This window comes from Myxocyprinus asiaticus, chromosome 35 (genome assembly GCF_019703515.2).
Source record: "Myxocyprinus asiaticus isolate MX2 ecotype Aquarium Trade chromosome 35, UBuf_Myxa_2, whole genome shotgun sequence".
In the NCBI taxonomy this organism is placed as follows: domain Eukaryota; kingdom Metazoa; phylum Chordata; class Actinopteri; order Cypriniformes; family Catostomidae; genus Myxocyprinus; species Myxocyprinus asiaticus.
Genome location: NC_059378.1, coordinates 37,983,270 through 38,098,999, shown reverse-complemented (window position 1 = coordinate 38,098,999; position 115,730 = coordinate 37,983,270). Strand labels below are relative to the sequence as shown.

At 37.7% G+C, this 115,730-nt stretch overlaps 3 protein-coding genes across 11 annotated transcripts; 2 read left to right on the top strand and 1 right to left on the bottom strand.

The window, feature by feature from the left end:
• Positions 1 to 791: 791 nt before the first annotated feature.
• On the top strand, positions 792 to 78,386 carry LOC127426601 (E3 ubiquitin-protein ligase TRIM62-like). Of its 6 annotated transcripts, none has more exons than XM_051673521.1 (7): positions 798 to 950; positions 1,305 to 1,360; positions 2,486 to 2,924; positions 60,628 to 60,723; positions 68,434 to 68,690; positions 70,017 to 70,132; positions 75,586 to 78,386. In XM_051673521.1, exons 3-7 carry the CDS (start codon positions 2,517 to 2,519, stop codon positions 76,134 to 76,136), a joined length of 1,428 nt encoding a protein of 475 aa, XP_051529481.1. In that variant the 5' UTR covers positions 798 to 950; positions 1,305 to 1,360; positions 2,486 to 2,516; the 3' UTR covers positions 76,137 to 78,386. The 6 variants fall into 6 exon arrangements, with proteins under 6 accessions (XP_051529480.1, XP_051529481.1, XP_051529477.1 ...); XM_051673517.1 differs by having other exon boundaries at positions 2,380 to 2,924; XM_051673519.1 differs by having other exon boundaries at positions 798 to 963; positions 2,380 to 2,924.
• A 3,320-nt stretch (positions 78,387 to 81,706) lies between these two features.
• LOC127426602 (uncharacterized) lies at positions 81,707 to 88,184 on the bottom strand. 3 transcript variants are annotated; one of them, XM_051673522.1, is made up of 4 exons: positions 88,103 to 88,184; positions 87,555 to 88,023; positions 86,100 to 86,261; positions 81,707 to 85,967 (listed from the first exon to the last, which is right to left on the bottom strand). In XM_051673522.1, the coding sequence occupies exons 2-4, from the start codon at positions 87,688 to 87,690 to the stop codon at positions 84,841 to 84,843; spliced, it is 1,425 nt and encodes a 474-aa protein (XP_051529482.1). In that variant the 5' UTR covers positions 87,691 to 88,023; positions 88,103 to 88,184; the 3' UTR covers positions 81,707 to 84,840. The 3 variants fall into 3 exon arrangements, with proteins under 3 accessions (XP_051529482.1, XP_051529483.1, XP_051529484.1); XM_051673523.1 differs by having other exon boundaries at positions 87,555 to 87,623; positions 87,722 to 88,103; XM_051673524.1 differs by lacking the exon at positions 86,100 to 86,261 and having other exon boundaries at positions 87,555 to 88,103.
• A 2,288-nt stretch (positions 88,185 to 90,472) lies between these two features.
• LOC127426605 (zinc finger protein 362-like) lies at positions 90,473 to 109,910 on the top strand. 2 transcript variants are annotated; one of them, XM_051673527.1, is made up of 9 exons: positions 90,473 to 90,580; positions 96,112 to 96,175; positions 96,585 to 96,831; positions 96,936 to 97,061; positions 100,906 to 101,233; positions 101,902 to 102,126; positions 102,275 to 102,353; positions 104,220 to 104,378; positions 106,747 to 109,910. In XM_051673527.1, the coding sequence occupies exons 2-9, from the start codon at positions 96,113 to 96,115 to the stop codon at positions 106,861 to 106,863; spliced, it is 1,344 nt and encodes a 447-aa protein (XP_051529487.1). In that variant the 5' UTR covers positions 90,473 to 90,580; position 96,112; the 3' UTR covers positions 106,864 to 109,910. The 2 variants fall into 2 exon arrangements, with proteins under 2 accessions (XP_051529487.1, XP_051529489.1); XM_051673529.1 differs by lacking the exon at positions 90,473 to 90,580 and adding an exon at positions 90,970 to 91,307.
• The last annotated feature ends 5,820 nt before the right edge of the window (positions 109,911 to 115,730 follow it).

Below are 115,730 nucleotides of genomic sequence, written 5' to 3'. Positions count from 1 at the left end.
ACCATGGTATTAAAATGATCCTCCAGTTAGTAAAATAACTAAATACATTTCCATGGTATTACTACGGTACAGGCCGAAAAACAATATACCATCCATGGTATGTTTTGTAAGTGTTTTCATAGAACATAGAAGGATATTTTCTCCTGTTCCATTACCAGATTGTTTAAGAATAAACCTTACTAAATATATTATGTATGACTAATGATGATATTTCATGTTTTATTTTAGTAATAATTATAATAATAATTTTATTAAGTAGAATCACAATACACTTTTGCCAGTTTCTGTTGACGAATTTCCTTGTTTGCACACAAAAAGCCAAAAAATTAAAACATTTGTTTTGCGGAATAAACGTAAACCAACTCTTTTCTATGATGTTATAATTCTGACCATTTTTTATGTATGTATTTGATTTGGCTCAATTTTCCTTCATTTAAATAATGCAATAGTATTCTCAGCTATTCCTATAAAAACAAACGTATGTCCTTGTTCGACCTGCAATTAGTATGATCATCTGCTCATTTCTGTTTATAATGAGGAATCCGGAGCTGTACCATTACGACAGCAGGGGGAGTCAGCCTTCGTCCGTGTTAAACATCCTTTACATATCCTCCACAAATCCAACTAGATTAAAAAAACACACACACATAAACAATATATATGTGGCGTAACGTCTAAATAGCACATGCTGTAAAGTGTCCGTTGCTTTATCCTGTTTTGTGTATCACCCCTGTGAAGGGTTTCATGTGTGAAGTTGGTGCGCTCCGTTGCTGTGCTCCGCTGGATTGAGTCTCGAGCATTGGGAGTGCGAGGAGCTGCGCGTGCGGTCCGTTGTCTCAGTGTCAAAGAATCTGAGGTGATTAAAAATGTCCAATTAAAACAACAACCTTCTATTCTAATTATGTGACAAGCGGATGTTTTCAGTCTGTAACGAGTCAGGACCGTTTACGGTAAGCGAATAAGGTGAAAATCTGTTTACACATTCAGCTAGCTGGCTAATTATTTAGCAGCTGGTTTTGATAAACATTAGGAAAATAATGTTGAAAAATGCAGAAAAGATGGTTTAAAGCTGTTGTTGTTGTGGCTGACACAAAGCAGTGCCAGTCATAACTTTTGTGCGATTGTCATGGTGCTTTCTGATTTTTATACCGATGATTCTGTTCAAAATAACCAATATTTCGAGACTAAGGACTTTTAAATATTCATGTAATATCATTTAGAATAATTTCAAGTTATTCAATTCTTATATATATATATATATATATATATATATATATTTTCTTCCTATAAATGGATCCGAATAGGTACCATTGAAATGGTGACTGAGTGACAGCCGATATTGTAAAACAACTAGTGTTGGGTAAGTTACTCTAAAAAGTAATTAATTACTAATTACATCTTCTACAGTGTAATTACATTACTGTACTAATTACTCTGTCTGAAAAGTAACTGCATTACATATTACTAATTACTTTCTAAAAGACTTCTCAACCTCGACCTTTTAATTCTTTCAAATAAATCATATAAAATACAATTTTCATGAACTGGCCAAAGAATTTAAGGGGGCAGCGTTAAATTAGAAAACATACATTTTAACATTAGACATTAAATTTCGATTTTAAATTCACTATTGTTTTATATAGAATTGTTCTAGAGTCTATACATTATTTAACACAATTACATCAGAAGTAACTGTAACTAAATTACTGAAAAATCTAGAGTAATCCCTTTAATTTTTTCAATGAAAAAGTAATTTAATTACAGTAATTAATTACTTAGTAATGCATTACACCCAACATTGAAAAAAACCTGGTTTATGTTTTTTGTTAGGGAGGGAATATATTTTTTTGAGTGAAAATGTAGTCTTTAAAGTGATAAATTGAAAGGGTCTCTTTGAACCCTGTGAAAATCTACGATTACATTTGGATTAAAATACGTTTTCTAGATTAATGTCTTTTAATTAAGGGGGAGATCAGAATTTCAGATTCTCTTGTAAGCTTTCAATCAATGGCTGTTTTCACTCTTATCTGTGTTTACTCAACAATGTATCATTCTCTAGTGCAAAGTCCATGTCTCTAATTCTTTATACAGTTAAACTGGTGAATATGGTGGGATACTTTCACTTTTTCTGCTCTGTTTAGTGAGAAATCTATATTAAAGGGATAGTTCACCCAAAAATGAAACTTCATGTGGCTAACACTCTGCCTAATGATTACTTTTGTGTTCCATGGAGAAAAGAAAGTCATACAGGTTTGGAACAGCAGGAGGGTGACTAAACAATGACAGATTTTTCATTTTGCATGAGGTATCTCTTTCAAATTTGAAATGCATTTTTCAGTGTGCTAACATATTTTCTCTGTTTATGGTCTTCTTTTCCAGAACACTTCCCGAATTAGTCAAAGGAAGCATTTTCAACCCTCACAAAGCACAGTTTTGATTGAAAAGCCCATTCCAAATCAGTGTTTGTGCATCATACTTTTTTCAGAGTGCATGATCCGACCCCTCCATAGATTCAAATGGCTTGCTGTCTGAAGGATGAGCTCTTGTGTTCCATTTGTCTGAGCATTTATCAAGACCCGGTCAGTTTCGGCTGCGAGCACTACTTCTGTCGTAAGTGTATCACTGAGCACTGGAGCAGGCAGGAGCATCACGGGATACGAGACTGCCCCGAGTGCAGGAGGACCTTCACGGATCCGCTGCTGTCCCCGAGCCTGAAGCTCTCCAACATCGTGGAGAGGTACGCCGCATTCCCTCTGGACGCCATCCTCAATGCCCAGAGAAACTTGTACCCTTGCAAGGACCATGAAAAGGTCAAGCTCTTCTGCCTAAGTGACAAGAGCTTGGTGTGCTTCTTCTGTGATGAACCCGCCTTACACGAACAGCACCAAGTTACCACCGTTGACGAGGCCTATGAGGAAATACAGGTATACTTTCTTTGTTTTTTGTTTTTATGGGTGACTGCTTATCCTAGGGGTTTCTATATATACAGCATGCCATGAAAGCTCTTATTTGCATTATAAAATCCCACAAAGTTTTGCTGTTTTCTAACAGGTTTTAACAAACAATTAAAATTAGCTGAAATAAACAAGATGCCATCTGTTGAGGAATTTGCATTTTTAGACTAAGTTGCAAATTATGTTAGGGTCCTTAGCAGAGATATTCTTGGGTTCAGTACAAGTTAAGCTAAATCAACAGCAATTGTGGCATAATATTGCAAAATATTGCAAAAAAATAAATAAATAAAAGATTATGGTAAGGCACAATGGAAGTGAATGGGGCCAATTTTTGTATTGTTTAAAGGCAGAAATGTGAAGCTTATAATTTTATAAAAGCACTTATATTAATTCTCCTGTTAAACTTGTGTATTATTTGAGCTGTTAAGTTGTTTAAAGCATTGTTAGAGTTTATGGCGTTACATCGTCAAAGTTGTACAATTGGATAAAACTTTACACAGAAAAGGTTAGTCAGAGATTTTTATCACATTAAAATCACGTTACCACGCATATCGTTTATGTCTTGTGGCTATACTTTTGAAACAGTGAGTATTTTAACGTTTACGTATTGGCCCCATTCACTTCCATTGTAAGTGCCTGACTGGAACCTCGATTTTTGCTTTTTTTTTTTTTTTTTTTTTTTTAAGAAAAGGAGGGGCAAGTCGAAGTTATTTTTTGTTGTAATCATCATTGTCACAAATACTGTCATCTGAGCTTAATTGGTATTGAAACCAGACTATTCTTTTAAGAGTTTGGCAGTAAATATATTTATTACTATGTAAACTGAAGGTGACTTCAAAATGTTAAAATGTGAATTATGCATAATCCGTCATCATTGGGAGGGTTTCTGATTAACAAAAAACAAGGTGTGTATTTTGTGCCCAAGCCCACATAACCTCACGAATCCTGTCCAGAAAATGTCCTGCTCCTATTTTACTTGTTTTATCAAGAATAAAAAAATGTAAATAATGTTTTGCATTTAGAAAATTACATCTAATTTTTGGGCCATTACGGTTTTGTACATTGTGACATTATTTTCATGACAATTACGCTAATTTTCCACCTCAGTTCTCATTACTGCAATGCAAAAAAAAAAAAAAAAAAAAAGATTATTTAAATTTTACAGTATTTAAACATAATAGTACTACTCACTTGATCAGGGCTTCAGACTAAAAAAAATGACTAAGGAGCCACTGGTTCCTAAACTGAAACATTTAGGAGCCAAATGGCTATTTTAGTTGCCACATCACAGAATTGCTTGATTTAGATTGCTGGTCAGAAACAAGATAGAAAGCTGAAGAAAAGACAACTGATAGCTCTCTATTCGGGTGTGTAATATATATGCTCAAATTTACATTCTCTTTTGTCGCATAGGTTTTCACACCCCTTTTATAATTTATACAAATATAAGAGATAAAATATCTTTTTTTTTATTTTTTATTAAGTACTGCCCTTTAGAATCTACATAACAGGTATTTACATAAAGTATAATATGCATATAGTACTGTGTTTGCCTTCTTGAGCATCAACGAATATTTGTACTTTGCACCTTATGTAATAGTTGTGTATGAGTCCCTCAGTGGTCCTAAGTATCAAAAGCTGGATCTCATAACGCCAAAAAAATAAAAATAAATAAATATATAATATATAATTTTTGTATCCATCCATCCTATTGTAAGTGTGTTAACCGATCTAAGCACTTATATTTGTAAATCGTCGTCTTGGAATGAGTCTCAAAAGTTATTAAAGTGTAAAAAAAACTGTAACATATTTTCGATACAGAGTGCATTGGCTTGGCATTTATTTGCGTATTAAATTACAGATATAAATTACCAGTGTGAGTAATGTATTATGAGCTTACAAAACAGTGTATAATGTATTTGTGCATTCTGTTACGAGCAATTGTGAGAATCTTTGATGCTGTTAACTGCATTATTAAAATAAAGCAGAGTGACTGGATGAGTTCACACCCCCTTCTCCCCTCACTCTGCTGCTGATCATGCCCACTTTGAGTGCATCTTTTAAAAATGTGGTGAGAGCTCAACTGTGCTGAAACTGGGGGTGTTGTGACCCTTTAAGTAACGTCCATGAATCTCATAAAACATTTCCTGAAGGAAATAGATTTTAACTCTTATCTCATTTTTGGTTGGAAATGCAAGTTAAAGGCATTTTTGCCCTTGTTTCCTAATAATTTTGGTCTGACTTTCATTCTAAAGACATTTTAGAAATGCCTATCCAGTGTGGTCATTTTGAAAAGAAAAGTAAGTGCTCAAAAGTACTTGAAAGTCGCATGTCAGTGAGTTAAGATTCTAAATGTGCTTTCATATAGAGAGTTTGAATAGGCGCCAGTGAAATTTGTAAAACTTTGTTTATCTAGACAGCTGTTAATGCAGGTAGCAAATGGATGTTTTTTATTTTTTTACTTTGTGACCTATTGCTTTTTATTTAGGGTTTTTTTGATTAAATCTATCATTCAAGAGTAGTGGTCGACTGATATATCGGCAAGGCTGATAAATCGGCCTATATTCTGACTTTTTAATTATCAGCATCGGCCGATAAATTTTCCCCTTTGGCCAATTTGTTTCTTAAAGGAGACCTATTATGCCCCTTTTTACAAGATGTAATATAAGTGTCAGGTGTCCCCAGAATGTGACTATGAAGTTTCAGCTCAAATTACCCCACGGATCATTTATTATACCATGTTGTAAATGCCTCTTTTTGGCTGGAATCAAAAACACGCTGTTTTCGTGTGTCTCTTTAAATGCAAATGAGCTGCTGCTCCCTGCCCCCTTTCCAGAAGAGGAAACACAGCTCGTGCTTCCGGTACTATAGCAACAACAAATCAGAACCAATATGACTGACACCGTAAATACCGGAGTTCAGCCATATATGTATGAACCAGAGTCGGACACTGATGGAGAGACTCCGGCAGAAGTCGCAACGTAAACGATGCAAAACATAGGTATTTTGAGTTTGTGATAGTGCTTCTTATGTAGAAAATCACTTCCTGCCCTCCATCTGCATTTCACACCACAGCAACGCAGTGACATGATGTCATTTGCAAACAAGCTATAACGACATAACTCTGGTCTCCGTGAATACAATCAGAGACAATGGTAACTTCAGCTGCATTAGCCGTGGAATCAGCTAACAAGCACATTTGGAAAGGCGATTTGCAAACATTCACAAAATATAAAGTGCGACACTTACATCTTCAGGATATAAAGCTGGAACACAAACAGATGGTACTGATCCATGCTTGACAGTCAATTTTTTTTGTTGAAAATCCCATCCTGCTTTATATTGACCCTCATTCACAAAGAAGTCCAGTGTAAAATGATTTGCACAAACATACACGAATTTTGGTATGTTTTGGGGCACATTTGCTTCAAAAACGAAACTTGTCCACTGTGTCTTCAGTGGCTCTGATGCTGAGGACATGTGAGGCATCTATTTCTCAAACTAGAGACTCTGATGTACTTATCCTCTTGTTTAGTTGTACATCTGATCTTCCACATCTCTTTCTGTCCTTGTTAGAGCCAGTTGTCCTTTGTCTTTGAAGACTGTAGTGTACACATTTGTATGAAATCTTCAGTTTTTTGGCAATTTCAAGCATTGTATAGCCTTCATTCCTCAAAATAATGATTGACTGATGAGTTTCTAGAGAAAGCTGTTTCTTTTTTGCCATTTTTGACCTAATATTGACCTTAAGACATGCCAGTCTATTGCATACAGTGGCAACTCAAAAACAAACACAAAGACAATGTTAAGCTTCATTTAACGAACCAAATAGCTTTCAACTATGTTTGATATAATGGCAAGTGATTTTTCTAGTACCAAATTAGCAATTTAGCATGATTACTCAAGGGTAAGGTATCAAATAGTGATGGTGCTGATTTTTACCTCAGTAATGTCCTTACTATAATTGTGATCAGTTGAATGCCACTTTGGTGAATTAAAGTACCAATTTCCAAAACAGCTAAATCTGTACATTATTCCAAACTTTTGGCCGCCAGTGAATACTGTCTACTAATATGCACATATCTCGTTTAAACAGATGTAATAAACCAACCTCACATAACTTGAGCAGATCCAGCATCCTGTGAAGTGCTCATTTATTTACCTCTAAAGCATGTATTCTAAAAGTCTCTCCTCAGCAGTTCCCTGTCACTTTTAACTTTCTTTTCTAATGATAAAAGGCAAATATCAATAAAGCTTCTATTATATACCATTTGCAAATATGCAGATATCTTGTTTAAACAGATGTAATTCACGAACCTCATGAAAATCCAGTGTTTTCTTCCCGTCGAACGCTCATCTAATATCTTCCTCTGAAGCGCATATTCTATCAGCTAGAATCAAAACTTCAGGATCAAAAGTTCCTCTTCACAAATCATGAAGACAATCCAAGCAGTCGATCCAGGCTGTTTAAACTTACAGGAGATTGCTGCTCGCGCTGGATTCGCACGAGTGTGTGAGTGCAACCAAAGGCTTTCTAGCAAGTCAGTCCACTGGTGGCCATTTTTGGAACACTCTCGGGAGGCTATTTCCATTCATAACAGTGCAGCTCGTATCTACTTGAATGGGGAAAGACTGGAATCTCCAAAACAGTGTGTCAAGATTATGATCAAAGAACATATTTCAAATTACCATTCAAATCTGACAACACTGGTATCATAAATGGTGCTTTACCTCAGTTTACGAAAAAAAAATTCAATTTTCCCAGCTTTTATAGCTAATGCGCATGCGCGTTCTCAAGTTGATTGACAGGCGATGTCTGTATCTAAAAGGTGATTGCCACTTTAACTTGTAAGGCGGGACTTCCTATCTACATCCGTTGGCTGCAGCTGGACGTTCTAATTTGTCCCTATTCATTTAATAGAAGAGGCCCGTGTCTGCTAAATAGACTCTGGTGCGACTTCAAGGTAAAAGCACTTAACGTGTGCTATGAGTAAATATCTTAATCTCTATGTACTGTATGTACAATTGGTTTGATTCTGTATTTTTTAGAAAATGCGATTGCTAACGTGGACATGCCATCCATGGTTGCTGGACTACTATGTGTACTGTTATTTCCTTCCTAATATATTAACAATTTCTTAATGTGCAAATAAATGATTCAGATTTGATGACTAATCAGAAATCAGAAGAAACTGCTATCTACCATTTAAAATACAATATAATTTTTTCTTTTCTTTTTTACAAAGTTAAAGTTTTGTTTGAAATTGAGTAAATATAGTGCTAAATAAGAGTGTATTATTAATTTTTAGCAATTTTATGTTTATGTTATTTACTATATTAAATTGTGTGATCTATCGGCTTATCGGCCACCCTGCCCTCTAGATATCGGCATCGGCCATTAAAAAACCCATATCGGTCGACCACTGTTCAAGAGCTCTCGAAGCTGAATGAGGATTTCTTTGAATGTTAACTATTTTTCTCGATGCAGGCCTCTTTCTGTGGTTCTCATTATTTACCATACTTCCTGGTCTTTAAAACCAACCGTTGTCTGCATGTTGACATTGTTCTCAAAAGTACCTGGCACTTGAAAGCTGACAGCTATAGACTGTATGATTTTCCCAAATGTTTTCTGTGAGGTCTTCTGTAGTGTGCACACAAGCTTGCCTGTTGATATTTGTTAATGGCGTATGTTTTTTCCCCTAAAAAATTAGTTTAGTTTATACTTCTAATTTAATTGTCGCTTTTAATCTAGGCTTGTACAAAGCTGGGTGTTTCTTGTACTCAGTGCGTTTTGTGGTGTAACAAAGTCAGTATTACACAAGAATCATAAGACATGCCCCTTTTTAAGGATGTCTTCTCATTGTGTACCCTTATTCATGTTCCCAGCTATATATGAAATAAAACAGAATTAACCTTGAGATGTAGAGCAAAGCATGTAACAAGGCTACTGACAACAATCAGGCTACTTTTAATTGTTTTAGAGTAAGATTAGGCAGTCAGACCAGCTTAATTTGATGTAGCCATTTGTTTTCTCAGATAAAGCTAATTTTTTTAATTTTTCTTTAGTTTCTGTATTACTGTATGGTTATTTTATTGAAATACAAAGCCAATTGCATAGCTGTTGCCTAACATAGTCTACAGAGACCTGCTCTTTATCTTAACAGACTCTGAAGTTCGACATATTGGCCGATCAACACCTCCACCTAAGGTCTGATAACAAACATCAGAGGTGGTAAATAGTGACGGCTGTGTCTTGTGCACCATAATCTTATCTGTAGGACTGTTCTGTTGTCTAGAAGTGAGAAAATGCTTGAAGCAGATAGAAAGTAAGGAGTGACATTGGTCCAACCAAGTACAAGTAGTATGTATGAACTGACTCTTTGCTAAGCCTTGCCTAAAAAAAAAAGGTTACCTGCAAATCCAACTGTTGTCATCAAACTTGTTATTAGACAAATTTTTTCTCTCTTCAAATGTAAGCGTAATGTACACCTAAAAGTGTGTAATCTTGTTGGGGAATTAATTGGAGCAACATGCTGCAGTCGTCAAACAATTAGCAGCATCTCTTCAGAGACCCTCTACAGAGGCAGATTTATGGATCGCCTTATTCCATTCCACGTCCTCTGAGACGCACAAATTGAGGGACGCACTTCAAATGAATCAAAGGTACACACTGAAAGCCTCCATCATGAACAAATACTCCCCATTTGAAACTGTGCACTCACTAACAACAAGTGTGTAGTTTATACACAATTTACTTAATAACAACAGAGAGAAAATTGTCAGGGAATTCCTTGGTAGCTCTTGGGTGCTAATGAAACTATTTATCATCATAAAAACTCTTTTGGATAAATGAGGTAATGCGTTGGAGTCTCGATCTTTGAGCACTGTTGTGGTTTCATAAGATGTGGAATAACATGGAAATCAATAAAGCACTCATAAGGTTTATTCAATAAGTGCTAACATAAGAAAACATTCGCTGTGGTTTCTTTCACTACTAGAAAAATTCTTCAGTTATGCCTACTTAACAGCTCAACCTGGACCTGGTCTCAGAATCACGTTACTATACCTACATACAAGTACTTACTATACCTAAGTACTAAACTACGCTAAACTTGACATAGCGACTTGATGTGACGCAACCAAAGTGAGACGCTTCAAAAGCGTCCATCTGACGCAGGTTCATTGATGCACCCTTAGACAAGCCCTCAGTATAACTCTCAGACAGATTGACAAATTAAATTGCAAAATGGATTGCTGTGAACTGTAGGCCAATGATTGGCTTATGTTCTATAATATGCAAATAAACAATACATTGTATTCTAAAGCCGCTATTTGCATTGTCTTATCAATGCTGAACTTCTCTGCCACAATAATGTAATGCATTCTCTTGGTGGCGTAGTGACTCACCTCAATCCGGTTGGTGGTGGACGAATCTCAGTTGCTTCCACGTCTGAGACCGTCATCTGCGCATCTTATCACGTGGCTTGTTGACCGCATTACCACGGAGACATAGCGTGTGTGGAGGCTTCACCCTATTCTCTATGGCACCCACGCACAACTCACCACGTGCCCCACCGAGAGCGAGAACCACATTATAGCGATTACGAGGAGGTTACCCTATGTGACTCTACCCTCCCTATCAACCAAGCGAATTGGTTGCTTAGGAGACCTGGCTGGAGTCACTCAGCATGCCCTGGATTTGAACTCGTGACTCCAGGGGTGGTAGTCAGCGTCTTTACTCGCTGAGCTACCCAGGCCCCCATAATGTAATGCATTTTAATTATCAAATTTTTTTATATTAATATATATCAGTTGAAGTCAGAAGTTTACATACACCTTAGCCAAGTACATTTAAACTCAGTTTTTCACAATTCCTGACATTTAATCATAGAAAACATTCCCTGTCTTAGGTCAGTTAGGATCACTACTTTATTTTAAGAAAGTGAAATGTCAGAATAATAGTAGAGAGAATGATTTATTTCAGCTTTTATTCCTTTCATCACATTCCCAGTGGGTCAGAAGTTTACATGCATTTTGTTATTATTTGGTAGCATTGCCTATAAATTGTTTAACTTGGGTCAAACGTTTTTATGTAGCCTTCCACAAGCTTCTCACAATCAGACAGAACTGGTGTAACTGAGCCAGTTTTGTAGGCCTCCTTGCTCACATGCTTCTGCCCACAAATTTTCTATTGGATTGAGATCAGGGCTTTGTGATGGCCACTCCAATACCGTGACTTTGTTGTCCTTAAGCCATTTTGCCACAACTTTGGAGGTATGCTTGGGGTCATTGTCCATTTGAAAGACCCATTTGCGACCAAGCTTTAACTTCCTGGCTGATGTCTTGAGATGTTACTTCAATATATCCACATAATTTTCCTCCCTCCTGCAGCAAAGCACCCCCACAACATGATGCTGTCACCCCCATGCTTCACAGTTGGGATGGTGTTCTTCGGCTTGTAAGCCTCACCCTTTTTTCTCCAAACATAATGATGGTTGTGGCCAAACAGTTAAATTTTTGTTTCATTAGACCAGAGGACATTTCTCCAAAAAGTAAGATATTTGTCCCCATGTGCACTTGCAAACTGTAGTCTGGCTTTTTTATGGCGGTTTTGGAGCAGTGGCTTCTTCCTTGCTGAGCAGCCTTTCAGGTTATGTCGATATAGGACACGTTTTACTGTGGATATAGATACTTGTCTACCTGTTTCCTCCAGCATCTTCACAAGATCCTCTGCTGTTGTTCTGGGATTGATTTGCACTTTTTGCACCAAAGTACGTTTATCTCTAGGAGACAGAATGCGTCTCCTTCCTGAGCAGTATGATGGCTGCGTGGCTCCATGGTGTTTATACATGCATACTATTGTTTGTACAGATGAACGAGGTACCTTCAGGCATTTGGAAATTGCTCCCAAGGATGAACCAGACTTGTGGAGGTCCACAATTTTTATTTTTATTTATTTATTTATTTTTTATGTCTTGGCTGGTTTCTTTATTTTCCCATGATGTCAAGCAAAGAGGTACTGCGTTTGAAGCTAGGCCTTAAAATACATCCACGGGTACACCTCCAATTCAGTACAGCTCCTATCAGAAGCTAATTGTCTAAAGGCTTGACATCATTTTCTGTAATTTTCCAAGCTGCTTAAAGGCAAAGTTAAATTCTGACCCACTGGAATTGTGATATAGTGAATTAAAAGTGAAACAATCTGTCTGTAAACAATTGTTGGAAAAATTACTCATGTCATGGACAAAGTAGATGTCCTAAACGACTTGCCAAAACTATAGTTTGCTAATATTAAATCTGTGGAGTGGTTAAAAAAATTTGTTTTAATGACTTAAGTCAACCTAAGTGTATGTTAGGTACAAATATATTATTTGTAATTATTTAAATATAACTATTTATATAATTATTTCATCATTATATATTGAATTATTGTTATTTGAGGGGCTTTCTCATGAAATATTTATACAGTGAAATAGATTCATTCAGAATATATTCAGACCCCTTAATTTTTTTTTTTTTTCACATTTTGTTCTGTTGCAGTCTAATGCTAAAATGCTTTAAATGTTTGTTTTTTTTTTTCACATCAGTCTACACTCCATACCCCATAATAACCAGATATTTGATAACTCACAAATGTATTAAAAAGAAAAAACTGAAATATCACACTGACATAAGTATTCAGACCCTTAACTCAGTACTTAGTTGAAGCACCTTTGGCAGCGATTACAGCCTCAAGTCTTTTTGGGTATGATGCGACCAAGTTTGCACACCTGGATTTGGGTATTTTCTGCCATTCTTTTCTGCAGATCCTCTCAAGCTCTGTCAGGTTGGATGGGGACTGTCGGTGGACAGTCATTTTCAGGTCTCTCTAGAGATGTTTGATTGGGTTCAAGTCCAGGCTCTGGCGTGGCCACTCAAGGACATTCACAGAGTTGTTACTAAGCCACTCTTGCGTTGTCTTGGCTGTGTGCATAGGGTCATTGTCCGGTTGGAATGTGAACCTTTGGCCCAGTCTGAGGTCCTGAGCACTCTGGACCAGGTTTTCATTAAGGATATCTCTGTATTTTACTGTGTTCAGCTTTCCTTCAACCCTGACCAATCCCCCAGTCCCTGCTGCTGAAAAACACCCCACAGCATGATGCTACCACCTCCATGCTTCACCGTTGAGATGGTATTGCGCAGGTGATGAGCAGTGCCTGGTTTCCTCCAGACATGACGCTTGGAATTGAGGCCAAACAGTTCAATCTTCTTTTCATCAGACCAGAGAATCTTGTTTCTCACAGTCTAAGAGGTGCTTTTTTGCTTGCACTTAGGAGAGGCTTCCGTCTGGCCACTCTGCCATAAAGCCCAGATCGGTGGAGTGTTGCAGTGATGGTTGTCCTTTTGCAAGTTTCTCCCATCTCAACAGATGATCTCTGGAGCTCAACCAGAGTGACCTTTGGGTTCTTAGTCTACTCTCTTACCAAGGCCTTTCTCCCCGATTGCTCAGTTTGGTTGGGTGGCCAGCTCTAGGAAGAGTCCTGGTTGTTCCAGACATCTTCCATTTAAGAATTATGGAGGCCACTGTGCTCTTGGAAACCTTCAATGCAGCCGAAAGTTTTTTGTAGCCTTCCCCAGATCTGTGCCTTGACACAATCCTGTCTCTGAGCTATGCAGGCAGTTCCTTTGACCTCATGGCTTAGATTTTGCTCTGAAATGCATTTTCAGCTGTGAGATCTGTAAGACAGGTGTGTGCCTTTCCAAATCATGTCCAATCAATTGAATTTGCCACAGGTGGACTCCAATGAAAGTGAACCAGTCTGGCCATTCTCTGTTGACCTCTCTCATCAACAAGGCTGGATGTTTTTTGTTTTTGGCACCATTCTGAGTAAATTCTAGAGACTGTTGTGCGTAAAAATTCAAGTTGATCAGCAGTTACAGAAATACTCAAACCAACCTGCCTTGCACCAACAATCATCCATGCAATTATCTAATCAGCCAATCGTGTGGCAGCATTGCAGTGCATAAAATCATTCAGATAAGGGTCAGGAGCTTCAGTTAATGTTCACATCAACCATCAGAATTGGGAAAAAATGTGATCTCAGTGATTTGGAGCATGGCATGATCGTTGGTGCCAGATGGGCTGGTTTGAGTATTTCTGGAACTGCTGATCTCCTGGGATTTTCACGCACAACAGTCGCTAGAATTCACTCAGAATGGTGCAAAAAAGAAAAAAACATCCCGTGAATGGCAGGTCTGCGAACGGAAACGCCTGTTGATGAGAGAGGTCAACGGAGAATGGCCAGACTGGTTCGAGCTGACAGAAAGGCTACTGTAACTCAGATATCCACTCTGTAAATTGTAGTGAGCAGAATAGCATCTCAGAATGCACAGCACATCAGACTTTGTGGCGGATGGTCTACAACAGCAGAAGACCATGTCAGGCTTTTTGTTAGGACCAGAGTTGTTGGTTTCAAATGACCTGAGTTGAATTGCCTTAGCCTTGCAAAGCTATTAATGCTAACTATTGCTGTAAACTGTTTAATATGGTCTTTATTTTTATTTTGTAGAGTAACATTTGTATCAGTAGGACATTTTTGGTTTGTTAAGGAATTTTTGTTTGAGCTTCCATGAAAATGTATTAAGTTTTAAGCTGATGTAGCTTTTTTTGTTTACGGTCTGGTTTGTCCAGCTTTCAGATGTATCTCTGTTTATAAAGAATACTAGTTTCAATAAACTAATAAATTAACTAGATATATGATTTAAAAATCATGACCATACACAAGCAGGACTGATTTTAAACTCCATTAACAAATGGCTTAATGAGTAGAAAATAATTACTGTACTTAGACTCCATGTGCTTGGAGATCATTTTTGACTTAAAGTGCCAATCTCAGACACGCTTAATAGATGACGACTGATGTCAGAACTAATAGGGACTGCTCTCTACCTTCTTTTTTTTCTTTCTCAATCTTGATTTTTCTTTGCTCTCACACTTGTTACCTTGGTTGTGTCTCTTGTCTCTTTTGCTCATTCTTTTTTCCTCACACTTCATCCGTCTCTCTCTTAGTCTAGCAGGTTTTTCACTCTTCTCTTCTCATCCCCATCTCTCCTGTTGTAATGACACCTTTAGAGGCCAGACACCTCTGGTTCAGTGGAGATTGAGTGGAGGCTGAGGGAAATGGGCTGCTGGGAGAAGAAATAAAAATTCTGTGCAGGTGTTCCATCAGCACAGCAGGACCTAGACTGATATGGAGCAGTGATTTAAGAGGAATGACAGCGGAGCTTAACTGTTTCTCATTTTACGTGATACAATTTTGCATTGACGCACAAGGCTGCTTCTCTTTGCATGTTAATGTGGAAACTTTGTGTTTTAACACAGGAACAAAAAAGAATTTTTCTATAGGTCTGTTTAAAAAAATACTGGAACATAATGATTTTAATGACAGTAGGTTTCTTTAACGGTTCTTGAATGTTTGCATTCTTTTGTTGAAGCGGGTGGAACACGATACTAAAATACTCCACTGCATACAAAAGCGAAGGGAGCTGACTTGCAGCCTTGCTGTCTAATTAGTTAATGACTTAACCAACAGCGTTTTTGTATAAGTGGACCTCTAAAAGAAACAGTTGGAAAGGCACCTTATTTTCATCCTACCTGCAATTACAGCATCTGAAAGTAGCATTAAAGATAAAAAAAACAACACAACAATCTTTCAATTGCTTTGTCGTCGCTGGTTGCAAGCAACAACAAGCATACAGCGTGACCTGTGGTGTCCAAAATAAACATGCAAAAATGAAAAGGCATTACCAAGAGAGTAGAACTGTTATGTAGACCTATAAAAAACAATACACTTTAAAAATGTTATTAATTTTTTCACATTGTGGTAATGAGAATGTCATTATGACCATCTTTTTTTGCGTTGTGGCAATGGGAATTTGGGGGTACATATGCGTAACCGAAAATAAAATGTGAGAAAAAATGTGAAAATATTTACAGCCCCAAAAATAGGCTTAATTTTCTATATGCAAATTATAATTTCTTATGAGTTTCAATTAAAAGAGTAAAATAGGACATTTTCTTGACCAGTTTCATGAGATTCACCCAAACAGACCCAATTTTTTCAAATACTAAAACAATTATTAAGGAACTGTTAAATGGAATTGGAATTAGAATCAGAACCAGAATCTTTAAATTCCTTACAATTCCCATCCTTGTTTTTCCTCTCATTTTTCCTCTCATTTGTGCTGTCTCAACAGACTAATTATTTAGTGTTGCTTTTGTGATGTTTATTTACCAGTGAGGTTTCCACAAAGTACTGTATGAAAGTAAGAATTCAGATGCAGGCAGGTCTAATTGGAGCTGCTTTCAGCGGCACAACATGCTCTTGTCGAGTGATAAACATATGTTGAACCTCTCTGCAGGGCCAAGCAACACGGAGATTTAGATTTTGCCTGTTGCGTTATAGGCTCGCAGAGGGCTATTTGTGTAATCTCCTTAACTTCGCATGTCTCACCCCTTTGACCCTTTCAGACTTGTGGGATGTGGCAGCAGTATCTGCTGATGGGTGTTTGCTTTTGCACTCGTCCCGTCCGTTCGTCTCCCTCCCAGGTGTTTGTTATATTTCTAATGCACTTGAACAGCAACCAGCCCAGTAGCTTGTTGCTGTGCAGCCTTTTCAACATTCTCTTTGTATGTTAATGTAGATGCTAAAGAGGATAGGAATGGATTTATTTGGGATGTTTGCTTTAGGGGAAAGCAGGATTTCACTGCAAACCAATGAACTCTTCCGGCGTTTTCACACATGGCTCGTTTGGAGCATTTGTTTCTGAACCTGCTGCATATTCTTCCTTTCCTTCATTTAGGCATATATGAACATGGCAGTCATGCTTGGATCTGCAACAAAACGACCAGTCCAAGACCAATTCATAGTCTTGGTCCGATTGCAATCGAACTTTGGAGCTGTTCACTTGTGGTGAGAATGCAATCCGACCCAACGGACCAACGAAACCAAACAATATCCATATAAAAACTATGAGCATACCTGATGTATGTTGCGAAGAGAAATCTGTAGGTCAGCACGTCACTGTAATTCATAATCAAAACATGGATATAGCTTTGGGCGACTATAATAAATATAATTGCAAGTTTAAAATAAGAGTTGTGTAGCCTTAAAGTTCCTAAAGTAATTTTAGTAGAATCGTTTCTCGCTTTTGGATAGCAGCAGAACAGACACAGGTAGGATGGTGTTAGCAACATTTTGACAGATAAAAAACATATTTACGTAGCTTCACTCTTTCTGCTGTTTGTATGTTGTTGGGGAATACAGCTTAACCCAGTAAAGAGACCATTATGAACAAAGACCCAGAGTCGAGTTTACAATCAATTTACAGAGATTACTGAAGACAATTCACAAGGCAACAATCAGAAATAAAGGTTACAGTTGAGTTCATGGAGCGAATTAACTTAAAATACAGAAATAAGGATTTATAGGCATATGCAAAATTGGTTAACATCACAGATTTTGATTGGTACAAACATAGTAAGATTACAGAAACTGCTCCAAATATGGTGTTCATCCGACTGCACTTAGGTAGGTATCATGAAAGCGAACTGAACCATTAAGAAAATGCAACATTGTAACAATTTTAGCCCTTGTTTCGGAAGAAAATCAAACGAACTGCAGGACTAAAAATACAATAAGTTGTAAGGGGGCAAGGCTTTTCTTAATATCCTTGATGCCAACAATTGTGCAGATGAGGTCTGTTTTTTTTGTGCTGTGCAGCTTTGTCTCATAGAATCATGTTACTATACATAGATTTGAGCAAAATTACATTTATATTGTACATATTGCAGCACTTTCCTGGTGAAATAAACATGAGGCACTACAACCAAAAAGTCAGTTATTCCCTTTCACACAAATCACATGTAAAATGGCAGAGGATCACTTCATAAACACCTAGGTCTACTTTTTGCCCTGTTCCCTCACACAATAGCCGTTTTTCCACTATCGGACCAGTGTGAGCTAGGGCTATCCATTGGCCAGTAGCCTCGGACATTGAGCCGCAAGTCCAAAATTGATCTGCGTTCCCACTGCCAATAGCCCCACAGCGTTGCCCTAATACACCAACTACATTTACAAGCTTGTTCAATCGTGATTAAATTGTGCACTAGTTCAGCTGCCAAAAGACTTTGGTTTAAATTAACACTTGTACATATCGCAGCACTAAATTTACTCAAAACTCAGTTAGGGTCCGTTCAGACCAAACGTGTTTTTCTATGTATACGTGCGCTAGGAACTAGATGGAATGGCAACTTCTTTGAATCAGCCAAGCCACTACGGTTACTAGGCTGATCATATTTAAAATGGCCAAATATTGGCTGATTAATTGGCCTGGCTGACATATAGAGCTCAAATTTGTCAATATAGCTCAAATTGTAGTTTAGCTTGAAATAAGCTGCTTTCTTGTCCCTAGCACCTCTCAATGTGTAGGATTAGTTTTGCGTTTAAGTACTGAGTTTTTTGTCATCAAACTTCCAAAGTATACTTCGGTTTTGAGGTGAATGCTTAGCTTCTGTGTACAGTCGAACACTAGCCTTACAAAGTGTACTTCATTTGTCTGTGCGCGTATACTTAGGGCATCTGACCGAAGTATACTTTGGGCTAATCAGTGTCTATTAGAAGGATGTAACAGTGACTACTCTTTATTTGTGGTCTAAACTGTGTAGATGTGTGGGATGAAAACATTATATAGAGGAGCGCTGGGGGAGCAAACTGCCTGTAAGTGGGTTTTACTTGATGTTGAGGCCCTAGTAAATTGAACCCTGGAGATTCTGTTAGGGGTGGGTTTATCTGAGATGGTTGTGGAAGATCAGTTTGCTCTTTGTTTCCTAGAGCCCTGAGGCCCATTCTATTTGATAAAATGTGTGTTTGTAGGTTTATGTGGTGGTGGTGTAGCTGGGTTCATTCTTTTAGAATGAGTCTAAAAAAAGTTTTAAGTCGTCGTATGGAAATCATCTGCACAACTTCAAATTCAACTAGCCGAACAGGTAATTCGAGACTAGAATGATTTTCTCTGGGCAGGGATAAATTAAGGAATTTCAGTTAATGGGGCTATTCATCGTACATTACACTTTACTCAGACAGAAAGTTCAGTGTCTGTGACCATTCACTTTCATTACATGAAAAAAGATGCAATGAAAGTGAATTGTGACTAGGGCTGTCATTCTGTCTCACATCAAAAGGTGAGTAAATAATGACAGAATTTTCATTTTGCATGAACTATCCCTTTAAGAAATGTCTGCTTTTCAGTCAGTTTTTTTTTTTTCAGGGGGTTCTGAGATTGTTACTAGGGGATTTCATTTTTCCATCAGGTATGCTAACAAATGAAAGTGCAGCGGGTGGTTATTGGGGAGATGTCACATTCTCACGGAAGCATAGCCATGGGGAAAGGGAGAACGGTCATGTTGCATTAGACACATTACAGGCTTTACATGCTTGGCAGAATGTGTAATACATGGTGACAAAGCATAGAGCTAACATTCTCTCACGCGGGCTGCTTTTTTACCGAGGCATAAGGGGAGGGAGGGTGACCCGATGCAACCTTGAAAAGATAAAGAGAATAAAGACGGGTCACTAAGAGTATAAACTGGGTTTGGTTTTGTCTAGACCTGTTTTTGGAGCTTCAGATGGTGGCTACATTCATAAAGTTTAGTGAGATGTAAGATTTGACAGTATAGAAAATAAATATGCTGTATCAGACAAAATGGTGTCTAAGGCTGTCAAATTAAAATGTGAAGTTCGAGTATTCTGCGAATTTAAGATAAAATGCACTTTTGAATGCTAAAATGACCATTCAAATTTTGGTTGTGTGCCAAGCACTGATGATTCAGGCTAAAACATTCTTGGGCTAAAACAGGCGCAGTGCAATGAATAAAATAGAATGCAGGTCTCGAGATGTGTTTTAAAGGTTGAATTTCTTTTAAATTGACACAGTGTCTAAAAAAGCATCGTTGCACAAGATGCCATAAAAACAGGGAGACATGACGCAATGGTCAAAGACGTCCGTCTAGCGCATGCTTACATAGAAAAAGATGGACTGGTTTAAAATACCGGCCCCGGGAGGTGGAGGTCTTTGGCGGTTGTCTTGACTATGCCATGCTCTCTTATTAGCACCTTGCTGTAAAAGCATTAGTCACATACATACAAATGTATTTAATGAAAAACACTGTGGTACTACTGGTATTATGAAGCTTGAGTCTCTGGTAGTACTATGGCACCGGTATAGGCTGCTGTGCAACACTAAGTTAACTTAGAACCGTCTATTGAAGCATTTTACGTTTTTACTTAATATTTGAGGATATGAACTGGCTAAATATTTTGACTTTATAATTTTACACACATGTTAACAGCCAGATACAGTATGTTCTGTGCAATAATCAATTGCTACAACACTGTGCTAATTGGGTTATGTTGATTTGTTGCGCCCTATTGTGGACTTGGGAGACAATGTCGATTTAAAAATCTAATTTCTTTTAGATTTACCTGAAATAATGTATTTAAAACTTGAATACAATTGCATGTAGGGCTGTCACGATTATGAAATTTGGCTGATGATTGTCAAACAAATAATTGCGATTATGACGATTAATTGTCTGTATTAGGGCTCTCACGATGATCACAATTATGACGATTATGACAAATAATTGGCCATTTGGGGCTTTCACGATAATAACTTGGGATGTACCTATACGAAACTATCGGAACCGGGTCCGAGACAGCGCTCGTGCTTGTGAAAATGCTCCGATAGCAAAAACCATTAGCATCTGACATATGAATGTCATTATGTAAACATTCAGCGCACAAATTAAAATCACATTATGTCCTATTGAGATTATTTAACCACAAAAGCTGCGATTTAAGTAGATAAATATATAGTTTGCATGTGCAAATGTGAGCACTTGTGAATGTGAGGAGACAGCTCCTTGTGTTGATGTGGCCGTGGCCGAGCAACGTCTGTGGAGGACGAGGCCGGGAGAGACAGAACGGTAAGGATTGACACCTGGGTAAAAATGATCTCTGACAGCTGTTTTGTGTTAACGGTGAAAGCCGGAGGGTGATAAAAGAGCGGCGAGAGCCACAGTGGAGGAAAGAGACCTGAAGCTGAATATGCTGCGGATGGTAGCGTGCCTTTACGTTGGTGTGAACCTTGAAATAAGGACTTTATGTTGAGCTATAAGGAAGCTAAGTTTTGTGTGAAAAATAAAGCACTGTGAAGTGTGTAAGTTGGTTCCCGCTTCCTCCTTTCCCCGTTTACTGACCTGGAAGTGTCACACTCCTCCTCGGCTCATGAATGGAAAACACTGTTATGAGCATCGAGCACTACAGTACACTGTTTCCTGCACCACTATTCAGCAGCGGCACTCCGCCATTACTGAATTTCCAGCGCCACAGTAAAAGAAGAAACTCAAGTTGTGAGCTTGCAGTCTGAATTGAATGTGATGAGATTAAAATTAGCACGTGCCACGAAATAACACAAAACAACACGTCTTTCTATTGCATTGTGCAGGGCGGAACGATACATCGATAAAATTGAAATCTGGATATGACCTTGTGTAAATATTAAACTGCAAATGCTGTGTTGTGATTTAATCAAACAGTCTGCACGCGATGCTTGTGCACAGCTCTGTTCTGAGTGAGCACACCTGTGTTACAGAATAACAAACGTGTTGCGTTGGTTTCAGTTTGGTAACATGCGCTGACTGTATTATATGTACAATGCTCCAAATTCACTTAAATTGTTCACTACAAGCTCCTATATAAATCTTAAACAACCCTATGACACCAGGTTTTTGTGGACAGTAGAGGAGGGAAATCATCTCGAAGGTTTAACAGATCTTATAACAATGCCGTGTACAAGTTTATTAAATTATTGGAGAAATATGACTTGGGTAATAATATTAATATAGTTATTATTAGTTATTATAAATATAATTGTAGGCCTAATATACAGTAATTCTGTAATTTCTTAATGTAGTAATAAAAACCATTATTATTATTATCAGGGCCTGAAATTCGGCATGGGATTGCGGGTATTGCACACAAATTTAATCAATCCTGCAGTATAGTAGCTGAGAACTTGTAAACCAATCCATACAAATGAACAAATCAAATCCGTAATCTTGGCTTTGTATCAAACTGTAATTCCACAATCTGCGCAAATAAATCATCTCTTCCGCGTCTCTCTCTCCTTTGTACAGCTTTCATCTGCTCATTAAATGCTTGTTGAGTTCAGTGTGAGCGTGCGCAGTGAGGACGTGCATATTTACTGAATTCAGATGTTACAGATCTACAAACCTGTTAATTCGACATGCGAATTTTGTTGTACCGCGTCTCTGTAAGCGAGCGATGCATTAAAACGATTGCTTTTTTTTATAATCAACAAAGCTGTCAACATTGCAAGTGCGTGACATTGGAGCGATCTAATTTAGCTGCCTTTCATATCGTGGCGCTCCATTATAACAATACAGCACCAAGAAAGGCAGAAATAGCAAAAAATAAAATAAAACAAATAAACAAATTTTCTTGTGTGCAACCAGAACTGCCCCACTTCAAGGTGAAAAGAAACTTCTCATTACACCTCATTTCCCTAGAGCAGTTTTAATAAATATGTAATATACATAAACAATAATGATATATTAATACTATAATATTAATAATAAGCATAAAATGAAAATATTATTATCAGTCTATCTTTAATATACATATTATATAAGCAAGGTTCTCTCAGGATTTCATTTGTTAAAATTAAAAATGTTAATGTAACTGAGTATTGACTTGTACTCTTAAAGTGATAGTTCACTCAAAGGAAATTTCTGTAATCACTTACCTTTGTGTTGTTGCAAACCTGTATGACTTTCTTCGGTGGAACTTAAAAGGAGATGTTAGGTAGAATGTTAGTTTCAGTCACCATTCACTTTTATTGAATGGAAAGTAAGATGCAGATACAGTGAATTGTGACTGAGACATACTGCCTAACATCTCCTTTTTTCATTTATGAAAGAGGCAAATTCATACAGACTTGAGGGTGAATAATGACAGAAATTTCATTTTTGGGTGAACTGCCCTTTAACTACCCGTTAAAGTATTTGTTTAAGGTATCTGTCAAGAACAACAACATAAATGTAAGTCAATACATGACTGCATTACGTCTTGCTGGGAAACAAGTGTCTGAAGAAAAGGGCCATAATGTAGACTGTGTACTTAAAATAATCATTCTATCTGAATTAAACTAGAGGTAAGCATTCAGAAAAGTGGCCTCCTGTGATATTTAGGTGAGATTGCAGTAAAATATAAGAATTTTTAGTATTAAAAGTTTTTCCACCACCCAAAGTGTGTAAATCCCACCATATATATATATATATATATACACACACACACACAGTTGTGCTTAAAAGTTTAAATACCCTTGGAGAATTGGTAATATATGTACCATTTTTAAAGAACACATGAGTGAGGAGGCAAAACACATTTCTTTTATTTCTTATGGGATTCATATTCAGCTGTAGGTTATAACAGAATGGCACAATCATAAAACAAAACATGGCAACAAATTAAAAAATGAAATGACCCCTGTTCAAAAGTCTGCATACCCTTAGTTCTTAATACTGTGTATTGCCCCCTTTAGCATCAATGACAGCGTGCAGTCTTTTGTAATAGTTGTCTATGAGGCCCCAAATTCTTGCAGGTGGTACAGCTGCCCATTCGTCTTGGCAAAATGCCTCCAGGTCATGCAAAGTCTTTGGTCGTCTTGCATGAACCACACGTTTGAGATCTCCCCAGAGTGGCTCAATGATATTAAGGTCAGGAGACTGTGATGGACACTCCAGAACCTTCACCTTTTTCTGCTGTAACCACTAGAAGGTCAACTTGGCCTTGTGCTTAGGGTCATTGTCATGCTGGAAAGTCCAAGAGCGTCCCATGCGCAGCTTTCGTGCAGAAGAATGCAAATTGTCTGCCAGTATTTTCTGATAACATGCTGCATTCATCTTGCCATCAATTTTCACAAGATTCCCCATGCCTTTAGAACTAACACACCCCCAAAACATCAGTGAGCCACCACCATGCTTCACAGTGGGGATGGTATTCTTTTCACTATAGGCCTTGTTGACCCCTCTCCAAACATAGCGCTTATGGTTGTGACCATAAAGCTCTATTTTGGTCTCGTCACTCCAAATTACAATGTGCCAGAAGCTGTGAGGCATTTCAAGGTGTTGTCGGGCATATTGTAACCGGGCTTTTTTGTTGCATTGGCGCAGTAAAGGCTTCTTTCTGGCAACTCGACCATGCAGCTAATTTTTGTTCAAGTATCATCGTATTGTGCTCCTTGAAACAACCACACCGTCTTTTTCCAGAGCAGCCTGTATTTCTCCTGAGGTTACCTGTGGGTTTATCTTTGTATCCCGAACAATTCTTCTGGCAGTTGTGGCTGAAATCTTTCTTGGTCTACCTGACCTTGGCTTGATATCAAGAGATCCCCGAATTTTCCACTTCTTAATAAGTGATTGAACAGTACTGACTGGCATTTTCAAGGCTTTGGATATCTTTTTATATCCTTTTCCATCTTTATGAAGTTCCATTACCTTGTTATGCAGGTCTTTTGACAGTTCTTTTCTGCTCCCCATGGCTCAGTATCTAGCCTGCTCAGTGCATCCACATGAGAGCTAACAAACTCATTGACTATTTATACACAGACACTAATTGCAATTTAAAAAGCCACAGGTGTGGGAAATGAACCTTTAATTGCCATTTAAACCTGTGTGTGTCACCTTGTGTGTCTGTAACAAGGCCAAACATTCAAGGGTATGTAAACTTTTGATCAGGGCCATTTGGGTGATTTCTGTTATCATTATGATTTAAAAAGGAGCCAAACAACTATGTGATAATAAATGGCTTCATATGATCACTATCCTTAAATAAAAGACAGTTTTTTTTTTGCATGATCAATCATCTTTTCAAAATCAATGCCAAAATTTCACAATTTCTGCCAGGGTATGCAAACTTTTGAGCACAACTGTACATTTGGATTCATTCTAATTCATTTGTTTTTGTTTCCATTCTTGAAATGATCTATAGGGGAGAACATTTAACTCTCTTCAAATTTCAATTTGGAACTGCCGCATTACGTGTAATGAACCATGTAATGTCCCTTTGCATAAATGTTGCCAAAGTCACATAATTTTCATGAGATCAGGCTGGTTTTCTAACAGGGGTGCACAGTTCAAAATCCAGCATTTCTTTTAGAAACATTTTTGAAAAGATTGTCCTATGCTACTTGGTAAGCTCTTTCTTCATTTTGTCACCTTAAATGACTGGTTTGTGCACTGAAAAGACTCCAACAGAAACTTCATAAATAAATTTACATTTCCACTTAAATGCAGTTTTTCAGTTTTTGAGCTTCATGTTCACTGGAAATGTTTCAGGGTTTAGCAGCTCGAAGTTTCTTTGTTTACAGTGGAATTGGATTGTGTACATTGGAGATTCCCTCAACGTTTCATTGAAAGAAACAGATTTTCATGTCAGCTGCGGGAAGCGAAAGTGAAAGCGCTCCACTAAACCTTTAAACATTTGAAGTCTTTAAACAGTCTTATGCTGATTCTCAGATATAGGATTGGTCTTTGAAGGCAGGTGCTTAGGAAAATGATTACAACCTGCCACTAGTTCAGTGAAGATAAGGCTAATAGGTTGTTACTCTTTTGACATGTGAATCCATTATCTGGTTTACCAGAATCTCTGGCTGTGTCTTGTTTTGAAGGCTGTGTGCTAGGTAGGACACGTCCTTTGAAGGCTACAGTATACGGAGTGTCCTTCTTTAAACAAGCCTCGTTTAAACGAGACGGCCTTCGTAGGACAAACGGAAACGGAACGTAACATGGTTGCTATGACAGCACGCCACTCTTTAAAAAGCGCGAGCGCTTTGAGTGAGAAGGGAACAAAGTCCCTCTGGAAGGGAATGCATGAGGTACATTTTAGGAGAGTTATAATGATGTAAAGAGAAAAGAAAAAAAGATTTTACTGGTGTACTTTTAGTCTAATACTTCATTTTAATTATATATTAATATAATTATACATATTATACACGCTGCACCATCTACTGAGGTACTTCAACTTGGGAATAAACATTCCTTGCGTTTGAACTAGGGATGGGCATGAGTACTCGGGTACTCGGACATGGCAGCAATGATCGATGATGAAAACGATGATCGATAGTGTTCGTGCATGATGTGACTTTTCACTTAAATCCAGTGACAATTACCTGACAACTAAACACACAAAGAGGGAGCTTATTTTTTATTTTGAGATTGATTACATTGTGATTTTGAGGGGTACATTGATTGTCAGAAACGTCTCACAGAAACCAAACTGATACAACACTGCAATGCTATCATTACGATAATCAAAAGAGAGTGTAATTAACCGTGTTTTGAACACCTGTCTCTGAAAAACGTTTGCTAAAGTTTTATTATCATTTAATGTAAGAACTTTGACTCATTAATGGATATTATTTAATAAAAGTAAATGTTTGTCACTGACCGTAAACCTCCCTGCCCTGCGTGAAGTAACATGCACCTGCATCTCGACGAAATGGGAGTTGAAGATTTCTGCACGAGTTTCCAAGTTAGATGTCCAATATAAAATGTCATTCCGTTGCACTTTCCCGAGGTGGAAATTCAGACTCTCCGAGTTGAATGGAACACTTCATGAATCACAGCAACAACAGTACAGAGCATAGCGGCTTTCCTCACAAGAGCAAACATTTGGGGACACACACACACACACCAGGCGTGTGGCAGTAGACTTAACGCGCTGAAGCAGTGCATATACAGCAGGCGAGTGTTTCAAACAGCTAGACAGAGCTAGACAGAGCGCAGCTAAATGGAACACAATGCAGCATCTTCAAACTGAACTTCAATTTAACACGCATATTAAAAACACAATGGTTATGGCGTCTCCTGTTTATTTGAAAATAGACGGTTTAGACAGTCACTTAAAAAAACTGGTGCGTGCTTACTAAGATTACTATGGTAACCTGAAGGAAGAACAGACAGACGTGCGTTGGGCACATTCTTTCAGAGTTGGACAGCGAATCTTCACATAATGATAAAATATGATGCATTATATTTTGAATCTTTTGTACATTTTGTAACATATTATTTTATAACAGCCTATAATAATGAATAGACGATACACTGGAACAACAAGGCACAATGCAGCAGCCATAGATGTTTGTCAGTCATGTTATTATATATACAGTTATGAACATGAAATCGCCCCTCGAGTACTCGACAAGTACTCGAGTAGACAAAATGACCAAAATGCCCATCCCTAGTTTGAACATCATATTTACAGGCAAATTGGCATAATTGTTTTTTTTAGACATTTCCATTGAAGCAAAGAATTGTGGGTTGTGAGGGCCCACGAAGGTTACACCTCATGCATCCTTCGAATTCCTGTGAAAGAAGGTCGAATTCGAAGTGTCCTACTCGCTTTTCTGAAACGAGACAGCCTCGATGACATATGCGGCTGAGAAATGCGACCTCCGGAGGACGCAGCCTTCCAAACGAGACACAGCCAATGTCATCTCTTTTTGTAAAGATGATAAACAACACATTAAAGCCATATGATCAGGTTACTATTGTGTAAAGCTTTTTAACTAGAAATTAGATGGTTGCAAATGGCATAAAGTGCCCTTAACTCAAATACAGCCTACTGCTTATGCAAAATTGTGCAATATAGCTATACACCGATCAGCCGCAACATTAAAACCACCTGCCTTATATAGTGTAGGTCCCCCACGTGCCACCAAAACGGCACCAACCCGCATCTCAGAATAGCATTCAGAGATGATATTCTTCTCACCACAATTGTACAGCGCGGTTATCTGAGTTACCATAGACTTTGTCAGTTCGAACCAGTCTGGCCATTATCTGTTGACCTCTCACATCAACAAGGCATTTCTGTCCACAGAACTGCCGCTCACTGGAAGTTTTTTGTTTTTGGCACCATTCTGAGTAAATTCTAGAGACTGTTGTGCATGAAAATCCCAGGAGATCAGCAGTTACAGAAATACTCAAACTAGCCCATCTGGCACCAACAATCATCCATGCGATTATCTAATCAGCCAGTTGTGTGGCAGCAGTGCATAAAATCAAAAGTTCTGTGGATGGAAATGCCTTGTTGATGAGAGAGGTCAACAGCGAATGGCCAGACTGGTTTGAACTGACAAAGTCTGCGGTAACTCAGATAACAGCTCTGTACAATTGTGGTTAGAAGAATAGTGTCTCAGAATGGGGGACCTACACAATATTAGGCAGGTGGTTTTAATGTTGTGGCTGATGAGTGTATAGTGATATATTTTCAGCTTTCTGACGATATATAACGATGAATAATGTATATTTTCCACACTGTTTTTACTAAATGAACACAAAAATGAATGGTACTTAATCATCAATATCCAGTGTATTTCCCAGTCGTATTCCAAAATAACACATTACAATGAAGCACTTTGGATGTTTATGACAGACAAGGCCAGTCCCCCTCTTAAGCCGTCTTTTCACTGTCCAAAATTCGCATACGACTGTCGTATTTCTCCCCCTAGTGGCAGTCATGATGAACTGTCATTTTGCTCGCAATGGATTTTATTCATTGAGGAAGAAGCTACCAAAGGTTTACTTTAAGGCCTGTTTACACTTGGCTACTCCATGCGTTTTCACTGATCAGATAGCAATCTATGCTGTGTTGCGCAATAAATAATAACAAAGAAAGAGACTATTGCATGAGGAGAGCAGAACTTTTCTCCTAATTTATTTAATGAAGATTGCTGATGAAACTGAAACTAAATACTGACATAAGCGCAGCTGACACACATGATGCTACATATCTACGACAAGCCCCTAGGGGAAAAACAGACAGCGTGCCCATACACAGACACACGCCCACTGGGCAAATTAACTTGGAATCAAATAATAAAGCACATTTTTTAAATTCACTGCTTGGAATTAGCATATTCACGGAACTGAACTCTGTTTTATTTGCATATAGCGTGGGATTTGAAGATCGGATTTATATCCGTTTGGCGGAGACATATAGATGTGGCCAAGTGTAAATGGAATAAATAAATTTGTTGAGCAGATGAATTAATTCAATAAAATGAATGATTAATATTCACTCAGTATTTATTATTAATTGTAGTTTTTATCATTCTTAATGTTTTTATAGTTAATATTATGATAACAGCAACAACAACCATAATTCAGCAAATATAGGAAGCAGAAATTCATAGATGTGATTTTAAATATGTAGGTTTTGCGTGTGCAGAAATAAATGACACGTACACATTTCACACATTTACTGTAATAAAAAAGCTTTTGTGATATATTTGCAATGTAAACATTTCTGACTTAATTCTGACATAATTGTCCAAAATACAGAAGTAGCAGGCATTTACAATAACATTTTGGACAAAATCAGTTGATATTTCTCACTTCGCACTGATAGTTTTGCGGGAATACGTCACTTCCAGTCGGGCGATCGCATACGGTCTAGTCGCATGACTTGAAATATTTCAACGCAGCCAAAGCTCAAATCGGATCCGAAAATGTCACATCCCGAGACGGTCGAAACCCCACGCAACCCACGTGCGACTCTCCATTGGAAATGAATGACTTTCGGTCTTTCGTCTGTCGTTTGTCAGATGCAGTGAAAAGGCGGCTTTAAACCCAAAATTGGAGTGCTTCTTGCCCTGATTAGGTTTGGGAATTAGCACAGATTACTGGCCATTGTTCTGGGGCCAGCTCTAGACTAGGATGTAATCTCCTCTTATTCCTGTCTGTGATTAGCTCCAAATTACTCAATTAAACGGCTCGTTGATGGGAGTTTATTAGTGCTTACACTGGAGCATCTCAGTATGTTTGCTACACCTCCTTTACCAACATTTTGCCAGACAGATGGGTACCAATGTATATTGCCCTCAGTAAAGTATTTCTTACTCTGCTGTTTGGATTGGTCAATGGCTCCGGGCCACAGGGAAATCGTGTTTGTGCCCGCCAGACCATTTGCAGCAAGTTACTGGGTCTGACCCTTGTCTCTGTTGTTTCGTCTTGGCCCCAGCTGCCCCCTTCTTCATTCTTCACTGTGCTTTGGCATACAGTTGCTCCGTCAGGGACACAAGCCTATTTTCAACTTCAGATCGAGGTGATTTGTTCAATATGAATCATGAGCTGAAAGTCTACAACAAAGACTCCAGAGGAGTATGTCCCACCACTCCGTAAACATGACCCTAAGAGTTAAAAAGGGGCAACCCTTGGTTGGTTGAAAACATTCCATCTGACATTACACATTGTGTAGAAGTGTCCCATTTGAGAGCTATTTAGATGGTATTGCCATGCTTTGCAAAAGCTATGTAGTCAACTGTTGAGCTTATTAAATGATGAGATAATTTCAGATTTGAACAGAGCAGAAATAACCAATTTAGAAATAAATTTAATACAATTCTTGCAAAAGGTGTTTACACATACTTTTTAATGACTTTATAGAGGCATAAATGCCATCCATCAATTGGTCCTACTGCAACTATATATAAAGTGCAATTGATTCGTAATGTGTAGGCCCAGGGTCCGAAAATAACTTTTTAGCCCACCAGCCAAGGTGGCTGGTAGATGAAAAGATTTACCAGCCAGTCAGATTTTTTACTGGCCATTTTTCTTTTATTCTTTTTTTTATTTCTTTATTTTGATTGCATTTTACAAGTGGATTTTACAGACATGATAAATTCATGACAAATAAACAATACTGTTGGCATGTTTAAAAGTGAAGTGCTTTTTTAAAGAGTAGTATTGTTTTATTATTTATGAAATATTTAATAGCCAGGTAATTTAGAATTATTTTTCAGATTATTCACTTACAACAAAACTAAATTTGTATTTTAAACTACATGTTGTCATATGAACGAATAATAAGTAACTCTCATGAATCTCATGAATCTCATAAGTACACATAACCTAAAAGTTCTTTGTTTATTTGGAGTTTGTCAATTAATTCAGTCAGCTCCAACTGATTCACAAGGCTTTCTGATTCACTAAAAAGAGCCGGCTCATAGACAACTATGGATGTCCCAATACCAATTTAAAAAAAATGAGTACCAATACTTTCTTTGCAGTACTCACCGATACTGATACCTGTTTTTTTGTTTAATTTTTTTCTGAAATCCTTATCAGTTTATTTAATTTTTATCATCAAAATGGTGTCTTAATAAATAAATTATTAAAAACTTTTTAATCAAATGAAAATAGAGCAATTCATTTTCAACATAATATTGTATTATTTTATTCAAATTAATTGCTGTTATTCAGAGCCTGACAGCTTAATACAAAATACAACATTGGATTTATTTTTGTCAAATAAAGTGCTCCATAACAGGTTGAGCATAACAGGTGTGAGATATTGCTTAAATATTATACAGTTTATATTGATTTATTATTTGTATTAATAGTAGTAGTAGTATTGCAGTGAATATAACTTAACTATACATCTGCCGTACTTTTTCCAATTTAAATTGAGCTTTATTTTGAAACCATTTCCATTTCTGTGTGTTTTTAACCGAAGCTTTCACCTCTGGAAAAGCCGGTCGCTACGTGACTCAAAATGATTATTAAACTGCAATTGGCTGCTATTTAATTAAATATGTAGTCTGTATAAAGTGAATTAACGCTTTGCTCGTGGTCATAGATCTTCTATAAAGAGATAACCAGGGTTGGGAGGGTTACTTTTGAAATGTATTCCACTACAGATTACAGAATACATGCGGTAAAATGAAATTTGTAAAGTATTTTGTTAGATTACTCAAGGTCAGTAACGTATTCTAAATACTTTGGATTACTTCTTCAGCACTGGTAGATTTTTTCACTTGTTTTGACTATAAAAACTCTGCCAGTACAGTAAGACAAAATACACATTTTAAAAATACATTCTCTGAAAAACCTAAATATCTTATGCAGTGTTGTTTCTAAAACAAGATTAATCAAACTGATCTTGTTTTAAGGATTTTTAGATATTTTTACAGGAAAACAATACAAAAATTATTATCAAGAATATGATTTTTGCCTTAATATCAAAGGTCTTACTAGAAAAAAGAAATTATGATCCAACGTGAATTTTCTTGATAAAAAATATGATTGTGTCTGGTAACGTGCATGTAAAATGGCTAGAAATAGCATTTTAACTTAGCATAAAGCTGACAATTTACACAAGGTTTATTTCTATTTCTTCTGCTCCAAACTTACTTCAAACTTACTTCTCTGTCTGCTCGTATGAATATAACACATCATAAGAAAGTGTTTCACCGCTGTTCAAATGCACTTTGGATCGCATCATTTATTTGTATAAATGTTTTCCATCTGAAAGGACTAAATATTAAATGAAACAAATGACAATAAAATGCAAAGTAATCTCTTCAGTAATCAAAATACTTTTTGAATGTAACTGTATTGTAATTACCAATGATTTAAACTGTAACTGTAATGGAATACAGTTACTTATATTTTGTATTTTAAATATGTAATCCCGTTACATGTATTTCGTTACTCCCCAACCCTGGAGATAACAACCTCCTCGTTTTTAACATTGGAAACAGTGTAAAGCCTTGTTTATACTGCCTGGCACTGCAGCGCATCTTGCGTGCGCAGCTCTCGGCGGCCATTTATACTTAACGCACACCACAATTTCACTGTTCTCCAAACGATAGATGGCAGTGCAGAGAAAATATCAGCTAATCCAGCAGGAAACCGCAGCGAAGAAGAGTTTTGAACTTTACATTTACCTAGCCAGGTATTATATATAATAGTTCATGTTCGCTGGTCATATGCAAGAGGTGAACAAAACAAAAACACTCAAGAACCATTAGTAAGCTGTCGGTCAGTGGTTAAACTCAAGCACTTTTATTTGTTTACAGACACTAATGTTTTATATTTTATAGCCAAGATGAGTTTTATATATATATATATAACATTTATATAGGTTTACACTATATAAAATGAACGAGAGCTGTTCAGTTAATGAAACCAAACTTTAGTGTATTGTTTAGACTTTTTTATTCAGTATTTTGAACAACTGAGCTACAACAGGTAATTTCGCTGTAAAAACATTGTCGTTTTAACATTATTTCGATTTTTACTATGCCTCAAAAGCAAGGCACATCTGTCCTGTCCCTTTCCTCGAAGTCATCTATGGGAATGAAGCAGTATGCGTGCACCACGAAATGGAGCCTTGCGAAGGCAGGCGAACGCCGCGATGACGTCATTTGTGCGCGTGAACCCTCGCAAACAAGCAGCTGCATTGAGGATAAACCAGGCTTGAGAACAGCCTGTGTCAGCACAACACTGGCTCCACTCATTCACAGGCGCTCACACTTGAAGAGCACACAGACACAGCATATGCAAACTATATATATTTATGTTATTTACTCTTCGTAGTTGTGGTTAAATAATCAAACTAGGAGATAACATGATTTTAATTTGTGCGCTGAATGTTTACGGAATTACATTCGTACGTCAGATGAAGGGCTGTCAAATCAAATAAAAAAAAGCACATTCGAATGCTAAAACTGTGTATTCGAATTTTGGATTTGTGCCAAGCACTGACGATGACTTCAGATCGATTGCATTCTTGCGCTAAAAAAGGCTAGACACAGCATAAGAAATACAGTTTAACAAAAAGGTGTCTCAATATGCTTTTTAAATTTCTTTTTAATTAGACACATCATCTAAAAACAGTGTTCCTGCACGTGATGCTGAATAAACAAAAACAAAAGCGAAGCAAAGACGTTCGTCTAGCGTGCGCTTGCATAGAAAAACAAATGGATGGTTGCAAAAGCGTTTGGTGTGAACAGCCCCTTACAGTTGGTGGAGGTCTTGGCCGTTGTGTGTTACTCTCTTATAAGCATTTCTCAGTTTAAGCAATAAGTTGTTTAAATGCTTTGTCATGAAAGGAGTTCAACTTGGAAATGTGTGTCTCGAGATCCTCGCATTCGGTTCCAGTCTGTTGTGTTTCATCTGTTTGAACAGCCCCTGGCCTGTGCTCATAGGCTGAGCCGCTTCACCACCGAGTTCAGCCGAATACCACTGCTATCTGGGAATATTGCTACTCTACATACAACTGTACTGAATAAAAAACAATGTGGTATTTCACTGTTATTATGAAGTTTGAGTCGGGGGTAGTATGCTGTGGCATCAGTAAGTGTCTGAACACCATGTGTCTGAAGCATCTTTTACTTAACATTTGAAAATATGGACCGGCTAAAACTTTTTATTTATTTATTTTATGCACATTAGTTGAAAATGAAATGTTCTTTTTTTAACAGCCAGGATAGGAATGTTCTTTGCAATAATATAACGGTACTGAATGGTTTATGTATTTAATGCACCCTCTTGTGGACTAAGGAAACAACGGCACTTTTAAAAAAATCAGCTGACTTTAAATTTAGAATATTATTTGAATTTCTTAAAAATTTAAGGTAAGAATTCGAACAATCTGCCCAGTTGACAGCCCTATTCAGATAGTATCGGAGCATTTTACGAGTATAAGTATATGAGCGAAGTATCCTTTGAATGAGCAGCGGGACTAGCTAATGAGAGACGTTCTATGTAAACACCTGCAACCATACTGACTGCAAGCCTACAGAGCACCCTTGATGACAAAACAGGAACATTTTACAACCTGACACTAACTGATAGAAAGAAAAAAGTGCCCGCCAGAGTGGCGTATGACACCACGAAGTTCACCAGCCAAATGGAAAATTTACCCGCATTTGGCGGTTGGTGGGTGTTAATTTCAGACCCTGTGTAGGCCTGTCCTTAACTACACATTGTCATGCACAACCAGTCAGTCACTGCATTGCCTGATTTAAGTCTCAGGAGGTTAATTTCTAGCTGGACATGAAGGAAGTCAGATTCTCTAAAAAGAACCGGCTCATTCGTTTGGGAATCAGACTACACTGGTTGCTATGTGTTTCGCTCTGTAGATTCAAAAGAACTGGCTCATTAGAGTAATTTGTTCGGGGATGGACTTTACTGGTTGCGTTTTTTGTGCTCAAAAGAACCTATTTAAGAACCACGAACAACACATAAATCATTCGGTACAAAGTAGGGATGTTAACGAATAATCGATAATTGATTATCTGTCGTTAATGATTTCAATCAACTTATCAGTCGTCGAGTACTCAATTTCAGCGCAAACGCGTTCAGTAATCATGCCAGCATAGCGCTGCATGTCACGTCCTATCAGCAACACAGAATAAAAATCACAGACTTCACTTCTTGCTTGTAAAGATAAAGCGGGCTCAAAGTAAAGTAATCATTGAGCGTTCCTCTATAAATGAACATTATATTTACTGCATATATCATGATAGTCTGTTAAAGAACAACATGACAACAAACTAGGGCTGGGCGATAGGACGATGTATTTGGATATCTACGATAACTGACAAATATCCTGATGCCAGTTACGAGAGTCATTGACAGACGATGATCGACAATATCTGGAAATGACAAAAGTCCCCAAATATATTCAATTGTAGCACAATAGTTATCATGCACTTATGTTTTTAGATAACCTACTAATCAAAATATAAAAAAACGTTTTAAGCATTACAGATTAAAGAGGCCGGTTGTGTCCATTTTTACTGCCATCATATCCTCTGAATTGTATGAAACATTTTCCAGTTATAACCTTCTGTCTAGGATCAGACGTGGCTTCTAACAGATACGCTATGGCTTAACAACTAGATAAAAACTGCACACATATTAGAAATTGCATTATTAAGGAAATACAGCCTGTCTGGAAAAGACATTATTTTGAAACGTAATTAAAGCAAACATAATGATAGTGACGAATACTTTAATTTATTCAAAAGTTTTTCAAAACACATTGCTTTGTGACATCAACTTGTATTCATGATCCACTCCATTAAGAAAAGATGTCATTTGCAGGCATGGAATTGCTAAAGTTTTCTTTTGAGGCAAAAAAAAAAAAAAAAAAGGCCCCATTAAATGGTATTTACCATTTTTTTTACCCACTGTATTTTAATTGCTTTTGAGTTTAGAAATTTTTTTTGGTTTTAAGTTTTTTTTGTGTTTCAATAAATTAATTTAATTTTAAAGTTAAATCGACTGGTGGAACTGAAATGCATGCAAAGATATTCACGGATCCCTTTGAAGTGGGGGCAGGGGGGTTGGCGAAGTAATGGGTTATGCAATTATTTTTTTATAAAAATATCGGGAAATTATTTTTGCATATCGCCCGACCCTACAACAAGCATTGTCGCTCCACCAGTCTCACTGTATCTTCCATACCGACAATCACGTCAATTCTCACCAGGAGAGCATGCAGGTACATTGACCTGAAATCTCATTGTCACCAGTGTGAGGTATGTTATTAACTGTGTTCACACAGCGTGTTATTATTTTACAATAGGCTACTAGGGATGTGCGAGACTAGTCGAATAAACTGTTCTGATGCTGCTAGTCGACACTGGAATAACTAGTCAGACAGTATTTTTCTCCATTAAACTGTTCAACATTTTTACACATTTAAGCTTGGTGTTATGGCCCCTTTTGGGCTGTATTGGTTTTTCTTTTGTGTTTGTATTTTGTTTTGCAGATTGGTAGTGGCTGAGTTAAGAAGTTGATGAGCCCAATGATTAGTCCTGACAGGATTCACCTGTGCTGAGGGTAACATTGTCCTTAAAAGTACCTCTCCCCGATCCAGACTTGTGTTATTCTCTTTTGTTACCAGTTATTTTGTTATTAGTTTTTCCTTTTTAATAAATTATATACTTTGAGCAAGATATCCAACGTGTAGTCTCACTTATTGTTGCGGCTTACGAGCTGGCCGTGATGCCCATTAGTTTAGCCTGCTGTTTTCATGTCAGACTGCTCTAACAAACAATGCAATTTTTTGGAAGTGACACAGTGTTCACACATTTTTAAGGAAGTCAACCTTCTACAAATGGCTTATTTATGGTCATCTCTGCTCACTATGCTGGGGTAGGAGAAAGTATTTTAACATCAGATATAGCAGATGTACTTCACTAGCTACAGATGGAGTGGTTAGTAGCCACTGCAAGGGTCACTGGATAGATTAGACTCTCTCTTTCAGTGGGTTGGGTAAACTATCCCTTTAAAAGCACACAAATGGATCTGTTAGTATAGCGTACCTAGTATATGCATATGCAGGGCAGGCTATGAGCCTTACTTGTGTAGGGTCACATTGTGCTTTTTGGACACTTTACTTTTGACCACGATTTGATTTGATTATTTTAATGTGATTTATAGTTCTTTATATATACAAATAAATATAAATGAAATCTGTCATGTAAATGCAGATACGAGCCATCTTTACACCCATTTAAGGATGATCAATCATGATGAGACGTGGTAAGTCTCTCTAATGCATTTCGGATATCCAATAAATTATTCTGTATATACTGTACAGCACTGCATTCAAACTGCTTAGTTTTAAATAAACAACATGCTGAGTATGAGAGGTTATATTTATTCCTAAGGAGCTTTCTAAAGATGACATGGTTATTTATTGGGTTTTGCCATAATCTCCCAGTAATTTTTTTTTAAGTTTCACTTTCATGTCAGTTTGCATAGCTTTTAACATAACTCCTTTTACTGTTACTGGAATGACAAATAGGGTGGAAAAAACATGTATTTTGGCTAAACTACTGTTAGTATAAGCTGTCTCAATCAATTGTAAAATACATAAATATGTTATTTTTGGAATGTTGGAATTTAAAGGAATAGTTCACCAAAAATGAGAATTCTGTAAATTATAGTTTACTCACCCTCATGTCGTTGCAAACCCGTTTGACTTTCTTTCTTAAGTGGAACAGGAAAGGAGTTTTAATTAAGATGCCTTCTGTCTTTCCAATACAATGGCAGTGGATAGTGCCTCACTTTTAAAGCTTAAAAAAGGATCTAAAAGGATCATAAAAGTAGGCCATGCGACTAGTGCATCATATTCCAAGTGTTCTGAAGGCATACGGTAGGTGTTGGTGAAAATCAACCAAAAAATAAAAGTAATTTTTCAGAAATCTTGATATCCTTTGTACGTTCATAAGCTCTGCGTGAGAAGCATTGGCACGAACGTTCACACAAGAATTTGTTGTTTTTAGCTTTAACTGACGTCAAGATTTTTGCTGAAAAATGCCTTAACCCTTTATGCTCTGAAGGTGTTTTAAAGATTTCCTATTTCAGTGGCATACCCAAAATTAAAGGCTTATAACTCGACAAAGAATACAAGGAGGGTCAAGTGTTTGGCATCATTGTAAAGAAAAGTTGATATAGATTATGACAAATTCTGAAAATCTCAACCTAAGAAACTGCTGAAAAACAAAGAAAAAATAAAGAAAAAAACTTTCAAAAATTTACTTTTTTTCATGTTTTTTTGATTTGGCATTATATATCTCAGGGTGTAAATAAGGTGGCTCTGAAAAACTGCTTTTGTTTTGTATCCAATCATGTCACCATTTTGTGTTGATATGACAAAGCAATCAAAAGTTGTAGCATTACAAAAATAATTTATCCAAAAACATCTCCAATCAAATAAAACATAATCATTGTACATAAGATCTAATTACACATGCAAATACAACAATGACTAAAGGTATGCTCTCTCTCCAAAGTATGCAGGCATGAGTAACGAGATCTCATTCAGTTCCATTCTGTGTCATTTGGGTCATCATTGAGTCTGTGTCATGTACTTGGCACCATCTCCTGGTTGCCATATGTAATTACAGTGAATGATCCTCTCTGCCCATATTTGGATGACTTCCACCTTTGGTTGCAGCAATCTGAATCCTAATACGATTGGTTTAGCATTCCATGATGCTAGACAATGTCATTTTCTACATCATTTTCGATATAGTCATCTGATCCAGGAACGCTAATAAGATTTTTAGCCAGATAGCACATTATGCGCTATTTGCACATTGTGCTTTGTGTGGATTATCTAATGATCTATGCATCCGATTGTGTTGTGTGGTCTCGTATTAAAGATAATCACCTCCTCTAAGTAATGGTATGTGATATTTTGTGTTTGGTTTATTTTTTGGTAAGTTAAAAGCGAAAATTTGGCAAATAAGCAGCACCTGTTTACATGTAACGTGTATGTCAAAGACTCATACTTAGCTAATACTTGGTTATATATTTGACTGTGGATAAAACAAATAGGCTGATTGTATTCTACTCTTTGAGGGCTTTCCAACGACATAGGGCAAAGCAATTTTTTATATAAATAATACAAATTCAAAGCACTTGTTCAGTTTTGGTCATAATGCCTACATGCATTGGAAAGTACAGCTTTTAAGCTTTCAAACGATTGCTTGTTGGTCAAGACTGAAGTTATTAATATTTTGATGATTTATTTTTTTCCCTCACTGGCCCATCCAAGCTTAAAGGGTTAAATTGCAAGTTGTTTCTCATCTAGCCTAAAACCTATATAATATGCCTTTAGAATTTTTTTTCTTCATTTTCCCAGAAGACATATTGGGTGAAAAATTCCTTTTAAAATATCAAATTTACGATAGAAAGTTAGTGATTTAGCTACTTCTACCTCAGCCTATGTTTTCCAGTCCACTGAATCAGCTCATCCTCACTGGAGGTGAACACATCACCTTTATGCTTGCTCTTCCTGCCAGCAGGATTGTGGAGGAAGCCTCTCTTGGTCTCTGAGGAGTCACGGCATGTTTGAGCAAACATTACATGATCTTATATAGACTATATAGACATGATCTAATATTAGGTATCTAATGTAGATGGTTAGATACTGTGTGTTTAGTTTAACAGTACATCAAGCATAGTTGGTTTAGGGTCCTGGTTGATGAAAAGTGCTGAAATGTTTGAACACGGCGGATATTTTTTGCATTTGATGCATTTGATGCATAGCAAAATGTTGAGCTTAGATCATGTTTTTTCAATAAATTCCAGCTTCTCTGGAATTTGGCCAGCTTGAACTCAGTGTTTCACCAGGAAAGTGCCTAGATACATACAACGAGCCAAAGAAAAATCTTTTAGCAAAAATGTAGATATAGTAACGTGATTCCATGAGACCAGGTTGGATTTGGCTCTTAAAGTCCCTAACCGATGTGTCGGTTCAGCCTAATTTTCTGTTTTATTTCTTACTCTCTACACAGCAAATTTGAATTATCTGAATACTTTGTCTTTTTCTTATTCATTAAGGGCCTTCATGAATCCAGCAAGTCCTTTTGGCAGCTCTCAGCAGAAGCAGCATGCAATACATGCAGCGCCTGCCAAACCTGTGGATTCTCTCTAATGTGACGAATCAACAAGTCTCCCCTCATAGCCTCCATGTTTAGTACCATTTGATTAATGGATAAATCCAGGTCATTGGTCTCAGTCCTGGGAGTTTTTCAAATGGACACTTCTCTATGGCTTCACTCTGCGTGGGACAAATCCCTGAAAAACCGCCGCTCTTGATACTAGGATGTTATTACTTATTTACATGGTCTGGACAGAGGGCGGGAGTTCATTGTAGCTGGATGGTGTTTCAGCTTCAGTTTGCATTAGGGGTGTGACGATACACTTAGCTTACGAGATGAGAAGATACACGATATTGGGTTCACGAGAACGAGACGAGACGATATTTTAACAACACTATATATACACTACCGGTCAAAAGAAACACTTATTCTTTATTATAATTTTTTTCTTCACATTTTAGAATAATAGTAAAGTCATCAAAACTATGGAATAACATAAATGAAACTATGGGAATTATGTTGTGACTAAACAAAATCCAAAATAAATCAAAACTGTGTTATATTTTAGCATCTTCAAAATAGTCACCCTTTGCCTAGAATTTGCAGACATGTACTTCTTGAGGTATCACCCTGGGATGCTTTTTAAACAGTATTGAAGGAGTTCCCATCTATGTGTGGCACTTATTGGCTGCTTTTCTTTATTATTTGGTCCAAGTCATCAATTTCAAAAACTTTTTTTTTTGTAATTACATTTTAGTTTTATAATGAAATAAATTAATATGGTGGCACAATTATATTTGTATCTTTTTTATGTATTTGTTTCAAACATTTAAGCATACACCTTCAGATCAAAGATTTTTAAGATCATGAGAAACATTTCTGGCAAGTGTTTCAAAACTTTTGACCGGTAGTGTATATGACTGGAAAAATAGTCTTTTATTCGACTGAAAGTCACAAAATGCAAAACAATGCAGGTGCATTTTGAAATGTTTTAACTAATCATCTTGTAATGAATGTCACTTCAGTTCTACTTTCTGAGTATGAATTATCATATGCAGTAAAAGACAGAACAATATGCAAGCACTGTAAAAGGTTTTGCCACAAACTCAACTGACTGGCTTCTCTCCTGTATGATTTCACATGAGTCTCTTCAGATCTGGTTGAGAGCTGCGTTGGTTCTGTAGGTGTCTTTGCATAGTGCTTGTGTTAGCCGCGGTGTACGACACTATTTTCTAACAGTGCTTACATATTGGCTGTGTCTCATTTGGAAGGCTGTGTCCTCCGGAGGTCGCATTTGTCGGCCGCATACGTCATCGGAAAAAATGAAACGAAACGGCCTCGATGACGTATGCGACCGATAAATGCGACCTCCTGAGGACGCAGCCTTCCAAACGAGACACAGCCTTTGTTCGTGTCTTGTCTGTCACTCTGTCGCCGTTTATTGTTTCCAGCAGGTACCTAAAATGCTGCCACACAAACGATTTAAAAGTGGCGGGGGCATCTGCTATGCTAAGTTCACCCTCACACTCCGTCATGCTGATATCGTGAGACAGCTTTTCACCTCAACGAGAAATATCGTCACGTTTTAATATCGCTAGATCTCGTGGCACAAGATCTCGTCACACCCCTAGTTTGCATGCATGGTGTACAAACTCTATGTCCTAGAAAGGGAGGGGGGTTATCTGGATTTATCATTTACATGACTTGTCCTACACTCTAACCTCTAGAGGAAGCGCTGCTCGATACAGACCCACTTCCCTCATTTGCATTTACCTTGTAACATATTTTGCTGAGACTTTTTGCTGCTTTCCACAATGTGATTCACTGTCAAGTACTGTATCATGACAAGAAAATGGGGAAAAATGTCAAAATTTTGTACAGCCCACGATTTACACAACCATGAGTCACTCGTATAACCTCAAGGGAAATATAATGTAGATATGAAACAATTCAGACCTAGAGGAACAACACTTTTGGTAAGACAACTGCCACCATTAAGCTACGGTGGGTGTAAATGACAATAATGGCATGCTGATGGCTCCTGCACCATCTGACTTCCTTTTTATGGTGTGCATTTGGTCATTTGGTTGCTTATGTACAAATCAGCTCTGTTCCAATCAGCGCTATTGTTTAATTGTCGGTCTATGTACATACATGTCACACAGATGTCTTTGGCCATTGCATTGCATCTTGTTGTTGTTTCAGTGTCTCACATATTCATTATTATAAGCTGTTGTAACATAGCCTGTTACAAAAATTAAGAAAAACTTCTTCATAACAATCAAAACATAAGGCAGCATATATATTGTCATTATGTGAAGACTCACTGGCCAAATCAATTAAAGAACGCTCACAAAGCAGCATCTCACTTTACTTCCTTCAGGTGACCGGTATTATCTTAAGTGTGCACGACTTTTTATTGAGACTGGCAACATATTTTCAGACCATATTTTCGTATTTTCAGACCACGGTTGGCTTGACCGAAGTCATTATAACATGGCATTTTAAGTATGGTGTGACACCGTCTAATTCACTCAAAAAATGAAAAATAATGCCGCTTTTTTACATTTGTGTTTTGAGAATTAAGTGAGAAGTCATGTCACTGATGGTCAATATCGAACATTGTTTTCATGATCAATCATTGCTGTCACTTCTGAGTACTCAGGTACTCGTGCATATTCCTAAATCAGACCACAAGGCTCTACTCAATATGCCATTGCAACCAATCACAAAATTACATGTTGCAATGTCTGTAATTGGGTGTTTCTTACATTTCTGGCACTATGGACTTCTAGAAAGTAAAATCTTGTTAAAACATTTTTCACACACTCACCAATTTAAAAAAAAATTTTTTGGTCAACTAATATTGTTCAACAGTATATGTACATGCATCACAGGATTTATGTCATTTTTGTCATTTTGTTTCTGAAAGTCATGAAAATTCCCACCACAATATCATTTCCAGCACATTTCAGATTCTGTATTGTGTTTAATAGAGTGCAACAGTGCCCACCCACTTATTCAGCCGACTGGGTTCCGGAAGTATTTTTCCCATAGACTTATCATAAGAGTTGTAAGCCATGAACCAAACCAGCCAGTGCTGAGGTAAATCACAACATCATAAACTTTGTTTTAAGCCAAAAAGTACAAAAAGACAAAGGTACAACACTGTGTACTTACTGTATTTCATGAGGGCACAGATTACAATCCCATGAAGCATTGCGAATGATGTGATTGAATATAAAACAATGAGAATATATAAAACTGTTGATTTTAGGTTGTTGATTATAAGTATTGAAACAATATATTTTACGTTTATTGCTAAATATTCCGATGTGTACAAACAGATTAGTAGTAGATGGGTGAAGAGACACCAACTCGATTACGTCATTCACAGTGCGTCATGGGAGTGGGCAGTCGCTCCGAGGAATGTTTCGCGGGCTTGGTTGGCCGCGGTTCTTTGAATGGTGAAGCTTTCTCTGCTGGAACATAGGTAATGTAGTTGTTCACCATGAATTCTGCTATCAAACACAATTTGTAAACAAATCGGAGCTCATGGTAGGTCTGTCTTTAAAGGTTTATAAGTTATTGTTGAAAATCAATTCATCTATGGAAAAAAATGAATGGGATTTTTACTTCCGGAACCAGACTGTTGCACTGTCAGTCTTTACTTCCGGAACCAGACTGTTGCACTCTGTAGAATTCCGTGGTGGAAATGACTGTGGTGGAAATGACATTTTCTAATGTTTTTGTAATGAAATGGCAGACTTCTTTGTCTTGCTATGGGTAATTGCATAGCTAACATTTCAAGTAGCCTAAATACACACATTTTATTGTAATTTGGCAAAATTATAGCTTTGGAAATGACGCCTAACTTTTGAGAAACTTTATTAGGAGCAAAATTGTTTGGTGGTGGAAATGACACCACAACTGTAGGTCATAATTTGTGAAAAATTGATAGAAGTGATTTTCACACAATAAATATTGAAATGGTTTCTTTATTTCACTCTTCTTTTTTTTTTTAGATTATCATAGTTTTAAACATGTAATGATTTGTATTTTTATAATGGATTTTCATAGTTTAATATTGAAATTCTGAGTCTGGGACAAGGCTAAAACAGTCAAATCTATACATAAAAGATATTTGAAAAGTACCAAAAGGCCAGTTCTAAAGTTTTAATGTGACCTTCATATAACAAAAAGAAATAAGCTGAAATCTGTTTGATTTAACAAATCGACCCCTGGGGCATGAAAGTGCCCAAAGTTGAAGAATCAACCAGTTATTTTTTCATTGTTGTCACATCCTCGTGCCCATTCCAACTTCCTTTACTATCATGCTGCAGTCCCAATTCATTTAAGATCTTCAAATTGAAGCAAACCTTATTATGTACATAATGTTATGGCATTTTTGCCTTCTATTAGAGAGTCTAAGGAATTTGAGCTCCATTGTATAGTGGTAATCGTGTTATTGGGCAGATAATCCAAACCAAATCCAATCCAATTGATCCATCTAATCGCAAAGCTGGCATTCACCAGTTTCAAACCTGTGAGCCTCCATCTTCCTCAGTGCACTAGACAGAGAGGGAAGACTGGAAAAGAAGCAAAAAAGGTCAGATTTGTCATTGTGTGAGCTGAAGGATTGTGTATTATTGGCATCTAACATGCAGCACAAACTCTCTCAGACTGTGAGTTGTGACAGACATTGACACCAACCTCTAGTCGCCTACTGTCGACTTTGGAATTGCTGCTTGTCTGCAAACAAGGCTGTCTTCTGTGCATTACAATTTTTGTTTGGGTTTGGCAGTTACTTTTGTACTTTAACAGCAGATCGGTAACACGGTGAAGGCAGTCCCAGAATGCATCGCGATGAGCTCAGTGAAAAAAGAAATCTGAGAAAATATGCATTATATTCCACATTTTTAAAGCCTTAAAGGAAATCATATGTCCCAACTGTATTATATGATTCCAAGCCAAATATAAATAAATGATTTAAGAAGTAGGACAATTTTTTCATGACAGTTGATCCCAAAAACAGATAATTCAATCGTTAATCACAATTATTTGTATGATAATTAATCATCAGGCAAATTTCATAATCGTGACAGCCCTAATATTTATGCTTATAAGAGTATTGCATCACATTCTTAGGAACATGTTAACACCTAGGTCTGTCACGATTGTGAAATTTGTCTGACGATTAACTGTAAAACAAATAATTGCGATTATGACAATTAATTGTCTCTTTTAGGGCTTTCATGATTAATTGCAGCGTTGTAGTAAACGAGTCCAGGACTTGGATTCGAGTCCGTCTCGAGTCGCAATATTGATGACTCGTGACTCGTCTTGGACTTGAACACTAATGACTCGGACTTGGACTCGAGCATTGGGTGCATTCTGACTTGGAGGACAGGACTTGTTACAAGCGTTAACGTTTGCGTTCTGCCCTTTTATGGCATGAGATCATGTCATGTACGGGTTGCGTGAGCGCGAGGATTTCCTTTGCTTTTACTCAAAACTGGACGCGCACTCTCAAATGTCCCTTCTCTCGTTTAGAGTGTGCGTGCCACACAAAACATGTCATGTGTACTCACAAATCTATTATAATGCAAATGAACTCTGCCTCTGTTTATTCGAGTTTGAGGAATCAACTCGCCATTTGGTCGGTGGTGCATAATACCTGGTTAAAGTCGTACTGTAAGAATGATATTCTGATGCTCACTGACAATGTAAGAGACATGACAGAATGTCAAGTAGACAATGTAAGAGACATGACAAGTCAAATGACAGAAACCGTTAACAAAGAACACGTTGCACCTCAAGTCCTCTCTAAACTTTCACCTCAGTAGAAAACTTACCTGCACAGGTTTGTCTAGAACGCATAAAGGATTTTTCAGAATCTATGTGGCCCTTTTGGCCCTTATTTCTCATGAAGCAAAACCTTTGAGATTTAATTTCATCATTTTGTCACTCCACAGAAATAGAGTATGCATGTATCTCCTCCTCTGTGTCACTGCATATCATTAACACTGCGTATATGAACTCGTTATGACCAGGAACATTTGCCATTACACAATCGTTTGCTTTCTATTTGCGTTCACTGTCAAAGTTTATAATTGTTTGTACATATTTTCGTGGGAGTTTGGTGCGAGCCTCCACTGACATCGGCGCATCAGAGCGCTTTAGAAGAGCTTCACGAGCTCTTCCGGACAGGAGCTGCTCTGGTTGAGGTTCACGGTGCGGCTCAGTGATGCTCGAAGGTCAACTGAATGACACACAAACACACTGTGATGGCATTTATATTTGCTTAAAAGTCCCTTATTTGGGCATTAAAATGTGATTGGAATTTGAAGTGCGCAATAATCACGGTTATCTCAAATATCAGATGGTTATTCAATAATCGCGACAGGCCTATTAACGCCAAACTATTGAAATCAATTGAGACTCGAGTCTCCTGTGCGCCTTGCGTGAGTAGCATTGTTTGTATGATTCAAAGAACTGCTGCCTATTTAGTGTTCCAAATCAGTCACTTCATTCAGTATGCTGCCTATGTAGGCAGTAGGCAGCTCACTATGGTTTTGGACAGCGCCATTCTTTAGAGTCCCCACACTGTTTGGTGTATGAAATCTCCGAGGCGCAGCTGCATAATCATACTGCTGCAAGCTGTGCCAGTGTGCTGTGGCAAAGATGACGTGCTCAGGACTGCAGGGAGCAGGCGTTTCCTCCCCTCAACAGGCTGCAGGCTCTGCTGATATCAGGAGAAATGCAGCCATAAGCATTTGTGGTGCAGTTTGAGCACATTATGATATGGTGAAAATAGGACAGACAAGCTGCGAGATTTCTAGCCTGCCTCAGCAGCCCTGTTTTTTTTTTTGTGTACAGGCTTGACATTGTTTTTGTCTTATTTCCTTGCTCCCTCTTTTTATTCATGTTGTGTTTAATTAATAATGTACAAAGGTGCTCATTATAGCAGCCGGAGGATGTTATCCCCCCCGCATTTCTAGGTGAGCACAGCAGGGTGTCCTTCCCTGATATGTCACCATCACCACACTAATGGACAGCAGAGAGTGCAAGTGCAGCTGAATCATCCAGTGATCGCATAATAGAAGAAACCTGGTTTGCAAAAATGTACAGTATGTTATAGCAGTCTTACAATTAGACAACTTTTTTTTTTTTTTTACTGTAAATTAGATTAAAGCATTATTTAATGAAACGCTGCCTTAAGGCATGGTCACACTTAACTTGGTACGTGGAAATTCCATGGTGACGAAGGCGTAGGTGGACATTGAGCAAAATCGGCAGTCTTACAACATTCAGTGTGACCTGTTCACCGAAGGCCAATTAATAGCCTTTGTGATGATCTTTAGCCTCCGATGAAGTTCTGGCAGTGTCAGAAATTAAGCATCGTAACCATATAATGTAACTGCTATTACGACGGCCAGATGAGTTATAGTCCGCTCCAAACATGGAGCAGGTTTCTCTCTCCCCAATCCTTCAAGTGAATTGGGGAGAGAGAAACCTGCTCCATGTTTGCACCACCATAGCAAAATTTGTGCCCAGTTATCACTTTACTCAAGCTCTTTCAATGTTTTTTCTTCTTTTCATTTTATATAAAGTTTTAATAAATAAACAGAAAATACTTGGAGAAAAGTGTAACACTTCAGCAATATGAAAGCATTATTCCCTGAATTAAATCAATACAGAGCTTACAAAACGAAAATAAATAACACGTTTAACACGTTTCTTAACCTGTTTTTTCTTTACATTTATCATGCATTTTCTTTACAACTTTATTTTAATTACTATTTTACTTTTAATAAATTTACTTTAAACGTCTGTAAACTTCTTTAGTTAAGATTCACACCACTAAAATTTTATAAAAAAAAAAAAAGTTTGAACAATTTATATTGGTAAGTTTTTATGGGACGTTTTAATCCAAATCAGCAGATACAATTGGATACAATTATAGAAATGTCATGTTTGTGCATTATCCATAGGGAATTTGCAAGCGTGATATATTATCAGCTTATATGAATTTTCGAAATTTTGCGTGGCCGATAGGTTACTAATCTAAATGAGGAGAAAGCTGTCTGTAACCCACCTTTTTTGTTTTCCCCAGTGTGAACGGAGAAGTTTGTCATTTTTCGGGCCACAAGTCTTTTTATATCCACAATGAGTCTTTGCTTGTGATAGCTCATTATTACTGTAGGCTACCCCCCGCACTCTCAACATCTGTAATTTTCTGTATTTGTGATCAGGCAGCCTATTTGACAAAAAACATTGTTCTTTTTATATGCTAGCCTATGCTCGTAATGGAGTGGTATTGGAACAACGGAAATGCTGATGTCCTGACTTTCAGAAAAAAAAAAAAATGCTCCTCCAGGGCAGGCAAATCTCTCCGTTTCACTTCTATTCCACAACGCTTCTCTAACATGAGTCACGTTCACTGATCGGGACAATTGGGACCACAGACAGCAACGATGTGGATCATACAGTCTGACATAATGTCGCACAGTGTGCCATGGCGATATCATGTGTTCATATTGTACAGTCTGACAAGCAACAATCCTAAGGCCGGGCGTACATTGTGCAACTTCTGACACTTGGGAGGTCGTGAGCCCCAGCACACGTTACGAGTCTGTTTATCTGATAATCGTACAGATACAGTCAGTCACGACTTCACAACTTGGCGAATTCCGGAGCAATCGCATGAATTTTTGCGCTATTTATCATTATAAGACATAAAGCCAGATGAGGACATTGCTTTAATTCCTCGTAGCTTGCGATTTAGAAATAAAAAAAAAGACTGGCATGGGGCCAGTTTTCATAGCTGAAAACTCATCTGCCGATTTAAAAAAAAAAAAAAAAGTATACTTAATACAAATGCTGTCCAACATTTGACAGATTGAAATTTCGGAGGGAGGCTGTGTGATTTTATGACTGCATACATCAATCATACGTCAGTGTGTTGCTGTCAGTTACTGCATGATAATAAAGTGCACAAAATGTACAATATTAAAAAGAAAGCGCGGGAAATTCTGCACCGTTTATGTCGGTTATACTTGGATTTAATTTAAGCGCAAACATGGCATTTAGTGCAGAATTCAGAGTTATTTTAGTGGAGTATTGGCTACCTGTATTATTCAGCTTTAGATGTAGGCTACGTCCTTCTCATCTGAATCACACTGCTTGCATGCTGAAGAAGATCCGTGTGGTCTTGTCCATGTGAATGCGCTTTAAAGCCGCACACTGCAAAGTTTAAAAATCTTGTTTTAGAGCAGCGGTTGATTGACAGGTAGAACTTTCAACCTAGAAGTCCTTTGTTTCATTAGACACGTGCTCGGAGAGGTAAAAAAAACAACTTCTATCTCATATCCACTATCATGTGCATATACAATTATAACAGATGCTATATCCCCCTAAATGTCACCCTAGAACTGAATCGAAGTATGATGAATAAAAATAGACCATGACGGGAATTTTACAACGGTGTCCATCAGAGTGATGATGATTGTTTTCTAGCACAACTTGTATGGCATATGATTTGTTTGAAGAGGAGAGAACAGCATGGCATTTCTGTAGAATCCTTCCCAGTGATGTGGTCCTGAATAATATGGGGAAAACAGTTTTAGCATGACCATTTTCTCCAAATGTGTAAAAGCTTTATGAACACTCCGTTTACATTGATCATGTGAGTTGTAGCACCTTCTCTTGATTGGTCAACTTCAGGTAGATCGCCAAATCGGCCCAAATTTTTTAAACATTTTTACAAATTATCGGGAGGTCGTGAGCTGGTAAGCCACTCAGCTCCGCTCATAATTCCTCTTACACGATGTGAGCCGTGACCACACAAGCACCAACGATTTCCACAAGATCTCTCCCGACTGGAAAACATCGGTTGGGAGCTCGTACGACAGCCGAAAATCGCACCGTGTTCGCCCGCCTTACAGGACTGTAAAAATCCTACAGTGTATAGCGGGCTTTTTTATCTGTAATTTAGTGTGCAGATAAATGCCAAGCCATGTACTCTGTATTGAAAATACATGTGAATGCTTTTTACATTTTAATAACTTTTTGAGACTTATTCCAATACATCGTTTCAGAAATATAAGTGCTTAGATTGGTTAACACACTCACATTAAACAAGATCTCAAACAAGATCCAGTCCCCTCACCGCATATCTTGAAACTCTCATGTAATAAGGTTTCGCCATTGATTGAAAACCTGTCCTGTCCCTTTATCAGCATTGTGAGTCTTGAACTCGCGCAGCCCGGGTTTAACTCACTCAATGAAATGCTTAAAAGTTTGAAGCACTCGTCTAATGAGGATGTCACATGGTGTCTTGAATAATCATGAGATAGGGCCTTCTCATAGGATGAGGCCGTACAGTCTTATGAATAATTAAAAGACACTATAGTGTATGGAAACGTCACGTCCTGTGATGTTGACTTGATGTTGATTTTAAACCTGGAAGACGAAAATAGCGCAAAAACTTTCCTCCTAAAATTAAAATGAACAGATGCTAACATTGTCTTCTCATGTTCATCACACCAATATCTGTTAACATCTCATAAAATGTAGTTTAGTGTTTCATGACCATTTAAATAACCATGTGATGGGGTGGGCGATATAAGCAAAACATTTTGACAATGCAGCATACACATTTTGGTGTAAAGTGATTCAAAATCGTCTGAAAAAAATGATAAAAAATTCCATTTTTATTTAAAATGATGTCTGAAGTAGCCTAATGGTAGACCTGTCTTGTCCATTGCACTGAAAAAGAATTATATTTGATCTGTTTCATCTACTCTGCATCATTTTTCAATTCAAGCAAAAAAAATGAGGTGTCTAACTAGTATAAGCATTTGCTTTGATTCTGAAGCAAACCCATCCATCACTTATTTGTTATGGATTTAGTCTTCCACTACTGGAAACCTTTTTGCCAACTACTTTATGTAGCCTAATATATATATAACTGCACTGTTGACAAAGGTGTTATTTATTTATTAATTCCTGAGCTAATGGATTCTAACAAAATAAACATAAATTACAAGCATAATCCATGATAAACAAGAATATGCACAGAAAATTACCTGTAATTTAGTGTTAGAAAACCAAGAAAAAGATCAATCTGCAATATGCTGCCTTAATAAAATTTTTATTTTAAGTTAGCCTTTCATTTCATTAAACCACTGCACCAACATCTGTTATAACACCACCATAATAACATTTGGTTGTCAAAACCTATAGTTTAATTTGAGATGTGATGTATAATGAATTATAATTACTTGTTATGATTATCTTTGCCTTGGTTGGGACTGCCTGCTGCAAGTCTATTCTTGGTGTTTTTATGAAGATATCTTCAGCCGACATCAGAAACAACTTGCAGCAATGTCTAGCCGAAAGACGCGTTGTGTCCTGATTCATTGCGATGGCCAAATGACTCACATGTGGCCACTACCCTTCTGATTCATGTTTGTTCTGTGTGGTCGAGTTGGTCTGATTATACCCTGTTAGGGAAGGAGTGGAGATGTCACATTAGCTGTCCGCTTCAGATGTGATTTACACAGTAGTCATAAAGTGGGGAGGCAGAACTGGCCTTGTGTACCCAGGCTGTTTATTACTTTTTATCTTGCTGCTTTGCAGAATTATGACACCGACATGTACAAGGTAATTCAAAGTGTCCTTGATTGTGCACCATTCTGGCTTTGGACTGATGAGAACTGTGTAGTTGGAATACTTAGGGAAAAGCAGTTAGCATTTTATGCCATTTTAGTGAATGTTGTAGAGAGAAGATATTCACGATCCAGTGCTTCTGAGGAAGTTTCTTGGTTCCTACTCAAGATTCATCAATAATGACAAAACAGACTGCACACAGAGCGTACCTGATCTCTAGGGTTGAAGGAGTTCTTTGAGCATGTCTAGTTTTTTCTATTATTTATGCTTCCTTGATTATCTCCTTCACTCTCATCCACTCTCATCAGCGCCAGCAGTTAGAACGCATCTTCAGTTCCTAGACAAGTGGATGGCTGATGAACCTTTGAGACTCAGGATAGAGCTCAACAGTAGGGTTCCTGAAGTGAAAATGCCATTCAAAATCTCTAGAGCAACATTTTTTTTTTTCAGTGATAATGTACAAACCAAACTGGTCTCATAGAACCACATTACTCTACAAAATATTTTTTATGTGGCTTGTTGCATGTATCGTAGAAGTTTCTTGATGGAATAAACTAAGGATGCACCGTTATGAACATTTTTGGCTGATACCGATTTTAACAAAGAACCATAGGCAGATACCGATATTTTGCTACTTACCTTATTTTGTCATTAGATCACTGTTTTACTTTGGAATTATAATTTCAAAAGCTTTTTCACTGTTCTAACAAGTAATTTCCATTGAACATGGATTAGAACTTTTTAAGAGAGCCACAATGAAAGATAAATAGAACAAAAAATGAAAAAATAACTAAATATTATAACATGATAAAAGTTTTTTTTATAAAAGAATTTTGTACTTCTAAAAAATTTTGCACTTCTGTTTTTGCAGTTGAAAACAAAACTCACAATTTAAACATATGTACTGTATATGTTAGAACATTACAAATTCTTTGGCTATTCCACTGATAAGTCAACCACATCATCACCAAAGGAACAAAACCCCCTTATAAATTTTGTATTATAGTGGCATAATGGACAGTGGATAGTGCCATCCGGAACACTAGAGTGCGCCGCTTGCTCACACAGTGCTGACTAAAGTGCTAAATGCAGAAACACAGCCTTTTAAGGTTTAGTAATCACGCAAGGCCATATTGCGATGTCTTGATTGATCTTAATTCAGTCAATCATGCTGCATTAATGGATATCATACTGATGTCTCAGAAGTCAAAGTCTCCACTTTGCTGGTTTCAGAGCATTTTGGATGGTCTCCCTCAACAAGTGGCCTATAGGTAAGTGCAGGTAGTGTGTTACTAACTAATTATACCATCAACCATCAGTTTTTCATATTGGCGTTTTAATGCGTATAAACGATATGTCGATGGTTTTCATTTGGTCTACAATTTGCCAATAAATGTCGGCAGCCGAGACATCGGAGCATTCTAAAATCTAGAGACGCTACATTATACAACGTTTGCATTAGATAACCAACTACATTTACAAGCTTGAATGAGAAATGTAACTCAGTTGATAGAGCATTGCGCTTGCGATGCAGAGGACCAGGATACGAGTCCTAAAGAGCATGCGAGTCAACATGTGAGCCAAATGTGTCATAAAAGCACCACAAAAACATGGTTGCTTCAGCGATTGCTTCTTTCATCTCACATTCGCTTTTTCTGACACTATCGGTTAGGGTAGGGAGGTAGGTTTTGTTGATTTTAAACTCGATAAGAGCATTAATCTGTTTTGGAGAACATTTAAATCGCTTTGGGCGCCTTACAGTGGGACCTTTTACCTCGGAACTGCCACGATACGTTTAATGAACCATGTAATAAATTTTGCATCATGAGATCTAGAGGTGTGAATCTTCACTTGCCTCACGATTCGATTACGATTCAGAGGGTAACGATTCGATTATATAATGATTCTTGATGGATCAAGATGCATCTTGTCCTCCAATTCTTTTATAAATAATGAGCAGTTACCATTACATATGAATCTGTGGCGATGGATGTCCAGGAATTGCAGGTGATGGCCACTCGGCTGGCGTTACACATCGACTCCATCACACTAGATTTTGTGTCACTGTACAGAACAGGTATAGCGGTGTCTGTGAAAAAAACCTCAGAGAAGCGATTCTGTATCTTGGCTCCAGGGTATGGAGGAGGAAGCGAAAGCAGGTGTTTTCCACGAACGAGTAAGGGCGGAGATCCTTTGCAATAAATGTGGCAATGGACTGTGTGATCTTCTTTGCCCTTTCAGAGTTCTGAGGTAAATTTGATACCATCGCTTGTTGTATTATTGGCTGATTAGCTGCGTTTTGTGGGGTTGCTGCTAACTTTAGCTCTGGGTGAAAAAGGGAGATGTGATTCCTCGTATTTGTTGTGTTGCCGAAGTATTTAATCTTGGTTCGACATGTCTTACACACAGCATATTTTTTATCAAGCTAATTTTTCTACTTATCTTAGTAATGAGTAACTAATGCCCAAATATCTGCTTTCAAGAAGTTAGGTGCATTTTTAAGCTCCGGCTGCTGCTCTCCCTCCGCCTTTTCTCCTGTCTAGGAACATCAGACACAAGTGCTTTGCTTCCAGAGGACATAGGCAACTTTTTTATTAATATTTAATAAGACTACTTACTTTATTTAAAAACAGTATGGCACATACTGTAAATGGTATTTAATTATTTTATTTTTTTAATTGATTATTGAAGGCCTATAGTGGAAGTAAATGGGAAATTAGTTGGGTGCTCTATTAAAGATCCACTTCCATGTTGTTTTGAATATGTTGCTAAATACATCTTTTTTTGATAGTTCATCCCCAGAGCAAAGTTAAAAGGAGTTAAGCTGGGGAGAAGTAAGTTTTAGTTTTATAATCGGCCTCCGATGACCTCCTTCCCCTGCCATGTGAGATTCTGGGGAAATGTCATGTCAAACTTCCTATGGCCTGTTTGATTTGATAGAAACGTAGGCCGCCTTTAACCTCTAGTGCTCTTTGCTTTCCGCACAGCTAAAACCAGCACACTCAGACTTTTGTTCAGACATTTTGAGCGTGTTAACTGGAATCACTGCAAGAATGATTCATGTCTATGCTCTGTACTGCAACATCACAGACACATTGTTAATATAGGAAGTTAGTCTCTGGATGCACTTTTGAAAGGTGCTGGGAAAAACAGATCTCGGTTAATGGCACATTAAAAATTAAGTGTATAATGATCCAATAACCATTTGCGTTTTACTCAAAATGCACTGGCTGGTTCTGTTGCCTTTACTTGACGCATTAAAGACAGCTCTCATCCATCAGGTATGCACACTGAGAGCAGAGTTTCTAATGGAGGGAAAGGCATCTGAAAACTTTTAGACAGAGTTTCCTTATAGAAATGGACTTAATAAAGAATGTAATTGTTTTCTCTGTCCTCGTCCTTGAAAGAGATACAGCCGTTTAATGCTTGCCTTGCTTTTGAGTGCCAACAGTTTTGTGGCTCACTGCTGTCAGCTAATGCCGAAGGGAATACTGTGGCTCTTCAGAGAAGCTTTTTAGTTCTTGTGAAAGTATAGCTTAAGCATTGTGAGTCATGGGTGTATTGCAAAAGCATTTGTTTCAAAGATACCTCATTCATTTTTAAATAATATCTGGATGAGTACTTGAATGTGGAATGTTGATAAATGTACTTTTCAGGCTAATCTTGATTATAAAATATGTGACCTGGCCTGTTTGATGTTCATTCCCATCTGGAGCAGTATCAGCCCTAGTTAGTGGTTCATGCTAAGGGAAGCATCAGTTTTACTATGACTTAAACCTGCGGTTATGGATTTAACAAACCCTTAATCTTATGTTTTAAACTTGATCGCATAACTCGTCCTGCACCATTTGTGCTACGGATATAAATAATGCCACCTAAAAGATATATTGACTAAAATGATCTTTGCCTCTAGTGTATTTTAAAAGGGACTTGTGCTTTTTACTTTTTCTTATTCTGCCTCTGGGCAAGCAAATGTGGCCCCGTTGTCCCGATTCTGCCATGTCCACTGTTGCAGAGACCCACTTTCCCTGACACATACCTCTCTGGAGACTCGTTGTTTATTTATAAATTTCTGTTGTTTTTTTTTTTCCTCAAGTAAAGCCACCTTGCCTTGTTTGTTGTTTACTACTTAGGTTGTCAAATTAAAATTCGAAATTCGAATTTTTGTAGAATTTAAGATAAAAATGAGGGCTGTATGATTTGGACAGTCATATTGTGATTATTTAGAAAAATATTGCGATTGCGATTTGAACTGTGATATGATAAAAAAACTAGAAAGTGATTTTTGTTTTTTTTTAACCAAAATTTTGGAATATTTTGCCCATGTTCTACTGCCAATAAAAAGGCTACTCTTTGAGAGTTCACACTTGAGTCCTCTTAAAAAGAACTGAACCTGTACCTTTCTCACTTTAGCCACAAACAAGCAAACAAGTAAATAAAACAGTGAAACAAAGAGAAAACAGATCTTGTTCATATCTTCCTCCTTTGTCCACTTTGTGCTGGAGTCTCAGCCCACTTTTCATCATTATTTTTTGGAACACTGTGAACATGAGGGAATGAACTACAATGCCATGAAGCATTGCGAATGGTGTAATCAAATTAAAAACCATGGAAAAATACACTCACTTGTACTAATACTGGGTAGGGCCTCCCTTTGCTCTCAAAACAGCCTCAGTTCTTTGTGGCATGGATTCCACAAGATGTTGAAAACATTCCTTTGAGATTCTGGTCCATGTTGACATGATTGCAACATGCAATTTCTTCAGATTTGTCAGCTGCATATTCATGCTGAGAATCTCCCATTCTGCCACATCTCAAAGATGTTCTAGTGCAGGGTTTCTTAACCTTTCGTCCACTGTGACCCACTTTTTTTGAATGCCAGTCATCCATGACCAAGAATATGTACTGAATTCATCTAGTTATGTTTATATGCTTATAATATAGCGGACTAATATTTATAGCCCAATATTTTTAGCCAGAGAAATTTCATTAATACGCAATATTTTCAAACATCAAACACGTTATGAAGAAAATATATGTATATAATTGTAACACAGTTCAATGTAAAGGAGGCGGCGAGAACCGGCTTGACAATATAAATAATAATTTAATAATAAATTTAAACAAAAAGACAAACACATGCCAGGCAGCTGCCCGTAACTCTCTCTCTCTCTGGAACTGCCGCCTCCGGTCGCCTTTATCCCTCTCGAGGGCTTGATTAGCCTGATTAGGGGCCAGGTGTGCAGCATCACGACCCGGCCCTGCCCTCCTCCCTGCCACACTCCTCCCTCCTTTCCTTCAGGCTGGGGAGCCCCCAGCATGACGGAGATGTGCCAGCGGGTCATCCCCGCCTCTTTGGACCTGGGAGGGTGACAAGGGGAGGGAAAATACAACAGAAACAAAAAAACGAGAGGGAAAGGCCAACACGGAGCGACAGCGGGAGAGAGAGAGAGAGAAAAAAACATACTCGCCGGTTCCCCGATACGCCATAGACTGGTTCTCGGCCACTCCTCCACCCTCTAGTGGACGACAGCCATGCCTCCCCGGGCAGATCGGAGGCAGTCCTCTGGCCCCTGGCAGATGGAACGCCCCGGCACGTTTTCGGTGGACGGAAGGGGTCTCCCCCACCCTTGGCAGCGGTTCTCCCGCTCCAGGCGGTCGGCCAGGAGCCCCTCACCACTCGCGGTCGGCATTCCTCTCGACCCCGCCGCTTTTTAGCGGCTGGTAGGGGTCTCCTCCGCCCCTGGCAGCGGCCCTGACTGCTTCAGGTGGTCGGCTAGGTGCCCCTCCTCCCCTCGCGGTCGGCGGCCGTTCCTCCGCTCTCAGGCGGCCGGGCGGATGGACAAGGCTGCTCCATTGGGGTGGATAGTAGTGTCAAGGACTCTACTACGGCACATCCCTCCTCCTTCCCGGGTTGCGGCACCAGTGTAACACAGTTCAATGGAAAGGAGGAGGCAAGAACCGGCTTAACAATATAAATAATATTTTAATAATAAACTTAAGGGCAGCTGCCCGTAACTCTCTCTCTCTCTGGAACTGCCGCCTCCGGTCACCTTTATCCCTCTCGAGGGCTTGTTTAGCCCGATTAGGGGCTGGGTGTACAGCATCACGACCCGGCACCACCCTCCTCCCTGCTACACTCCTCCCTGCCACAATAATTTTTATAGTAAAATGTTTTATACTGTTTTAAGAATTCTTAATTTTATAACATAATATCATACAAGCCTATGTAAAAGGCTATAAATTAGGGATGTAACAGTTCAATTTTCTCATGGTTTGGATTAAATTTTTCAAAGAGCCACTTTCTCCCACATTCACTGCAATATAGAAAACAGAAATGATCAGTTCTGTTGTCACTGTCAAAGACACTGTCAACTTATAACTCCATGAGTGTTCAACATTACACTCACCTAAGATACTATGTTTCAAACAATAGACTGCTCTAGTGAGAAATCATAAAGATTTGTTCACCCTCTTTTGTGTTTTGCAGTGAAGTATTGCATATCACTAATTAGCATTTGCATGAAGGTGTCTCAATGCAGTTATTGCAGGATAAACTATACATTTTTCCTGTTATGACTGTTTTCATGACAAACAAATATCTCAGTTAAGCTATTCAAACATGTTAGACAGAATCACGCCGATGAGTGAGATTGTTTCTGAGATCGGGGGATACTGTTTCTATGAACACGCGCCAATGGACCGCCGCTCTCATTAAACATTAAACAAGCTCTCATTAGAGAGCTACCTTAAACCCTCTGATAAAGGAACACCTCAATTGAATTCATGCACATTTGATAGGCTATTGATAAATATATTTTTTTATGATGAAATCACAACACGGGCCGCAATGTTGAGTAGCGCTGCTAACGCATGCAACGCAACATAAAGAGACCTTGTACAAAAAGAGTGATTCATAGCATTTATGGATTATTGTGATTGGAGAGCTAATAATTAACGTCAGAGAAATGCAGCCTCTGACTTACGGTCATTACGCAAACCTGGAGATATTACCACGATTCGACAATAGTGGTCACTGTTGCCCCAAACATCGCAAATGTACAGTTCTATCCTTCTAATTGGTCATTTGTATTCATGACAGAAAAGATCTCACGACCCAGTGGTTGAGAAATCCTGTTCTATTGGATTCAGATTCAGTGACTGGGAAGGCCACTGAAGAACAGTGAACTCATTGTAATGTACATGAAACCAGTTTGAGATGACTTTTGCTTTGTGACATGGTGCATTATCATGCTGGAAGAAGCCATTAGAAGATCACATGTTCAGCAACAATACTTAAATAGGCTGTGTTATTCAAACGATGATTTATTGGTATTAACGGGGCCTAAAGTGTGCCAAGAAAACATCCCCCAGAATATTACACTACCGACAACAGCCTGGACTGTTGACAAGGCAGGTTTGGTCCATGGATCCATGCTGCTGGTGCCAAGTTCTGACCCTATCATCTGTGTGCCTCAGCAGAAATCGAGATTAATCAGACCAGGTTATGTTTTTCCAGTCTTTAACTGTCCAGTTTTGGTGAGCCTGTGCCCACTGCAGCGTCAACTTTCTGTTCTTGCCTGACAGAAGTGGAACCCGATGTGGTCTTCTGCTGTTGTAGCCCATCCGCCTTAAGGTTCGATGTGTTGTGCATTCTGAGATGCTATTCTGCTCACTGCAATTGTACAGAGTGGTTATCTGAGTTACCATAGCTTTTTTGTCAGCTTGAACCAGTCTGGCTATTCTCCGTTGACCTCTCTCATCAACAAGGCATTTCCGTCTACAGAACTGCCGCTCACTGGATGTTTTTTGTTTTTGGCACCATTACGAGTAAATTCTAGAGATTGTGGTGCGTGAAAATCCCAGGAGATCAGCAGTTACAGAAATACTCAAACCAGCCCATCTGTCACCAACAATCATGCCACAGTTCAAATCACTGAGATCAAATTTTTCCCCATTCTGATGGTTGATGTGAACATTAACTGAAGTTCCTGACCCATATATGCATGATTTTATTCATTACACTGCTGCCACACGATTGGCTGATTAGATAATCGCATGAATAAGTAGGTATACATGTGTTCATAATAAACTGCTCAGTGAGTGTATATAACTGTTGATATTAAAGTTGTTGATTATAAGTATAGAAAGAGTATACAATATTTTAAGTTTATTGCAAAATATTCAGATATATACAAATAAGAAGTGTAGGGAGACAGACTCGATTGCATCATTTACAGTGTGTCCTGGAAGTGGGTGGTAGATGCAGAGATCTTTTGTTTGTTGGTCATGATTCTATGATTGGTGGATTCACAGGTAGTGTATTTTTTCATCAGATATTCTGCTTATAAAATAACGCAATCGGATGACTTCAACAGAAGTATATAGCCTACTATCGATTAACCTCAAGTTATCGTTAAAAATGAATTTGCCTATGGAAAAAAATTTTTTTTTACTTATGATGCACTCTTGCCCAGTGATTTTTATTGTGAGTGATCAAGCAATTAAGGGTTTTGTGTGGTGTCAATAGTATCACACACAGAAGGATTTATTGCTGTCATAGTTTGGATATCTGTCCTGGGAAGGCTGGGGAAGCTGTTCAGACTAATTACTTTGGGTTCAAAGGTTGCCAGATTAATGGACAAAAAATTACATATTCTGTTATGCTGTGGTTTTCTTACAGAGGGAGATGAAGGAGCAGCTGGCAACTCTACAGGACAGCCAGAAGGGACACACAGAGGCTTTACAACTACTGCAGAGACAGCTCACTGAAACGAAGGTAAACTGCTGCACACAAGTTCTTGTACCTCTCTACTAGATCACTGGGTTTATTGTATCTCATTATTGCTCAAGGAGACAAAGATAGAAATAGCATCTTGTGATTTAGGAAATTATTCTTCTGTCAGTGAATGCTTCCTCATCTTTAATGTCAACATGAAAAATGATCAATGTCCCTGGTGTCATTGTGCATGATTCATCAGTGAGAATTTATTTTGGTTTTGTATCTTTAATTAAAATTTAGCCTAATAATTTTTTCCACATCTGAAATTACTTTTCTTTAAGTCCGCACACAAGGGGGAAACCATAATATAATTAATTCATTACTTATCCAAATAGCAAAGCTGCATTTGCATGTACAATTTCTTTGAATGTGGTCAAAATCCGTCCATCTCCAACACTGAATGTAGTTTCAGTGATTCAATCACAGTTCGTTCACGACGCATCTTGGGTGCATTTACACCTGGCATTTAATGTGTTAAAGTGCTGTCTGATTGCAATCCGTTCACCAAAAGCGCATGATAATGCCAGGAGAAAAAGAGACCATAGAGGCTTTGGAGTGTAAACAACCTCCCAGAACATCCTAGCAACCACATAGCAACACATTGACAACCAGCATTGAGTTTTGCATGGGCAAGTACCCATCATTTTTATTTTCTTCAGAGAATATAAAAATGTAGTATTAACCATCAAAATCACAGCCGAGCATCCACAATCCAGTCAAATCTCCATGAATTAAAATCAAGTCCCACCCTACATTATTTTCTGCTGCAGATTCTGAGTCACTCAGAAAGCATTCAATTATGCTTAATTGTGTTGTGACAACTATTTCATGTTGTCTTTAAATAATGCCCCTCTCCCTTGTGATCAGCTTTGTAATAGTTATAGCTGTGTTTAGTGTGAATTTATTTAGTCTATTGGGACCAGAAGGTCAATTCTAGATTGATGGGTTAACAGTGATTTATCAGCAATTCTTCCAAACAGGTGACAGCCTGATGCAAATCACTGACTTAATATTGAAACCACATCTGCGGTTCACCTCTGATGGGACTCTATTAAAGCAGACCTGAAATCAGGGCTTGTGGCAGTCGAAATGCAGCTGACAAACAGCTCACACTGCTCACCATGGCCATTACAGATTCATGGCAGGTCTCTCGCTCTGTGTTTCTCTTGCTCTCTTTTCAGTTGACATTGAATTTCCAGCAAGCAAATTGGTTTATTGAGCAGCTCTTTAATCTTGACACCTTGTTTTAATCAGCAGAGAGAGACACCATAGTCAATACTGCAAGTTTGTCCATCTCCCTGCCTCCCTCCCCCTTGTTAATCACTCCCTTCTTTGGGATTTTGGACTGTTGCAGTGGAAGAGCTTCCTGATACAGTTGACTTCAAAATTAGTTGCTGCATTTTTAGCTCACATTTAATTTAATACTGTCCACTGCATCATTGGGTAAGTGTGTATTTGCGGGCACAATTGACCCTTCGCTAAGCCCCACCTTAAGTGTTTCTGACCAATCCTGTCTTAGCAACTGTTGCCAGGGATGCCATTTTTCTGACAAGCGCTTGCTATTTTCCAATGAGAGCCTACGAGAGTAATTGAGTAGTTTTAGTACATTTAGTACACCTACATTTGCTCAAAAGTAAATTAAAGCTAGTAAATGAACCTTATTTCATTTACGTATTGGTTCAGGTCATAGTAAAAGCTATTGTAAGTAAATGGTTCACAGCATCAAAATGAGTGCGTTATCATTTTAGTGGTTTATACACAGATATAGAGCATATTTGTAGTGTTTTTACAGTGTATATTTTTAAATGGTTGTTTCCGTGAAAAAAAAAAAATATGCTCTTTATCTACAAAAATAATAATAAACATTTTAAAAAAAAAAAAAAAAAAAATATATATATATATATATATATATATATGTCAGACAGATATTTTTGGCTGCTACATTGCATCTGTTGTTGCAATGTCTCGCATATTGATTATTATAGGCAGTCCAAGGGTGTCAAACTCAATTTCCACACTGGATCTGTGCCCTGCTTCTAGCAAGCACTGTTTATAATGGTCTGCGGTCTAGACCAGTCTGTGAATAAACACAGTTGCCTTGCGCTTGCGCACCACCTTCCGTTCTGTTGTGCTGATAATTGATCCAGGTAATGGCTAGCGCTGTTGATAGTGATATACACAGTTGTGACTGGTCCATGAATAAGCGCACCTGCATTTTCATGTTCGATCATTGTTGTCACTTCTGAGTACTCGTGCGCATCCCAACACCACACCCTCTTATTTTAACCCCTTCCCTCCAACCACCTGTCATATAGAGACCACTTTTCACCATCCAATCAATTTCTGATGGATAAAATTAAGATCTAAATTTTTTTTTTACTTGTTGAGTATACTGTTTCATAGGGAAATAAGTCACATTATGAAAGGAAGTGAAATGGGTTGTGAACGTTGTTTCATGTTGACTTTATAGAGTCCTGCGTTGTGACAAATCGATTTTTACTACAAATATTCCATGTTGTGCCTCAATTCATATGAGGTCATTACTGCATGTATAATAATTATACAAGAACTAAAATGATATTGTTTAAAGTAGTTTTAGATGAAGCATAAATTGTCGCGCTGTTGTCACAGCATCTTTCAAGTTCCTTCTAGCTTTACCATTGCAGGATTTTTTTGAGCAAATCAATGATTCCCTGTGATTACATTGTCGTGTACTAGACCATCTTTTCATCTTATTGATCTTATGGCCATTTTTTTTATCTAGAGAGCTGATTATACTTTGAATATCTTTCAGTTCATTCCCTGACTGCAGCAGCCATCATTTTTGTCCAGAGAAAATGTAGATGTTGACATTGACCAGCCAATCGTATCCTCCCTGGCTTTATTGATGCAGTGCTTTAAGATGCGCAGCATGCTTCACATTGACATTCAGAACCATCAATGCCTCCTGCAGCCAAGAGTCTCCAGTGCTAGAGATAAGAGAACAGACGACTATTTCAGATAGCTGTCTTTAGAGAGCTGTCACAGCACAACCTTTTGGGAAGTAGATTTATGGAGTAAACTGAATATAGCAATAAAGCAGGCTCACTTTTAACTCCTAAATGGCAATAAAGTGTGCTTGCTTTTAAATCCTTAACACCTGGCAAATTCCATGGTGTCTTTTATCTTGCAAAGTTACTTTTGCAAGAGAGACCCAAATATCATAAAGACTCGGGGTGGGTTCTTTTGACTTGGATCAGTAACCACCCACCCACGCAACCAACCAAGTGGCAAATGGTTTGTCATTATGTTTAGTGGTCGACCGATATATCACAGAGGCAGATAAATCTGCTGATATTTGGTATTTTTAAATTATCCTGTTTGACCGATTAGTTTCTTAGGCCGTGACGGCAATGAGAATTGCCTGCTTGCACTTGAAAGAGCCGTCTAAGACATACCGTCTGCAAATATGCGGGTATCTAGTTTAAACAGATTTAATTAACAAACCTCACAAAACTTGCGCAAATCCAGCCTTTCTTCCTTTTAAATTTGACTGTCCTATTTTGAGAAAATGCATGCATTGTGTGCACTGTTGTTATTTCCTTCTTCCTACACACAAAACACACATCTTATTTTTATTTGATTTTGTGTAAACTTTTAAGGAGATAAAATGCTAAATAAAAGTTAATTTATTATTTAGCCAATTTATGTATGTCATTTACTATTATGTTAAATTGCTTGATATATTGGCCAATCGACCACCATGCTCTCTGAAAACCGGCATCGGGCATTAAAAAAACCCATATCGGTCGACCTCTAGCTATGTTTGCCTTGAATAAAAGTGTTCATTTTTAGCTTGTTGCAGCCTCCCCACTAGCATGCTCTAGATTTAGCTCAGTGGTAGGCCTGCTGACAGATCCTCTCTTCTGAAGTACCGAAGTTGAATCTGAATTGAAGACCCCCAAGGAGGGATGTGTGGGATTAGCAGATGTTGTAGGGAGGCCGAGCCGCACTGGCTCATGGGATGTGTTTACTGGCTTTAAATAGTCCCCATCCTAGACAGCAAAGCCCATGGGGAGAGCACTTTCAAGAGATCACTTTAGCGTCGCTAAGTCCCATTCATCCATCAGGCTCCAGCATGTGGGCAGACTCAGCCCATGCAAATGAAGCCAGTCCTCCTGTTGGAGAGACAAATGGGATAGTATGATTCCATCTCTCTAGTGGCAGGAATCGCTAAATTCCAGGATAAATTTACTTAAAGTTGCTGTAAGCGATTTTAGCCATTCTAGAATTTACACAAACTGAGCCGTTGGATTAACCACGCTGTCTTTCCAAAACCCCGCACTCCAAAGATACCAAAATGAGCTTTATTGAGACTGAAACTGAGCATATGCGGTTGTTAAAAACAACAGCAGCAATATGGCGCCCTCAAGTGACAACTGTAATTAACAAAATGGCAAAAAAAATGGCATAAAGCCTCAATAATCCACGGAAACTATGAGAACACGCAAAATGATTGATGGCAGAAAGCGTCAGAGACCACAGACACATTTTTGTTTGCTGTTTACAAAGTCTAGAGCTTTCACAGAGATCAGTGAGAAATCTCAGGACACTTATTTCATTAATATCTTTCGGGGAGTAGGAACGTTTTTGCATACCAGGAAATCACTTACAGCACGTTTAAGACATAAATAGTCTAAGATAGTAGGACATGTCTTCAGAAAATGTATCTTGAATGACATTAATTTTTATTACCCTATTGAAACAATTGTTTATTTCTTTACTTAAGCATACATCTAACAACATTTTGTGAGTGTAATGCTTTAAACAAGAACAACAAACTATTCACCAGTGCGGTAAGAAAAATGTATTTAAATCAAGATATACAGTATTCTCTGAAAGTCTTATTCTCTTGCATCTTGCTTTTCAAGTAAATGTGTCTTGTTTTAAGGATGTTGAAGGATATGTGAAAAAAGAATTTCACTGTATATGTGCAAATGTATAATGTGTGATAAATCAATACAATAATAATAATAATGTTTAGATAATTTTACTGAAAAACAACAAAAATACTGAATAGGAAAAAAAAATCCAGTATAGTTTCTTCTCTGAGCTTCCCTTGTTTTTATGGACATCCATCAGTAGAACAGCTTGTGTCCTACATCGATTTGACCTTGATGTTCAGATCTTTGATCTGTCAGCTGTAACTGATGTGCTTTATACTTTAATGGAGGTGATTGGCTTCTTTAGAAGCATCTTATTTTATCTCTTTGACTTTACCTTCTTCCCGGTCAAGGCACAGTTTTGTTAACTGGTTTCACAGTTCTCTCCTTTGCGTTCCCTATCGACTCAGCCACAATTATCTTAGTACTCATCTGCCCGTCTACATATGTAATCATGTCCTTCTCATGGAGGCTGTCCTACAATAACCCTAAAGATTGAGGGAGGAGCAATTAAATGTCATCTGGTGAGGCAGTTTCCACTTACCCAAAGCCATCATTCACTGCATCTAACAAACGACAGACATAGACCGGAAGTCATTCATTTCCAATGGAAAGATGCACAGGGGCTTCATGGAGTTCCGACCATCTTTGGATGCAAAATTTTCGGATCCGATTTCGACTTCGGATGCATTGAAATATTTCAACTTGTACAAAATGACCGTTTGAAGCACGCAAAAGAATATTATGAAAGCCAAACGATGCACTCTGCTGGCTGCTGAGAATGTTTCCAGATTATGTAAGTCGCTTTGGATAAATGTGTCTGCCAAATGAATAAATGCAATGTAAATGTAAATGCATTCATTCTGTCATAAAAAATTTTTTTCGAGAAGTGTTTATATTTAATATTTATTTTCTGCAAGAAGTGTTTACATCATTTTTTCATTGGATTTTTTTTTTTTTTTTAACATATGCATTATTTTCTTTGTTGCATTGCTTTGTGAAGATCTTGAGTTTCTTGAGTAAAGTTTATAATAATAATAATATTGGTCAACAACATATCAGACTGAAATGTGACACTGTGAAATTAAGCATTATGGTAAGAATGATTTTTATTTGTATTTTTATTGAACTATTGAGCTATTGTCAAGTTCCAAATAAAGATAAATTATATAAGAGAAAGTATTTGGAAGTATTTTATTCACTGACTGGATTATCCAAATATAGGCTGTACGATATGGTTATTTAATATATTAAAAATTTTCTATTGATGTTCCAAAAACAATTACTATATTGTGATATATATCGTTATCGTGATATAAGATTACTCATATCATGATATGAGATTTTAGTCATATCGCCCACCCCTACCTGCTGCATATCGTGAGTGATTCACAAAATGTGCAGAGCAAACAAGTAATCGTCCATTGTAGTAATCAAGCACGTCGTTCAAAATAAACTCAAGCCATTTACTGCTAATGCCGGATCTCTCGGAAGGTGATGCAGAGATTGTGGAGGTGCAGTTTCTCCACATCCAGGCACACAACAACACCTGATGACCTTACTTAACAGCAGTAGTATCACTCTCTGTGTTGGAGTAACTTGAGCCATTCTCTCCTTATCAGTACACCAATGACGATGACGCATGTTGTGGGCCTGTAAATGCAAATGAGTAATGTCTCGTGACGACACGAACACACAGCTTTCAAAACAAGATGTTTCTGGGGAGGAAGACTGGGGAGGAAGTTTTGAGTTCTGAAACTTACAGCATGTTTTTGTAGTATAGTAACCTCTGTCTAAATATCTAGGAAAATTTGATTCTCCATTTCATGACCCCTCATGAAGTCTCTCAGTAAGTTTACATGTCAGTTATAATTGAGCTACAGTGAGTTTTTTGCAAAGTCGAGCAACAATCTTCATCTGTCTGTCCTATGACACAAGGTGTAATTGAATATTTGAAGAAAGGACATAAAATATGCCATGTTGAATACACTTACATCTGTCTTTTGGAATGCACAACTCACAGGCCTATTGCGGTCTTAATAAAATGTATATAAGCTGGGTGAAGCCGAGCTACAATCATATTATCTAGAGATCTGTTAGTTCGACTTTGTAGGAAATGGACTGATAAAAGAGACTAATTGTTTTAGTCCGACTGAAATCTAACTTCAAAGTGCATGTAAATGTACTGACTAAGGCTGCAAAGTGTATTGAAAAAAAATGAAATTGCTATAATAGTTTGTATGATGCTCGCAAATTTAAGTCCTAGTACTGACTTAGATGTTCTGACCCCTAGATATATATGTGGCCTCTTTTTAATATAAGTCTCGATCACATCTGTTCCATCTAATAATCAGTTTTTCCTAACCATTCACAACTGCAACAGGCATCGTGCAAAAAGTGTGACTGAAAGTTATTTTTTGTCAGTCTGTTGTGTTTTAGTTGTGTTCTAGTTTTATCTTATCGCTGTGGGTAGTCACGTACAATGAAATCTCCTTGGTCCAAAATTCCACTCCATGTGGCTTTTTATTAGGCTAAACATGAAATATTGTTATTTCACGCAGTGATTGACATCTTAATTAGTTTTGTGCCCTGTAGGGGAACAGGGTATTATTTTTCAGCCCTTTGTGTGCAATTCTGAACATTGCAGTTATTATTTTGACATGTGGCTTAGCAAAAGTCTAGCTGACCAAACTTACAGTCACAGTTCAACCAAAAATTTAAATTCTGTCGTCATTTACTCACCCTGATGGTACTTTTCTAAAAGTTCCTTTTCTCTAATTTATAGTCATCAGCGAAGAGCCTTCGTGCCACAATTGGCGACGCTTTTGAGCGATTGCATCGTTTCCTGCGGGAACGACAGAAGAGCATGTTGGAGGAACTGGAGGCGGATACGGCTCGCAGTCTCACCGACATCGAACACAAGATTCAGCGCTACAGCCAGCAGCTCCGTGACGTCAAGGAAGGAATCCAGATCCTTCAAGAGCGACTCAACGAAACCAGCCGTCACGAATTCTTGGAAGGAATAGCCCTCACCTCAGACAGGTACTGAGGAGCGCTTGTGGTTAGGAGAGGGACTGGTGTTGAGTGTATGTTAGGTGTTTTGATGGTAGTTTGAGATTCTCTGGTCTAAAACGTTTTATCTTTTTTCCTGTAACTGCTGGTCAGAGAGCAAGTGATTCGTGGAGGGTATTGCTGGTGGAAGATACCAAGGCAAGTCAGGCTATTTGAGTTATCCAGCATTCTGTCAGTATTTGACCTTTGCCTTTTGCCATATGGGTCAATGACGTGACACTCATTATTTTATCTGTATCGAATTAGTTATCCAAAAATACAGTAAAAACGCAATTCACACGAAACAATTAACTCTTCTATGTTCAAAGTCATTTTGATAATTTTGCTGGGGCTTTAAATAAAAAATATAATGTGGTGTAACTGACCGGAGATGTTTTTATTTTTTATTATTTTTTATTTTAACGTAAAACAGAGAGGACGCCTTTGGACCCTTAAGACTGTATGTGAAGTTTTAAAAAGGCACATTTTGTTTAAGTCATATGGAGTAACCCTGAGAAAACTATTCTTGACACAAGTCGCAAAATTTGATTAAACTTTTTTTCTTGAATTTTATCTTCTTTTAATTAATAAGTTGTTTACACTATTCAATGTATTCAAGGTGCAAGGAACAGATTTTAATACATTGTACTTGATGGTTACACCAGATTAAATTTTTTAAGTCATTACATTTTTGTTTCAAATGTACTTGACATATTTTTTAAACTAGATAATTCTCATTTTTATCACCTCGCACAAGCTTATTTGTCAGTGACCCATATGTGACAGGCGCCCAGTCAGAGGAGGGAACAGACTGTTCAAGATTTCGAACCAGACTAGGCTAAAGTTTCATTGGGGGTAGATAGATTAACGCAGTATAATCATGGTAAATATTTGAAGTTTAGCTCACCAATCTGAGAAACACTGGAGCTAAAATGCACTTGTGAATGGGTGTGTAGCATTTGAAAAGCAGTTACTAGCCTTCCCTTACCCTCTTTTAATTTGGGAATTTGGAGAAAAATGAGAGAGGAATGAATAAGCGGAGTAGAAAGACCATATGGGATGGGAATAGCATGATTAATGTTGGGGTTGAACTAATGAAAGTGATCTGCAATGTTTGAGATTGAACTCAGTTCCCCTTGTGAATTTGAGCTGTTTGACTTTGCAGGAGAGGCACAGCTATGTAGGAAACACAGTAAGATCCAAAACGAGTGTTTTGAAAACAGGATCTGCTGTTTGAGGAAGACTCAGTTGGTTTGGGTTTGGTGAGTAGCCAATGCTGAATTTGAATAATGCAGTTGTTTTCTTGTGTTTCTGCAGAATTAAAGGAAAGATCCACGAAACGAACCTTACCTATGAAGACTTCCCGACATCCAAATATATGGGTCCGCTACAATATACCATTTGGAAGTCTCTCTTTCAGGATATCTCACCAGGTAATACACCAGAATTAAGTTGTAGAAGATGATATAGACCGCATGACATTATTGATATCATGCATACCTCCCATACAATCTCTCAGTAAGTTCTGTGTTTACTTTGAAAATGCAGGTGACATTTTAACATCATTAGTTTGCCTTTTTGAAAGCTGCAGATGTTTTTTGCGATTCCTGAATAGTGCATTAACACTTGCAAATACTTCACAGTATCTCAACAAAGTGGATTATAGAATGCTAACATCATTATAATACGCTTAAATTCCTGGCTTAATGGAATAGTTCACCCAAAAATGAAAATTCTCTCATCATTTACTCACCCTCATGCCATCCCAGATGGGTATGACTTACTTTCTTCTGCTGAATATAAACAGAGATTTTTAGAAGAATATTTCAGCTCTGTTGGTCCATACAATGCAAGTGAATGGAGACCAGAAATCTGAAGGTCCAAAAACCACATAAAGCAGCATAAAAGTAATCCATGCGACTCCAATGGTTAAATACATATCTTCAAAAGCTCTATAATAGGTGTGGGTAAGAAACAAATCAATATATAGTTAAATTAGTCCTGAAAGTCACATGTGGCATCTGTTTAGTTTCACTTTCACATCTGAAAGTGAAAGTAAAAATGAAGATTTAAAGTAAAAAAGGACTTAAATAATGATATGTTTCTTACCCTGACCTATTATATCGCTTTTGAAGATATGGATTTAACCACTGGATTCTTATGGATTACTTTTATGCTGTTTCTGGCCAACATTCACTTGCATTGTATGGACCAACAGAGCTGAGATATTCTTCTAAAAATGTATGTCTGTGTTCTGCAGAAGAAAGAAAGTCATACACATCTGGGATGGCATGAGGGTGAGTAAATAATGAGAGAATTTAAATTTTTGGGTGAACTATCCCTTTAAGTATTGAGAACAGTGGAAAGTTAAATTTGTAGTGTTTTCTTAGGCAAGCATTGCTATTTCTATTGATAAAATTACTGTGATGTTACACAGCAGGCAACCACGCTTCTGGGTTCTTTTGAGCAACAGCTTTCAGATGGATATTGGCAGCACTGCGATTTTAATAAATAACAATGTTTATGTTGATAAAAGTTACTGTAAAGGGATTTCTTTGGTTTATAGTGAATAAAAATATGTAGGTCCTTTTTGAACTATTGACAAAACCAGTTTCAACTTTATTTAGTAGGCCTGTATGAATATGGTAGTCAGGTAACTGATTGATGAATACACATCATCACACGCTTAACTTCTAAGGCCTGAGAATGTTGCATATAAAAATGGAAACATGCAAATTGCATCTTTGCTGCTTAAATTATTGGTCCACACACAGTACATAATAACATTTGAAATATTCAATATGCAAACAGCCGATTTAAATTAAACAAGTTACTTACTACATTCAAAATATATGCAAAGACACATTTTAAAAGTACTACATTATTTTTATTCACATATTCATTCATAAACAGCCAGTATGAGCTGAGGTGTGGTCCAGTTCGTCCCGTTGAATCATCATTGTTTGATCATATTTGGCCTCATTTTTGTCACAGTGGTTGGGTTTTGGAAATTAAAACCAGCTGATTGCAATAAAAATGTGTGTGTGTTTTTTTTATTCTTTTTCTCACTGAAAATTTAAAATATACTAAAAACAACTGAGTGGCAACTGGTTCTTATTAGAACAGACACAATAACACTGACAGTGATACATTTAATGGTGCTTTGAACAAAATCCTAACCCTAAGTATTAAACTTAAGCACATAACTCATCCTGCACAGTTGTGCTAAGGACATGAATGATGCCTCTAATCGTGCGTCTGCGAGATCTGACTTTTTCCACCTGGCGAACGACAAATTGGGCAAAAATCTCATAGAATTACTGTACAGCAAAGGAGGAATCTAAGCCTCATCTAGAAACCAGAATATCACTGACTTGGCCAGTAAGCAACCACCCAGAAAACCCTAGCAACCACATAACAGTGCACTAAAAACCACTCAGAAAACCTTAGCAATCGCATAGTAACTGCCTGTAACGCCTTTGGGAGGGAGAAGCACTGCTCGGATTGTCTTGAAAAAAAAAATCTAGTTGTTCAATTAATAATCTCTTTACCTGCTGTCATTTTTGCATTTGTTGTAGTAATCAGTCATTTCGAAAGATACTAATCAATTTGCATGTATTAGTGAGTCCAATTAAAGATGATCTAATCAACACAAACTGAACCTGCGTGTTTGCAGCACTGCGAATTAGATAATATGCTTTTGATTGAGCCTTGGACGAGTCACCCATTTTATTCGCAGAGCAGCAATGAAGAAGCATGAGGAAAGGTCTCCTCTATCTGTATTCCCCTACAGTAGCCACCTGAGGCAGAGCTTTATTTAAAATAACACTGCAGGGGATGTCTTGCGCTCTCAGTCAATTCTCCAATTTACAAGTGTTCTTTACACACGCACAAATAAGCAAATCCAAAGCGTATTATTGGTACTTGTTTTAATTCATGTGATTTGGAGAGAGAGAGGCAAAGACAGATCGAAACTAAGGCGACAGAGGCTAAATTATGTATAGGTTACCTGAAGCGTAAACTGCCATTGCCAAAGAGTGGAAATGACGACATTGTATCCTCTGGACGGTGCTATGAGTCCTGTTTGTCGCAGATGTTTTAAATAGTAAAGATGAACATATTTAAGAACTTAGAACTTAGAGAGGGAAATTATGGCAAAGAGAGCCTGATTTCTTGCCAACCCTAAAAATTCACATTCAGGACCTCCCAGCAGTGTGTGCACTTTGAAAAAGAATGCACAACATGTATTGTAAATTATTGCTTCAGATTAGAAGTCCTTACAAGTTCCAGTTCCTCTCAGCTTTATTATCTCCCCATCTTTCCTCATCCAGTTTTTTAATCTTGATACAGTTCATCATAGCTCGACTTCCCAGAACTATATTAAGGCACATTACATATCATAGTTTGTTGTAACTACTTTGCTCAGATCAACTCTCCCCGTCTAAGCTATTGGGACTTTTCTCTTGCTATATGGTCTGTGTGCATTGTTTTGTGTGCCTGTACTAAAATGTGCCCAATGTATAATGGCTTACACAGGAAACTTGTCCTCAGTCCAGCATTTGCCTCTGCTCAGGGTCCATTACATTGGCATTCTTGCTCACTGCTGAAACCAGAGCAAGCTGGCACCATAATGGCTAGTGCAGACTGTTTGCTGCAGGCAATGCCAGCCAGGCAGCAGTTGATGGATGGAGTTTTATTTATCCTTCTTTGGCAAAAACTTGATGTTGGGCAGCAGCAGCACCATAACACAATAGCTGGGAATCATTAAACCTGACAACTTTTGCTTAGCTTTGTTATACTGATACCTGAATATTTCTTAAATTAACTTCAAAAAGTTTGGATGAGTAATTCTTAAGATTTGTTACACTTTAGCCATTTACCTTCAAATGGCCAATTTCCCTGCCTTTTTTTATTTTCACCCGTTTGCCAATTTTTAATTGAACTAAATGGACAGTTCATTTGAAATGATTCAGAAAAAATAAAATTGTGAAGTGATAACTGTTATGATAGCTGTAACGAAACGAACAACTTCACAGTCGTGCATTTATAGAAATTGAACACCTTAACATGTTTCAACCAATCAGAATCAAGAATTCAACAGTGCTGTGCTAATCAGGTGTTAAGGTTAGAAACATTCTTTATGCAAACATGCATATGCAGATGTGAGTGCATGACTAAAGACTGTTCACATGACTAAAGGGAACAATGCATTCCTATGGAGCTATTCATATCAGGTCCAACAAATCGACAGCCCGAAGGTTTTTTTACGGAGAGTGGTCGGATTTTTTTGCTTTGGACTGTGATGAAAACTGAATGACCAATGGAATAAGAGCTTTGGATGTGCAGCTGGTACCCCCGAAAATGATTTACCATACTTAAGAATAAATAGTTGCAGTTCATGAACCCTTTGTAATGCAAGCATAAACCCGGTCTGTAAGTGAAGACGCTAACTACCACACCTGGAGTCGCAATTCGAATCCAGGGCATGCTGCGTGACTCCAGTCAGGCTTCTTAAGCAACCAGTTGGCTGGTTGCTAGGGTGGGTAGAGTCATGTTGGGTTAACATCCTCGTGGTCGCTGTAATGTGGTTCTCGCTCTCGGTGGGGCGCGTGGTGAGTTGTGCGTGGATGCCGCGGAGAATAGCACGAAGCCTCCACACATGCTAGGTCTCTGCGGTACCGCGCTCAACAATCCACGTGATAAGATGCACGGAATGACGGTCTCGGACATGGAGGCAACTGAGATTCATCGTCCGCCACCCGGATTGAGGCAAGTCACTACGCCACCATGAGGACTTAGTGTGAATTGGTAATTGGGCATGCCAAAGTGGGGAGAAATGGGGAAAAAAAAAAAAAGTAAAATAAAGAAAAGCCAGTGTTTACTTTAATATTATTTTAATATTATGCATCATATTTTATAATATACATGTTTTTCTTAATGTACATTATTCCACATGTATTTATATCACTGTACCTTGTGTTATATTATTCAGGGAATAATTCAGGTATTATAAAAAGAGAAGTTGACTTTGGGAGTCCGTTTGGAATATACTCATAGCAAAATACATGTGCAAATAAATATCCAGTAGTGCTCTTTACTCATCTCACTCGCATAAAAAACAGATTATATACTCCTTAAAATGCATCAACACCACGGAAAGAACATAATGAAAATGTTATGCCAAATTAGATAAATAAATGCTATAACAGCGTTAAATTTATGAATCTCTAGCATTGACAGCTGAAGGGTGTGGGCCAAGGAGCTCTAAAATATCGTGCGTAAAAAATCTTGCAGGCAGGAGACTGGTATAAATGTTTGTAGAACAGCAACAGACCCATCTACTATACAGGAGTGAAATAATTTTTCGTTTCATTTTTTACAGACTTTGTGTGAATAGACCTTCCGTTGGAAGTTCATCTCGCAAAATCGTCACGGATTTGGTGTGAACAGGCCTTAACGCATTGCCAACGCGGGGTCCAGTTGAACATGCTTAACCTGGGTTCTTAACCTCATTACTCATGGGGCAATAGTCACATTCAAAAGTCTTTGCCATTAAACTGGATGTGTTTCTCAGATAATTGAATATATTGACTTTTAAAGCTGTTGCTCCGCCAATGACCGTAGTTAGCTTGCAATAGGAAACTCACCGTAGAAGCAGAATGTTCACAATAATGTCCGCTATAGCAGCACTTGCGGCAACGTTTTGACTGCAGCGCATTCATGTGTTGTCATGAGTTGTGGTCTGACATATTTTTTAGCGCAACGAGCTTGTGTAGCTAGAAGCGTCTGTTCACGTACTTGTGTAGAGTATGTTTCAGCCTTATCAAGCTTTTTAATTTTTTGGTGAATGCACTGATTTTTATTTCCACTGTCCTTACCTTCACAGTGCCTGCTGCTTTAACCATGGACCCCATCACTGCTCATCAGCGACTGATATTATCAGATGACTGCACCATAGTTTCATACGGTAACCTGCATCCACAGCCACTTCAAGATTCACCACGCCGTTTTGACGTGGAAGTGTCTGTGCTGGGAGCTGAAGGTTTCTTCAGTGGGGTCCACTACTGGGAGGTGATGGTATCTGAAAAAACACAGTGGATGATTGGCGTGGCCAATGAGACGGTCAACCGCAAGGGTAACATTCAAATCCAACCCAGTCGAGGCTTCTACTGCATTGTAATGCATGACGGTAATCAGTATAGCGCTTGCACCGAGCCCTGGACACGCCTCAACGTTAAGAGCAAGCTTGAAAAGGTGGGCGTCTACTTGGATTACCTCAAAGGTTTGCTGATTTTCTACAATGCTGATGACATGTCTTGGCTCTACACGTACCGAGAGAAGTTTCCTGCAAAACTTTTTCCCTACTTCAGCCCGGGTCAAAGCCACGCGAATGGAAAGAACGTGCAGCCCTTGCGAATTAACACCGTACGTTTATAGGAACTGAGTCAGCAGATACTAGCGTGTACATTAAAGTTTATTTCTTTCAGCTTACCACAAAGCACTCTTGGGGCAGCCGACATGGTACTGAATGAAGTGATCCATTTGATGAATGTGACGCAAGGCTCTTTGAGTGCCTGGAGTTGGAACTTGAAGAGTAAATCAAATTGAGAGCCTTGCACTTTTCTGAGTGGTGCCTATGGGCATTTTGTACATTTAGTGTTGCCAGTCATTTGTAATCTTGCCATGGCCTTCTTGCTTTCCCAAGATTTCCCCAGCTGTTTGCAGACAATACACTGTCTTACATCCCCTCAGCCCCTACAGGGTTCAAACGCTCCCTCTTTTATGGCTTTATTCTGGGAAAGAGCTTATGTGTTGTTCTGACAGAAATATGAAAATGTGTTGCCTGTTTTGTTTTGTGCAATCGACTAGTGTGTTTGTGGAATGGTCTGGCTTTGCAATGCTACCCTATCTGATATTTTGACACATGGTTAAATCTTGTGCACTGACAGAGACTAGTAAGGAAATTTGGGACGAACTCTATTGCTTTTCCTCCTGTTAGTTGCACGATTGGTGATTTTGGAATTTTGCGTCCCTCAGGTTATGCTCTCCACGACTGCAATAATGATTGATTTTGCAGTCATGTTAAGGCTAGGGTCTACTTAGTTTTTCCCCATGCCGTTACATCTCGTGCACGATTGAGCACTCTTTTTGACTGCAAGCCTGTTCGACTCATGCACTCAACTGCTTAGTAATACTCTTTAGTACAGTCAGCGGCAGATGAAGTGCACAGACATGCACTGTCCGTGTTTAGTAAAACTGGGCTGCACTCGCACTGTTCTCGAAACATGCCCGTAGCTGCACCTGGAGAACAAAATATACTTTGGCCTTTAATGAGTTGCGTGTTTATGTGTGCTTGAATGATTGTGTTCGCTATTAGATCTATCCATTTTTATGAATCCCCGGCTCTATTTCATTCCCTTTTAGTTGAGATTCAAGGCAGTGCTAGAGGAACTTGTATGCCACTATCGTATATGCTGCTGTAATGAAATAGGGGTCATGACTTTGCGCATTTGTACATATCGCAGGTGATAGCTACACCTTTCCTAAATTGGTGATAAGTGCGTTCCTGCACTCTCTTTGTTTTCTTACCATGGTATTTTATTTATTCATCATCTGCTTACTGTCTTACTTTCTCTGAACATTCCAGTGTTCATGGTGTTCTGCTGCTTCTGGGACATCTCAATATGATGGCCGAAGTGTTAAAGAGGACACTGGGTTTCACACTCAGCCATCTGTCAACTGTTACACATCTAATCAGGTGATAATTGTGCAAGAAGGCGGCATGACTTTTCCATTTAAAGAGCCTCTTATCCATGCCTCTTTAGAAAAGTGTTATAAATATCCGCAGTTTTCATGTAAATAATCATCTAATCCACTTTCAGGGAGAAAGCTGAAGAGGCTTTTTAAAGAAATATAGCTTTTTAAAAAGTCCAAATATAGTTTTAAATGGAAACACTACACCCTGAAGAACTTTGTGTCAGAATGCACGTGGAAATGTTCTGCGATTGCCCTGCATTGTCACCACTTTTGCAATGTCAGCATTTGGTGCACTGATATTCTCCTTTGGTGTGTATACTGGCCTGACTGTTGTAACACCCTGAGAAGCTTTTGTGAATCCCCTGAGTTGCAATTCCAAGTAATTATAACTCTTTTTCCAGTGATGTTGCTGTCGCAATACACCTTAGTGGAAAAATTCCACTGATCTTATCGGAAATGATAGACAGACTTTGAATCCATTCCATATTTTCATATTTTATTACGTACTTGAAGTTCTCCACTCCTGTTATGATGTACCTGTGTGTGCTGTCATTTGTGGTGTTAAAGGGTAAAGATGCAACTCATGTTGTTGGATGTGTTGGTCAGGGCATTCATGACTTAGACCTCAGTGGGGTCGGTATTACACAAGGTTGCTGCTTGTGTTATGTGAGGCAGTCAGATTATTATTATTATTGTTAGGTGGTGGTGATGGGTTCTTTAAGATATATAGTTATACATACATATATATATTGCTGAGGATTATATTGTTGTTGGTGTTGATGATGATTTGTGTCTTTGGATGAAAGCTGCTTTGCACCCATCATTGTCTAAATGCACTCTGGTGAGCTCTTGCTGCTAGAGGTTCATGGAAAAATGTTTTAATGTTCAATTAAAAAAATGGAAAAACCAAAACATTTCTGACTCTTCATTGTGTTTTTCTAGGTAATCCTTAATAGTCCAGTGCAGGGTCCAAAATTAATGCTCGCCAAGTGGCAGTTTGCTTTGGCGTGAAAAATAAAACAGTTACTACTCCAGTTCTAGTTTTAGTCATCATGAAATTAACATGTACCCTATTTGCTTGCTTGGTACATGTTCTTCATCGTATTGTGCACAATTCATTTTTTCAGTTTATTCCAATGGAAATGTATTTTTAATTTTTAATCAGAATGTAAAGACTTGCTCTGCCTCTGAATCTTCTTTCCTACTCTGCTGATATCACCAAGCCCTCTTATTAACCACAGTGCTGCATTCAGGTAAAGCCCACTTTACACAATAACTATTGTATAAAATAGTCATGTGCTGCCCTGTGTCTTTTTTCTTTTTTGGTCATTAAATATCTTTTTCACTAAGAAAGAAGTCAGAATACGGAAATAAAATGGTGTCTGTATCATGTTGACTTCAAATCGTAACAATCTGTTTTTATTATTAAGGATGCACCAATACCGTTTTTTCTCTCCTGATCTGGATACCTGAACTCTTGGTATCGGCTGATATCGATCCCTATCCAATACCAGTCTTGTATTTTCCTTAATCAGTTTAGAATATCTAGCCAATACTTCAATGTGTGGAACTAATTGGAAGTACTCTTTTATGTGTAAAGAAACACAAACTAACAGCGATGTGCTGTTATAAAAAAAAATAACAGCACATCGCGATACACGCTGCACATGCATACTGTATTTTTATTTATTAAACAGTCTTTTGCGATTCACAAAACTATCGTATGTCTTCAAGAGATTTTGAATCAAATGCACGAGTGCATTCCAAGTGAAAGTGTTGATGACCAACATTCTTATTGAAAGTATCATGTAAATGTGTAAGCAGGTGAATTGTCCCTCAGGACAAATGTCCTGTCAAACTTGAATCTTGTTTGGTACGTTGATACCTTTACAAGAGTAAAGTTTCTGTCCTACCTCTGTCTCAAAAACCTGGCCAAGCTGTATAAGTGGGTGGTATGGAGTTACAGTTTGGAGACATTCTTTTTGTAGCTGGAATGAGACAGAGAAAGAATGTTGTCTCACTTTTACTTACTTACATTTGAATGTTTCCTTTCTCACAGACATGAAGACTTAAGCCGTTTTGTGGCTATGTACCAAAACCTTATGAGAAGCCTACATAAACAGCATTTCTGGGCTTCTTGGCATGCTCAGATTGAACATAGACAGCAATAGGGGCCTAGGGGCTGTTCACACCAAATTACATTCTTGCGTTCAAAACACCTAAATGGATTGCAATGGAACTGGGCAAAACATGGGGTTCTCGAGACATGTTTTATAAAGATGAACTTCTTTTAATTTGACATATTGCTGTACAAATATGGTGAAACGCAAAGACCCGAAGACCGTCTGATGCAAGAATCCTGTGTAAATGTGTGTGAATATTGTGAAAGCATCTATGATACTTACAAATAATGTCTAGTTTGGCAGTTCAACTGCAGTTGATGTATCGAAATTTCTGTTTGTAAATAAATTCTTAGAAGGTTCAAACCAAATGCATATTTGTGCTAAAAAAGGCTAGAAAATACTGCTTTCTGGTTCCAGTCTCCATAGGAAGCAATTTTAAAACTACCCAAACGTGCGATCCAGATGAAGAACAACAACCATTTTAATTGTTAGTTGAAGTAAAAATTTGCTCAGGCTCAACTTGTGCAGTTGTTGGCTGAAACTAACTAAACTAACGTTGGGACATCACTTTGTCATCTACCCATTCCTTAAAATTTGACGGTTGTGGCACTCAGAAGACGATCACTGCGACACTGTAATGTATTGGCACTAAGGAGCCACATGTTTTATTTGAGATTTTTTTATTTATATGTTAAACATTGCATTAGCTACTAAAAACATACGCCGATGCGAGTGAAAACATTGGAGACCAGAAAACGAAAACCGCTTCGGATTGAACTGCACTTTAGAGTTGTGTGTGTCCGTAAAAATATACGCTAGTGTTTGCTCTATCCTTTTCCCTTTAATACTATTTTTGTCTGAATGACAGATGCAACCCCATAATTAATTGCTCACCCTATCCAAACTCTGCTTAGTGACATTTTTATAAACCCAACTGCTATTGCTAATGAATAATTAATTTAGTGTCACTAGGTTTCATTTTATTGCCTTTACGAGTGCTTACCCAAAATAATTTGCAAACAATCAAGGCACAGTAGTTTGCTCTGCTGTGTTTTGCAATGAGTCACCCATCTGCAATGGCGTGTATATGTCTGTTCAAGTCAGAGTTCTTTGGTAGAAGTCTTTCATGTGCTGTCAGTTGTAGCGTTTGCCCTCTGGTACTATTGGAAAAAGCTACAGAAGGAGGATTCTTCAACAAAAGCTTGTTTCGAGATCCGGTTTCAGCCTATGGTCTCAAATGCCAGTTACCACAAAAGACAAAGCAGGGAGACCTCTGGTGTTGAAAGGTTATACTTCATGATTTGAAACCCCATCCAGGTGGTTCACCTTGAACTGACATCAGCTGCCATTGTGATCATTCTTATTATTGCTTGTTGGGTCACGAATGTGTCTCTTTATAAAAAAATCACACATTCCACTGTACTGATTCAAACTGTATGACAAATTGCAGGAAGCTTCAGAGTTTGATGAATGTGCTCATAACAAATAACTTTTCCAATGCCTTCAAGCACTTCTGTAGGCATAAATATTTTATTTCAGTTTTTTTTTGGTATGTGTTAACACTAAATGCCACTGCTCATATGTCACCATTGTTATGTGAAGCACCGTTTCTCTATCTCTATTCTTTTGGGAAATTGTAAACTGGTTTTGGGTTTAAAAATAACGTAATAGTCTCATATGAAACCAGCTGGCACTTTCAAAAACGCCCTGTTTTTTATTTCTTAGTTGAAACCAAGAGAAAATGCACCTCAGAAACTCGTGAATTCTTAAAATCTCAGTTTCTGCAACCTTAATTTGTCTTTATCTTTCAGATTTTGCCCTGGTCCCTCTGCAGTACATGTGAGTAGACGGTCCATCAAATGTGTTTGTATTTTACTAAATGGACATTGATGAATCGACCAACTGCTTGTGTAGTTTTGTGGTCCCTTTGCACCCTTTAGCGTAAGCAGAGTTTGTGCAAGAAAAGTTTAAATCTTTGTCCGTCACTGACACTTTGTCCTAACCAGACGTGAAGCGATAAGTTTCCAGCGACAAGCAATCTATCTGTCCACACTAGATGCGACACGAACCCATGATATTCATACACAAAAATTATTATTAATGACAATAAAATCAGAACAGTCCGATGTAACAGTTTGTTTATTGAACATAACTCATTTTCTCACTGAAGCTGCGTATGGACTTATGCTTTCTACGACATGCTCCGAGGGGATAAATACACAATCAAACACAGGGCAGAGTTACTTTATGAATCACATCCAAATTCAGTCTGTTAAAATTGTTTATGTTCATGCAGCACTCCTGTTGTTATTTTGCTGATCTCCAGGTGACAGGGAAGCAAAGAGAAATCCAAGGGTGCCAGCCGGTATGTCTCCACCATTCTAATTGTGTGTGTGTGTGTCTGTCAGACTGAAAAGAGTGAGACCTCAAACATAACATTTAGTAGGTGTGTGACACCTTCGGCCAAAATCAAGTTGTTCTGATCCGGTGTTATGCTGTTATGAGAAGCATTTTAGACCCATTTGTTGACTGGGCTGCCCAGCAAGACTTAGAAATACAAACCGTTCCAAAAATAGAATGTTTTGTCACTCTTCATGTCTCGCTGCCGCGGCTTGTTAGGACAAAAACTGTTTAACATGAAAAAGATGCAGTGGGCACAGTGTTACGGACTGAGTTGTAAAATTTCCATCATGGTCTATTTTTATCCGTCATACTTGTTTTCATTTCAAGTACTAGGGCTACATTCAGGGACATGTACATGACAGTGGATACATTAGATTTTTGATTAACCAAGCGAGTTCTATAGTGAAAGTTTAACATGTAAATCAAACGCTGCACTCAAACATTTTTTTTTTTCTCTCCCTTTTTCTCCCCAATTTGGAATGCCCAATTCCCAAAGTGCTCTAAGTCCTCATGGTGGCGTAGTGACTCGCCTCAATCCGGGTGGCGGAGGATAAATCTCAGCTGCTCTAAACGTCATGTTTATGCTTAGATTAAATGTATGAGTGTATTAAAGTAGAATTGGCAGAAACAGTATGCCACTTGTTTGCGCTTTATTATCATGCAGTAAAATCATAGATCCTTTCCTCGAAATCCGAACACAATTGGTCAAAATAAATGCCTATTACCAGGTACAGTATGGCCTTTGCACCTGTCCACTTGTGATTGGATCACCCAATACCAGGCAGTAAACAGAGCACACATGCAGCAGGAAAGAGAGAGTTAAATCAGAACTGATGCACTAGGTTATGATTGTTTTCTTCAATGTTTCAAAAAAGTGTTACATTTTCGCAACCCCTGTGCACAAGTTTTTTAACAGTTTATGTCTTTTGTACCATCATTTGTAGGGCTAGGATTTAAGAAACAGTTCTTATCAGAGCCATTTAAAAAATACTGGTACCTAATGATTTTTATTATGTTCAGTTCCATTGACTGTTCTTATATGTCTGCATTCTTTTATCTTATTTTTGTAACGTAACACTGTACTAAATTACTCTTAACAGTCTATTACGATTTGTAAACAAATGACTTGTTTTTATGAATCGGTCAAGATTTACAAATCATTTATAATTTTCAATGACTTGTTCAGTCACTGAATCAGTCAGAGCAGTTCTTGACAATTTGAACCCGCACCTGTTGTGAATCTAGCAGAAAATTTTAGTGAGAAAATTTTTTGTGCGTATAAGTATGCAAAATCCAAAAAAAATGTATTGACTGAGACCTGATGTTATTGGATTGTGTACGCAACACCCTGTCTACATAGGTTGCACCGCAACAGCTCAATGCTGTCTACACTGGACATGTAGAAGCAAATTATCTAAAAAGATGACATGCATGAACAATCGGCCCTGAGCTGTAGAGCCAAGCGCTTGCAGCACGTCAGAATAGAACTGGCCATACGTTTACTGTCAGTGTGATGCGATGGACGCATCCGGTGTAGATAATTTATAATAATGGGAGCGACATGTTTTTGACGCAATGTGTTGCACTTGTTAGCATGCACAAGGTAAACCGAATATGCATAGTAAGTCAGAAATGTGTATGGTCATGTAAACGCCTTAAACGCTTTTGAAAGTTTTCAACACACAAAGATTTTAGCCAATTCCCCAATTTCATGGTGCATGAAAACACTTTTACCGGCGTTCTGACTAGCTTATCCAGTGTGCACAACTGTTGTGCGCCTGAGGCATGACTGCATGACTGTGTGATTGCGAATCTCATGTAACTCTGCTCACTACAATTGTACAGAGTGTTTTCTGAGTTACTGTAGTCTTTCTGTCAGCTCGAACATGTTTAGCCATTCTCCATTGAACTCTCATCAACGAGGCGTTTCTGCCCGCAGAATTGCCGCTCACTGGATGTTTTTTGTTTTGGGCACCATTCTGAGTAAATTCTAGAGACTGTTGTGCGTGAAAAGGAGATCAGCAGTTACAGAATCATCAACAATCATGCCAAGGTCGAAATCACTGAGATCAAATTTTTTTCCACATACTGATGGTTGTGAACTTTTGTTTTTTTTTTTTTATCCCCTTTTCTCCCAATTTGGAATGGCCAATTCCCACTACTTAGTAGGTCCTCGTGGTGGCGTGGTTACTCACCTCAATCCGGGTGGCAGAGGACAAGTCTCAGTTGCCTCCGATTCTGAGACCGTCAATCCGCACATCACGTGGCTTGTTGTGCATGACACCGTGGAGAGTTACAGTACGGGAGGCTCATGCTACTCTCCGCGATCCACACATAACTTACCACGCACCCCACTGAGAGCGAGAACCCCTAATCGCCACCACGAGGAGGTTACCACATGTGACTCTACCCTCCCTAGCAACTGGGCCAATTTGGTTGCTTAGGAGAACTGGCTGGAGTCACTCAGCACACCCTGTATTCGAACTTGCGACTCCAGGGGTGGTAGTCAGCGTCAATACTCAGGTTGATGTGAACATTAAGCTGAAGCTCCTGACCCGTATCTAAATGATTTTATGCACTGCACTGCTGCCACACGAATGGTTTATTAGATTATAGCATAAAATAGTAGGTGTACAGGTGTTTCTAATAGAAGGCTCATTGAGTGTAAATGCCCTCAGAGTAGTTACTGACTGGTTGTTTTGTTTGTAACAGTTTTCTTCCTCAAAAGTGCTAAAAGAATCGTTACTAGAATCATTAATATAATCTTTAAGGTACCAGAATCGTTATATTCCCTACGATTGCCATCCATATTCGTCTGTCACAGGAAATTTTTCATTTGCATTTACATTACGATCACTTCAAGAACAGGGACTCTGTGATAGACAGAGACATAAAAGTTTCACAGTGTATACCACCAAATTCTCTAGGTTTAAGATAAGGACAATGTTACCACTAAAAACTGTGGGAAACATGCAAACCAGACCCACACATACAAGCCCTGTGAACATTTCTCCACCCAGGCAGGGACTTTGCCTCTCAGGATGCCAAGACCACATTCCTGGAGTCTGCAGTGCTCGTCTCAAGACTGAGTCTGTCCTGTTATATAGCTCTACTGTGTTGAGTTCAAATGATGTCACCTCTAGTGGAAGTTCTGTTTTTGATTCTGGAAACGGTGCATGGCTGGTTGATCGTTTTTGTTTCTGAATATAACTTTCCGCCAAACCGGTTTGGCAAGAGCACAGGACTTCGCTTCCAGGACAGAACCATCGTTGCACATTGTACACAAACCCAGCCCTGTGAACGACACAGCTGTCGGCTGTTTTTTCTGAGTCAACGCCAGAGCTTTGTAATGCATTGGGAATTACAGTTCTGCAGAGCGTGGGCCACTGTATTTGCATTAGCTCAAGGGCAACAGAGTCCTTCCTTTTGCCCCACGTTGCCGCCAATGTGTTTTCTGGTGAGTCTGGTAGTATGTGGGACAGCTTCATCCAGAGTAGGCCCAAGCTCCCTGTCAAACTCAACAGAAGCACTATGGCAGGGAGAACCCAAGAGATCTCATCCATACTGGCATAGGAGGTATTGAAAACGCAGGGAAGACAAGTTACGAGGCAACCACCTTCTTCCAAACAGGCTTCCACCAAGAGCTGTCCAAGCATCCAGTTGTGACTACTGTAAATCCCACTCACACTCCATGCTAGAAGACAACCAAGAAAGCCCATCATTCTAGATAGAGACTCACTCTGGTGCCACTGTGTACTTCCATCCCTCTCTGCAAGCACTGTCTCTATATCCTTGCCAACTGTCCTCTCTTTTTGAAGGTGCAACATGTTTACCAACAACTCTACAGCAATCAGAGGTGGCATCAACATCAGTACAACTCCATAGGCCTGACAAAGAAAGAGGAGGAATCGAAGTGCAACCACATTGGAAGACACCTGAAAAGGTGTCATCCAGGACTCCACAAACCAGACATAGAGCAGGAACACTGGAGGAACAAAAAAGAGAGGCATTAAACGGATTAATCAGGGTGTGTAAAATGAAGACAGAGGTGTGGGAAGTAGGGCTGAGATTCTTAGAGGTATATAGAGAGAAGCCAAAGATCAAGAGTTCAGCTTACGGGTGGTAGCGAGGTCAGTGAATAACAGTAGGCAGCTGGAGCAAAGACTGACCGCGGTGATAGTATGTGCGACTGCAGGGTAGATTAGGGCGCTACACGTCAGTTTGCATGTACATAGAAAGAGTGTTGTGTCCAGAACACCCTCCATTTTCAAAATGGGAGCTTAAAACAGAAGCATTGAAAATACAGCATCAGTTAATGTTTCATTTAAGGTATATAATGCAAATTCCCTGGAAGGAGGCTGATGTTAAATACACAAGATGTGCATCTGATGAAATTGATTATTAGGGTCAGAAGTCCAAAGGTGCTGGTTGGCAGGATGGTCCCAAATCCTCCCCACTACTCAGGTGGCTCTATAATACACACTTTTACGTTTTTGGTAACATTTCAAAACCATACGGTTGCAGAGATATTTTGGTAATAACTTTGCAGCCGTATAGAACAAAAAGCCTTTTCCTCTTATTCCTTGAGTCAAGCGAGTCAGTCTTTTTGATTTGACTAATCAAAATTCTTTGGATACATTTTTGCCATGAGGGTCTCAAGATTAAGCTTGCTGTGAATTGGACTAATGGACTAGTTCAAATTACGAATGGAATAACTACAAAAAAGTAATGAAATTACTTTGCCCCTTACAGATCTGTTCCTTCAAATTTGGCAATTTTGGTCATTTTATCCACTTTTCCATATTGCTTGGACCCTGATAACTGCTGAGTGGATATTTTAAAAAGTGGTTGAATGTTGAATGTTGGTTTTCAAGAACTGTATGCATAATAATTAACTAATAAATGTGTCAAATGTCTGCTTAAGTGAAATCAAATTTCGTTATAAATGTAAATTGCACGTTATTGTCAAGTATGCAGTGTTGCATGTTTGACACACAAAACTTTGTGCTTTGAAATCAAACATGTTTTGAGTGTTTGACAAAATACTCAAACATTTTTCAAGCAGTAAAATTTCCTCCTAACATTCTATGCACCTTCATTTTCTAGAACATGGTGTTATACTGTATAATCTTTTCTCGTTTATTTCTGTCCTACAGTTGTATTCTGAAAACTATCAATTACATAACAAACGGCTTTTGTCAAATGAGTGAAATGAGCAAAGGTATTGCATGACAATAGCTGCAACTGACAGTAATGGAGATGACATACCATCACCCCCTAGCACTCCTGATGTTTTTGCACGGTTGTAGTCCATCAGTTGGTTGTATCATGTATCATGTATGCTATATATTGCACTGTGCAATTTACATTTAGATTTAGTTATTTTTCTTGAAATCCCAGAATATGACACACTTGATTTCATTTATCTTTCATCACAGACTTAAATGTCAACCGGTACCTTTCAACACTCAATCCACTCTACAACATTACATTCTAACAAAAAGAAGAGCAGCATTTGGTTATCATCACAATGCAAAGTTTTAATTACAGGGCCAGTGTAAGATTGACTCACCAGAAACCAGAGATGAATAAACCTGGCAGTGCCCCCAAAGGCCAGAGAGTTGCTTGAAGTGATGCCACGCTGAAAGCCACAGGTTGTCTACGAATCTCCAGCTGATGAGATGGCTCATGTATTGCTGATTGAACATTAGACAAGGCAATATGAAAACAGCTCCTTACCTGACCACACAACAGCAGTCAGTCATTCAGCGTGTTTTGACAGTGGCTTGTCTTTGCATGTTTGTCAAAGAGTATGTGTGTAATTCTCTTTACCCTCCCCCAGTGGGACGTGTCTAAACATTCTGCCCCCTTTTTGCCATACCTGGACTCTGTAAATGCGGGAGCACTTGACTTTCTAGAGGGAGTGTCAATGTTTGCCTAGATCTTTCAGACTGAATCCAGTTCAACTGTTTCCTCAGGGAGGAAAACCACAAATGTGTTCAGCTGTGTGTATGCTGCTCCTTATCTTCTAATGTAGTCACCTATTGGATATGGTTCAGTGAGTTTTGTTTGACTGACACCAAGAACACTGAAGGGTGTGTATGGATCAATGCATTCAACCTTGAATCCTGGAACAGTCAAACTGAAGCTGTTTTTGCACATGCTGCCATCTATTGCCCAGTTGAGAAAATGTAAACAAACTAAGGAAACCTGACAAGGAAATTCTGATATGCTTTTATTTTAATGTAGACATTGTATTGGGGTGTGCCGCGTATCACAAGAAGTCAGCCTAATACAACAGAAAAAATGGCATTAATAAAAGGATCAAAGTAAATGGTTTAATAAAACAATTTCAATTGTAATTAACGTTTGTAAATACAGATTAGCACAATCTTGCAGCGTCAACTTTCAAATGAATTCATAATGTCTTTCAACAGAAATGTTTTGATTGCTTTCTTACCTCAAAAAAATAATTTTAAAAAAATGTACGAATTTAAAATTAATTGTAACGATGTTGGCAACAGGCAGACAAAGAGACGATGGTGTGAAGATGAACCCAAGTTCAGTTTATTTTTCAAAGTGTAATTCAAAAACCCTAACTAAAAACGTGAACATAAACATGAACTAGACTTGACAAAAACTAGACATGACTTGACTATAGACTTAACTTAAACATGACTTGACTATGGCTTGACTAGAACAAAACAACAAATTACATACACAATACCTCACACCAGACAATGGCAAACATGAGGGCTTAAATACAAGGACATGGGTAACAGGTAAACAAGACAACCAATCACAAGACTGAACTATAAACAAGATAACAAGACTAAATGAACTTAAACCAATGAAAAGACAAGAGTAATAACAAAGTAATCAAACAAAGAACTATTGAAAACAAGACACATGAACAAAGGATACACATGACAAGATCACATGAGGGAACAGGAAATCACGACATGAACAGGAACTAAACTTGAAAATAAAAGACATGAAAAACATGAACCAAAACACACAAACGTGACATTAATAACAAAATTCCAAATTAAATTGAGTAATATTTAATAAAATAGTACAAAATATTTGAAGTTTTATTCATTAAATTTTGTTGAATATTACATCATTAAATTTGATAAAATGTTTTTTATGAAATTGAAATGCGTAAATCTTAAAAATAGGCAAAATTAAAAAAAATTTCGGATATTTTATAATTATATTTTTATGTAAAAGACTTCTTGAACAATTAGACACAAAACAATAGTGTTTATAAAATTTTACTAGAACTATTCCTATTATTAAAGGAATACTCCGGGTTCAATTCAAGTTAAGCTCAATTGACAGCATTTGTGGCATAATTTTGATTACCACAAAAATTTTTATATATATATATATATATATATATATATATATATATATATATATATGTATATGTGGACTCGCCCCTCCTTTTGTTTAAAAAAAGCAAAAATCAAGGTTACAGAGAGGCACTTACAATGGAAGTAAATGGAGCCAATTTTTGGAGGGTTTAAAGGTAGGAATTAGAAGCTTATAATTTTATAAAATCTTTTTAAAATAATTATTCTGTTAAAACTTGTATAATTTTTGAGCTGTAAAGTGTTTAAATCGTAGTATTTGCAGAATTACAGGGTTATGGCGTCACGTCATCATGGCTACGAAGTTGTAAAATTTGATATAACTTTACACAGAAAAGGTTAATAAACGATTTATAACACTTAAATCATGTTACTTATATCATGTTAATCATTGTACTTCAACCCAGATTTTTGCTTTTTTTTTTTTTTTTTTTTTTTTTAAGAAAAGGAGGGGCAAGTACAAATACATTTCTTATGCCACAATGCTGTCAATTGAACATAACATCTATTGAACCCGGAATAGTCCTTTAATAATATAAACTTTCTATTGTGTATTGCAGTTTTTGTTTTGTATATTGTATTGTTTAATACATGCATTGCAAATATTATGGTATGTTCACACATTTACCCATTTGCATTTTTTGCACACTGTCTCGTGTATGTTGCACAGCTGTACCTACAACAATTTCCACCAGCCCATGTGGAAATATACAATTCTATTTTATTCTATTGCAACCTAAATCCAACCATTGTTTACATTTCAAAATACAGAGCTGTATAAGAAAAGATGGAATGCAATTATTTCTGTATTGGTACAGGGAGAAAAAGAATGGTGTGTCACCTGCCCAATTATTAACAGGCTTCTTATAAGAAAATGTGTAATAAATGTTCTTTATTTCTGTCTGTGAGTGTATTCACATTTAAATGTCTAATCTTTTGAAAGCCACATTGGAGAAATCACATCTTTGCTTTTTTAGGGCACACAACATGAACATAAAATGTTTTTAAAAATATCCTTCCGATTTCTAATGTCATTGCACAAGCTATGCTTTATGTTTCAGAGGCAGATCATATATGGTTTCGCTATTCTAACATTCTGCCTGCAGCACCCAGAAGTGAACGGCAGGCGACCCGGAAGGTCTGAACTCTCTGTGAAGGCAAAGCCGAAAGAACATCTTAACCTTTCAATAAATCTTATAAATCCACCGTCGAGGTGCGCAAGGTATGTATGCCACTCTATTTTCATATGTACTATCGCACAGAATTTTTTGACATTTGCATCCTTTGCATTAAGAGCAGCAGTTGTCACAGTCATTCGGGTAGGCAAAAAGTTCAAATAAAAGAACAAAAAATCAAAAGCGCACTGATGTCGCGACAATGTTGCATCTGCACGCGTTTGCATTATTGCGTCATAATACAAATGTTACATTTTCGCACGAAGGATGCGCGTCTGTTTCCATCTGCGTGAATTGTTCGCGTCGCAATGTTGCACAGCATGGTTGTTGTAGGAAGTCTCGCTTTTTTTTTTTTTTTTTCTCTTTTTTTTTTTTCTCCTGTCTTTTTTTCCCCTCCTCCAGCCGGGCTATTCAAACCTGCAGATCTAAGTAAACAATCATTCGCTCACTTAATGCAAATAATGCAGCATTTTACACGTCGCGTCTTTGATCGGAAATGAACTGCTTCATTTTTATTTATTTTTTCGCTAAAATGTTGGGATCTGCAGAATATGGCGCCCTGTCCTTATAAAAATAAGACAGGCTGCCATTTTTGTTTTCCTTTTGTCTGAAATTTTTAATAAAACTGTCTGAGAATGTGGGAGAGGCAGACGCCAGGGAACTGGACTTTCATAAGCCATGAATGTTCGCCTTCTTTTTATTTCGATCAAAGACGACGTCTTTTTAATTAGGAGTGATTTCAAGGATGCCGATAGAATAAAAGAAAAGTTAAAAGTAAGTTTTATCTCAGTTTATATCAAAGACTGTGGAACATGTCAGCCGTCGCGAAAATATTTAATACGCACACGATGTTTTAACATTTTCGATCATTTTATTTGCGAATAAAATGGTTTTGTCATCCTGTTAGATAGAGCTCGCTTCCATGTCATTTAAACGTGAAGAAAACAAAAATGCATTAATGACAATGATCATAAAATACAAATGAAAGCTTGCATAAACATAATCGGATATGATATTGCGCAAACCTAATGCCTTTTTATATTATTACCGGTTTATATCTTGTTTATATCTAGTTTATAACTAGTTCAGCTAAATGATGCCATGTAAAATGTAGGCAGTTTCCTTTTGCTCCATCATAAGGACAGATTGTATCCTAAAATAAATCTTTACATTGTAGTGAGTGCAACCATTTGTACCAATGTCAAATGAAAGTAACACTTGTTGTGTAGTTGTTCACTTAAGTTGTAGGGGAGAGCGGGGCACAAACTAACACTTTTTGGTTTTCTTAAGTTTGTGTAAATGTACTTGGGGTTTGATGTATTTTTCTTTTTCACATTAATTTCACACATCTATTACACACAAGTGGTCTATATACACACCATATAACAGCTTAAAATCCCCCTCTAACAACTGTCTCTGATCTAATTAAAAAGCCTAGAAGATAAACGACATTTTCATGTCAATAAAATGCCATTTATTAACTTTGTCAAATATAATATAGCAATCATTTTGACACTTGACAATAAATACACAACAAAGCCACAGCATTGACCGAAATAATGCATGGATTGATGACAAAACAAACACACACACACACGCTCCCGCACACACACGCATTAAGGGGAATTATGTAAATGACCTATCTGACTGCGTGGAATTGCATATAGTTTTTTTGGAATTGGGGCACATCGTAACGCAGTGTTTCAACGTGCCCCGTCGGCGCAACTGGGATTTAAACCTGGCTGGTCACTTCTGCTGGCCATCTGAGAATTAAAAGACTATGTGAGATGCTAGCTAAAAGATTGGAGATTAAAATGATACCGAGTTTGCCTCATTTTAAATAAACAGTCAAAACAGAGATGAAAATTTACTTTCATGTGAATTTTTACTTTTGCTACTTTAAAATGAACTTTTGGCGATATCTTCCAAAGCAATTTTTTTTTAAATCTACACAGTGTTGATATGGCAACAAGTAAACGTGAAGTTTTGTCTTACCAGCGTGTGTGGAAACATTTAAACCATGTGTGTTACAACTAGCCCCGCGTTAGTTTGTGCCCCGCACTCCCCTACCTTAAACGTGTCTATTTACCAAGAAGATGGCAAATAAATATTAGTTATTGAGATGAAATGACTAAGATTATTTTAAATCTCACATAATAATTTGATATACTTTGTTGATTTGAGTTATGTTACATTTGAAAATGAATACAAAATCTGAATGATGTTTTAAAGCAATTTTCATACAACCCTGCAGGCTAAAAAACAACCATGGTATTAATGTTATTTTTTTGGTACTATCATGGCAATACCATATTTTTTGGACATGTAAAAATAGTAGTAATGTGGTATTCTTTGCAGTACCTTAGAACAGTGGTTCCTCAGCACACTTCCAGGTGGGCCTCATGTTCTCTTAATATTATTTAAAATATGATAGGATATTATAATTGTTATATAATTATTATAATTCAACTTACTGAAAATGCTAAAAATGTAATAACTCCCTTCAACAGCTTGCTTTTTATGAAGAATATACAGTTCTAGAAAATTCTGGAATCACAAGTTTTAAGGAAATATCTTATAATATATATATATTATAATATAAATATCTAATCGCCTACATGGGGGGGCCATCGAATTTTTTCTCCGACAATGGGGGGCCTTGGAGTCAATAAGGTTGAGAACCACTGCCTTAGAAGACCAAGTATATAAAACGGTATATGAATAAGGTAGTCTTTACCATGGTATAGAGGGAAAGAATTACTTGAGTTCGTTGTTTAAAAAACAAAACAAAAAACATGAGCAATCAAGTTCATTTTTTATCTGCTTGATATTTTTCCCCGTTGAGAACTCTGAACGTTTTGAAATCTTTCCGCACAGCGTGATTATTTTAGACATATCATTTTCATACATTATGTCTGTGACACTGCGCTGTGAATGTTTTGGCAGTGCTCCTTGGGTCTTGAGAGTGTTTGACTAAGGGGCCTTGCAGAGAAATTCATTTACTGGAGCCAAAAATAATAAAAGCGGTACATCCAAATATATGAGCCCGGACCCTGCAGAATATTTCCTCAATGATGCTGAAGTTACACTTCCTGCTCAAATTTTAAGAGTAGTGTTTGTACTTTTCCATATGAATCTACATTTAATATATTTGAAAGGGATAGTGCACCCCCAAAAAAAAAGAAATAATGTAATCATTTATTCACACTTGTGTCGTTCCAAACCCATAAGACTTTGTTGTGACTTTGTAACGAACTGTCTTCAAATCAGTTACAACAATATAACATGCTTTCTGATTACACATTTTGAAATAAGACCAACATAATTTAGAAAGATACTTACTCAAGAATCACCTGACTCTTTTTGCGAAACATCACAGCAAAGCAGATTTAATTGAATAATGTATTTTTGTGTTTCTGACATGCAAAGTGTCTTGCGTTACGAAGTGGCTTGTTTGATTTTCCCAATGGCCGCATTGTTGAATCTGGCATTACTGAGTTATCAGCTGTGGGTGTGTAAACTGCATGTCAACAAACAATGTGAGTTTACAGCTTGCATTTAAAGGCACAGTATGCAATTAATAAAACTATTACCTCTTGAGACACGAGCGTGACTGCTGTGTGCCTTTTCCATTTCCTTTTTTCTATTTGTAACTAATAGCACCTAATAAACAAGCAAATAAAATTAAAATTCTAGAGCAAATAGAAATTGATGTCCACATATGTGTGCAGCGGGACTACGTTGTGAAATTTTAAATAATACCAAGCTATAGAAAGTCAAGTTGTTTATTATGCTTCCAAGAGTGTTGGTTACGTTGCAGACATTACATTTTCTGTAAAGCTGAATAAGTAACTCTGATTCTAAGTAATGTCCAGCATCATCCAATCACTGCCAACCATGTAAAAATAAAAGTATACATCATAAATTCTGAATCTATGTACTGATTACCATTATTCCATGTCTGCCAAACGGGTCCAAACATCATCTGCAGCCTGAAACCGAACTTTAAATAGGAAGTTTGGATTGAATGCACTTAGCTGCATAGAGAGCAATAGGATGCACCCTTACTTCCTATTTAGTGAATGACTTAACCTCCAGTGTGCTGTCTGTCCGCACTGGTCTCAGAACAGTTCTAAATGCACCTTATTTTCATTCCAACACCATATAAAGCCTCTGAAAGCAACATTTTCCAGCTTTTGGATGAACCCGTATATTCTCAATGTGAAAATACACAGTAAATATAGGAATGCATTTACTAATGTTAATGAAATTTATATAAAAAAATAAAATATAGCAAAATGTGTATTAAAATGAAGCGAAATTACCCACAGATGTGTTAATGTTCAAATTTATTCAAAATAACTTTTGATGGAATAATGTACCAATTTCCACGTATGTGGACATCATGTTTATCAGTGCGACGGCATTTAAACGAAGCGGCATATCAAACAAAACTAGAGACGCTACTCTTTACAACCAAACAGGTTTCAGTGAAAAAACCTAAAGAGGTTTCTTACCAGAGGCACTTTTGTTGGCTCTGCATTCGTGGAAGCACTTCAAGGAAATCTACTCCATTGTGTTGTGTCACGTGACTCCGTGCGGCAGAAGTTTAACCCTTAAATTACAGTCTAGAATCTTGTGAACAGTATTCAGCCGGTTTAAATTAATTTGAATTATGCATTGCGTATAGCAAAGCCAACATTCAACATCCATGCATGTGGACACGGGTTCACACAAGGTTAAATATAACATCAGTAAAATTTGTGATGAACATCAGTGATTCCATATGTTTTACATAAATTTGGTACATGAAATCAGAAGCTTCGGTTTTAAAACAATCTTTTTTTGGCTGACATTCCCAAGCCCTCTTACTTTCCAGTTGCTAATTTCCAACCACCCATCATACAAAGTCATCAGTTTCTGATTGATGTAATTGAGTTTTACCCATTGTTTTGCCCAGAGAAACTTATTTTTCACTTGGAAATATGTCATATTACAGAAGTAAAATGGTTTGCGAATGTCATTTCATGTTGACTTTAAGCAATATACTGCAGTTTGATAAACAACAGACATCTAGTTGGACCTTAAATCTGCGTTGCTAAACAGTAAATAATGTTAGTATTAGACATATCCCTTGCTGTGTAGTTTTCTCATTTATTTCTGCTGTCTTACTCTCATTCATTCAAATATGAGTCGAGAGCCTTTAGTGAGAAAGTTTACTTTTTTGTGAACTGCCCCGCAGCCATACTGTGATTTAAAAGGCTATTACCATAGATCTGACTGTGACTGTCTCTGCCCTAGCCAAGCACTGTGACCTACAAATTTGTCTTTGATAGCATTCTGCTGCATCATTGTCCTCCAAAATACAAAATTCCATTTGTCTGGCTTGTTTACCTTTCTTGGTGGTGTCTGAAATAAAAAAGAACAAAATTCAATGAAATATTCAAGCCGAGTGAATGCGTTTTGTAGAATGTCATCCAAAGATTAACCAAACGCTGGAAGATTCTGTCAACAGTGAGTGAATTTTAAGTAAAATGTGGTTAATGTGGTTAATCAAGCATGACTGTTTGTGTTTCAGTATGGCAGAACCTCGATTTAATAATCCATACTTTTGGCCTCCTCCACCCTCTATTCCTGGTCAGGTAAGGACAAACCTACACACAATCAATGGATCAGATTAAAATGCTCGAATATATTTAATACAGGTCTTTTAACTTAAAAGAATTTGCTTTGAAACATCATCAATAATTTACTATAGTTCATGATTAGGCTTAAAGAAGTGTTTCGGTTTTAATACAAATTAGGCTCAATTGACAGCATTTGTGACAATGTTATCTACCACACATTACTTTGTCTTAGAAACCAGCCCTTAGCGTCATTATTGTTTAAAACTTGTCCTAAGTAACAGATAATAGTGCTTACATACTAGAGTTTACGTTGCGTCAGAGTACAAAGTAGCGCTCCATTTTGCGATAAAATTAAAACAACAACTGGATAAAATTGTTACAATTATACAATTGTTTGCTTTGAATGGTTTCCTATTCTTCCCAGTTGGATAATCTCGTACTGATCAACAAGATCAAAGAGCAGCTGATGGCGGAGAAAATCAGACCTCCACACCTGCCGCCCACTTCTGTCCCTTCCCAGCAGCCCCTGCTGGTGCCGCCCACGCCCACAGAAGGCGGGCAACACAATATATCAGCGCCCAAGCTCCAACAGATGCCAGGGCTCCATGCTCACAGCACCTCACAGCCAGACATTGCCCTACATGCCCGATCCGCCTCAAGCACGGTAGCAGGTATATTCCCCATTGGATATGTAGGGTAAAAATATCCTCAGGCTCCAACTGAGACACATTACATGCTGCATACATAATGCTATTTGTACATACAATCTGGGCAGGTCGTATTCTTGGCGACATGAACTTGAATCTGGACGATAAGGCGGCCATTAAAGCAAGGGGATTATGGGAAGACTGGCATTTGCGCCAAATCATAGACCAGCCATCCAGAGCGAATCATCTGTCAGGTAAGTTACAGGTGTATTAAATTAATGTGCACTGTGAACACTGGAGAACAGAGAGCGACAGTGCCCCCCCCCACACACTATTTCAATAAACTTCAATCCCATGAAGCATTGCGAATAATGTAACTGAAATAAAAACGATGAAATAATGTAAAACTATTGATATAAAGTTGTTGATTTTAAGCACACACTGAAGAGCCTAAACATTATGACCACCTGCCTAATATGCTGTTGGTCTACATGCCACCAAAACAGCACAGACCCGCCGAGGCATGGACTCTACAAGAACCCTAAAGATGTCCTGTGGTATCTTGCACCAAGACATTAGCAGCAAATCCTTCAAGCCCTGTAAGTTAATAGTTTTGAGGAAAACAACATTGCCTCAACGGAGAGAACTCCCGCGCCCGACACAGCAGAGGTTAGTTCACTTACTGTCTCTGTAGCAGATGTAACCCGATCTCTCAAACGGGTGAAGATTCGCAAAGCTGCGGGTCCAGACGGCATTCCGGGCCGTGCTCTCAGAGCATGCACGAATCAACTAGCAGGTGTTTTTACGGACATTTTCAATCTCTCCCTCTTCCTGTCTTTGGTTCCCACATGCTTCAAGACGTCCACCATTGTGCCTATACCGAAACAGTCAAAGATAGCTTGCCTAAATGACTGGCGTCCTGTTGCCCTAACTCCCATTATCAGTAAGTGCTTTGAGAAGCTTATAAGAGACCAAATCTGCTCTGTGCTCCCTGGACCCACTACAGTTTGCTTACAGAAGCAACTGCTTCACTGATGATGCCATTGGATTTACACTACACACTGCTCTTTGACCTTCCCTCTTGGAAAAAAGGAACACATGTACGAGAATGCTGTTTGTGGACTACAGCTCAGCTTTCAGCACCATAGTGCCCTCCATGCTTGACGTGAAACTCTGGGCTCTTAGCTTTAACAGCTCGCTGTGCAGCTGGATCCTAGACTTCCTGTCAGGCAGATGTCAGGTGGTCAGGATGGGTAGTAACATCTCATCACTGACCCTCAACACTGGAGCCCCTCAGGGCTGTGTTCTCAGCCCACTCCTGTACTCCCTCTACACACAGCAACACACAGCGCCAACGGCATCATCAAGTTTGCTGATGATACGACGGTGATAGGCCTGATCACTACCGATGATAAAACAGCCTACAGAGAGGATGTGCACACTCTTAACACGCTGGTGCCAGAAGCACAACCTCTCCCTCAACGTCAGCAAGCTTGTGGTGGACTTCAGGAGAAAAGACAAAGAACACAGCCCCATCTCCATCAAGAGCACCAGTGGAGAGAGTCAGCAGCTTCAAGTTCCTCAGTGTTCACATCACTGAAGAACTCACATGGTTCGTCCACACAGAGGCCGTTGTGAAGAAGGCTCACCAGTGACTCTTCTTTCTGAGACGGCTGAGAAAGTTTGGAATGAACCTCCGTGTCCTCACACTGTTCTACACCAGCACTGTAGAGAGCATCCTGACTGGCTCCATCACTACCTGGTATGAAAACAGCAATGCCCTCAACCGCAAAGCCCTGCAAAGGGTGGTGCGAACTGCCAGACACATCATCGGTGAGGTGAGCTTTCCTCCCTCCAGGACATCTACACCAGGCATTGTGTGAGAAAAGCATGGAGAATCATCAGAGAATCCAGCCACCCGAGCCATGGGCTGCTCTTACTGCTACCATCAGGCAGACGGTATCGTAGTATCGTAGCACCAGCCGACTTCATGACAGCTTCTTCCCCCAAGCGATCAGACTTTTGAACTCTTGATCTCTCATGATCAATATACTTAAGCACTGCACTTTATTAGTCTCACACTGGACTCATACTTTATAGTTTCTCTTAAAAACACACTGGCTCCTGACTATCAATCCGACATTTTATTAGTTATTATTTGTATGTTGTATATTGTGTTATGTGTAAATTAGGTGTTTATTGTAGATTGGTACATGTCTCATCACTGTCGTGACTGCTGTGTTGCTTGGAACTGCACCCAAGACTTTCACCCACTGTTGCACTTGTGTATATGGTTGAGTGACAATAAAGTGATTTGATTTGATTTGTTTTGTAATGGCAGTGGCCTCTTTCAGCAGGATAATGCAAGGTGGAGCCACTGTGGATCGGACTTGTTGGTCCAGCACATCCCACAGATGCTCAATTGGATTGAGATCTGGGGAATTTGGAGGCCAGGGCAACACCTTGAACTCTTCATCATGTTCCTCAAACCATTCCCGAACAATGTGTGCAGTGTGGCACACTGCTGAATCCTGCTTATCCTGCTGAAAGAGGCCACTGCCATTAGGGAATACCATTGCCATGAAGGGGTGTACCTGGTCTGCAACATTGTTTAGGTAGGTGGCACGTGTCAAACTGACGTCCACATGAATGGCCAGACCCAGGGTTTCCCAGCAGAACATTGCCCAGAGCATCACACTCCTTCCACCTGCTTGTCGTCTTCCCACAGAGCATCTTGGTGCCATCACTTCCTCAGGTAAATGGTGCACACGTTCACGGCCATCCACATGATGTAAAAGAAAACGGGACTCATCGGACCAGGCAACCTTGTTCCACTGCTCCAAGGTCCAGTTCTGACGCTCACTTGCCCATTGTAGATGCTTTCGTTGGTGGACAGGGGTCATCATGGGCACTCTGACCGGCCTGCGTCTACTCAGCCCCATAGCAGGGTGCGATGCACTGAGTGTTGTGACACATTCCTCCCATAACCATCTTTACAATTTTCTGTGACTTGTGCCACAGTAGACCTTCTGTCGGTTCGGACCAGACAGGATAGCCTTGGGCGCCCAACACCCTGTCACCAGTTTGTCCCTCCTCGGACCACTGTCGGTTGGTACTCACCACTGCTGACCGGGAGAAACCCACCCCACAAGCCTTGCCGTATCAGAGATGCTCTGACCCAGTCATCTGACCATAACAATTTGGCCCTTGTCAAAGTCGCTTGGGTCTTTACTCCTGCCCATTTCTCCTGCATTAAACGCAATGACTGCAAGATTTGATTGTTCCCTTACCATCTAATCTACCCAGACCTTGACCATGTGGCCTTGTTAGGAAATGATCAACGTTCTTCACTTCACCTGTGAGTGGTCATAATGTTTTGGCTCATAGGTGTATAAAAAAAAATGTTTTATTGCAAAATATTCAGATATTTGCAGATATAAAAGTAGTTTGAGAGTGTAAGGAGACTGACTCGATGCCGTCATTCACAGTGCAGCATGGAAGTGGGTGTTTGCTGCAAAGCTCTTTTGGCGCACTTTGTTTGGCACGATTCTCTGATTGGTGAAGCATTTCGCTTCAGGATAATGGGTAGTGTAGTTGTTTGCCAGAAATTGTGCTAGTAAACACAATTGTTTTTTAAATTTGAATTAACTCAAACTGATGGCATAAACAGAAGCATATACCATCGATTAACAACCTCAGAGCGCTCAGTAGGTCTGTATTTAAAGGTTTATAAGTAATCGTTAAAATTATTTTCATTTCATCAATTCGTCTCTGGAGAAAATAAATGTGAATGTAGGGCACAAATTTGCTTTCACTGTCAAAATGGTGAACTCAGGCAAAACAGATAACATATTTGAGCTTAGAACAGAAAAAAGTATTGCAGATTGTTTTGATACATTTCAAACTTTTTTCTCAGAATGTCATGATGTGCCTTTGACATTGTGTTGTACAACTCCAATGTATCTAGATATGCAAAAGATTTGTCTCTTTTTCACAGTTATTTCAACAGTGTTACAATAGTATCCAATATTCCAGTATGATCTCCAAGCTTGCCATTCTTGCGACTATTTAATATATATCTACAACATTAAATTTCAGGACTGTCACTGACGTCATCACGAACTGCCAACCACAACACATCAGAGTCCACAACACCAACCACCAGCAGTCAGACCCGCCAGAGTGGTGCTCCTTCCCCAAACCTCATCTCAGGATTGTCCGGCGGGCACGGGATGGAGGCTTTCAAAAACAGCGGAGGATTGGCAGGACTTCTGGGTCCACCTCCGAAAAGCATAGGACGAGGTCGTAAAAAGATTAAAGCTGAAAACCCCTCTGGTCCTCTCTTAGTTGTTCCCTACCCAATTCTGGCCTCTGGAACTGACCAATCAACTGTTAGCATCACTGGCAAAGAGGGCAAAACCTACAGGTAGATGCTCAGAAAATGATTACGGGTGCATTTCATAATGAGCTGGGTTTCAATTTGTGTATTTTTATGCTAATTTTTGGACATCGCATAAAAAAGATTGGATGGGAACACCAAGATGCAAATAAGATCTCTAAAATGTGCTTAAAAAAATTTATACACTTGTTTGAGGTGTTTGATAGGAAGACATAACACATAAACTACGATAGAGCATTTATCCTATGGGAATTCCTATAGAATATATAGGCCTATAGGAAGATAGATACGGCTCATAAAAAGTCATCAATATCTTTGCTTTATTCACAAATTGTCTGTGCAATATTCCAATTTTTCGCAGAAATAAATTCGTAACTTGGAATGTTCACCCAAAAATAAAAATTATTTGAACTTTTAATCACCCTCATGTCATTCCAAACCCATATTATTATTATTTTTTCTGTAGAATACAAAAGGAGAAGTATAGCAGATTGTCCCTAGATGCTCTTTTCCTGGGGCTGTAAAGCTCCAAAAACAACAAAAAAACACAATAAAGTGCTATAAACTAAGTCAATTTGTGTAATGCGCTACATTCTAAATTTTCTGAAGCCATACAATATCTTTGTGAGGAACCATTTGAAGCGGTTTGTGTGATATTAACAGTAATTTACCATAAATTGCATTTCGTCTTACAGGTGTAAAGTGTGTCCATTGACATTCTTCTCAAAGTCGGACATGCAGATCCATTCCAAGTCTCACACGGAAGCAAAGCCACATAAGTGTCCTCACTGTACCAAGTCCTTCGCCAATGCGTCGTACCTGTCCCAGCACCTGCGCATTCACCTGGGGGTGAAGCCGTATCACTGCTCCTACTGCGAGAAATCCTTCCGCCAGCTTTCCCACTTACAGCAGCACACTAGGTAGTTCTCGAATTTGAGTTTTCAAGGTGCAGGCCCTTGATGTAAGCTCTCCTCTACAGTTACTTGCGACGGTAATGGAGGTTACCAAATTAACTTTTTGTTTTCAGATCATTTAGTATTCTTTTTATTCTTTTTTCCTACTTTACAGAATCCATACAGGTGATCGGCCATATAAATGTCTTCAGCCAGGCTGTGAAAAGGCCTTCACGCAACTCTCAAATTTGCAAGTAAGACCTCAAAAAAAGACCTTTTGTTTGTAGGAGTTTCGCATTCATTGTCATTGACAATAAAGGTTGTACCATATGATAAAATTGAGAGGAAAAAAGTTTAAAACTGTTTCAAGTTCTTAGAAATGTAGTCTTTGTGTCCATTTCCGTTTCATAAATTTATATAAATTTGACATGAATAAAATGTGCCCTAAAACGTGATATTTAATTAGCCATGTTCAGAAAGGGGTCCTTTTTTTTTCAAAATGGCTACCAGCATGGGCTACTAGCATGTCGGTTTTACCACCTGACTTTGATTGGTGGACAAAAGTTTTTCAAATATTATAAAAGATAAAAGTTTTTCAAATATTAATAGTGTGTGTGTGTGTGTGTATGTGTGTATATATATATATATATGTATATATGTATATGTATATATATATATATATATATATATATATATATATATATATATACCATTGCTAATTATAAAAGATTATTCCAAACTATTTGTGCCTACATTTCTTTTTTCAAAGATTTTATCTTTTGTTTTACTGTCTCCCGACAGTTACACCAATTTTTGACAATTTTGACATTTGTAAAAATATCTAAATGACTTTAACCCTTCCTTGGTCTTATGGCCCTTTTGAAATTTTAACACTGATGTACATCAACTTCTTGACATCCTCCACAGAGATGATCTGAACCTGGCAATGTAATTTTTTTTTTTTTATTTATACACAAAGCTACAAACAAAAAAGTCCCTACGTTGTCCTTTTTTATGTTAAATTTCAAAAGCTTGTAATAAAGGCTCTGTTTGTTCAATCTCCCTACCTTTAGTCTTAGATCATTCCACTAGATGGCAGCAAACTCTAGGATTAAAAAAAGTCTCTATCACCTTCTATCACAATATACAGATGAAAGGCAGATTTTTTTATATATTCATTTGTTTAAAAGTGTTCAATATATATTTATTAAATGTTCAACTTGTTCAAATAAAATAAACACCTTTTAAAAAAAGGAGAATAAATACAAATTAAAGTTATTAGGTATTGAATTATTTTGTTCAGATAATCATCAAAAGAATTTGAAAGTGAAAAGTGAAAATCTCATGTCTGCTCCGATCATTGCTTCTGTAAGCCCCAAATAGCCACAAACTCTGTATCAGCTCTTACCTTAGGTTGTGTTCTACAAAATGAGTCTATTTTTACTTGTCTTTCAGCTTTCAGAAAAAAAATGCAGGGAGTAGGGAGATCGAGCAAACAGAGCCTTTATTACAAGCTTTTGAAGATTTTTTTAACAAGATTTTTTTAAGCTGTGTTGGGGCGTCCCCTGCCTTTCAGATCTGTATATTGTGATAGAGAAAATAAAAAAAGTGTTAGCTGGCACTTAGATGAACGATTTAAGACCAATAGTAGAGAGAGAGAGCAAACAGAGCCTTTATTACAAGCTTTTGATTTTGAACATAAAAAAGGGTCAATTTGAGCCTTAAAAGACAAAGTAGGGACTTTGACCAAGACCAAGGAGGGTTTAAACTCAGAGAGTAAAAGCATGTTTATCATAGTAGAGGTGTATTCAGGTATTGTGTTGTGTGAATTGCACTCTTAATATATTTTCAAATAACTTAATAGATCCAGATAATAACATATCATTGACCCATGCACTTGTTTCCTTATAGAAGATCATAGTGCATCTAGCCGGATGTCAGATTGAAACGTTTTTATCATAGCAAGGCCTCACCAGGCCACATTCCTGCGTAGCTGCCTCATCTTCCGACAAGAATTACATTTTAGATATGTTATAAAGTAGTTAATCAGTCCCTGCTGCGAGTCTGTCTTTGAATGTACACTGATGCATAACAAGAGCTCTGTATTTCCTTTACCACAGTCTCACCAGAGGTCACACAATAAAGATAAGCCTTACAAGTGCTCCAACTGTTACCGTGCTTACTCTGACTCCGCCTCCCTCCAAATCCACTTGTCTGCTCACGCAATCAAAAACGCCAAGGCCTATTGCTGCAGCATGTGTGGTAGAGCCTACACCTCAGTAAGTACACTCAGATTTTTCACTTAAATTGAATGATATTCAAAGTCTGTGGACTCATGACCCCAGGAATGGGAAATTGGGTTGCTAATGTTGGGTTGATTTTACATGTTACATGTTACATGTATTCAACACACATGGAACCCTATAACAGGGAAATTTGAATACAGTAGGGTTAAAGTTGGGCCAGAAACATACTTAATGCAAGCATTACTGTGGTGGTAGCAAACTTCAGTAATCAAGGGGGGTAATAGAGTTACCTTCAAAAGTCTTTCCCATTAAACTTGATGAGTTATTATTCAGGTAAGTTGCTATAAATACATTGACTCACTTGCTCAGCAATATTCTCTTCAAACTGTTGCTCCGCCATGACATTAGTTGAGTTGGGGAAAAAACCTCACCATAAAAAAACAATTCACACTAATTGACGAGAATGCAACATGTACTTGCGTTGTGTTATGAATTGCAGTCTGACACATTTTGACACACAGGAACACAACAAAGAACGAAATCAAGCTTGCGTAGCTGGAAGCGTCTGCGTTCATGTACTTGCGTAGAGTATGTTTTGGCGTTTAGGGTTACAATTAAAATGATCGCTATTGAAGAACAACTCATCTCTGGATTTGCGAACATTTGACAGGTTTTTTATTTCTGCTGAACCATTATTTAAATAATTTTTTTCTATGTGTATTTTTTTATTATACCGCCCTCTTTATCAATCGTCTGAGTTCCCGAAGTATTTTTCCCATTTATTTCTTTCATAGACTTTTCATAAAATTCTCCATTAAAGAGTTGTAAAGCATTAACCAAACATACCAGCTCCGAGGTTAATCGCAACCGACACTGTTTTAAGGCAAATAAGTATTTGAAAATACACGGACTACAATCCCATGAAGCTTTGCGAATGACGTAATCAAATATAAAACTTATTTATTTTAGGTTGTTGATTATAAGTATAGAAACAATATAGTTTGTTTTTAGCTAAATATTCCGATATGCACAAATATATAAGTAGTTTGAGAGTGAAGGGAAACCGACTCCTTTGCGTCATTCACAGTGCGTCATGGGAGTGGACGGTCGCTTCCGGACTTATTTCGCTGGCTTTGTTGGCCGCGGTTCTCTGATTGGTGAAGCTTTGTCTGTTGGACTATGGGTAATGTAGTTGTTCAACAGGAATTCTGCTATTAAAGACAATATTTAAACAATGAAGTTGAAATAACACAGATGGATGGATTCAACGGAAGCATACACCATCGATGAACAACCTCGGAGCTCATGGTAGGTCTGTCTTTAAAGGTTTATAAGTTAGCGTTGAAAATCAATTAGTCTATGGAAGAAATGAATGGGATTTTTACTTCCAGAACCAGACTGTTGTGCTCTATTGGGTCAGTCCATGTCAACTCAACCAGAAGGTCTCGGCTCAAAATTTTGTTTTTGATATTTTTTTAATTCATTTTTTACTGGTGAAAGAAAAAAAATAAATGATAATGAATGCCATTTTCTAGTTTTAACATTATTTTCCTGTAGACCTTTCTTTTGTTGAACAAGAAAAAGTAACTTCAGACCATTTGACCCATATTTGGTGTGAAATTGAACAACTTACAAATAGAGCCTCTTTGAGAGCCCCATATCTTTGGGACATAACCATATATAGAGCCTTAAAAATGAAGATACAAAAATGAAAGTTTGTTCTGAACTAGAACGTAAAAGGATATTACGATATCTTTAACACTTCTGGAATCACAGGCACTCCAACTTTGGAAAAACAACACAAAAAAGTGTTTTTTCCCCCCATTTTTGGACTCACACCATTGCATATAATGCAACAAATGGTTTTAAAGTCAACAGATTTTAGTAATTGACCTACCTATGTATGTGTAAAAATAAAATAATGGCACTGCCACCTTTCTAAGGTAATTTTTTTTTTGCTCCAGAATCATAGGTGAAAATTGGCATTTTGACCCCCCTCTATAAAATAATGGATTACTCTGTAAATATTGATCCATGGTATTTTATTTTGGCTTTCATCATCATTTTTTATGTTTTTTTTTTTTTTTTCAGAAAAAGTAGTAACAAAATCTAAAATTTCAGCTGGGAAAATGTCTGAAATTTGGTTGATTTGACTTGGAATAACCCGTTTTCTAATCAATTTCAGGTAAACCCGCCCTTAAACCGCACAAAAACAAAAAAACCTGGGCTGGTCGCTTTACATGTCAATCAGACTTTCTAAGTAGGCGTTTCTTCTCCAGAATAAGCTGCATTGTGGAACAGACTTTATGCCGTGGTGAAAAGAGACTGTCCTAACCGTAGCTCATTTTTGAGATGATTGAAATGTTTCTAATAATATTTTTCTGTGCGTATCCCTTTACAGGAGACCTACCTAATGAAACACATGCCTAAACACTCCGTGGTAGAACATCTGGTGAGTCAACACTCACCACAAAGGACCGAATCATCCAACATCCCCATCCGTATTTCCCTCATCTGAGCACTCTGATCCTGCGGTCAGTCCTTCCCAATGTTGGCATAAGCAAGCAAAATCACCTGTTCTCAGTGGTTTGACATTTTCAGTGTTTATTTGTTAGTTTTACTTTTGAGTACATTCCATAAGGTATTAGACTGTGTGAATAGAGGCTCAATAAAGCAGCAGTGTTGATTTTTAGGAAGGTTCTATTACACGTTCCTCTTCTTGAACTTATTGTTGAGATAAGAGGAAATAATCGGGAATCCAAAGATGGTTACGCAGCACTTTTAGGCCGCACGGTTTTGGCTTTAAACATTTGTGGTCTGTTATGACAATAAAGGCATTGCTCTTGGCAGCTAAACTTTTGGGACTTGTAAAATCATGAAGCATATGTTGTATGTTCTGAGACTGAAACAAGTCCTGTACCTCCTCTAATATTTTTCTGTGCTGTCTGGGAAAAATCTCCTCCTTTTGGCAACTCAGAGTTGCTTTGGAGACCGATGGACTTGGGTTTGATAAAGTCAATCATAATGTTTTCATTAATGTTAAAACATTTAATGAAATAAAAATAAAATAGATTTAGCATTAAAGTTACATTTTAAATAGGACTGTTATAAAATATGCAGAGGACATTGACAAATCAACACATTTAGCAAGATTTTGCGTGACTAATTACTTAGTGCTTTACAAATATTGTGGTCTGGTGCCAAAAATATAATAAGAAAAGGGCATCAGATTCTGATGTTTCCCTGCAATGAACATAATGGATAAATACAGAATTCTGAATTTACATTTAGTCCCTTTGAGTAAAACTCGAACCCTCTGCATAGAGATGTTTTCAATGTGAATATGCATTTGACATGCTAGATGGGTGAATCTCACACAAACTGTTATTAAATATGTTACGGGTCATGTTTTACCACATAATCAAAAGAAAAAATCAGAAATTATATTGTGCATAAAGAAAATTAAACCTATTTTTAGGACCATTGAGATTTTTACATTGTATTTCAATTACACTGTGTTGGTATGTATACATCATTGTAGTATTTGTTGTACAGATTTTTGTTTATGCTGATTTTAATTAATTAATTAATTAATTAAAAATAATCATTGTGTCCAGATAGGATGGTTTTCATTGCTGTAAAAAAAAAAAATATATATATATATATATATAAAATGTTATTTTATTTTATTTTATTATTATTTTTTTTATTTTTATTTTTATTTTTTTTTGCATTACAATTTAAGGGGAAATGTACTTAATTGTCATAAAAATTTTTTTTTTTTTTTAAAAAAGTATAAATAAATGGTCCTAAAAAAGAAAGGGATTAAAGGGTTAGTTCACCCACAAATGAAACTTCTCTCAACATTTACTGAACCTCATGCCATCCCATCATGTGTATGACTTACTTTCTTCTGCTCAGCACACACAAAAAAAAGTTTTTTACAAGAATATCTCAGCTCTGTAGGTCCATACAATGCAAGTGAATGGTGACCAGAACTTTTAAGCACCAAAAGGCACATAAAGGCAGCATAAAAGTAATCCATATGACTCCAGTGGTTTAATCAATGTTTTTAAAAGTGATATGATAGGTGTGGGTGAGTAACAGAACAATATTTAAGGCCTTTTTTATTATAAATCTCCAATTTCACATTCTTCTTTTGTTTTCGGTGATTTGTAAAAAAGGACTGAAATGTTTAGCTGTTTCTCACCCACTCCTATCGCATGGGTGAGAAACAGATCAACATTTCAAACCTTTATTTTTTACTTAAATTGTCCTCCCTGCCCAGTAGGTGGCGATATGCACAAAGAATACAAATCACCAAAAACAAAAGAAGAAAGTGAAAGTGAAAGTGGAGATTTATAGTAAAAATAAAAGGACTTAAATATTGATCTGTTTCTCACCCACACCTATCATAAAATATGGATTAAACCACTGGAGTCTTATGGATTACTTTTATGCTGCCTTTGTGCTTTTTGGACCTTCAAATTTCTGGTCACCATTCACTTGCATTGTATGGATTTACAGAGCTAAAATATTCTTAGAATCTTAAATTGTGTTCTGCAGAAGATAAAAAGTCATACACATCTAGGATGGCATGAGGGTGAGTAAATAATGAGAGAATTTTCATTTTTGGGTGAACTAACCCTTTTAAAAAAAATTGCATTGTGACATTATTTTCAGGACACTTAAGAATATTTTACCCCCCAGTTCTCATTACCGTGAAATTTTTGAACTGTTTTACAGTATAAAAAAAAAAAAAAAAAATGGTGTTGCACAATGATTTTTTTTTTTTTTATTAAAAGAAGCGAAAAAGACAGTGCCAAGGAAGTTCTACTATGATAAATACCTTACAATTTAAATAATACACTGTTTTTTCTCATTGCAGTAATGAGAATCGGGGGGTAAAATGTGCATAGCAGTAGTGAAAATAAAGTCACAATACAAAACATCTTAATGTCCTTGAAAAAGGCTTATTTTCAATATTGCAAAGTATCATTTCTTATTTGTTTCTTTTGATTTCGAAGTAAAAAAGGACCAGGCCATTTTCTGGACAGGTTTCGTGGAAATCACCCACGCTGTAAACAAGATTGGACAAAATGCTGGATTACAATGTAGAGTTGCCTATGAGATTTGTGTTGCTGTACTGATGTCTAGAATACCTCCTTGGCTTATTATACATGTTTATACTTATTATCTTGTTTAAATATTAATGACTAACAATGTTAATTTGACATATTTTAAGCCTTAACCATTTTATCACTAGTTGTTTACCATCACATTTTATATATTTTATACCATATTGGTGTTTACTTGTGTACTCAGTACTTTTATGTAATTTTATTTCCTAGCATGAACATGCTGTAAATAAACTATACAGTACTTAAGTGTTAACCAGTTTATATAAAATGACTTCATGTCTAGTTATTATAAAATATACCTTTTTAATTGTTAAATTGTGGTACTCAAAAAGGTTTGCCTTGGCTGCTACATGCAAAGTCAAGATGTGGAGAGAAACTTTTAGACTTTGTAGAAGTAAGCAAATAAATAAATAAGAAATGTCTATACTGGTGTGTGTGCTCAATGCTACATGATAAGTGATTACAACTCATTACAATTTGTTTAACAGTGTATATAGCAAAATGAACATGTTGGTTTTTGTTTGTGCACTTTAAATGAATACACATAACGATACTTTATTTAATCACTACTCTTTTTCAAAATCGTATTACAATTTTTATAACACAATTGAACATTTTTGTAACACTCATTCAACTTTGAAATATACTGAAAATTGTATATAAATTGTTATCGGACAGTTTTTGGACAACTCGCAGTGTTTAGAATTCCTGATGTAAGTATTCTTTTGGTGATTATCAGTTTTAACAAACTCCTGTCATTCAGACTTGCCATTTTAAATTAATGAAGGCTTAATTATTATTTTTATTTAAAAGCAGACAGTGAAAAAGGCTAGCAGTTCTTAAAAACAAGCAAACAAGATGTCAATTAGAGGTCGACCAGTAGTGGATTTTGCCGATACGGATAACTAAGGTGGTGGCAAAGGCCGATAACCAATAAATTGCCCGATAGTTTTTAAAATAGATTTATAGAATGTCAAAAAAATTCTTCTTTATTTACTATGGCGGTAATGATAAAGAGTCTAAAATGAATAAAATCTAAGAAGCAGTTTTTTGTTCAACCAAAATCTAAATAATAACCAGAAAAATTAAGATTTGATGCATAATGCGAGACTTTTAAGTATAAACAAGCCCAAAAAATACTGGGGACTCTTATTTTGAAATGATGAAAAAACTATCGGCAACTATCGACATGCCGATAACCGATCGTTCCAAAAAGCAACTGTCGGTCTACATCTAATGTCAATGTTGAAAAAGACTCTCAGGTAAGCCTCCAATAACCTCCAATAACCTCCGTTTCAATTGAGGGTACCGTGGGGTAGTTCAATACTTTTTAAAAATAAAAAAGGAAATAATTGCTTCAAAACTTAATATACTTGGTTTGTAAAACCCAAAAGTCAATCTCTTTACAAAGGATCTCAAATGATCTATCTTACAAGACTCAAATGAGAAAAAGGGAAGGTTTTTGTTGGATACAATAAAAACAGACTGAGAATATTTGTATGTTTATTTAAAAATATTAACAGATTTAGGAACTTACAAAATGTACAAAAATAATTGTAGAAGTCATTTACAATGAAAAGAAATCTGAAGATGTTTATGTGTGCAGGGTAGATTGGTCTTCTCCCTATGTGACACGGCTCTCAGCAGTGACTTCCTGTAGTAAAATATGAACACAGGTCTGATTGTTCGTACACTACCTAAACCATCAGAATAACAACCACTACAGATTGCAAATCAACACACTACAGCAAATAAACTAAAATGAGAATCAAACGGCTTCTATACAATCTCAAAATAGTCTTTATTGTACTTGTTGAAGAAAAGTACTTACATGACATTTCGTCTCGGCCAGTATTACCAGGCATTCAATGTGCTCGGACATTTGTGCTGTTGTTTGTTGTAGGTGAGTATTTTCTTCTTCAAACAAATGTATCCTGGGGAAATAAAGCATTCAGTGCAGTTTAAACATACAGTAACGTGAGCCCAAAAATTATTTACATAAGAAGCCGATCAAGAAACAGATCAATATTAAATTCTCCTCCCTGTCCAGTAGGTGGCGATATGCACGAAGAATGTGAATCGCCAAACGCAAAAGTGAAAGTGGAGATTTACAGTAAAAAAGGACTTAAATACTGATCTGTTTCTCACCCACACCTATCATATCTCTTCTGAAGACATGGATTAAACCACTGGAGTCATATGGATTACTTTTATGCTGCCTTTATGTGCTTTTTTTAGCTTCAAAGTTCTGGTCATCATTCATTTGCATTGTGAGGACCTACAGAGCTTTAGTATTCTTCTAAAAATCTTAATTTGTGTTCTGCAGAAGAAAGACAAAGCATGAGGGTGAGTAAATGATGAGAGAATTTTCCCTTTTGTGTGAACTATCCCTCTAAGTGTCCAAATACTTTTTGGGCCCACTGTAGCCAGATATAATGTATATATGAGTGTTTATCATAGCTCACAACGGTACCTCATTTGCATATAGGAAGTTGTATCTAAAGCATTTTTCCATGCCTCTTCTAAATCGTGCAGCTGAGAAAAAAGATTTCTCGTCTTCTGAAGCAGCATCTCATTTTCAGATGCAATTATCTCCCTCATGTCTGACGTCTGCTAAGATACAGATATCATCATTTAAGTCAAATAACTACTTTTCAATATTATCATTCAATTGTTGCATTATGCAGTCTGCAAAGTTACCTTCTCTTCCTGTTTCTTCAGAATAAAAATCTCTTTCTCCAAGTCCTTTAGTTTTTCATCGCACCACTCTATTTCCCTCAGGTACACCCTTTTGGCTCGGCTCAGCTTGTTATTTTATTTACTGAAGATAAAATAGAGCCAATAGTCAAGATATAAGGCTTCCAAACCTTTTTGCTTAGCTTAAGCCCTTTTATCTAAATTATTTACTTAATTATTGGGTTTATTACATTATTCTTCCAAAAAATATAATGAATTCTGCATTATCACAAATAATTAAAATATATACTGTAATTTTTCATCATTACAAAGATCAAAGTAAAAAAAAAATATATATACATAATTGTTTCATTTAACTGAATTTAACATTGCGATTTCAATCACAATCTCACAAACTGGCATTTTACATTTATTAATTCGTCAGACACCTGCAGTTCCATTATTGACCTTTAGGCTCAAGGCTCATTAAATTCATCTTTAATGTTGCAGTTTGGGAATTCTGGACCTCCTCTCAGCGTCCACACTAACGAGGGCAAGCTGAAGTTCTGTCTTGAGAGATTTGGTCTCCTGTTGATTACTTGTCAGTCTGTTCTCCAGGTCTTTAATATCTTCTTGGAGCTGCTTAAACAGGAAACAAAAATAATTTCTACTAACTACAGTACAGTACTACAACATTACTGAACTTTGTGATTGCTAATTCCCACCTAACAGGAAATACTCCAAAAACTTTAGCTAACGTTATGCAAAGGTTGTATAAAAGTTAGGAACAAATGTTCTTAACATAACATTAATGGAACGCTGTTCTACTATGTAGAATTTAATTAAGTTCATTGGGCAGCATTGTTTGAATGTCCTTTAAAGGAATTTTCCGGGTTCGGTACAAATTAAGCTAAATCGACAGCACTGGTGCCATAATGTTGATTACCACAAAAAAATGATTTAAACTTGTTCCTCCTTTTAAAAAAAAAGCAAAAATCTGGGTTTCAGTAAGGCACTTGCAATGGAAGTGAATGGGGCCAATCCATAAATGATAAAATACTGTTTCAAAGGTATAGCCACAACACGTGATTTTAGTGTGATAACCTTTTCTGTGTAAAATTATATCAAATTTTATGAAGACAACTCAACGACGTAAATGGTAAAACCCTATAACTACAGTGAAAACGATAATTTAAAAACTTTACAGCTCAAATAATACACAAGTTTAACAGAAGAATTGATGTAAGTGCTTTTAAAATTATAAGCTTCACATTTCTGCCTTAAGGCTGTTGATTAAACGTGTTAATTCAATGCGAGTAATTATATTAAAAAATAAAGCATTAAAAAGATTAATGCAATTAATCATATTCTTGGACCCTAATAAGGAATTTTCCTACCATTAGAGCAATTAAAGCTTGAAGTACCACCTGTTTTCAGCAGGGGGCAGAAAGCGAAACTCCAGCTGTTGAGGCAATGCTCAGCTGTACAGAGAACAAACTAAACTCAAGCTTGCTTGACACTAGCGACAGCACAAGATGAGAAAGTGTACTTGCATTCAAACACATCTGGACGGAGCGCAATTCCGAATGCAAGGATCTAGAGACGTGTTTTTCTAAGTCTCAAACTATGTTTAACTTGAGACTGTGACCTAAAAAATGCTGTTTATGATGCAATGACACCAAAGTGATACACAAAAAAAGCATGTTCACTGACGCGTCCTTAGAAAAACCCTAATAATAAATCCATCTTGGACAGACTGACAAATTCAATTGCAAAATGGATTACTGTGGACTGTAAGCCAACGATAGACTTGTTTTCAATAATATGGAAATAAACAATATATTGTGTGGTTGTTTCAAGGAGCACAATACTTGTTGACCCCTCTCCAAACATAGCGCTTATGGTTGTGACCATAAAGCTCTATTTTGGTCTCGTCACTCCAAATTACAGTTTGCCAGAAGCTGTGAGGCGTGTCGAGGTGTTGTCGGGCATATTGTAACCAGGCTTTTTTGTGGCATTGGCGCAGTAAAGGCTTCTTTCTGGCAACTCGACCATGCAGCTCATTTTTGTTCAAGTATTGTCATATTGTGCTCCTTGAAACAACCACACCGTCTTTTTCCAGAGCAGCATGTATTTCTCCTGAGGTTACCTGTGGGTTTATCTTTGTATCCCGAACAATTCTTCTGGCAGTTGTGGCTGAAATCTTTCTTGGTCTACCTGACCTTGGCTTGGTATCAAGAGATCCCTGAATTTTCCACTTCTTAATAAGTGATTGAACAGTACTGACTGGCATTTTCAAGGCTTTGGATATCTTTTTATATCCTTTTCCATCTTTATAAAGTTCCATTACCTTGTTATGCAGGTCTTTTGACAGTTCTTTTCTGCTCCCCATGGCTCAGTATCTAACCTGCTCAGTGCATCCACGTGAGAGCTAACAAACACATTGACTATTTATACACAGACACTAATTGCAATTTTAAAAGCCACAGGTGTGGGAAATTAACCTTTAATTGCCATTTAAACCTGTGTGTGTCACCTTGTGTATCTGTAACAAGGCCAAACATTCAAGGGTATGTAAACTTTTGATCAGGGCCATTTGGGTGATTTCTGTTATCATTATGATTTAAAAAGGAGCCAAACAACTATGTGATAATAAATGGCTTCATATGATCACTATCCTTAAATAAAAGACAGGTTTTTTGCATGATCAGTCATTTTTTCAAAATTAATGCCAAAATTTCACAATTTCTGCCAGGGTGTGCAAACTTTTGAGCACAACTGTATATATATTCACATATGTGTATATATGTGTATATGTATGTATATTTATGTGTGTATGTGTATGTTTGTGTGTATGTATGTGTGTGTATGTATATGTATGTATGTATGTGTGTATGTATGTATGTACATACCACTAACACTATATATATATATAGTGTTAGTGGCTGTTGTGGTGTAGGACTCTACACCCCTCAGGATCTTTAACTTCTGAACCTCCATTTTACGAAAGTGCACGAAGCTCTTCTTGAATTCATCAAGGCTGGGTTCTGACCCATGACTGTACCATTGTGATACAAGTTTACAATTAGCTTTATCTCTTATTCAAACAAGTTCTGTAGCTCTCTAAAAGCCTAGGTCTATATATAGTTAATGGCAGAACAAAGGGTGATTCTCTGGGTCGATTTACCTACTACTCTTCTTTTGGTAGTAGCACAGTGGACTATGCCATCACAGATCTAGACCAAAACAAGTTCAACTACTTCACAGTGATGCCACAACTACCTCTCTTAGACCACTGTCAAACAAGTCAGCCAGTCTTCTATCATCTTCAAATCAGAAGTCTAAACTGCTGTCCCAACCAGATTCTTCTGGAGAAAAGACAGTCCAGTCTAGTATGAAGCTGAAGCTGAACTCCGCAGCATGCAGGTTGAGAACATGATAGGTGCATTTCTCCTATCCACATTTGGAAAATATATGAAAAGCATTAATTTGGCAACAAAAGAGTAAACTAAATTATTTTTCACTGTTGCCAGCAAATCATTAAAAAAAAAAAAAAAACTGAACAGCA

What these genes read in the sequence shown, in the direction of transcription:
- LOC127426601 (XM_051673520.1), top strand. Translation starts at nt 2,517, where the DNA reads ATGGCTTGCTGTCTGAAGGATGAGCTCTTGTGTTCCATTTGTCTGAGC. An exon ending in AGGCCTATGAGGAAATACAG is followed by an intron (nt 2,925 to 60,627) that starts GTATACTTTCTT and finishes GTTTTCTTACAG; the next exon opens with AGGGAGATGAAGGAGCAGCT. An exon ending in GACAGCTCACTGAAACGAAG is followed by an intron (nt 60,724 to 68,433) that starts GTAAACTGCTGC and finishes TCTAATTTATAG; the next exon opens with TCATCAGCGAAGAGCCTTCG.
- LOC127426602 (XM_051673522.1), bottom strand. Translation starts at nt 87,690, where the DNA reads ATGTTCAATCAGCAATACATGAGCCATCTCATCAGCTGGAGATTCGTA. An exon ending in TTATTCATCTCTGGTTTCTG is followed by an intron (nt 86,262 to 87,554) that starts GTGAGTCAATCT and finishes TTCTGTTTTAAG; the next exon opens with CTCCCATTTTGAAAATGGAG. An exon ending in CACTGACCTCGCTACCACCC is followed by an intron (nt 85,968 to 86,099) that starts GTAAGCTGAACT and finishes TTGTTCCTCCAG; the next exon opens with TGTTCCTGCTCTATGTCTGG.
- LOC127426605 (XM_051673527.1), top strand. Translation starts at nt 96,113, where the DNA reads ATGGCAGAACCTCGATTTAATAATCCATACTTTTGGCCTCCTCCACCC. An exon ending in AAAGAGGGCAAAACCTACAG is followed by an intron (nt 101,234 to 101,901) that starts GTAGATGCTCAG and finishes TTCGTCTTACAG; the next exon opens with GTGTAAAGTGTGTCCATTGA. An exon ending in GTGGTAGAGCCTACACCTCA is followed by an intron (nt 104,379 to 106,746) that starts GTAAGTACACTC and finishes ATCCCTTTACAG; the next exon opens with GAGACCTACCTAATGAAACA.